Genomic DNA, 144,179 nt, shown 5'->3' with positions numbered 1-144,179 from the left:
TCACACTAACTGATTAGTCAGTTTATACGTTTGAATATACTTGAACTGAACTGGTTGAAGTATGGTAAAAACTTCTACTGTGACAGTCTTGATAATGTCTACACGTAACAGTTTACTGCCTGAGATGATTACACGTGATATCACATGTTTCTATTAAAACAACATTACCATTCACTTAATTAACTGAAATTTACTGAAATAAGAAGAGCATTCAACTTAAAGAAATTGTAATGAAATTCACAGAACTGCAACCACACGCACACACACACACACATACACACACACTTCCCTTTGCCTTTTGCCAAGACATCAGGTTAGATTTATATGAAAAAATACTGAAGCCTGCAATTTACAAACTTTTCCTCAAGCCAGCAGAAAACCAAAATCAAAAGGGGAAATAAGTAATCTGAAATCTGGGGAGATGGGAACTTGCAGGTAAAATAGGATCCAAGCATTTACTTACAAGGGATAGACACAACTAAACACCTTATAAGCCAGTAAGAACACTTAGCTAGAGATTTTGTAAGATTTTTAAAGTATGGGCTAGCATGAAAGAGTGGAGTACACAAATTTACGAGAGGTTGTACTTTTGTATAATCTTCTCCATGAATCCCCTGAGGTACTTACAGAAATTCGAAGAGAATCCCAAGAAAACGTCCCACATGGTTCAGGGCGAGGAGAATAGCAACAACTCCCAAGCTCTGCCCATCCCCTCTCCCCTATATCCACTAAAAAACAAAAGCCTTAACGTGCAAGCAGAGAGCACAAAAAAGTTGCAGGTGAGTAACTGTGAAAAGTCGCTACAGGGTTTGAGAATTGGCAGTCAAAAGCTTTAAGCTCTGTGCACTCACCGTTGAAAATCTGCAGCTGGTTGATGGGAATAGGCTATAACACTGAGAGAGAGACTACATTAGGGCTGTATTAAGTAGTTCAGCATTACTTGCAGAGGAGGGTAGGCAGACTTGTGAAGGCTAACGCTGCCTAGAAGCAGGTTCTAGTGACTACATAAAATTGAGGCTTACTAAGAACTTCAAAGAATGTCCCACCCTTGTCCCTCACTACCAGCCTAATATGTGTCAGGTGGGAGATTTAAGAAAAAAAATCTGTCTTGAGAATACGGAAAAACTCTAAGTAGAGAGAGTCAAAGCCAAATGGGAAACTTTACTTGTGTGGGGACCTGTGGATTTGACCTCATTAGCACCATCTAAGTGACTAATTTTAATTAAAAAAAAATAGTGTTTCACAAACATTTCATGTGCATGGCCAAGCAGGGATGGGAAGAGATGGGGAAAATTCGTTGCCTATTGTTGTCGTGAATTATGTGGACCTTTGTATGTGGGCAAAATATAACTTCAAACTTTAAACAATTCAATTCCTAAAAGATTAGCACAAGTTCACAATAAAGGCCTTGCGGAAGGAAAGATATGCTATTCAAGCCTGAACATACTCACTTTATTTACTGCCCAACAAAGCAGGCCCAGCTTTCAACAAAATGTTTAGGATACATACACACAGGAAAGAAAAAACACAGTATGGAGAGAGAAAACAATTATCAGGACCGACAGATCTGATGCAGAGGGATCACTGAGACACAGAATTTTAAATCACAATGTTAAAAGTCCTCCTTTAAAAGCTAGAAAACTTATAAGATCAGATAGGTAGTTTCACAAACAGATGAAAACTCTAGGAAATATTCAAATGCAGGGCTAAAAGCAAAAGCACAGTACTCGAGATGAGAGATGCCTTTCAAGTGTTCATTCAGCCCTCCTCAAGACAGCTGAGGAGAGAAGTGGGGAGATAGAATATAGGTCAGGAAAAATTACTGGAACTAAAACACAACGAGACCACCGAGTGACAAACACAGACCAGGAATCCAGGATATGTGAAAAAATATAAAATGCTCTAACACATGTGTCCTTGCTATCCCAGTAAAAGAACCATGTAAAACTAACTTCTAATTAACTGAGTCAGCAAGAAAATTTCAAGGGAAATTTTTTAAAGGTATAAAAATGATAATGAAAGTTCAACCATCAAAATACAGGAGATACAGCTAAATCAGTTTAACATGCAATATTACTACTTAAGAAGAAACATTCTGAAAGCATAGATTTCACCAAGAATTTTTTTTTTTATTGCTTTTCCCAGGACCTAGCGGAAGCCTTCAAAGAAATGCATGTTAACTGAATCCTCCAAACAACCAAACAAAAATCAAGTGTTGCCTACACATTGAGCATAACTGATGTTTAGTACTTGTAATTTTGTAATTTTGTTTTGAAAGCATCACATAAAATGCAGAAAATTTAAAAATTTCATATCTTTTTTTTTAAATTTTGCTCAGTTCTTTCCATAAAAACCAATATAATGGCATGATCTGTGCACAAATTAATCAATGAAAGAAAAATAGAAACATAGATACATGTCCCGATATTTTCTCTAACTTCTGGATAATATACAAAACTTCATTTCTACTACATATTGAAATAAACAATTTGAATAGATACCTCTATTTTCTCAAAAATTTGAGCTAAGTCCCTTAAAATTGGCACCATTTCATTATTCTTTAGGAAGCAAACGTAATTAAAATTTTGGTAAAGTTCTAGCAAATGCAGTTGTGAAAAAAATACATTTCTACATTCAATACAGCAATAACAGGTAATTAGTCGATTCCTAGAGAACAAAGATTTTTTTCTAAGACTGAACAAATGTGGCAGTTACTGAGACTAGCATAGAATGATTATAGAAGTATTTATCAGAAATTGTAATTGATGTTATTTAAACATAAAAAGTATGACACATCTCATTTACTTCAACTGTGTCTTTTGCGAGAATAAAATGTTAACAAAATTTTAGAGTCAATATTGATCAAAGTATTTTCTAAAATCATTTTATCAAATTTAAAACACTTATTAATATTTAATAAATTCATATATTTACTTTTTTTAAAAGAATGCCACATCATGGCCAGAAATGGCTATAAGTGTAGGTCTATTGAATCTATTTTCTATTCATTTAAAGACATAAGAATTTGTCATGATTCAATAGCTAAAGACAGAAAAAAAAACTAAATTAATTAATCAGCTTTTATTTTGTTAAATTAGTATTTAGAGTAGTAGACTTATAGTACTTGATGTATGAGAGAAACAAATCAAGAAATGGTCTTATTGTGCACAGCTCCTTACTTCTGCATGTGATGATTTCAGGTTTCATTTAACACCTGCTGCTTCATTCTTGCAGTAAGAATCTTGAAAAGTTTATCATCAATATTCTAAGAGTGGCTATTGACATCTTCTTTGTGGTCAGTTCCCCCACCCCCAACATCAGAAAGAGAGCATAAACCAAGAGGGCTCCATCTGGGTGGTAGTGGAGGTGAGAAAAGATGGAGGCTGACAAGGTGCGTCACACTCTTGTGAATACACTCAAGAGAGAGATTCCCTTCTATAAGGTACCATTATAAGTGCCTGATATATAGAGTACAATTATATTGAAATATACAGAATGCTAAGAAAAAAAAATTCCACAAATTAGCTTTAAATTACCCTAGCCCCGGGCGCCTGGGTGGCTCAGTCAGTTAAGCGTCTGATTTCGGCTCAGGTCAAGATCTCACAGTTCATGGGTTTGAGCCCCGCATCGGACTCTGTGCTGACAGCTCAGAGCCTGGAGCCTGTTTCAGATTCTGTGTCTCCCTCTCTCTCTGCCCCTCCCCCACTCACACTCTGTCTCCCTCTGTCTCAAAAATAAATAAACATTTAAAAAATTAAAAAAATAACAAATTACCATATCCCCTTAGATAGTTTGGAGAACTGAAAATTTGCCTTGAATTAAAAAATAAAATATTTACAAATATTACATATAATTATTACATATAATGCATAATATATGCATTACATATTACTTATATATGTATATGTATGTATATTACATATAGTATGTATGTATATTACATATAATATATAATGCATAATAATATGAAATACATAACACACCTCTGCAATACATTTGTTAGCAACATTAATCCTTTATATGAAATAAAGTAATTACAGATGAAGGTGATCTTTAATATAATGCAATATAAAGTACTTAAAGCTAATTTTTAGATAAGCACTTAAATTAAAATTTACTTATTTCCTTCTATTTTAAAATTCAACTATGTTCAACATAATTTAATATGTTCATAGAATGTTTTATTTATTTTTATGTTGATTTATTTTTGAGAGAGAGAGAGAGAGAGAGAATGTGAGCAGGGGAGGGACCGAGAGAGAGAGGGAGACACAGAATCCCAAGCAGGCTCAACCAGGCTCTGAGCTGTCAGCACAGGGCCCTACGTGAGGCTTGAATCCATGAAAGATGAGATCATGACCTGAGCCAAGGTCAGACACTTAACCGACTGAGGCACCCAACTGCCCCAGGATGTTTTTAAAATATACAGTAATGTCTTCCTATGCAAGGAAATGTGAAGGAAAGCCTTTTTCCAATAATTTTTTTAAATATCAGAGGTGAAATATTTATTTCACTGTATGTTCCTCTTTCTTCCAAGATAAAGCAATTTAATCTTCATTAAGTTTTTTTTTTTTTTTTTAATCAGATGCCAGAAGCACAATTAGGAGATGCTGACCACAATTATCTCTGAATAATTAAGTAAATTTCAACAGGTGAAGTAGCAGTTTATAAGAAAAAAATCATTTGCAGATTGAGGGCATTGCAATTGTTCAGTTAATTTAGTAAAAATTAAAACAATAAAATGTGGTCAGAAAAGAACTATGGGGACCAGATACATACGTTTAACTTTCCCCTTACACTATAAGGCTATCCCTAAGCATATAGGATGCCTAGATTATTTTGGCTGAAATACTTATAATGAAAGTAAGCCTTTGAAACAAAGAAATTGCTAACTTAGTTCAATCAGTATATTTCACAGTCCCTTTGTGCTGCAAATAAGCTCTGATTTGAATTTTTATAAGCTATTATTTATTTAAAGTCTTAAATCTATTATGAAGTGTTTGTTTTAAATGATCTACATTAATTAATTTGAATTCTATTTATAGAGTCAATAGCATGTTTGTTTAAAATAAATAAAATCTGGAGCTGCACAATGAACCTCTGTCAAGTATATTAAATATAATAACAACAATAATGACTGACTATAGATAAATAGTATTTGAGCCATACATTTTTTTCTCAATAAAACATAGTTGATGATACAAAAAAATGAGTACCTGTATAGAAGAATAAATTTATATAAGGTTTTAAAGTTATGAACATGCTATATTTTTCTACATTTATAGTTCTCTGTTCTGTTGTAAAGGCCTTTAATGTATAATTACATATGTATATATAAAGTATATAATATATAATATAAATTTTATAATATGCCAGTTAGTAAAATAATTTGTATTTTAATTATTGCTTCTTACAACATTGTTTTTTCTTTGTGGTACTGAGATATTATATCTTCCATTTGGATGATATCAGCTACTAAAAAGAAATATAGTTAGCCTATTTATATTGAAGGGCAGGCATTTGGACTGACCCACAGGCTTACTGATGGTACTAGGTTCTTTTGTATTATTGGCCTGCCTGACTAGTACCCAGTACATTCATGGATATTTATTTCCCCATTTTGTTCATAAGATAATTACCAATGACAGGTTAGTACGTTTCCCTGTTGATCATGTCCAATTACAAAGAGAGAACCACTTCCTGGGGCTTCTTTTTCTGAAACTCCCTGCAAGACTCACTTCTCTCACTGCTCAAATTAAATGAGGCCCATCCATTCCTAAATGATTTATTAATTAAATGGCATCCATTAAGGTCCCTATTATTTAAGCCAAGAATAAAAAGTCACAAAATTCTTTTGTTCATGGAGCTTACTGTTACGAGGAAATCAAGTAATTTAAAATATGTATAATATAAACTGAGAACAAACTGAGGGTTGATGGGGGATGGGAGGGAGGGGAGGGTGGGTGATGGGTATTAAGGAGGGCACCTTTTGGGATGAGCACTGGGTGTTGTATGGAAACCAATTTGACAATAAATTTCATATATTGGAAAAAAATATGTATAATATAATGCCAGTTACTGACAGGTAGAATTTTTTGAAAGGAAAGAATGCACACACACACAGACACACACAGACACACACACACACACACACACACACACACACACACATACCACACACGAGAAGGTGTTCAAAAGTGACAAGTTGAGGATGGGATAACCTTCTAAGGAAGTGATTTTTAACCAGAGACCCAATGGAGTCAAGTGAACCCCTGACACCAATTCCTTATGTTATCCACTCTGAGGTAAGGAACTACAGGATAGTCATTGGTCACATATACTCAAAATATAAATCAAAGTCACTCATGTGTCTGCACATTAAAAGGACTCAATAAGATATTTCTATTACCCTTTGAAGTTCCAAACACTCTTGATGGTGAATAAGACACTCATTTCCCTTCACAATTTACACAGGGCTGGGCTCTCAATAGAATTTTCACCTCCCTTATCAGCCTCAGGTTTATGAGCCTTCCAGAACACTAGAATGACTTACTTCAGTTCAGATTCAATGTAATTAAACACCTTCCATATCAATCATCAGTCTAATCAAAGATGAATTTTAATAAAAAGTTTGTCTCTGTATTTGATATTTGTTGACAGGTTTTAACCATCACCCCACCCTCCTCCCTTGCCCCATTTCTGGGAAAACTAATAAGAATGTTTAATGCTACTCTGCTCTTCACTGTCAGAAAGTTTAATCCACTCAACCCTTGTCAGTGGGGAAACCCTTACCCCAGCCTCACCACTTATGCACAGTGAAATCCAAGCCAGTATCCCGTCTCCATTCTCTCAAGCTATTTTTCAGACCTGCTTGGAATCCTTCCCTTCCCAGAAAGTCTCATTATGGAACAAGTCACTTCAAATGCTGTATGTGTACATATGGCACCATCCAAAATCAATCTTATGTTTTGAGGGAGTCTCCTAAATCTATAGAGACAAGAAAAAGAACATACATTAAACTGTTTCGTTACAATTTTGTCTGCTCTGTTTTCCCAAATTTTCTCTGTCCCTGTTTTCAACACTACTTCTTTGTCTCATTCGATTTTGCCTTCTGACCAAATACGTGGTTTGTTTTCATTGATGTTGATTTCCATTTGATACATTACATAGCATTTACACATTGAATTGCTTATGAAATGAAGTCAAGACAACTTTCAACAATTTGATATTTTTCATATTATTTCAGTTAGTTATACAAATGTCTCAAAATGCCTTGCTAGAATTTAGTCTAAAGGGATTTTTATATTATAACATAAAATTTTCTACAAAATTACATTTTGTTTCTATTTTCTTATTTGAAATATGTTCATTATTTATAATAAACAACAAGGGGCACCTGGGTGGTGCAGTCAGTTGAGCGTCTGACTTGGCTCAGGGCATGATCTTGCGGTTCACGAGTTCGAGCCCTGCCATCAGTCTCTGTGCTGACAGCTCAGATCCTGGAGCCTGCCTCAGATTGTCTCCCTCTCTCTGCTCCTCCCCGACTCAAGCTCTGTCTCTCTCTCTCTCTTGAAAATAAATTTAAAAAAAAACATGTAAAGAGATTTATAATGAACAACAAAACTTTTATAAAGACTTCAGGATTCATAGTTATTTTAAAATTGTGCATCAGTTCATAAAATGTTAAGTTTCAGAATAAGATCACTTCAGTATTTTTAATGTATAGATAAAACTCAGGTAAAACGATCATAAATACATTTTGCTACACAATACAGTTCCCTTCCATATTATTACCCAAAGAAAACTACGTTCACAGTTTAACTTTCTTAAGCAAAACTAACTTTAACTTACATATTTTAAATGAAGTTCAGTGAAATTACAATACTGCTTATATCATCGGTTTATTTCAATTAACCCAACAACTTACACAAACATCTGATAAGATAAATTGTATGAGCAATTGAAATATGAATTTTGCTCCATTTTGTTTTGTTGTCCGACTTTGTATAATTGTTCAACTCCACAACATCTTGGGAAAATACCCCTTTTAACAAAGTATGTGTCCCTTTGACACCAGGAGAGACAGTAACTAAACCTAACTTATCCTGCATACGGATTTTTTAGTGCATTAAATATGACCATGGAAGTAGATTACTATTCTATTTCTGCCATATTCCCTCCTCTTTTCTGAGAAAAGAAAAATGCATATTTGAGTACAGTTCTCACATAATTAAAATCCGTGTGCCCCAATGTCCTCATGTAGGGAGAGTCAGCCATCAGAATCTTCGGTGTGAATATTATACTCACATGGAGGCCTGAAGATTCAGGGTCACTTGTTTTAAATAACTCTATTCACAACAAATTTATCGGAAAATAAGTACAATTATGAAATCATAAAATGTTACTACATTTTTATTTTTCTCTTCTCTTCCTAGTTATCCTGATGTAGGAGAGATGTTTGGAGGCACATTTCAAAGTGAAGACTTAAACTGCCATGAATTTACCCATATGATAATGACTAGAGAGAGAAAAGAAAGTAGAAAAATTTGACAAATATACTAGTTTCAATAAAATATAATCTATGTGGCAAATAAATTAAGGGTATAGTAAAATATTGATTAAAAAGAAATCCTGTTTCCTTGGGGTGCCTGGATGGCTCAGTCAGTTAAATGTCTGACTTGGCTCAGGTCATGATCTCGCGGTCCGTGAGTTCGAGCCCCACATCGGGCTCTGTGCTGACAGCTCGGAGCCTGGAGCCTGTTTCAGGTTCTGTGTCTCCCTCTCTCTGTCCCTTGCCCGCCCACTCACTCTCTCTCTCTCTCTCTCTCTCTCTGTCTCTCTTTCTCTCTCTCTGTCTCTCTTTCTCTCTCTCTCTCAAAAGTAAATAAACATTAAATCAATCAATTAATCAATCCTATATCCTTTGTAGAACATAGATTATTATTAGTGATTAATTTTTATTTTCCAATTTGGCACCAGTTTTGTACTATAAGCCCAAGAGAAAAGTTAATATATGCAAGATATATTAATATCTGAGTATGAATATGCAAACTATTTTTAAAAGCGATATTATAAAAATGAAAGTCCTTGAGCATATGCTGGTAGATCATTTGTCTATCATCTCATATTGAAAATAGTTATATAAACGTTAAAGACATGATGATTTCCTCTAAATCTTCCATAAACATTTTCACTTACTTTTAAATTCCATGGTTTCTGAACTTTTCTAAAAACTATAAAAAGAAATGCAAATTTAGAGAACATGAAACAATAGTTCAGATGCCAAAATACAAAAAAAAAAATCCTTTTGACAGTGTCTTATATTTTGGGCACCTGGGTGGCTGTGTCAGTTAAGCCACTGAATCTTGATTTTGGCTCAGGTCATGATCTCATGTTTCATGGGTTCGAGACCTGCACCATACCAAATGTATGTATATATATGTGTATATATATATATATATATATATATATATATATATATATACACACACACATATATATATAAATAAACTTAAAAATAAAATTTATAAAAATGTCTTATATTTAAGGTATTTGGGAACACTAAGACTCACTGGGGTTTCTCCATAAGCAATGCAGAGATTTATAGATTATCTCCATGTAATGTGTATTTTAGGAGCTTACAGACCCTGGTAAATCCTGGGCATACATACTTCTTTTAAATCCTCACAGAATTTATTTAATTCAATATCATTCTTATTTAGCTTATGTGGAATTGACGTTTAGAGAAGGTTTACCTGTGTTCATTTTTTCTTGTCAATTCCTGATGAATCCCCCAATTTATTATAGGTTTTAAACTGAGAAATGACATAACACATTCTGACTCAGAAATTCCTCTTCTGAAACAGACAGCTGGATGAGCTAGGTATGTCCACATGTCTCTGGTTTTGCCCATGCCCCTTCATGCCTGACCTTAACCTACTACCCGTTCATCCCAAAAGGCTAGAGCTAGAGCCAAACAGGAGCATGGCATAAGATCATTTTTCTGTTCCAGTTTGGAGGGAACTGCACTTTGAAACAATGAAACTAAGGGAAGTTGCAAATATAGTATAATGAAGCTCCAAGAATTCTTTCCCTAGATTCACAAGTTGTTAACATTTTGCCACCCCGAACTCTGTATTTTATTTTCTTTCCCTCTGAACCACATAGGAATTATGTAGAGCACTAGAACAGGATTCCTACTCCAAAAGCTTCCTTAGTTGAAAAAAATATTAAGTTCCCTTTAGGCAAAATTCTGTTTCATACACAAATGCTCACAAGTGTTCATCATTTTCAAAATGTCATAAAAGTAGTAGCCAATCTTTGCTTGAGAAGTTTAGTCTGAGATAAAACCTTGATACAAAGTGCTCATTATTTAGCTGAGAAGATTATGTTCAATTTAAATAAATGTTCCATTGATTTAATTTCTTTTATATAACCTGTGGCAATTGTTTTAAAAGAAGGCGACTTAATAGGTAACAAACTTTTATAGACCTATTTAGAAAGAGGTAAAATTTAAATTACTACACTAAGATTGACAAATGGAAAATGTTGATGTCCCTGTTTTCACTGATGCTTTAGGAACTGTAGAGTGATCTATTTTCTTTATAAAGAAAATATATTTAATTAGCCATGTGTTGGAAATTAAGTATGAAATAAAAAGGAAAATGAAATAGAAATCTTTCATTTGCCTCTCTAAATCACGTATATGTTGCCATCTAAATTTATTTCCAACTGAGCTCAGGTATATTTAAATAAATAAAGCAAGAGTTCATCATATGGCAAGTTCTCCATCCTCCAAGGAACCGCAGGGATATCCAGACACTAAGATTTACTTAGAACGAAATCATTATTAAAAAACTAACAACAGCTGGTTAACAGCTTTTGTCTTTCTAGTATTAAAGAATTTAAAACAAAATATAATTTTCCAAACTTCTCACTTTTTCACTGTTTTTATACCAGAAACAAAAAGTCCTCAGTGACAGAACAATTAAATCATGCATTTATAGAGAGCAAGATGGTTTGGGAGAGAGTCAGAAACAATTGTTTTGACTTCATTTTTTCTCCAAAAAATTAAGTATAAAATTAGCAAGATGTTCAGAAGTATTTTTTCAGTTCAAAAAAAATCAACCACAAAATTAACCACAAGTTGAACAAATATCAAATTAACAGAAAATTACTGCCAATGGGTGGCAATAATTAATCATATAAAAGCATTATTATTAGTTTACTAAATATTTCTTATTAGAGACTTCATAGTTCTTATCAAAGAATTACCTAGTACTGGGGAAAAAAAAATCAAGAGAGGTGTGAAAAAGAAACTAATGAGGTAATTTTAAGTGCACCAACCAGTGTTTTGAAGTGAATAATGTTGAAGGTATTTTTGGCATAATCCCAAGTATGTATTCTGATTCCAAGGAAATGTACTTAGATATCTTTCCCTGTCATACAGTCGTAAAAGCAAATATATGTGTATGAATAGGTACATGTATGTATGTGCACCAACACACATGATGGATGATAGATGGTAGATAGACAGGTAGATAGATAGATGATAGATAGATAGATAGGTAGGTAGGTAGATATAACCTAGTTTCATTTACTGGTAAAATATTAAAATTATGTGACATGATATAAATATTGTAAGAAGTGTATTCATTTATCTTATCCCTAAGATAGAAAAAAATACCAGCCAGTAGACTAAAAAATACAGTATTTTTTTCCCCTTTCATGAACTGGGTAAGACTGGATTTAGTAGAAACAGACAAGTGGGATTTAGGTTGTTAAATTCAGCAAGAAACGTGTGCATGTCAACAGTAAGGGTACAGGATATATGGTTAAAAGAGCAGCTCTGATTCATTGTTGACGTGGAGCTGGCTTGTATCATCTTGTGAGAACCTGTTCACATCTCTTCCCATCTCAGCATTCCATGTGCTAGCTAAAACTTGGCCATGATGAAAGTATCTGCAGCAGATATCAGCAAATGCTACATAATCAGAGATCTTTCCCAGATTTCTCCACCCCCAGCTAGTTGTTAAACATTTATGAACACACCAGTGGTTTGTTTAATCTGACCTCTGTCTCTTTTTAGTATAGAAATTGTGCTAATTATTATACTGTTCTCTACACAACATTTCTCAGTTGTCAAATGGAAATAGCAACATATATCTGAAAGCAATGTTAGGACAATTGAAAGATGCTATTTTTTTAAAATCAGCTGACATTCATTCAATGCTCAAAATGTGTTATTGATATGTGAATTTACATGCCCTTTAACCACAAAGAATTCAGAAGTCACTGTTCAGTCTTAAGACTATCACACATAACATATTTACAGGAAAAACACATCTGGATTTAACTCATAAGTTGATATTAAAGATACAGCTGTACAAGTATATGTACATGTCTATATATTGGCACAATTCAAGTATTGGCCTAAAAATAAGTGCGATAAATAGTACTCAACAAAAAAATACAATATATTTTGTAATTCAGCCGAAAGTTAGAACCCACAAGGATTAAGTCAAAGACTCTAAGGATTTATAGATTTATACTTGAGGAGACCAAAAAGAAGGAAAACAAAACATGTTTTTCAATCATATATTTGTTCTTTATATAACCATGAACAAGGTCTATTATATATTGGGCATTACACTGAGTGGTGTTGAGACAAAACACAAAACACTGAAATTTTGTAACATCGTGCCAAGTTATATCAGTTGGTATATAGAAAAATAATAATAGCTAATAGTTTTGGATATTTTTTATTTGCAAGATACTACTCTAAATACCTTATAATTAATTACTATTATCTACATTTTACAAGTAAAAAAATAAAGTGTAGAAAGCTATGTAATTTTCTCAGAAGGTTATACTTAATAAATATCAAAAATAATATATAAACCCAGCATCTCCCAAGTTTTAGTAAATTTATGAGCACAATGGTATAACTTTGATTAATTAAGAAGTTGGGGAATGTTGGATACCATGTTTAAAGTTAAAGAAAAAATATAATTTAAAGTTCGTAATATCAAAAACACAGAAACAACAAGTGTTGGTGAGGACGGGAAAGAAAGGAACTCTTATGCACTAGTAGTGAGAATGCAAAGTGGTACAGCCACTGTGGGAGACACTAAGGAGGTTCCTCAAAAAAATAAAAAAATAGAACTACTCAAAATAAAAAATAGAACTACTATTTGATCTAGCCAAATTATGGAAGCAACCCAAATTTCCGTTGATAGACGAATGAGTAAAGTGGATGTGGTATAAATATACAGTGGAATATTACTTAGCCATAAAAAGAATAAAACCTTGTTATTTGCAACAACATGGATGAATCTAAAGAGTATAATGCTAAGTGAAGTAAGTCAGAGAAAGACAAACACCATATTATTTCACTCATATGTGAAATATAAGAAACAAATGAACAAAAAAGAAAAAGACAAACTAAAAGACAGGCTTTTTGTTTTTCAATTTTTTATTTAAAGTCTTGTCAATGTAATATGGTTTCAGGAGTAGAATTTAGTGATTCATCACTTACATACAACACTCAGTGCTCAACACAAGTCCCTCCTTAATAACCCATCACCCATTTTGCCCATTCCCCACCCACCTCCTCTCTTGTAGCTCTGAATTTTTTCTCTAGGGTTAAGGTTTTCTTATGCTTTGCTTCCCTCTCTTTTTATCCCCTTCCCCTATGCACATCTGTTTTGTTTCTTAAATGCTACATGAGTGAAATCATATGGTATTTGTCCTTCTCTGATATTTGCTTAGATTAATACACTCTATCTCCATCCACATTGTTGCAAATGGCAAGATTCCATTCTTTTTGATGGCTGAGTAATATTCCATCTCCCCCCAACCCCCAGCCAACATCTTCTGACACTTGGTCTCTCTCCATAGTTCGACTATTGTTGATAGCACTGCTATAAACATTGGGGTGCATGTGCCCCTTCAAATCTGTATTTTTTATCCTTTGGGTAAATACCTAATAGTGCAATTCCTGGGTCATAGGGTAGTTCTATATTTAACTTTTTGAGGAACTTCCATACTGTTTTCCATAGTGGGTGCTTCAATTTGCATTCCCACCAACTACGTGAGAGGGTTCCCTTTTCTTCACATCCTCACCAACATCTGTTGTTCCTGTCTTATTAATTTTAGCCATTCTGACAGGTGTGAAGTGGTATGCATCGTGGTTTCAATTTGAATTTCCCTGATGATGAGTGATGTGTCCTAGACTCTGGGTCTAGAGTTCTCTCTTGCCCAGCAAGAGAATGGACTCAGAATTAAAATGCAAGAGAGGCTACTATTGTCCAAGAGACAAGGCACCCGGGCAAGGGTCCTTGCTCTGTTTTTATCAGGATCAGAAGGCTTACAAGCATGATGGACATGCACAAAAGACAACGAAACCATGAACATTAACTCGTGTGTGGGGGACAAAGGGGGTTTTGAAGATATGCAGTGTTAGGGGTTTGGGTCAATAGGAAACAAAATCCCAGCACCAGGCAAAAGGTTGTTTAAGGCAGGCATGAGGCACCAAGTCTGTTTACATTAGTTGCCTAGGGGATAAGGCAGTTGGACCAGGCTACCTCAGGGTCTACAAGGCACCATTCTTTTGCTAATTAGCTCCACTCCAGGCAATTCCCTGCTACTATCCTTAGACCTGTTTACCTATTTACCTATTATGGTCCTTCCCTCCTGTGAAAGCACAAGACTAAGTTGGGGCACTTCTGCCCTGAATATATAATCTTGGACGCTTTCATCCTGTGACTTCTTATTTTTTTAGGCCTTTTTTTCTATGCTGGGGGTGCTTCCACCTTGATTACCTAGCCCTGATTACCTAATCTTGGATGCTTTTACCCTAAACCTTGTTAACCCCTTGGTACAAACTCAGGGAATTCCTAAACTTATTCCCAATAATTTTGAGCATATTTTCATGTGTCTGGTAGCCATCTGGATGTCTTCTTTGGAAAAAAAATGTTTATTCATGGCTTCTGCCCATTTCTTAACTGGATTATTTGTTGTTGGGCATTGACTTTGATACATTCTTTATATATCTTGGATACTAATCCTTTATCAGATACGTCATTTGCAAATATCTTCTCCCATTCCATATGCTGCCTTTTAGTTTTGATGATTGTTTCCTCTTCACTATGCAGAAGCTTTTTATCTTGATCAATGCCAACCGATCATTTTTGCTTTTGTTTCCCTTGCTTCCAGAGATGTGTCTAGTAAGAAGTTGCTGTGGCTGAGGTCAAAGAAGTTGCTGTTTTTGTTCTACTCTACGATTTGATGGTTTCTTGTCTCACATTTAAGTCTTTCATCCATTTTGAATATTGCTTTGTATATGGTGTGAGAGAGTGGTCCAGTTTCATTCTTCATTACTTTCCAGTTTTCCCAACGCCAAAAAACAGACTCTTAACTATAGAGAACAAACAAATGGTTACCAGAGTAGGGGGGGGGGGGGGGGGAAGGTTGAAACAGGAGAAGGGGATTAAGAGTACATTTATGTTGATGAGCACTGAGTAATATATGGAATTGTTGAATCACTGTTTTGTACACCTGAAACTAATATAACACTGTATGTTAACTACAGTAGAATTAAAATAAAAAAATAAGTAAATGTATAACCAAGCACAAGTTTTTTGATGCTCTTGTTTTTGTTTTAGCAACAATTGTAGATTCACGTGCTTTTATAAGAAATGAGATTGCAAGAAAGATTCCATATATCCTTCACACGGTAGCCCCCAATGTAAATATCTTGCACAAATATAATGGGATATCATAACCCAGAAAATGACATGAATACAATCCACTACCTTATTCAGATTTCATCAGTATTACAATACATATGTGTGTGTATTTAGCTGCATGTAGCTTTAACACATGGAGATTTGTGTGACCTCACGTGTTAAACACTGTCAAGACACAGAATAATTCCATCACAATGATCCATTTTGCTACCCTTCCATGGTCTCAGTCACATCTCTTGTGCCCTCCCTTTCTAACCCCTGGAAATCACTAATTTCTTCATCTTTGTAAACTTGTCATTTTAAGATTGGAATACGAATCCAGTCATGTATAAGTAACCTTTTGAGATTCTTTTCTTTCTTTCTTTCTTTCTTTCTTTCTTTCTTTCTTTCTTTCTTTCTTTCTTTCTCTTTCTTTTTTCTCAGCATATTTATATTTGGATTCATCCAAATTATTTTTTGTATCAATACTTTTTGTGAATAGTATCTCATGGTATGAATGCATGACAAATTAAACATTCACCTATTGTAGGGCATTTATGCTTTTTCCAGTCTTTAGCTATTACAATTACAGCTTCAATGAACACGTGTACAGAATTTTGTGTGAACACAGTTCTTATTTCTTTGTTGTTTTTTTTAATTTTTTTTTAATGTTTATTTTGAGAGAGAGAGAGAGAAAGAGAGAGAGAGAGAAAGATGCAGAGAAAGAAGGAGACACAGGATCTGAAGCAGGCTCCAGGTTCTGAGCTGTCAGCACAGAGCCGGACCTGGGGCTCAAACTCACAGGCCACAAGATCATGACTTAAGCTGAAGTTGGTCGCTTACCCAACTGAGATACTAGGCGCCCCTAGTTTTTGTTTCTTTGGACTAAATGTACAAGAGTGCAATTACTTAGTTGTATGGTAAATGGATGGTTAGTCTTATAAGAAACTGTCATAGTCTTTTCCAAAGTGGCTATAATTATTCTCTATTTCTACCAGCAATATAGGATTGATCCAGTTTCTCCACATCCTTAATGAATTTGGTGGTGTCACTATTTTTCTACATTTTTAGCCATCATGATAGCTTCATGTAGCAAAATCTCACTGTGGTTTTAATTTGCTTACCTTTTATAGCTAATGATAAGAAACATCTTTCTTATGTTTATTTGCCATCTTTAAATTGTTTTAGGCATAATGTTTCTTTATGTATTTTGATCATTTCCTAATTGGAATAGTTTTACTGTTGAGTTTTGAAAGTTCTTTATATAATCTACATTCTCTTCCATTTCATAGATTGTCTTTTATTCTTTTAACAGGGTCTACTGCAGGCCAACAGCTTTTAATTTTGATAATGTGCAATTTGTTGGTTTTTTTTTTTTGCTTTTAAAGACACTGTTTTTGGAGTAAAGTCCAAGAACTCTGCCTACCCTAGATCCCATAGATTTTCTTGTACTTTTTTTCCTAAAAAATTTTACAGCATTATGTTTTATATATAAATCCATAATCTATGGATCCATGATCTCTAACATTTTGCAGTTGATCTTAGCCAAAAGGCCGAGAAGCGATTGATCTATAACATTTTGTATAAGGGTGAGATACAGGTAGAAGTTTTGTTCATTCAGTCAGTCATTTGCCTTTGGGTAAGGAACTGCTTTAGCACAATTAGTTGAAATGCTACCCAATATACATTGAGTGCCTTTTATACCTTTGTGAATAATCAGCCAGGCGTATTGTATGCATCTATTTCTGAACTCTATTGATCTACATGTTTATTCCTCTAAGAATGCCACACTCTTCATTGCTATAGCTATGTAATAAGTTTGAATGGGCAGGGTGCTTTCTCCAATTTTAGTCTTATTCTGGTAGTTGTAAGGTAAGAACTGGGAAGAATGTGGCTACTCCATCTTGGCTGAAATCAGAAGCCCACACAAGATTTTAATTGAGAAACAAAAATAAATTCATTTTACGAATTAATTCCAACATCATATTTTCTTTTAAAATTTCAAATAGTATTAGAATTTAAAATTTCAGTTTCTTTTTACCTAAACATTAAACTCCAAATTATGATTTTCCTGCATATCAAAGGCAATTTCTACCATTTTATACTAAAACATTTCCATACAAATGGCTCACATCTCCACAGTAGGTATTGAATAAGAACAGAAATGTTCTAACTCTATAAAGAGATTTTGGAAAATGCTTTAAATCAGAGCTGAGAAATTTCACTTAATGTTTTATAATTTCCAATATTTCATAAATATCACAGTTAAGCAATTATATGACTTTTAATTTTTGATAGCCCAAGTATTATTAATTGTCCAGTGTCCTTAGTACTTTGGTGGGCTTAAAACAATAATCAGTATAGTTCAGTTATTAAGTATGGAATGATCTGGGACTTTTATTATGATAACCTCAAATTATGTAGCCTGAAGGATGCCTATTATTAAAAGCACAATATCAGATTGGACATCAGTTGTCAATATTAACCTAAAAGGTATTCTATTGCATTTGAAGAACTGGTAAACATAAAATTCATGTTTTTATAGGTATCTTAGCATATAACTTTTTTATGAATTCTATTCCAAGGTAGACCTGGTAATACACTATAAATTATAAACAAAAATGACATGTTTTAATAGTTAATCAACAATCAGGAAAGCCATCATTTTACTACATAATAATAGGAAGATGATTATCGTCTTTGTTAAAAATATTCTGTAGTAATATATTAATTTTGAGGGAAATAAATATCATTAAATGAATAAAGTTAGCTATTGGATATGAATTCAGTGTTTTACACATTTCTTAATTCAAATTTCCTTAAAGAAACTGCATACCATCTAGTGATCTAGTGGCAAAATTACAACTTTTAATTCAGCATTTTTTTTTTCATGCAAGCATCATCATTATCTAAGTGATGAAAAATAAAAACCAAAACAACTTAATTAAGTTTAAACTGAAAATCTTTGGTGAAATAACTTTCTGGGAAATTTTCCAGATACTCAATTATTCTTATTAATTTGCATCTTAACAGATAAGGTAAATTCAAAAAACAGGGAAGAGAGTTACTATTAACTCCTATGACTTTGTTATTTATGAGCAATACTTGTATAAGTGCCACAACACAGGCTCATTTTTGTCACCTAGAAATATGCATATTATTTCATGATTGCTATATAAATGTACTAGATATAAACATGTTTGGTATGCTCATAGGCTTGGATTCCTGTTTCATATAAATATATATTGGATAAACTATTCAAAAAGAAAAAAAGGTTTGGGGCGCCTGGGTGGTTCAGTAGGTTAAGCGTCCGACTTCAGCGCAGGTCACGATCTCGTGGTCTGTGAGTTCGAGCCCCGCATCAGGCTCTGGGCTGATGGCTCACTTCCGATTCTGTGTCTCCCTCTTTCTCTGCCCCTCCCCCGCTCATGCTCTGTCTCTCTCTGTCTCAAAAATAAATAAACGTTAAAAAGAATTTAAAAAAAAAAAAGGTTGGAGAAGTTGGATATTAAAACACGATTAAATTAGTGTAGAAAACAAGGCAATTTAATGTATTCTTACTTCTATCTTTATCTTTTATGCAGCCTAAATAGATGCTCTACATTGGCTGCCAGAGATACATAGTAATACAGCCCAGATTTCTTTACAGGTTATTTCAAACATCTTCAGAACTGAAAAAAAAATTATTTCCACTTTTTTTTTTCTAATTGACTTCTAAAATATCCCTGGATCCACAGTTCCCACACAATTCACATTCCTCAAATTCATAATCTAATCCCACCTCTTTGCTTTCCATAAATGGTGTAAAAGATAAGGTAATTTGGATGATTCAGTTGCTACCCTCTTTGCCTCAAAATGTCCCTGTATTTTCATTCTTTATATCTCCATTGTAACATGAAGAAGAAGCATACTTCTTCCTCCTTCTTTACAAACTTACCATCTTTCCTTATTCTATTCCCTCCCTATTCTCTGAATCTTAGCTCTATCAAATATCCCATTTCCCTTTATAGCATCAATCTCTGTTTCTTTACATTCTTCGCTTGGATTCAATCTTCCTAGAAACAACAATAATAAAAAAAAATAATATGCTCTCCTTGATCATGGTACCCAGTGGCTTCTCTATTTTCTCTCAATCCATCAGAAATGTTCTTTTTGGATAAATTATTTCTGACAAGAAAAATCTAACATATCATACAGCCATTAGATTTTTTTATCTTTTTATTCATTTTGGGAGGATTGCACATTTTACATATAAATTAAATGGAGAACCATTCAGATAATTCTAGTTTTATCTCTATTATCTCCTTTCTATTCTGTCCCTCCAATCAAAACTTTTTAATTTATAAATTGTTAATATTTTAATTTAAAAGTGTAGACTGCTAATGATTGTCTGCCCATGTCCTGCCTGAAATACCATGATTGTTTATGAAAACGGGATACTGTTTGGGCTTAGAAAAAAATAAATGTGTATATATTTATGTGATAGAATACTATACACATTATCTCCCCCATCATATTTTTCACTTAAAAGTTATATCCTGGTGTTGATAACCATAGTAAAGTGTTTTCTACCTTGGCTCTACTGACATTTGGGGCTGGAAATTATTTGGGGACTGTCCTATGCATCGTAAGTTGATTAAGAGGATTCACAACCTCTACAAACTGGATGTCAGTAGGAATCCCAAGTCATGATCATCAAAATGTCTTCAGATATGAATCCAGGTGTGTGCAAAGTCACTCCCAGTTGAAAACCACTGCCTAAGTAATATGTAAAAGATAGTTATCATTTCTTTTTATAGCACCATAGTATTCATTCTTAAAGATGCAAAATAGTTTGAGGCACCTGGGTGGCTCAGTTGGTTAAGCATTCAACTCTTGATTTTGGCTCAGGTCATGATGTCGGGGTTTTGTGTGTCAGGCCCTGTTCACTGACCACCACTCACCACCCCCCCTCCCGCCCCCTGCTCATGCTCTGTTTCTCTGAAAATAAATAAATAAATTTTAAAAGTTGGAAAAAAAGGATGCAAAAGTGTTTGTTGAATAGCCCCTTATTAGTGACCTTTTGGGGGGGGCTTCCTATTTTGTTATTATTAATACTACTGCAACTAATTGCTTATCACATTTTAACAATGTGTTTTTAAATTTGATTTTTAGAAGTGAGTCTATTAAAAACAGTGTAACTATGCAATGATGCTAGATGTTACCAAAGTTCCCTTCATTTTGCATTCCCACTAATCATATATGGTGCAGCAAATTTTGAATGCTATATGTCTACTGAGAAAATAACCATATATTTTCTGTTTGAAACAGTGATCCTTCACCCTGATTAACCCCCTTTCTCTCTTGTCACACTTTCATGAATATTACATTCATTTTCATATTTCAATATTCTTATTGATTTAATATTTTAATTTATAGATAATTAATCAAAGTATATAGTTAGAATCCATGTTAATGCTAAAATAAGAGAGCAGTTTAGTTCTACAAGGCAAAAAAAAAAATTACGAAAACTAAACAGAAGAAAAGTGCTCATAAAAAATGCCCTCTTCTATTTGTAGCTTTAAAATGACAAGTATAGAGCATGAGCGATGTAAAATACAATTCATTATGGAGCCACTTTCATATTCACCTACCCGTCTTTTCCTTTTGCTATATGTCATCAAGAGAAAAATATACTAGATGAAAAAGTATACAAAATGAATAAGAAGATCCAGACAGAATTTGCACCATAGAAAAACCTATGAAATTATAATTAGAATATCTCTTAGTTTACCATTTTTCCCCTTGTTTTACTTTAAGTTTCTCATTATAGTTTTACAGTTAAATAAAATAATATCTCTGTCTGGAGGAAATTCTTAGGATTTCCAACAAAAAATCCCGTTGAATGAAATTTTTACTAACTCATTTACACAAAGTTATTTTATTCATGTGACATTCTGTGGGGGCAAGCCCAGTAACTGTTACCATAATCAAAAGCATTTCGAAATAAATTAAAAATTCTTCTAACATTTTAAAGCCAAATGAAACAAAATATTGCATCTCTAATACAGGTACCACTGAAGATTTCTCTTCTAAATGTGACTTTTAGCTTTAATTTTTCTTATAAACTTAGCTGAATTATCCTCAATCATGCTGTCAAACAATTATTCTTTTGAAAATCCTCAAAGTAAATAGCTACTGAAAAATAATCAGCTTCTCCTGATAATTTTTGACAAAGTTAAAATTCACTTTTGCTCTCCAGATTTTCACAGGTATCAATATTTTAACTAATATAAGTTTAAGTCAGAAAAACCAAAGCAACTCTAGGATTTTAAGCCAAGAACATCAGTGCAAGAAATTGATAATGTGGGATGGAATAGGTGAAAGGACAAACAGAAAATGGTTAGGAAACTCGTATGTTGGTCCCTTTCTCTCTGCCCCTCCCCCGTCCCATCTCTACAAAATAAATAAACATTAAAAAGAAAGAAAGAAAGAGACAGAGAGAGAGAGAGACAGACAGAAAGAAAGAAAGAAAGAAAGAAAGAAAGAAAGAAAGAAAAAAAGAAAGAAAAAAAGAAAGAAATGAAAGAAGAAAGAAAAAGACACTTCTAGTTGGCAGCAAGGAGACAGCTGTCTCAGACAGCTGAAGAAATAATGGGAGAAGTAGGGGGAAACTAATCCAACAGCCTGGACCTCTCTGGGATTAGGGGACCACACCCATAGAAGAGGCTGCTTAGAGAGAGCTAGAAATGTAGAAATGGGTGCTCCATTGGCAACCAGAGCCACAGAAGATGGGGCAATGCTGGAGATGAGGGAGACAGAAAACCCTTAATTTGTCCTTCCTCCACCCTACAATCTTTAACCAATCCCTTCTTTCTGTTAATCCCAGTTGGAATGTGTAGAATTGGTCTCCTTGTTCAACATGGTGGAACTAAGAAATGGTAAGAAAAAGATCTGAAACAAATGAAGCAAACACCCTGCACAAAATTCCTTCTCATTCTTGTTATTAATGGTTGTTTATCAGCAGAGTCAGTCTAACTGAGAACTAGCTTCTTTGTTGCTATACTTTTGTGGCTGTTAATGTTAATTGAGGGTTTTGTTTTCTTTCTTACTTGACATTATCACTTAGCAATGAAATTCCATGAGAACAGATATGATCCATTGTTGTGTTCCCAATACTTAAAAAAAGTCTAGACCACATTAGCTGGTCAACACAATGTAGTGAATAAATAGATGAATGAATAAAACCTAATTCATTAGAGAAACAAACTATGGGCAAATATGACATTCTGAAATTTAATTTACAATAACTTCATCTGGTTGGTTTAATTTTTTGTTTGAAGTTTGAAACTCATATTCCAATGAAGATGAAAATCAAATAATCAGAAAATTCAAATGACATATATATATCTCAATGTATTTTAAACACCAAATGATATTTTATTTCTGTTTATATAATCTTCATTTACATAAATGTATATTACCTATAAAAATTTATCCAAAATGTTTTTAAAGTAATAAATGTTTATGTGTATCTTTGCCATTTGTTTATGACAAGAAATTTAAGATTCCATTTAAATTTTTGATATGATATATAATACTTAAATAGCTGAGTAACCAACAGATGATCTATAACATAGTTGATGGTCTTCATTATCACTAAATAATGACATAAAGATAATTAAGGTTATTGTTATTGTATTCTGAAATATACACTGAAGATAAAGATTGTCTAAGTAGATTTACAGATAATACTTGAAAGATGAAATAGACATCCATATAAAAAATAAAACTGTATATTTATTTATTTATTTATTTATTTATTTATTTATTTATTTTTATTTTAGAAAGAGAGAGCTTGCACAAGTGGGCGAGAGGGACAGAAGGGGAGAGAGAGAGAGAGAGAGGAGAGAGAGAGAGAGAGAGAGAGAGAGAATCTTAAACAGGCTCCACAATCAGCATGGAGCCCAACATGGGGCTTGATTCCATGATCCTGGAATCATGACCTGAAGCAAAATCAAGAATCAGTCATTCAGTCAACTGAGCCACCCAGGTGCCCCAAAATTGGATATTTCAAAAAACTACCTGCAGAATATTTAAAATAAATAGAAACGTGATCTTTAAGTTTCCTGAATTTATACCAGAATAAGTGGTGATAGCTTGACATGGAAAGACTATGAGTAGACTCAATGCAATATGTCTTCAGAAGTTATGTGTACATTTAACATATTTGTGTCAACTATATTTTGAGCATCATATTTGAATTAATTGATGACTACCTCTCATAAAGCTACAGCCTTCAACGCCAAATTTGGTTTTACTGTCCATGACAGCAAGACATTTTATGGCAAATGCAATGCTGAACAAAATGTGATATTTCATGATTATACTTTCTCTATTATCTCTCAGAATATTTTGAAACGGCATTCTTCAACCACAATTTGAAAATATTTATATTTTTCTCTTCTTTGCAATATTGCAAAGCCTGCAGGACACAAATCTACATAATTAAGACAGTTTAGTGTAACAGATATTGTTACTTTTCATTACATATTCAATTAGAATAATTATATGGTTAACTTGACATTTATCTAAGTATCTGTCCCCAGGCGATGAATAGCTATCGATAATTTTCACAGTAATTCAATTGCATTTAAAAAAGTATTGCAACTATTTACCTTTATCTGACTATAGCAACTCAATATTAATCTAATTATAGGGGGAAAAGCTATTTGAGATAGATTGTTAGTCTTCCAAGATAATATTAGCTCAAATACTAGAACAAAGTAAACATTTAAAAATCTAATTATTACTAAATGAACCACCTCTACTTTGACATCCATACCCTACATAAGACAGAGTAAACTTAAGAATTTAGTCAGTACTGATAAAATGAGAAATTATAATTAGTTTGTTTCTCAATTTGACTGCATTCTCACAAATATTCCTATTGATAACTCAGGTTTATTTTTTTTTTAAGGTTGAAATGATTCTTTGGTCAGAGTGCAATCTACTCATTTCAAACTACCTACAAACAATTTCTGATAATAATTCAGTTGTCCTTTAGAGACAGCTTGGTACTCATTCATATTCACAAAATTGACATTTTATGTTTCATTTTTGTTTTTCAGAAGGCAAATGACTTCCTGACTCATGTTCTTAACAAAAATAAAATAAAGAACAAATTATAAGGTAAATCAACAAGTGTTCTTGTCAAATGCAGCCAATCCAGCCTGACTTAAAGTTTATATTAGCTTTATAGTCTGACATATAAATACTAAATAATCAGTTTGATAAAACATAATATGTGTAGTGAAGAACTTTTGCTAATACATTTATTCTTTTTTATTTAGAATATATAACAATGAATTAAGAATAAAATTCCCTATTATCCTATCCTCAATTAGCTTATTACCTTTATCATATTTTCATCAGTAAGTTATTAAATGTTATATTTTCAAGTATTTTAATATTTTTTGTATTTCCAATGTCAGACAATGTTTAAGATAAACCCCGAGTCACATTAGCTTGTGTTTACTTTAACTAGTCTATAGTTCTCTATTGCCTTCCATGTTCATACAGCCAGTGCTCATCCTTAAAGCAAAAGAAAACAAAATCAAACAAAAAAAATAAGCAATGACTTTCCTAGGCTTTTAGAAATTTACAGAAGAAATACTAGTAGCCAAAACAATAAATGAAAGACTGTTCTACCTCACTACTATTCAAAGAAATGAAAGTGGGATCAACATTGTGACATGATCCCTTGCTTAAAGGTACGACATTATAGAAAACTACTCCCAGTTTATTGAGAGTGCAGGGAATATTTACTGTCTTTTATTGCTGGTGGCAGAATATCAAATACTGATACTCTAAGGGGAGCACAGTTTAAAGATAAAAAGTATTTATACTCTGACACAGCAATTCAAACTTTAAGAAGGAACAATAAAAATGTGTGGTTTACCTCAAAAATATGCTTGCAATGTTGTTCATTACAATATTGTTTATAATTAGAGTGAATATGAATATGCATATTTCCAAAGTGTCTTAGTTTGCACTATAAATTCATGGTTACACTATTTATAATAATAATACTACTTTCAAAAATTAAATCACCTTAAAATGTAAGCTACCTTAAATATAAATTCACATTTATATTTAAAATATAAATTATCCTGCTAATTTGTTCAGGGTAATACAAAGTAGTTATTAGAATAACTATATTGTGGGGCGACTGGATGGCTCAGTTGGTTGATTGTCCCTTGTTGTAATCAGCGCTGGGTATATATGTAGCTGAGGAATCACGGGGTTCTACTCCTGAAACCAATACTACACTGTATGCTACTTAACTTGAATTTAAATAAATAAACTTTAAAATAAAAAAAAGAAAGAAAATAAAAATAATCTACGTAAATAAATAAATACATAAATTCTACATGTAAACAAACAAACAAAAAATGTTCTGTCTTTCTCTCTCTGCCCCTCTCCCTCCACCCTTGCTAATGCTTATGTTTTCTCTCTCCCTAAAATAACAAATAAATACAATAAAATAGCTATATTGTATCATAAGGAAAATATTAATAATAAAGGCTAAATTATCTTTCAAATGTTCATGTGCACATAAATGTAAAAATGTCTGGATAATCGGGGTGCTTGCGTGACTGCGTCAGTTAAGCATTTGACTTCGGCTCAGGTCATGATCTTGCAGTTTGTGGGTTGGAGCCGCACATCGGGCTGTGGGCTGATGGCTGAGAGCCTGGAGCCTGCTTCAGATTCTGTGTGTCTCTCTCGGTCCCTACCCCGCTTGTGCTCACCTGCTCTCTCTCAAAAATAAATAAACATTAAATAATTTTTTTAAATGTCTGGATAATCTTTTTAAAAGTAAAAACTGTGGTCAATCAGTGAATTACAAGAATTAAGTCATTTTTTACCAATATGCATTTTCCAGTTTTATAAACTATGTTTATTATTTAAAAAAAAATCAATGTAATTTTACAAATAAGGACAAGTAGAAGACTATTAACAATATTATCTGTGCAACTGTTAGTTAATAGCTGAGCTTAATACTGGTTGCTCAATGAAAATTTAGTATCAAAGAGAATTATTTGTATTCCATTCTGAACCGATAATTTGAATAGCAAATAACTTAACTGATGTTCATATTAACTCTTACAACAGTCATTTATTTAAAGCATGCTATGTGCTTACGTTCCAAAACCGGAAGGAAATAAGGATTCAAAACATGAGCGAGACTTATATCTTCAAGTATTTCATGATAGAATGGTAGAAGCAGACTTTGAAAGACATCATGATTGAAATAATATTTAGTTGAGAACTGGGAGATATACAACCTCTCTCCCTTCACCACCAACCCCCACCCCGCCGCAAATAAGGACAATTCCACGTGAGAAAACAGCTTGGTCATGGGTATAGAAAAGTGAAAGGTAAGTCCTTGAGTGAAAAACAGACTGTACTTTCGGGATGTAGGAAGAAATAAATTTGGCCAAGTGGGTCTTGGTTAGATTGCAGAGAATGCTACATGTATACTGATGATTATATATAAAGGAATTGTAGACATCGGAGCTCAGTTAATAGGTGTAGTATAAGCAGAGCTGATTTTATGAAAATGGCCCAGCTTCCCTGCGTATAATGGGGGAACTGAATCTGGGAGTCTCTGGACAGCCTTTTAGACTTTAGGCAAGTGTTAATGAGTTCCTAAACTAGGCGAGAGGAAATCAAAGGGAGGACTTTGGTTTCAGAGGCAATGCACGGATGAGCTATGAGATTGTAAAACAGTTTCAAATTTGGAGATTAGGGGAAAAGAGAAACAAAATCTCGCCCCCAGCTTTTAAATTTAAAGAGTCACATGAAAATATAGGTGTGATTTAGTGTCTGCAATTACAAGAATGAGGACTGTAATGAGAATTAGAAATCTGTCACAAGAATGAGATAGTTTAAGATAGAAAATTACTTTAAATGTAATTTAGAATCAACAGCATACATGGCCTATTCTGTCCCTAAATCTGAAATCTTTTGTTTTCTATGTCTGTGTTTTCAAATTTGAAAAATAATGTATGAGAAATAAAAGAAATTGATCATGTTGGTCACTTCAATTAATTGAAGATTTCTTTAAAAGTACTTAATGCAATCTTTTCATACAGTGATATTTTTAACACCAATATTTTTAATAATCTAATGTGTCAAGTTTATTTATCTTTATTTAGAGTGCTTCATTGTATATTTCAACAACATTTTTATTATCCTTTGTGTTTCAGTGTATCGAACTAATAGGAAAGAGAATAGTCAGAATGGAATGACTTAATATTCCTGGTTACTAAATCTCTCCTGAATCAGAATGCTGACAAAGGCATCAGTAAGTGGAAAGTAGTTTGAACTTTGAGCCTCGTAATTTTATTATAGTTTTCAATTTCTTCTGTTGAGCCTAAGAAATTTCTCTAGGTCATTACTCTTAGAAATTTTGACGTTCTGGAATAATGAAAGGGATGTTTTATTCTTTTACTTTCACCAAAACTGTCCTGCCAACAATTTTTTTTAATTAATTAATATACTTTTTAATTTTTTTTAAATTTTTTTCTTAACGTTTATTTTTGAGACAGAGAGAGAGACAGAACATGAACAGGGGCAGAGAGAGAGGGAGACACAGAATCTGAAACAGGCTCCAGGCTCTGAGCTGTCAGCACAGAGCCTGATGCGGGGCTCGAACTCACGAACCGTGAGATCATGACCTGAGCCGAAGTCGGACGCTTAACCGACCGAGCCACCCAGGCGCCCCCTGCCAACATTTTTTAAAAGCTTCTAGTTTGTTGTTGTTGTTGTTTTCAGTTTTGTATACTCTTAATGGTACTAATCATATATTTTAGTTCATTGCTTTGGTCAAAAAAAATTGGAATTCATAATTGTAAACATCTCAAGTGTCTAATTTGGCAAGCTTTTTATGTTTTACATGCTTTTCTTGGACGTTTTTTATCATCTACTTAGAGCTCCATTTTTAGTAATAAAAGCAGTGATGAGAATTCTTTATCCTATGTTCAGGTATCTCATAAATTTATATTTTCTCACATTGGATTCATATATACAGAATGCAGTCTAAGCAGCATTTTGATAATAGTTATTTTCAGTCTATATATTTTTCTTTTTGTCAGACAAATTAGTACTAGGCATTCTGATCCTAAGAATCATATAAGGTGTGTTCTATGAATAAAGATGTGATTTGGAAAATTTCCATGAGCATTTTATCAAGTATGGATGCAGGTACCAAATGGCTCCTAAAATATCAACTCTTCCCTGATGGTATTGGAAGTTAGTCATTAATATATATATATAATGAGATATGAAAGCAAACCCAATTATCTATTATAAGTAGCATAAACTACATTACCAAAAGAAGTTTTGATCATAGTGGTATATAAATTAAAACAATAATTAACTAAGTACATATTTGTAATAAAAAGGTTTTAAATGGATTGAAAATATATAGAAAACTCAATGATAGTGATGGCTTTTGATGTGTGACTAACAGAAATAAGACAGGAGATGGGAAACAAATCATGTCTCATCAAAATAAAAAAAATGCCATTTAATATTTTATAGTTTACCTATAAATATATCCTTTAGAATCTTTAAAAATAAAATAAAAAAATAATTAATTTATCTTAATCAGTTTAAGTAATATATACCTGAAATTGAAGTTTTATTCTATATAATTTAAAATTAACATGTATATTATAGTATATTCTTAAGAGATATGTATATTAACTTTACATGGAAAATAACCAAATTTATCTTTCTGATTTTAAGATGACATCAATTTAATGTGGAGGGAATTTACAAAAAAATCTTGGACTTTTCAATTGATTTCAAATTACTATTTTCTGAAAACATGGCCATGACAAACTCATTATCTTTGAGATTTATAGTAAATTATTACAATCTTACTTAATCCAAAAATCCCCAAATTTTTTTATATTACATGTTGATTTTCATAAAAATAAGATTGAAAATAGTAATACATTTTATAATATCATGAATTTCATTGATCTCTAGTATCTTAAATCCTATTCAAATAAATCACTAAACCTATTATAATAAGTACACTTTTTTGCATAATTCTCATTTTCTTTTCATTCCAAAGATTTGATTGATGCATATTTGTATTCAAATATGTGTGAATTAAAGCATTTGCATCTATGCATTTACTAAGAGTAAAATATCCCATGAATGTTCTACTTAAATATTTGTCATTTTAATTTATATATTTTTTTTATTATTTTGTTTCTTGAGAATTTTAGCGATTATTTTCCCTGTAGAACCTATTTTTATATCAATTATAGTATAATAGTTAATAGTTTGGGTTCTTGAATTAAACAATCCTGTTCAACTCATGCTTCTATCAATGTTAATAACTACATAATCTTTAAAAGAAATTTTGATGATTGAATAAAATAATCTCTGTGAGCCATTTAATATTATTTCAGTTTCAGTATGCATACAATCAATGCTCTTATTTTTAGTGATAATATTACCTTCAATTCATGAGTATGATTTCCATTTAAAATTGATATTTTTCTCCTAAATGAATTATTCACGCTACATATGTCTGTCTGATTCATGGTTACTATAAGGTAAAGGCAAACGTGATAATATTTATAGGAAGAGGTGAATGGACTACTTTTAAAACAGGACAATTATTTTCATAAAATACTCTAGGATATGTAAGGAAAATAATTTGAATTGTGCTTATTTTTTGTTTTTATCTATCTGTCGGTTAAGACACTATCTTTTTTTTCAGAATTAAAATAAAATTTAATGTTTATTTATTTTTGAGAGAGAGAGAGACAGAGCACAAGCAGGGGAGGGGCGGAGAGAGACACACACACAGAATCCTCTGTGCTGTCAGCACAGAGCCTGACATGGGACTTGACCGAGCCACGCAGGTGTCCCTCCCTTTTCAGAATTTTTAAGGGTTTCCATGACTGAGGTTGTAATGAGAAACAGTGTAGCAGTAAAGAAAAGTTAAATAGTTACTTTCTTACCAGTCAATTGGGAGATTATCCTTAGAAAGCATGATGTTGGGCAAAAGTTTTAAAAAACGGAGATGTTCTGCACATCTCTGAACCACATCAATGCTATCTGGCTCTTGATCTATCCTTGGTTTTAATTCCAGTGATATTTGTATGATTTCCTCATCCTGGTTTTTGATCAGTTGGAGAATATTTTCTTATGTGCTAATTATTAGCTTTTCCTTTGGCAGATCTCTGACAAAAGGCTGGAGCTTAAAGGAATTTGTGTGGACAGAAAGACAACAGTTGATAGAGCAACAACCTATGTTTGTTCATGCCTGAAATGTATATATTTAGATGAAGGCTGTACCTGCTTCCCTAAACCAGCATTATTTTCTTGTTAAGGCAAATCATATAATTTCTGCATTTCCAAGTCTTGATGGTGGCTTCCTAAATAAAGGAAATACCAAGATGTTAATTTCTGCAACTGTGACTTTGGACAACTATTGAACCTATCTAAGAATCAGTCTCCTCATCTGTAACTAAATTAGTTTGGGTTAAATAATCTGTAAATTCCTTTTTTGTTTCCAAGTTCTATTATTTTAAAAAATGGATTAAAGGGCTACTCTTATGAACTAATATGCTAATTGGCTTCTGTGGTCCTGTTCTAAGACATAATTTTTTAAAAAGATGATTCCTGAACCTCATTATAAAGTATGCAGTTTTTCATAGGAAATGAATGTGAAAGTTCAGTGAATATCAAATTATAATCTATACGTACATTTTCCTTCCTCAATTCTCTTTGAGTCTTGAGTATATACTACCTCCCCATATTAATGAGGAGGCAAGAAAAAAAAAACAGTAGGATTCTTCAATCCTAGTGGGTCTTTTAGGTGTGTGTATGTTTATATTTATATATATATATTTACACAAAACAATGCTTATTTTTGGAAAATATTTGCCTTACCCGTTCTTCAAATAACAGACCACAGACTATCAGCTTCCTCCTAACCACCACAAAGCAGCATAATGGGAGTAATAAAATGAAAGATGTTAAACAATTGCCTCCAAAAAGATGTCTTCTAAAATTAATGAGAAAGACGCTCTGGACTCCAGGTTATGGTACGGAAAGATCACGAATCCGGTTTCTGTTCATTATTCAGATTGTTTTGTCTGACAAGGCCAATAAAGGAAGAGATGAGGGGAAAGGGGAACAAAGGAGATGGTTTGGATAATCACAATTAAGCCCTAGATTCACTTTTGCTTGCAAATAATATCAAGTTCTATTCTTCCATGCATACTGAAAATAAGTTTTTAAACTTGATTATTTTCTATCATAAGTCCATTTGGGTGAGAGCTCCAGTAACTAAAGGAATCATAATTTTCTCAGGTAGAGATACTTACATCTTTACCAGGTCTAAACCTTGTCTAAAAGTATAATTTGTTACATTAAGTCTTTTAATCCATGTAAGCACATGTTTAGAAGTTTGTTGAACAATTATTTATTTAGGACAGCAATCTTAAAATACTAGTTTAAATAGTCAAGTACTCATGCTATGTATGTAGAAAACATAGAAGGAATAATATAATATTGATAATATTTTTCAAATAATTCAGGGTAAAAAAATGAATCAATCTCCTATACTCTACCTTACACCTTTAACAAATCTAAAATTTTATTTAAAAATTAGATAGCCAAGAAAATATTAATATAGGTACACTTCTCCATCCTCCAAAAGTCTATACAGATCATGAGGCAGTTGTAGTAATGAAAAAAATACGCTCTCAAGCTACGTGAATCACATATTCCTTCAGGAAAGGGAGACATACCCCAGTTTAGTAGCTGAACATCACACTCTATGTTGGTGATCAATTATTTTTTTATGACTTCACCGTAATAGAAATAATTGCTTCAAAGAAATTATAGTAAAGTATGTTGTACGCTTTCATAATATAGTAATTTGAGAAGGTAGATTCAGCTCTTTACTGAGCGCTCTCCCAGGTTGATGGTACCATCTAAATATGTCTCAAAGACAGCAAACACATTAATTGATACGGTAAGTGAATGTACTCTCATAGAAACATGGAGAGCACAGCATGTTGATATTAAAGACTATTTATTCTGTTCTCCATCTGTGACTATTTTCTTAAATAGACTTTATCTGTATCCACATAAGTAATATATTTAGATTTCACAAAACAAAATGTCTCCTTTTTTGTAAATTTACCCCCTGTGTGCCTTTGAAATAGAATATTAATTATGATGGCTTTGCAACTGAGAGTTTTAAAACTGATGAATCAGAATATGCAATACTTAAAACATAGTTTATTTCAATAACCCTCATTTAAATAACTCAATATTGAAGAACTCTGATGAGAATTCACAGATTATGTTTAGGAAAATTATACATGTCATAGGCTAACAAAGAGAATTTATAGTGAGAATAGGTGAAATCAATGAACTAAGAGAAATAAACACTGTAGTTACTAAATCTCTAGCTAAATTAAAAATAATTAACAAATAAAGTTACAAGGTGTTTGAGATCAAATTATTAATAGAAATGATTGTTAAAAAAATCTGTATGATAAAGGGAAGTTTAATGTAATTTAGAGAAAAGAATAATGATTATTATAGAGAAATTTTATCACGGTTTTTTAAACATCTTTTTGTTTTTGTTTGGTTTGTTTTGGTTTTTGGTTTTTGGTTTTTGGTTTGTTTGTTTGTTTGTTTTAGTTGGAACGGGGCTCTGAAATTCTTGGTTCCAAAACATTTTTATCACGCCAAAAGAAACCTATACTCATGAACCAGTCACTGTCTACATTTCCTTACCTCAATCCCTTGACAGCTACTAATCTGCTTTCTGTCTTCATAAATTTACATTTTCTGCATATTGGATATAAATGCAGGCATACAATATGTGGTTTTGATGTTTAGATTCTTTTATTTAGCATAATATCTTCAGGGTTAATCATGTTGCAGCAGGTAGCAGTATTTCACTCCTCTTTATGGCTGAATAATATTCCATTGCATGGCTATACTACTATTTGTTTATCCATTTATCAGTTGGTCGATAATTGGCTTGTTCTCCCTTTTGGCTATTGTGAATACTATAGCTATGGACATTCTTTTACAAGTAAATGATCAAAAAATTTGCAATTCTTTAAAGCATATGCTAGAAATTGCCGGGTCTTATGGTAATTCTATGTTTCACTTACTGAGAAATGAATCTATTTTATAAAATAGCTGTGATATTTTACATTGCCATTAACAACATATGATGGTTCCTTAACTCCACATCATCACCAACATATCTTATTTTCTGTTGTTTTGTTTTGCATTAAATTATCGACATTGTAGTAGGTCTGAAATGATATCTCATTGTGATTTTGGTGTACATTTCTCTAAAGACTAATGATGCTGAGAATCTTCTCATATGCTTGTTATTCATATACTATCTTTGGAGAAAGGTCTATACAAGCTTTTTGCCCATATGTTGTGTTTATATTGTTGAGTCTTAAGGGTTCTTCATATATTCCAAATATTAGATCCTGATCAGCTTTATGATATGTAAATATTTTCTCTGTAGGATGTCTTCTCTTTTTCCTGATAGTGTCAATTGACACATAAACATTTTTAACTTTGATGAAGTCCAATTTATCTATTTTCTCTTTTGTTTTTTAATGTTTATTTAATTTTGAGAGAGAGAGAAAAACAGAGCACGAGTGGAGGAGGGGCAGAAAGAGAGGGAAACACAGAATCTGAAGCAGGCTCCAGGTTCTGAGCTGTCAGCACCAGAGACAGACGCGGGGTTTGAACTCACAGACTGTGAGTTCGTGACCTGAGCCCAAGTCAGATGCTTAGCCGACTGAGCCACCCAGGTGCCCCAGCATTTTCTCTTTTGTTGATTGTGTTTTGATGTCATATCTAAAACTCTGTTGACAAATCCAAGGTTGCATAGATTTAACACTGTTTTTTCTAAGTCTTAGTGTTTTACCTGTTATATTTATTTAAGTCATTGCTTCTTTTTAAAATTTTGTATATGATCTGAGAAAACAGTTGAACTTCCTTTTTCTGTAAGCGGATGCCCAGTTATCCCAGCACTAATTATCACAGTCTCTACTTCTCTCATGCAGGAGTATTGGCCCTTTGCCAAAAATAACTGCCCAGAGATATAGGAGTTTGGTTTTGTACCCTTGATTCTATTCCATTTTTCTATATCTCTCATCCTTAAGTCAGATCCACACTGTTTCATTACCATAGCTTTGTAGTAACTTTTGGAATCAGCATGTATAAATCGTTTTTGGAATTTTATCAAGATTTTGTTTGTTTACTGTTTGAGATGAATTTGAGGTTCAGCTTTTCCATTTCTAAAAAAAAAAAAAAAGGTCATTGGATATTGATAAGGATTGCATTAAACCTCAGGATCACTCTGGGTAAAAATACTATCTGACAATATTAAGTTCTCCAACTTCTGAGTATGAGGTACCTTTTCATTTATTAGATTTTCTTTCAGGAAGGTATTATTGTTTTCAGTGTGCAAGTCTTGCAGCTCCTTGGTTAAACCTATTTCTAAATATTTTATTCCTTTCATGGCAATTATAAATGAAACCATTTGCTTAATTTCGGTTACATATTGTTCATTGCTAGTGTATAAAATTACAGCTGGTTTGGTTTTGTGTATTCATATCATATCTTTCAAATTTGTTGAATTCATTTATTAGATCGAACAGTTTCTTTCTGTAGACTTTTAGGATTATATCATATAAAATTGGAAGTAATTTTACTTCTTCATTATGGATTTAGATGCCTTTCATTTCCTATTTTTTTGCCTAATCTGGCAAGAACTTCCAGGACTATGTTAAATAGAATCGGTAAGAGTGGACAATCTTGTCTTATTTTTTATCTTAGGAGGTGTATTAATTTCCAAATCTACTAAAATAAACTACCAAAACTGGGTGACTTAAAACAATGGAAATATATTCTAACACAGTTCCAGAGGCTAGAAGTTCAAATCAAGGTGTCAGCAGGGACATGTTCTCTGTCCTACAGAGATGGTTGACAGTAATCCAAGGCATTCATTGGCTTTCATTTGTATAACTTCACTCTATGCCTCTGTTGTTACATGACTGTCTTTTCTCTATATGTGTGTCTTTACATAACATTCTTCTCTCTGTATTTCACTCTGTCTCCTCTCCTCTTCTTATAAGGACACTAGTCATATGAGATCAAGGGTCTATTCTACTCTGCTATGACATCATTTTTCCTTACATCTTAGTTGTAGCTGCAAAGAATCTACTTCCAAATATGGTCACATTTACAGGTACCTGGGTTAATAATTCAACATGTACTTTCCAGGAACATAATGCAAAATACAAAAAAAGGGAAACTTTCAGTTTTTCATCACTGAGTATGTTACTGGTAAATTTTTTGTAGATGCTTTAGTCTTGAGAAAGTTCTCTTTTATTCTACATTTATTGAATGTTTTCCCTTGAAAATCAGGTGTTAGATTTGTCACATTCTTATTACACTTCAATGGAAGTAATTGTGTGTGTGTGTGTGTGTGTGTGTGTGAGTTAATGGGTTAATCTTTTATTGTATGGGTTGTATGTATTGTATGATATATTGCATTATGTTTTTTATGTCATATAGGTTTTATATGCTGGAATAAATTCCTTTTACTATGGTGTTTAATTATTTTAATATACTGCTAAATCTAAGTTTTATAACTTAATTTTAACTTATAATTATAAGTTTTATAATTAAGTTGAGAAATTTTGTTTCTATATCCATATGGAATACTGGTCTATAATTTTTGTTATTTTTATCTTTGGGTTTCTTTTCAGGGTAAGTCTGGCTTCTTCTACTTATTGGGATAGTTTGACATAGTTTATACTGATATAAATTCTTCTATAAACACTTGAAAAAAAACTGTACCATTAAACCACCTACACCTGATCTTTACTGGGAATTTTGAATACTGATTCAACATTTTTACTTCTTACAAGTCTGTTTCAATGTCTTTGTTTTTATTCATTTTTTAAATATTTTTTAACGTTTATTTATTTTTGAGACAGAGAGAGACAGAGCATGAATGGGGGGATGGTCAGAGAGAGAGAGGGAGACACAGAATCTGAAACAGGCTCCAGGCTCTGAGCTGTCAGCACAGAGCCCGACGCGGGGCTTGAACTCACGAACCGCGAGATCATGACCTGAGCCGAAGTCGGACGCTTAACCAACTGAGCCACCCAGGCGCCCCTCTTTGTTTTTATTCATAAGAAGATATGATAGTGGTTTAATCATAAAATTGAAGAAGAAGGAAATAATATATGGAAGCAAATGAAAATGAACACACAACAGTCCGAAACTTTTGGATACAGCAAAAGTGGTAATAAGAGGGAAGTATATAACAATACAGGCCTACATTAAGAAGCAAGTCTCAAATACACAAACTTACACCGAAAGGAGCTAGAAAAGTAACAACAAGTAAAGCCCAAAGCCAGCAGAAGAAGGGAAGTAACAGATTAAAGCAGAAATAAATGATATAGAAACAAATAGAACAGAAGAATGAAACTAAGAGGTGGTTCTTTGAAAGAATTAATAAAATTGATAACCCCCTAGCCAGACTTATCAAAAAGAAAAGAGAAAGGATTTGAATTAACAAAATCACAAATGAAAGAGGAGAGATTACAACCAACACCACAGAAATACAAAGAATTATATGGAATGTCATAACAAATTATGTAGTAAAAGATCAATCTCCTGAAAACTATACAACACTTACAGAAGAAATTGAGGAGCACACAAAGAAATGGAAAAGCATTAAATGCTCATGGATTGGAAGAAAAAAAATATTGTTAAAATATCTATACTACCTAACGCAATCTACACATTGAATGCAATTTCTATCAAAATACTAGCAGTATTTTTCACAGACATAGGGAAAACAATTCTAAAATTTGTACGAATCTATAAAAGACCCCAAATAGACAAAGCAACCTTGAAAAAGCAAAGCAAAGCTGGAGGCATCACAATTCCAAACTTTCAGCTATATTATAAAATTGTAGTCCTCGAGACAGTATGGTACTGGCACAAAAACAGACACTTGATAAATGGAAAAGAATAAAAGACCCAGAAATGGACCCACAACCATATAGTCAACTAATATTTGCAAAGCAAGAAAGAATATCTGATAGAATAAAGACAATCTATCCAGCAAATGGTGCTGGGAAAACTGGACAGCCACATGCAGAAAAATGAAACTGGACCACTTTCTTACGCCATACACAAAACTAAATTCAAAATGGATGAAAGGCCTAAATGTGAGACAGGAGTCATCAAAATCCTAGAGGAGAACACCAGCAGCAATCTCTTTGACCTCCACCACAGCAACTTCTTACTAGGCAAGTCTCCGGAGGCAAGAAAAACAAAAGCAAAAATAAACTATTGGTTCATCAAGAACTTCATCAAGATAAAATGCTTCTGCACAGCAATGGAAACAGTTAACAAAATTAAAAGGCAGCCTACAGAAGGAGAGAAGATATTTGCGGATGCAATATCTGATAAATGGTTAGTATCCAAAATCCATAAAGAGCTTACCAAACTCCAACACCCCAAAACCAAGTAATTCAGTTAAGAAATGGGCAGAACACATAAATAGACATTTTTCCAAAGAAGACATACAGATGGATAAAAAAAATACATGAAAAGATTCTTACCATCACTCATCGTCAGAGGAATACAAATCAAAACCACAATGAGATACCACCTCACACCTGTAAGAATGATTAAAATTAAAATACAGGAAACAGCAAATGTTGGTGAGGATGCAAAGAAAGGGGAACCCAGATACACTGTTGGCAGTATGAGAACTAGGCCAGCCACTCTTGAAAACAGTATTGTGGCTCCTCAAAAACTTAAAAATAGAACTGCCCTATGACCCAGGAATTGCACTTCTAGATATTTACCCAAAGGATACAAAAATACTGATTCAAAGTGGCACATGCACCCCAATGTTTATAGCAGTCTTATCAACAATAGCCAAATTATATAAAGAGTCAAAATGTCATATATACATATACATACATACATACATACATACATACATACATACCATGGAATATCAGTCATGAAAAAGAATGAAATCTTGCCATCTGCAATGAGATAGATGAAACTAGAGAGTACTATGGTAAGAGAAATGTCAGTCAGAGAAAGACAAACACCACACAATTTCACTCATATGTGAAATTTAAGAAAGACAACAGATGTACATAGGGGAAGGGAAAAAAAGAGGGAGGCAAACTAAGAGAGTCTTAACTGTAGAGCACAACTGAGGTTTCCTGGAGGGAAGGTGGGGAGGGGAGGAGCTAAATGGGTGATGGGTATGAAGGAGGGCACCTGTTGTGATGAGCACCTAGGGTTATATGTAAGTAATGAATCACTAAATTCTACTCCTGAAACCAATATTACACTATATTTTAACCAACTAGAATTTAACATTTTTTTAACGTTTATTTATTTTTTAGACACAGAGAGACAGAGCATGAACGAGGGAGGGGTAGAGAGAGAGGGAGACACAGAATCCGAAGCAGGCTCCAGGCTCTGAGCTGTCAGAATAGAGCCCGACACGGGGCTTGAACTCACGGACCACGAGATCATGACCTGAGATCATGACCTGAGCCAAAGTCGGACCCAGACACCCATTAACCAACTAGAATTTAAATAAGTACTTGAAAGAAAACAAAATCTCCCAGCACAGATAGAAAGAAAATAGTTGATCGTTTGTGTCTTCCTACATATTTCTCTTTTCTACATCTTTTCTACATATCTTTTCTACATATTCTTTTCTACATCTAAGTACTTGAAAGAAAACAAAATCTCCCAGCACAGATAGAAAGAAAATAGTTGATCGTTTGTGTCTTTCTATATATTTTTCTTTCTTTTAACATATTTAGTTTGTGGGAGTACAACTGTTCATAGTATTCACTTATAATCCTTTCAATTTGTGTAAGGTTAGTGATAATGTCCATGTGTTTATTTCTGATTTTAGTAATTTGAGTCTTCGTTTTTCTTAGCAAATCTAGCTAAAGCTGTGTCAGTTGGTTGACCTTTCAGAGAACCAGCTTTTGCTTTCATTGATTATCTCTACTATTCTAGTTCCCTTTTCACTTAGAGTCTTTATTATTTCCTTTTTCCTATTGGCTTCAAAATTAATTTTACCTTTCTTTTTATAGGCCCTTACGGCTAAGTTACTGATTTGAGGGTTTTTTAATTGTTTATTTTTACTTATTTTTTAAGTTTATTTATTTTGAGAGAGAGAGAGAGAGAGATTGAGAGAGAAAGGAGAGAGCAAGAGTGGGGGGGGGGGGCGTTGGTGGGAGGCAGAGAGAGAGAGGGATAGAGAATCCCAAGCAGGCCCTGCTGATAGCACAGAGCCCGATGTGGGGCTAAATCCTACAAAAGTGAGATTGTGATCTGAGCCAAAATCAAGATTCAGACACTTAACCAACTGAGCCACACAGGCGCCTTGAGATGTCAGTGCTTACAGCAATGAATTTCTCTCTACAACTGTTGCTGTGTCCCATAATATTTGGTATGTTTTAGTTATTATTCATTTCATAATTTGTCTTTTTATTTATGCTTTGACACATCGGTTGTTTAAAAATTTAATTTCTATGTACTTGTGAAACTCTCTAGTGTTCCTTCTGTTATAGATTTGTAGTTTCAATCCATCGTGTGTATGTGTGTGTGTGTATCCTAATCTATGGTCTATCCTGGAGAATGTCCTATGTGTAATTGAGAAAAATATGCATAATATCCTCTTGTTAGGTATAACGAGTGTCATGTGTATGTTTGGTAGGACTAGTTAGTTGGCAGAGTTATTCAGGTCCCTTATTTCCTTATTGATCTCAAGTCTAGTTCTATCTGTTATTGACAGTGGGAGGTGAAAGTCTTCAATTATTATTTAAATAGCCCATTTCTGCCTTCAAGTCTGTCAACTTCTAGTGCGCGTGTTTTGGGGCTCCAATGTTAAGTGTGTACATATTTAGAATCGTTATATTTTCTTTATGGATTGGCTCTTTTAGAAATATGTAATATCCTTTTTTTGTCTTTTTAACTACTTCTAGCTTAGCCGGAGTCTACTTTGTCTGATATTGGTACATCCATTGAGATCACTTTTGCTTACCATTCTCATGGAGTATCTTTTCCTGTTCATTCACTTTCTACTCATTAGTGTCTTTGCATCTAAATTAAGTCTCCTATAAACAGCATATAGCTGGATCAAGTTTATTTTTTGGTGTTTTTGTTTGTTTTACCCCATTCGGCCAATTTCTGACTTTTGATTACTTTATTCCATTTCCATTTAAAGCGGTTGCTGATATGGAAGTTCCTAGTTATGGCATTTTGATATTTTTTTTTTTTCTGTATGTCCTATGTGTTTTTTTCTTTTTTATTATTTATCAGTTCCCTCATTACTTTCTTTTATGCTTAATTGATTTTTAAATTGAATTTGACTTATTCTAATTTCTTTTTCTGTATTTTGCCTGCTTTTCTTAGTTGTCACTAGGGGATTACAATTCACATCTCAAATTTGTAACAAGCCACTTTAATACCACTCAGCTTCAAAAGTATATAAAATCTCTGCTCCCATAGAGTTTCATACTCCCCTGTGTGCCATTGTCAGAAATTACAACTGTATATATTGTGCATATAGTAACATATACTTATAATTTCTATTTTATTCATTTGCCTTTCAAATCATGTAAAAAGAAGTCATAAACCAAAACACAAGTGGCTTTTATATTTATCTATGTAGTTACTTTATCAGAGTCCTTTATTCCTTTGACTTTAAGATCCCATCTTTGTTTTAAGCCCAAATATGAGGTCCATTTTGTTGAATATACTGTGTGCACTTAAAAAAAAAAACATTTTTATTGAGAGCAGTGACTCATAAATATCAGTTCAGTAAAAACAGTAGATAATTTTGTTTAGTTATTAGGTATTAATCATTTTGTGCTTTTATTTTGCTGTTCTATTTTTTAAACATTTTATTTATTTTTGAGAGACAGAGAAAGAGCATGAGTGGGGAAGGGCAGAGAGAGAGACGGAGACACAGAATCCGAAGCAGGCTCCAGGCTCTGAAATGTCAGCACAGAGCCGATGTGGGGCTCAAACACACAAACTGTGAGACCATGACCTGAGCAGAAGTCGGAAGCTTAACCGACTGAGACACCCAGGCACCCCTATTCTGCTATTCTATTAATTGCTAACAGAGACATGTTGAAGTCTCTGACAGTGACTATTTCATGGTCAATTTTCCCTTTAGTTTTCTTAATATATTTTAAAATCTGCTATTAACATGTACACAATTCTGATTGTTATGTTTTTCCAATGAACTGAGATTTTATCATTAAATATATACTTTTAATTTCTGGAAATTTTTATTTGCCTTGAATCATAATTTATCTCATATACCATAAAAACTCTGCTTTTTTTTATACTTTCTCCTTGCATGGTCAAAATTTTTCCACCTAGTTTCATTCTAAAATATATATTTAACATATATTAAGTGTCTCTCTTTAAACACCATAGATTTAGATTTCATTTTTTAAAATCAATTGTTTAATTTGTTTTCACTGCCATATAATTTTTAATATGTTTGGATTTAGGTCTGCCATTTTAATGTTTATGCTCTGCTTAACTCCTCTATTTTGTGATTCTATGTTCCTCATTTCTTGCCCTCTTTTGGATTAGTTTTTTTTTTTTTTTTTTTTTTTGGCTGTTTTTAGAATCACATCTTGAATTATTGGTTAGCATTTAACTATATATCTTCGCACTACTATTTTAGTGGCTGATTTAGGGTTTATAATAAACATTATAAATTTCTCATAATTTCTCTAGAGTTAGTATTTACCAGTCTATAAAATTTAAAAGTTTCATGCTCTGTAAATCTATTCAATCTCTTCTCCATCTTTCATTCAATAGTTATCATATGTACTAAATCTGCATACATTATATACCTCACAATGTGATGCTTTAGTTTTTTTTGTCTTAAGCAATCATATGTACTTTCAGTAAATAAAAAGAAAATATACTTTAGTGCTCTTTATTTCTTTATTAAGATTCAAGTGTCCATCTCATTTTATTTTCTTGGCACCTTAAAAATTCTCTCTAACATGTGTTGAAAGGAGCTACTCTATGAGAATTCTAGGCATAATTCTCGTATTTCATTCAGTCTCAAAAATGGCAGCAACATTCATATTGTTTTAAATTTAAATCCAAGTTAGTTACCCTATAGTGTATTAACGATTTCAGGACTAGAATTTAGTGATTCATCACTTACATATAACACCCAGTGCTCATCCCAACAAGTGTTCTCTCTAATGTCCATCCCCATTTAGCTCATCCCTCCCACTCAAAACCCCTCCAGCAACCTTCAGTTTGTTCTCTGTATTTAAGAGTCTCTTACAGTTTGTCTCCCTCTCTGTCTTTATCTTTTGCCTCCCTTCCTCTGTGTTCCTCTGTTTGTTTCTTAAATTCCAAATATGAGTGAAATCATATGATATTTGTGTTTCTCTGACTGACTTATTTTTAGGGTCTTATGCTTGTAATCTAAGTGTTCTACAATTCAATGCTAATATTTTAATATCTTTTGGCACTTCCCACCAAATGTGAACTGCAACACCAATCAATATTTGTCTTCTTCAAAACATGTGCACAGGTGAACACTCGTATTACTAACAAGAAGGCATTGTATCTGTGTCTGTCTATACTCGCTTGTTAAAGCATTGCCAAAAATTTTGGTTGTAAATGTCAATAAGGTCTTAAATTGACTGTATAAGGCGTGTATATTTACAAATATATTTTGTAATATTTATCAGAATTAAAAAAAATTAATTAGTAAATCCTTGATGATCAAATAAAGTAAAATAACAGTGTATGGATATGTATACCTCTATGATTGCTTGGTGTACGTTATTACAGCAAAATTCCCAAATGACAATGATGAACCTGAAGTCAGTAACTTTCAAATTAAACAGAATGAGGTACAAAGGGGAAAAAAAATTAGGGAATGGGGAAGCATATCAGTAGACTCTCTAGAAAATGGAGTGCTGAAAAATGCTTAACCACTGTCTCTCTGTAAAACAACTGTGTATATTTTTGCACAAAGTTTATTATAAATTTTACTGATACAAAGGATATGAGTAATTAAATAACAACCTATATAATATTCTGTATTGTAAATTTCATATAGCCAATTGATTCCATGGAGTGCTTTTGCTGAATTTCGCCAAATTATATCTGTAGCCAACCTATGGTTCTAATTCAACCATGAGTTGACAAATGGAGTCACCTCCCAAAACACTAACCTTCCTGTAATCAAATGTGGTATTTGATTTATTATTCAACTACTTCTAATATCCTACAAATTATATTCATTAAACAAATCTTTTCAGCCTAGCACTAATTATAAAGGTATATAATTTGATTTATATAATGGCTATGTTTAATATTTGGCTCATAGTATTCCTGAAAATCTAACAGTAAGGTCTTGTGAGCTAGTGCAAACTAGCTTAAGCACACCCCTCTATCTAGATCACCTTATGGATTAGAGAAGAAAACAAAAGTTTAGTTTTCCATATCTCTTTATTCTATTATTTGTCACTTCTAATACTTTCAGAATAATTTTCCTGCCTATTTCTATAATTTTCTTTTCCCTCTAAATCCATAAACATGGTGGTAATTAATAACCAATGGCAGAAAACAGGTATGATCTGCAAGAATAGCAATTTTTGTGCATGTGGGAGCCTATAGTATATCAGTCTCTAACTTTATTAAACAGCCAACACAATATTCTTTGTTTGTTTACATATTCCATAGCCGGGTCTTTTAGCTAATTAAATTTAATCTAATTATATTCAATTGAATATTTATTAATGCAAAACACACTATTTGGTTACTGGTGATAAAGCAAGGAAAGGGACATATATGGCCATTGCCTTCATGGTGGGAGTTTCAAGTGGATACAATTATTCTATACACAATAACTAAAACCATGATGATTATAAGGGAGAAAAAGTGCCATGAGGATAGCATTAAATTTTTATCCAGTCAAAAGTGTCAAAAGCTTTAGAAGTGAAACATTAACTGACACATAATATGTAGCCAAATTTGATAAGGTAGTAATTCTGAATAGAGACAACCCCAGACTTGGGAGTGTAAGGTGCTTAAAGTCCTGAGTACCATAATAAGTAAATAACAGCAGTGAAGAGAAGAAGACTGAGTAGTTCACACTAATAATTCATTCTCCAGGAATCTCACACTCTGCTCTCACCATTCCTCCTGATATGAATAACCTTCCCCACACGCATACACCCACTCAAAATCAATCCTAATTCCTTTCTGTCAACAACACGGTACTTAATTTCCGATTTGCATAAGGCTGTAATCAATGTGAAAAAGTAACTGATTGTGTTGAACCTTGATATAGATTATGGAAATGGAGAAATGATTGGTCTTAAGCAACATAAAAGAGTTGAGGAAACTTAGAAAGAATAATGTTGCCTCTTGCCATATTCTGTGACAATAGTCCTGTCCCATTTCTGTTCTTCGTCTTGATAATGCCTGGGTCTCTAGTTCTAAAGTTAAAGTCTTCTTTAAGGCATGTCTCGTTTACTTGCTCCTTTATTTCACAAAGTCCAAGCTCATTCAAAATTGTCTATAAATGGCAGAATAGGTCACTATGTTCCAATTATTTCCTTCTTTCTTTTCTTTCTTCTTCTTTTTTTAATCCATTTTTTTTTTGTTTTGTTTTGTTTTTTTCAAAAAGGGGCCATGCAGTTGAGTTCTGACATTTGAATGTGGACTGAAATGGCACACAGAACTTCCAGGCCAGTCTTTAACACTGCCCGTGATCAGATTCATCCAGGCCTCTGGCCAATGCAGAATATCTGGTGAAAGATTTGATGGCCTAAACGATGGCAGAAGTTTTTGCTAGAAGAAACCCCCGTTCCTATAAACTGAGCAGAGCTCCTCAACAACACATATTGGACTATAATGTGAGTGAGAAGCAAAATTTTGTTGCATCAAAGCAATAATATTGATTTGCTGTTTGTTATAGCAGATAGCATTCTCTGCAAATGCTATTTATATGCTTACCAGGTTTAAAATTATGCAGGAATTATACATACCAAAAAAAATATATATATATGCATACATATATCTGTTTTATTCCTTCAATTCAGAGATGTTAGTGTGTGTATATATATATATATATATATATATATAGTGTGTATATATATATAGTGTGTGTGTATATATATATATATATAGTGTGTATATATATATATATAGTGTGTATATATATATATACAATACAAAGAAATATTCTCATTTACTTGCAAATAAGTTGTTATTAATTATCATTTATTGTTAAAATTATTTTAATTGTGAGCATGTGTTATCTTCTTAATCTTTTGTGTTATTTTATTTATGCATCAAAATACAAATTTAAAACAATTACACAGCATAAAGTAACAAAAAGATAATGAATATCTCAATGGATAAATGGACAAATAACTTGTAAAGGTGTCATAAAATTAGACATTCCAGGAGCCAATAATATAAAAATCTGGTAATTTTCACTTCCTATCATTGCCAGACTGGCAATGTCCAGCACTAGTCATATGAGTGTTCCTACATATTTTCAAATTATTTTGGCCCTATGTACCAAATTTTTAAGTCAGAATATTATTTGACTCATAAATTCTGCACTTATAAACTTATTTTAAAATAATCACATGTGTGAAATGTCTATAAGGTTGATCTCAATGAAAAATAGCAATTTTAAGTGTTTTATAATTATGACATATTAATTGCCATGATGTACATAACATATTTTCAAATAAAAAAGCAAGTGAGGATTTAGTGTATGCAATAAGACATGTGTTATCAAAATGAAAACAATGTTTACCTTTTAAAAAATGTATTTATTTACTTTGAAAGAGAGGGAGAGAGCACGAACAGAAGAGCAGAGAGAGGGAAAGAGAGACTCTCAAGCAGGCTCCACACCATCGGCACAGAACCCCACATGAAGCTCAAAGACCTGAACTGAAATCACGACCCGAGTCAAAATCAAGAGTTGGATGCTTAACCAACCTAGCCACCCAGACACCCACAATGTTTAGTTTTATGAAATGTTATTACAAGTGATCTCTATTTTCTTGAATACATACTTCTGTATTCACATTTGTTAGATATTTATGTTATAACCTACAAATCCAACCTGAGAATTGTAGTTATTTTTAAGGGGAAAAGGGAGGAGCCCAAATTATGCACAAATTAGTATTATTACATACACGGAAGTATTTTGTCCCATGGAAAAATAAAATCACATATCTATTAAGTAAGCAAAACTAAAGATATCACTACCTGCCTACTTTAGAGAATTAGCATTTATTAATTTATCCTTTTAGTTCCATACTGAAAAAAAATTGATCTACTTGTTAAATATATACAATAATAATAATAATAATAATAATAATAAATTGATATTTATTGATATTAAATATAAAAAATAAATAGTAAATAATATCAAGAGTAAATCTTCACCTCTATAGCACACGTGGCATTAACTAAGATGAAACATTAAAGTAACAACAACCTTCTCGTACAAGACAGAAAACCTACAGTGAAGAAATCTTATGCAATGTTCAATAGAAAAATTAAAGAAAAAAATACACACACACACATACCAGGGAAAAATTGCAAATTAGGTCATGAGAGATTTTATCCATACAGTATTAGATTCTGGGAAAGTAAAATTTTCTGAGTGAATATTTTCTATGGTGGCGTAAAATGTGTTATCATGAAACAACATTATGTTTACCTTTCTATCTTATGGACCACAAACTTTTTGTTTTTTCATCATCATAATTCAAACAAACATTGCGATCTCAGTGAAGTGATTCTCCTAGTAAATGTCATCACAGAGGAGAAATTAAAAGTATGGACTCTGAAGCCAGCCAATTCTGTTTAAATTCTAGCTCCACCATTCACTTCCTTTATATCATCTCTGGAAAGTCATGTAACATCTTACATACTTCAATTTTCTCTTTTGTGAGATTGGGCAATAATTCTAACTACCTGCTGGCATTATGATGAGCATTACATGAGGCAATATTTATGAAAGGTTTAGAACAGAGCCCAAAGCATAGTTAGGGTTCAGATTTATGTAAATTGTATTCTTAACACTGAGGGCAGGATTTCATATACATATATGTTTATTTGTGTTCCAAATACACATTAAAATTAGCCCTGCCATTCAAAAAATCAAAATGTATCTGGCTAGTTAGCCCTTTTTGTTTTTATTTTTCTCTGAAAGTGCAGTATCAGGAGAATTTAGTATTCAGAGCCTGAAACATGTTTATGTATACGTCTTCTAGTCACCCTCTATATTTCCATTACCACAAAGAATGTAATGAAAAAATTATATTATGAGATAAGCTAAAATCATTGCAATCTTAAAGTAGCACAGGAAAATTAGTCACATCCCTGCTTTGCCACGTTGATGGAAGGAAAGATCAAAATGATTATAGCTATTTTGAATATCATGTATAAATACTATACATGTACATGTCTTATACATAAAACACAGTATATATACATGTATGAATATATCCATTAAATATGAGGTTTTGTCAATATCATTTAAATTATCCGCTACCAAACCACTTACATTACCTTATATACTTCCTTGATCCAGGTGGAAGGAACTCTGTGCTAGTAGCTCACATTTGAAGTTCAACTGCTAATCCTCTAATTCTCGCTAAATCTTACTGGCATTCTCACTGACATAAGGGGAATTGAATACTGCTTCTGCTTTGGAGATCCAAAGTCTGGCCTTGAACTATTAGAACTACTTATGGGCCTTCTGTATGATAGGATATATAGATACCTATTAATTTTAGTCCTTTTGCACAATATTTTACAAAATCAGACTCAAGGGCTACATAATTCTTTGGGTTTGATTTTCAGATCAGAAATTTGACAATGTCTCCAAGCTTTTGTATGACACATAGTTAAAAGTGTCTAAAAATTCTAAAATTGATGTATAATGCTGGATTAATTTTTCACAATATATTTCTGTGTATCTTATTGTATAGATGCGAGAGCTCCCTAGATTGGTATGTATGTTCTCTACTGATGTCTTTATACTTCCTACTCTAGCAGAACAAGGCAACACACACAAAGTTATGGTAGTAAAGTTGTAACCTAATTATATATGTTATTATTTACAAATTAACCCTATAGCTTTCAAAATAGGAAGGACACATGTTATAATTTCCACTTACATAGGATAAACCTACACTCATATATTCACAGATTTGTAAATATCACAATTCTTAGGTACAGAGTTGGAATGCAAAAGAATTGTCTTGGTAACGATTTACATAAATTTCCATTCTATATCTATCAGTCAGGGCTCCATGTAAAAAACAAACATTCCTTTAACTATTTTAAGACGTTAAAGGTTTTATTTATTTATAAATGAAAGATGATGAAAGCCTCTTGAGCACGAAAGTCATCCTTACCATGAGGATAGGGATTTCGTTTCTCCCTCTCTCTCTCCTCACCTTTACAGAACATGGAATGGTCCTTGGCATATAGGAAGTAATTACCAAATATTTGTTAAATGAATAAATGTGTAGCTATATGAGAGCTGATAGTATCTGTTAATTGTGGAGTACCTGCTTAGTGTCAATACTGTGCTAGTTGCTTTATGGACATTTTCTGATTTCACAGTCACAATAAACGTTTAAGGTAGTTACTGTTAAACATTTATGGATGATCAAACCAAAGCACAGATAATTTAAATGATTCTAAGACAACATTGTTAGAAATTTAAGGTTAAATGAAGCCAAAAATCTTTATGTTATGTTTCTTTCTGACTCCAAATTAGCTTGATTTTTTTTTTTTTTTTTACCAGTAGACTTTACTTTATAGGGTAGTTTTAGGTTTACAGAAAAATTAAGTGGGTAGTAAAGAAAGTTTCCATATAGTTTCTCAGCATTCCCTCTCCTAGTCTCCTATTACTACCATTTTGCATTGGTGTGATACATTTGTTTGAATAAGCAAGCCAATATTTATACATTATTATTAGCTAAGACCCATTGTTTACATCAGGGTTCACTCTTTGTGTTGTACAATCTATGGGTTTGGACAAATGTAGAAGGCACGCGTGCACTATTAAGTATCATACAGAATAGTTCCACTGCCCTAAGATGTTCCTGTGCTGAACCTATTCATCCTACTTCCCTGTATCCTCAAATCCCTGGCAACCAATTGTGCTTTTCCTGTCTCCACAGGTAAATTAACTTTTTCCAGCAATTCAGTTACTACCTTTTATTTTCTTAAATTCAGAAGTAACCATTGAAGGAAATGTTACGTCATAACTTGTGATGTCTAGAAAATACTAAAAATACTTAAAAATTTTTTTTAAATGTTTATATTTATTTTTGAGACAGAGAGAGACAGAGCATGAGCAGGGGAGGGGCAGAGAGACACAGAATTAGAAGCAGGCTCCAGGCTCTGAGCTGTCAGCACAGAGCCCGACGCGGGGCTCGAACCCACACACTGGGGGATCATGACCCGAGTCGAAGTCGAACGCTCAACCAACTGAGCCATGCAGGCGCCCCTAAAAATACTTTTTCCATATGGGGCCCAAGTTTTCAAAGTTAATGGTAAAGATGAATCAGGTAATGTAAACACATATGAATTCTCTTAAAACATGGTATGAAAAATCTTAGGAAGTATATCATGAGTAAAAATGTTAATTAATTCTGAGATCATTATCATTCATGATTCCTAGTAGACTGGGAGATAAATATTCCACAATAAAGAATGTACAATATGGCAACTGTGTAACTGTAAAGGCTTAATGGGATCATAATTTATATAAACCAGAAAGAAAGAAGGCATAAGTATTGGAACAAATTGAATATTTCTATTAAGAAATAGCTAGCATGTGATCTGAATGACTTTAAGCTTATTTTGGGGTTGTATAATTTGTGTAAAACAGAATAATCCATGAAACTAAAATTAAAGAAAAATTATCCACCAGAGAAAGTAGTAAAATAATAAAAAGTAAATTAACCCAGCATAGTCAATATATGCTGTGTTCTCTATCAGCAAGAACATAAAATCGGGGGCATTTTAAAAGTAATGTACTTTTTAAAAAAATTCCACAGTTTTGCATGACAACATATTGTGTTATGCTGCAATAAAGTGTACATCCTAATGTTTATAACTCTTTAGGGTAAGATATAAAAATACTTTATTCTCGGCAATTTAAAATGACCATATTCTGTAAGTGTTATGTTTGTAAATGGACAATAATCCTTAAATAAAACACTAAAATATTTAAGTGTATAATAAACCTACACCCCTATTTGCTAGTATTCACTTGCTCCTCAACTACAGCATCTAAGTTAAAAATATTTTCGATATGAGTTACGCAAGAGTTGTTTACTCTGTTAAACCAAATTTAAAGAAATCATATTTGAGAGATTCTACAATCTCTTCTTCAGTAATAATAATGTGGACAATATCATAGCAGTGTGCAGTTGTTATAATTTAGCCATCTTTTCTCAGTAAACACTGTTCTACAAAGATTATCCCATATAACTTTATAGTAAAATCAAAATCCCTATTATACCCCAAATGCAAATACAGTTTAAAGAATCTTCCAATGAAACTATCGACAGATGTATAAATGCATGACTTAATAGTTTTCACATAAGTAAAGCATTATCCCCTGGGAACACGAAAAGCTAGTATGGAATGAGATCTGTACGATTGGATTCATTGCCTGAAGTGCTGGTGGAAAATCAAACTGTTACATCCACAGATTTCTATATCTCTATCATCCAATACATTTTAGAATTTCTTTAGTGCTTTAGAGGCATTACCTATCCATTACACTCAATACCTTAAGTGTTTATCCCTTTTTACACAACTAAAAGAAAGGGCAAGCTGGCACTGTAAGTCAGCATAAGGCCAAGCTAGGAGCAGCTCATGTCGATGATACGCTTTAGATGGCTAGACTTGGTTTTATCTAAAATGATGTCCACAAGAGGGTTATCGATGGAGGGTAAGGGAAAGTGCCAGGCAGTAGAGGTGGGAGAAACTCCGAACTGAGTCATTGGAAATGATATATCATTTCTCAGTAACATCTTATTATGCCTCTGCTCTGTGATCACTGAAAACAGTTGGAAATTGGTAGGTAGGCATAAGAGTTTATCAAGACATGAAATTCAGTTTAATGTACATTGTGGAATGACCCGCACCTAGGCTTTGATACTTAACAAAATATAAATTGGCTCACAATCATTATCATTCTGTTGTAGGATCTTAATTTTCTGAACAGCTATTTACCTTGACATCATGGTTCCTAATCATTTCTTTGAGACTCCAAAGAGAGATGATACATTTTGGAAAAATTATTTTGGATGTACCCCCACATTTTGTATAGTCACATCTCTTACATTTATGTCCACCAAGCTTAGGAACAGGCTTAATGTACAGGAGTTTTGCCAAAAAATCCAATTTGTAGGATGAAATCTCTGTCCACCCTCCTCTCTTGTGTTAGAATGGATCAGACATAACAAGCAAAACAGGTATAACATTAATTTTATTCTTTCCCATATTCTATTTCTTTTACATTTTGCCTGTGTCTTAGCCTGTGCCTAAATACCTGCTTTAAAGGTTGAGAATACTTGCTCTAAAGTTGTACTATTTACATAAAATTATGGTTCCATCGTTTAAGACATGGTTAACTGAGCCCCATAGCAGGCTCTGTTCTGTCAGCTGCTTGGGATTCTCTCCCCACCGACCATGCCCCTCCCCTGCTCATATGTGCTCTCTGTCCAAGTAAAGAAATAAATATACAAATAGATAAATAAAACATGTAGTAAGCCCTCAATAAGTATTATCTAATATTATTATTATTATTATTATTTTAATTAATTTAACCTTATTAAATCAGTATTTTCCCTACTTCATTTGTTGAGATTTTGATAAATTTTTACAAATTAACCAAATTTCAGTTTGGAAAATGAAAGAAATAGTTGCTAGTTATACTTCTAATCTACTACTTTACCATGAATAGACCATTTAGCCTCTCTATTATCCTGAAAATATATAAACATAAACTATGTTTTTCATAAATCCTTCTAGGCCTAAAATTCTACCAGTCAAAGAAATTTATTTGAGTTACAACTGACCAGAGGTTGGACTATCTCCAGGTAAATTTTCTATTCTGAAATAATCTACATGTTGACTACCTCATTTGCATCATAAAATGCTTTCCTACTGATTTGTAAAATCTTTTCAATGTTTTAATATAATATGGATGAAATTGTTTTAAAGGCATTTTATGTATTCATTTATTTATTTGGAGAGAAAGAAAGTGAGTATGAGCAGGGGAGGGGGAGAGAGTGAAGGAGAGAGAAAATCCCAAGCTGGCCGTGCACTGCCAGCACAGAGCCGGACCTGGGGCTCATTCCGCATGAACCAAACCATGAGATCATGACCTGAGCCCAAATCAAGAGTTGGATGCTCAACTGACTGAGCCACTCAGGTTCCATTTTCTTGGTTATTAACCTTTCTATAGATATATTCAAGACTATAATCTTGGTTACTATGGCCTCCTAAAATATCTTTGGAATTCAACTTCTAAATTATGTTAAAAACACAATTTATTAGTGATATAATTTTCTTGGGACATTTTTTTCATTTGAAGAGATTATAAGAAATAGCTGATAAATAAACTGGGTAATCAAGCATTAAGAAATTGTCTAAAAATAATGTGTGCTGACAGGTAATACCGAGTGTGTGTGTGTGTGTGTGTGTGTGTGTGTGTGCACGCGCGCGCGTGCGTGTGTGCACGTGTGTAGTTTACACATTACTCTAAAAGCAATTCCTGAAGATTATTCAAGAAAAAAGGGTAGGACATGATTAATTTCAGTGACAATTTTGAACTGTTAAGAAAGCAAGCATGAAACCAACTACCCAAATGAGGGAATAAATCTTACTTCTTATTTGTTATCTATATTGTGAAGCGCAGTATGAACTCACGAAATGAGTAAAATATGGTAAAAAATTAGTTTTACAATGATGATTTTGTGGGCCTATTTCCACAGGGGAAAATAAAATTATTTAATGTATGTGATTGATTAATATATATATATATATATATATATATATATATATATACACACACACACACACACACACACACACACACACACACACACACACATTTTTTTTTAGGGTGCCTGGATGGCTCAGTGGGTTAAGCATCTGACTCCTGATCTCAGCTCAGGTCATGATCTCATGGTTTGTGAGTTCAAGCCCTGCATCAGACTCTGTGCTATGCTGCCAGTGCAGAGCCTGCTTGAGAATCTCTCTCTATCCCCCTCTCTCTGCCCCTCCCCAGCTTGCTCTCTCTTAAAATAATAAATAAACTTTAACAAATTAATCATTTAAGAAATATATATATATATAATATATATGATATGCATTATCTATGTATCTACCCCATGTGGGGAACCTGTTTATTTCATATTTGTAGTAAAAACTTTTGGAGAGAGATGTTCCTTCATGGGTCTCTCATGCTCCTACACATTTTACCTGGTAACTCTTTTTACCTGGCATACTTCTCAGGTCTAGATTTCCAGCTAGTAATCTTTAGGAACATTTGAAGGTAACATTTGTCTCTGCAGCAAAGAACATGCTTGCTCCTGAGTGGTGGGTCCACAAAGCTCGATGTTTCTCAGCTGCAAAACAAACCCTACTTTCCATTTGAGCCGATACCAGTTCATCTCTGTGGGACTTTTGGGTGACCAAATTGATGCAAGCGTGTGGATTTACCTGTTACTTGCTGTGCTGTGAATGTTAACAATCTTTTTGCTCTGAACCGAGTCTTTCTCTTCCAGCATAATCTATAAAACATTAATAGGTCAACTTAATGGTTTGTAACTAGGCTAAAATCTAATCCAAGACTTGATACATGTGACACTTTGAGGATTTATTTGCCTGTAAAACTTCAGAAGTATTATTTGACTATTTAACACTGTTATCTATGATACCATGTTTGGCTCAATTTATGGCTTTTATTTAATTTATTTTAAAAACACAATGAATACTAACAAATCAGTACAGGATTATAACAATTATTATGTAGCTTTAGAGTAACGCATGTTTTATTAATTCTAAATAAGTGTCTGTCTTTTTATGATGAATTTGAGGAGACTAGTGAGTGAAGGTTAAAAGTCCATTTTATGATAAGGGCATTCTTCACATGATGCCTAATGATAAAGATGTAAATATTACTTTATTTGTACTTTTAGCCTCAGGCTCTGTTTTTATGGTGGCAAGTTATCTAGTCTATTTAATAAAATAAATTAATCTGTCCTGTATCTTGTTTTATTAGCCCTACGCTGAGAGTTTTAAAACCGTGTCAGGATTAATAAAACTCTTTTAAAGGTAAGAGCACAAGACATATCAAGACATTAAAAAGAAAGCAAAATTAACTATATCTACATTAGGAACATTGCATTTTTCAGGACAATTTAAAACATTTACTCTACTATCCAGGTGTTTTGCTTCCCAAATTTCAAGAATCAGTTGCTCCAAGGCTAAAATTCTTGAAATTTAAGAGGAACGTTCTGCTGAAGGACAGGAGACTGATCTAATTTGTTTCTGAAGCCTATTGTTATTGGATGATGAAAGATGGGTCCAGCTACTACAATAGATTCTGATAGGGTGAAAAGATGTTCTCTACATAACTTTGTCTCTCCAGTGGTTTGTTTCTATTTCTCCAAGCAAGAAAAGGATAATCTAGATAGCAATTGCACACTATATAAATCTCTTTCTCGCAAATACAATTGATATTGATTTGTTTGGAGAAAACATTTTAATTCCATTTTGAGCAACACACGATCTCCTTCCAATATCATGTTATATTATCATGTTGTTTTGTATTCCAGTTATTTTGCTTCTCAGAGTGTCCTATTAAAATCCTTTCTGATCATGAAAATATGCATTGGTAACATTCAAAAGTCTATTTAGAGACTCATCAATCATGGTATTGAATACTAATAAGTTTATCATATTCCCCTGTGAAGTGCCATTTTCAAGCATAAATTCATTAAAAATATTAGCTTAAATCTCATTTTGCAGAAGAATGTCAAACCATTTGGTAATTAAGAACCACTTAAAAAAAAAAAAAACAACTAAATAAGCACAAAGTGCCTCGGGCTGATGAAGGTACATAAGCGCGATGACATGAAAAGAAAGAGCTAAAAGCATTTATCTATGACAGGAATTTGAAGCTACCTGGAGAGTGGGCTTCTATTAACTTAAGAAACAAATCAGTAAAGATGTTAGGCTGCATACAAAAAAAGGCTGTTTTTTTTTTAATTAAGATGTTTATGGTTCACAATATTGTAATACTGACTAATACATTTGCCTCCTCTCCAAACTGTATTTATCCAATTTTTCATTCATATAACTTTTAATCATTCTAAATGAAAAATAATACGTACACCCTTGTGCGTTAGGGCCTGTTTGTCTCTAGCTGCTTTCAGAATACTCTTTATCTTTGTATTTTGCCAGTTTCACTATTGTATGTCATAGAGAAGGCCTGTTCCTGTTAACGTCTGGAGGGAGTTCTCTGTGCCTCCTGGATTTAAATGTCTGCTTCCTCCCCCAGTTGGGGAAGTTCTAAGCTATAATTCGTTCAAGTAAACCTTCTGTCCCTTTCTCTCTCTTCATTTCCTTTTTCTGGAACTCCTAAAACCAAGAGCATACTGTATACACTCTATGTTAGCCAACTTGACAATAAATTATATTAAAAATAAATAAATAAACAACCAAATAAATAAAAGTAATGTGTACAAAGGGACATAGTCTCTAATTTTGAAAAATATATATAAATTACTTTTTTATCTATAATGAGGATATTTTTGGATTTTTTTTTTTTGTTTTGGCTGCTTAGGGTATATTCAATTTCCCTCTAGCATCAGTATCTAACATTTTCTTCAAGGGATCATCACTTCTACATGTCCAGTAATGTGTGTGCTTTAGATAGAATATATTACATGCCTAACTCCAGACATGATGTGGCTATTGCTTCTGGCTATGAACATGTTACTCTACTTGGTTATTCCCATCAGAGTAATATGAAAGAGGGATGTGTCATAGGAATTAGACTTTGTAGATTCATCACAAGCCAGTTATATTCCCAGGTTTTCTATTTTTTTCTATTCACTCATTCATTCATTCATTCATTCATTCATTTATTGAGCTCTATGCCCAATTCGGGGCTTAAACTCACAACCCCAAGATCAAGAGTCACATGCTCTGTTGACTGAGCCAGCCAGGCATCCCTCTTGTTGTTTTTTAAAAGAATTCAATAAGTGACTATCTTATGTGGGAAAGCAAATAAATGAGACAAAATGAAAGAGAGGTAGAAGACTCATATTACCAGAATTCAAGACCTAAAAGAACGGGTTATTAACATGGTATAGTATTAGTGATTGGATAGGCCTGGATTGTACATTGTTAACCTATAAAGTGTCACATATATGATCAATTTATTTAATACAAATATACCAGGAAACTCAATGGAATAAATACATTTTAGTCAGGTAACAGTAATGGAGCAATTGAATATCATATATAATCAAATGAACCTTAAAGTTATACATTGTGCTCCATTAAAAAATTAACTCAAAGTGGATCATAGAACAAAATGCAAAACCTCAAATATAAGCATTCTACAAGAAAACACTGAAGAGATTTATTGTGAATTTGAGTTAGGCAAATGATTTTGATATGACACAAAAGTGTAATCCATTAAAATATTTATAAATTGGACTTCATCGAAATAAAAACTTCTACCTTTCCAAAATCCCTAGAAAGAAATTAAAGAAAAAATCATAAAAAAATCCATTTTCAAAATGCTTGCCAGATAAAGTATATATATCCAGAATATGTAAAAACTCTCAAAACTTGACAGTGATATTTTTGAATTGGTAGATGATTTTCATAGATATTTGATCAAATATGATATATAAATGGGGCATACACAAATAAAAATGCTCACCATCATTTGCAAATAAAGAAATTAAAACCACAGTGAGATATCACAACATACAGAATAACTGGAAAGGAAAATAAAAGGCAATGTGACAATACCAATTAAAGAACAACATGAACTCTCATACACTGATTCTGTGAATGAAAAATGTCATAGCTTCTTTAGAAACAATTTGGTAGTCTCCTACAAATTTAAATATGCCCTAAATGTATGACCCAGAAGTTTCAAATGGCTTGGATATTTCATATAAATGAAAACATATATTCACAAAAACATCAGTCCATGAATATCAGCTATATGCCTGCAACCTGTAAATATACAGAGAAACAATAGTCCATCCATATATGGGATAATATTCATATATATATATATATATATATATATATATATATATATATATATATATATATTACAATCAAATGGTTGCTACCAAATGCATTATGCTATGCAAAGAAGCAGGATCAAAAAGATTATGCTCCATGGTTCTATTTATATACATTTGGAACAGGCAAAACTATAGAGACAGAAAACAGATCACTAATTGCAAGGGAACAGAGTTGAAGAGTGTTTGAATGCAAAGGGCATAAGGGAACTTTTTGGTTTATAGAAATAATCTAAGCAATGGTTGTGGTTGCAACATGACTGCATTTTTTTTTTGTTAAAATGCATTGAACTACACACTAAAAATTTGACATTTACTCTATGTAAATTAGAATACAATAAACCTGACTTTTTAAAAAGGGCATTCTCTGGAACACACAATGAATAGGAGATCATTGTCTCACAAGATCTCAGAGTTTAGGGCAGAGACACATTGCTATAAACAGACTATTGAACTAAAATGTGGTAAATGCCACCATAAAAATATAAGAGCTATTTAGAAGAGGGAGCAATTAAATTTGCTTGGAGAAACAAGGCAAAAACCTTTAAAAGAGGAAAGGGGACTTAGATTTTTTTCCAAGAGGAGGAAATAAAAGAAAGTAGCATTGATAGAGGGAATATAATTTACTAAGACAGCAAACCTCAAGAATAGGTTTAAATAATATGGAAACATTCAGAGTAAATTGTGCATGACCAGTAGTAGCAGCGGAGATGGTTGAGAATAGATATTTGATCATCAAATTTCAAGACACATCTTTGATTCTAACTTTACCTTGCACCTGGCTACCATTGCTCACTATCCTTCACAGATAATGTTCTTCCATAAGCTCACAGAAACTCCTTCTTGATCAAGGTGTTTTTACGTTCCTATATTTGAAGGGCTGTGTCCTCTAAACTCTGCAAAGCTAGATCATGTTCCTATATTTGAAGGGCTGTGTCCTCTAAACTCTGCAAAGCTAGATCATTCTCATCTCCTGTGTCTCAGCCAAAATATCCCTTCCTCAGAGACATTCCTTTGTATGGAGGCAAGACCACACGGCTCTGCTATTCTCTATTTAGCCACTCATTTAACTCCTTTCATATTTGCCATATTATGCAATATCTCATTTGTTTACTTACAGTTTTTGTTTTGTATCCCTCACTAAAATGTACATGAAGACATTAAGCATGATGGTTTTGCTCATTGTTTTGTTCCCAACTACGTGAATATAAAGTGGCTGGATTTCATTAACTGCAATAAATATTTAACAAGTAAAGAAGGAGAGGGTAGGAAGTAAGGAAGGGAAGAAGAATAGAAGGAAAAAACAGAGGAAGGAAGAAGGAAAGAAAAGACAGAACTGAGGTAGGGCAGCCCCGGGTTTGAATTTTGCTACTAATTACCTGTTAACTCAGTTGAAACAATCCTGTCGCTCATCCATATAATAGAAATAATAATACACCTACTTAATTTTATTGCAAGTATTAAATGAACGAATATAGGGAAACAACTTTCCATACTGTTCTTTCGATAATTAACACTGAAAACTATTTTATTAAAAGGAAAATTGTATTATGAGCAAAAATTATTTGGCAGTGTAACTTGCCAGCTAAGTACACGGCCCCTGGAGTCAGGCTGTCTGGGTACAAATACAACTTCTCTCATTTAATCTCTATGTGATTGATGGCTAGTGTCCCTGCATTCATGGAATTTATACCTAGTAAGGAGAGAAAAATTATAAACATATAAATCACTAACCAATCAAATAATATAGTCGCAGTGGGAAATTCCTCCAGTAAATAAAATTATGTCACTGTGGGGACTTTCTTGTTCCAGAAAAATTGTGGATTAGGCAGTTCTCAAATAATTCTCGTTAGACGTAATTAGAAATAAAGCTAAATTAAAAAATAAAGAAAGAAGAATAAGAAATTTGGCTTCCTTCCCAAGAAATGAAAAAAAAAAAAAAAAAAAGAAAATACCCAAATATATATTTAAAAAACCCAAAGGGGAGGTGCACAAATAAGCAGAGAAGTAGACAGATAAACTGATATGGTCCTAGGGAGATTATCACATCAAAGTTTGGGATCTAATGTCCTCCAAGATGGTATGAAAAGTCTCTCTTCCTTAGCACTAGATGAGTTTGAAATGAAACTCATTTGTAATGTCAGAGTCTTGCAACCCCATTGTAAGTGATTCTACAGCCTAGGTCTGTACCTCTGATCTAGGTCTTTTTTTCTAAAGCTTTAGGAAGGGGCTCTTCCAAAATCCAGAAGGCTCAAGTGGTGGGGAATTAGCAGTCCCTGGGATCAGCCTCAATCAACAGAGACTATGTATGTGTATATATATATATATACATATATGTGTATATATGTATACACAACAGAGACTATGTATGTGTATATATATATACACATACATAGTCTCTATCATATATGTATGTATATATACACATATATAGTCAAAGACTCTAAAGAACTTGCTCACCGTGGGTGATGGTGTGCCCTGAATTCAGCTGCAGAGAAAAGCTGTATTTCTGATTTCACTGTGTCCAGTGGGGAAGTCTTTTTTGAACTAATAAAAATTTAGGTTGTGTTATGCCCCCAAAGTGTTTCTTATTCTTGCAGAGGTATGTGCCATCTTATCTGAGCAATTTCCTGGAAAATGAAAGCTAGAAGCTAGGTGAAGAATATAAAATGTTAAGTCTGGATTTTAACGTCTTCTGAGAAGAAAGAAAAAAAAATTGTCGTTTCTGCATTCCCAATTGAATAAAGGCTTTGAGGTTTAACCAAATCTGAACCTTTAGGCTCCAATCAATACACTTGAAAAAGACATCAATTATATGTGACTCATATAAGGATGAAATATAAAGAAATGATATGTGGAAAAAAATCTAAAAATAGGGTCACAGAATTAAAACCCAACAAGATGCCTCACCGAAGAAAATAGGCAGATTCCAATTAGATATGAAATGATGCTCAATATCATGCTATTATGTGCACATTAAAGCATTAATGTGATATCACTATACAGCTAATAGAATTCCGGAAAGCCAAACAAGCAAAAAACAATGCCACATGCTAATGATGCAGAGCAACAGGAACTGTAGTTGACCACTAGTTGGAATGTCAAACGGGATAGTCACTTTGGTAGACAGTTTGGAGTTTCTTGAAAAATTAAACATAGATTGCACATTCCTCAGCAATCACACCCGTAGTTCATAAGGCAGAGAACTTGGACATCTCCACATGCAATGGACAGTGTCTAATTTTAAGAGGGTGTCCTTCTCTTGGCATAAAGTACTTGATCAGAAGAACTGGTAAAGGTTTACCAAATTCTCTAGCCCTGCCCACAAATTTTTGACCATCTTTCCTATTTCATCAGTTACATAATCTTAATTATAACTCCCTTCAATAAACAAGAAATACGTATTTAAGAATAAAAAGAAAAATATGATAAAGAATTTAAAATATAAGAATATAAGTCAAAATAAAAATGTCAAAAATTAATCAAGAAACCATATAAATCCCTAGCATCTGCACTTTTGTATTCGGATTTCACGTGAAAGCATTGATTGTAACTGGAATCATTGTGTTGTTTCTATTTAAGCTATCTAAAACACTAAAATGTCTAATTTAATAAATAAAAAATTCCATCAAATATTCAGAAGTATTTGATTAAGTAAATCAAAATGTTTCAAATGTGAGGAAATCCAATTTGTTAAATTCATTATTTTTATTTGTTTTAATATTATGTGATTAGTGAGGTTGAGGTACAGATAGTGATATTTTACTTCCCAGGACAAAAATCTTTTAATGTATATCAAGAATAAGATATTTATCTCACACTGGAAAAAAGGATTATTAAAAAACAAAGGAACACAGGAGCACCTTAGTAAATGTGAGTACCTGTACATTTCTTCACACACATACCCACACAATTCCTTCACGCAATTACACACACATACACACACACACACACACACACACATAATTATGTCACCCATTTCTTTTCCACTTATTTTTTTCTGACTAAAGTTTTTAAATTTTTTAAAATTTCTTAATGTGGGGCGCCTGGGTGGCTCAGTCGGTTAAGCGTCTGACTTCGGCTCAGGTCACGATCTCGCGGTCCGCGAGTTCGAGCCCCGCATCGGGCTCTGGGCTGATGGCTCAGCCTGGAGCCTGCTTCCGGTTCTGTGTCTCCCTCTCTCTCTGCCCCTCCCCCGTTCATGCTCTGTCTCTCTCTGTCTCAAAAATAAATAAAAAACATTATAAAAAAATTAAAAAAAAATAAAATAAAATTTCTTAATGTTTATTTATTCTTGAGAGAAACAGAGAGTGTGAGCAGGCAGGGGTGGGACAGAGAGAGAGGGAGACACAGAATCCAAAGCAGGCTCCAGGCTCTGAGCTGCCAGCACCGAGCCTGACACGGGGCTCGAACCCATAAACCATGAGATCATGGCCTCATCTAAAGTCAGATACTTAACTGAGCCACCCAGGCACCCCAAACGTTTAAGTTTCTCAATTTCTTTCTTTCTTCCTTCCTTTGTTTTTCTTTCTTTTCTTTTTTCCTTCTTTCTTTCTTTCTTTCTTTCTTTCTTTCTTTTCTTTCTTTCCTTCTCTCTCTCTCTCTCTCTCCCTCCCTCCCTCCCTCTTTTCCTCCTTCCCTTTCCTTCCTTCCTTCCTTCCTTCCTTCCTTCCTTCCTTCCTTCCTTCCTCCCTCCCTCCCTCCCTCCCTCCCTCCCTCCCTTTGGCCTCTACTTTGTCTTATCAAAAATTTCCATATAGATTTCAAATAGTTGAACCAGGAACTGACTAATTTCTATAGTAACTGTCTCATTAATGCTTTGCTTAACAAAAAATATTCATTCTATTCATTAAAAATGTATATTTAAGCCCTACTTTGTAATTTTCAGGCAACTAAATCCTCCCTGGGAACAAAAAGTATTTTCACTTGTTTTTCCCTTTTTTAAAATGTCCCTGTGGATGTTTCTGCAGTACCAGGAAGAAACATTTATTTGCTGAATTTATATACTATTCACCTAGGGCAAGTATTCCCTGCAGGGGAGGTAGAATATTTCAGTTTGTGTTGTTCTTCTCTACCTGCCATAAATATCTAATTGTGTGCACTCTGTTCAGTGTATTCCTTGAAAATGTTTCAAATATCTCTGAAATAATGTTGCTGAAGAAAAACATTAACTAGAAACAGTGTGAATTTTAATTGTGTTCTGAGAAGATACACTATATTAAAATACATATGCTAGAAGTCCATGTAATTAATACACATCACACTAGAGAGGGCATTCTAGCTAAGGTTATAGCATAACCAAATAAATACCTTAGTTCAAGGACAACTTCTTCCCATTCTTCAAATCACCTTGACAAATGCTGAAGACCACTACAGAAAATATTTAACCTTCTTCGAAATAGAAGCCACTCTTTCAACTCAGGTATTGAATTTGGCACTAAATGCACAATTGTTTCACTCCAGCAAGCACTTAGGCATGAAAATGGGTATTTGCTTTAGCTAAGTGTCAACAGGGGAACTCAAATGTGCAATATACTTGTACCTTTTTGATGCCAGGTTTTGAAAATTTCAGCCAGAATATATTGACAGTTGTGAAGTTTTCCACATATATAAAATGCAGTGATTTGATCAGGTCAAAAATATCTTTGAGTATTATAAAATTTTATTGAAACAACTCCTAAAGGAACGGCACAGGGGACACACATAAACATTAAAATTAAACACTCATTCCAATAGTGAGAAATCTATTTGAACAACAGATTTATGACTTGACACATACTAAATTGATTGTAAATTACTGCACATTGTGCCATTTTATTCTCCCATAATTTTACGTTGTATAATTCAGGTCTCTTTATAGTCCCAGATTCCAAGGTAATAAAACATCAGAGCCATTTTCTCATCCTTTCATTTACTCATTAAAAAAAAAAATGTATAGCACAATTCTTACAAGCTGGACTATATTCAAGTTAGAATTCCTAGGGGGAGATTAAATCCCTTTTTCATAATAATGGTGATGATGATGGTGGTGATGTTGATGATGATGATGATGATAATGATGTTATTAATAATGTCTTTTTTGCCTGCCAGAAGTTATACAGCATTCTAGTTGAATAATGGTGTGTGCTTTTTCAGCCAAATGTGAAGTTCCTTTGAGTATTGCAAATGGCACTTCAAATGAGAAATCCAATACATTTGCTGCTGTTTAAATAACTTCAACTCTTTTCCCCATCTATCTAGCAAAGTTATTACTGGATCTATGTAGGAGTTAAAGAAGGTTTGAAAAAATTACAGCTTTTCTGACTCCTTGGATAAATTATATTTTTAATCCTTGTCTCTTCCCTACACTATAAAGCAAAATAGATTCACTTCTTTTCTGTCTCACAACTTCTCCACCCTGCTTTCTCCAATAATATAATGGCACATCAATAAGTATTTTTCTTATTAAGATTATATAGGAATGTCTAGTAAATGTTTCTATTTTACTGTCTAATGTCTTTTGGGAAGTTTTAAACACGTGAGGAATATGTAATTCAGTGCCTCATTATTTAAGAATAGCAACCATACTGACCAGTGTTAGTACAGGTGGTTTTAATTTTCTGTGAGACATCTAGAGGGAAAAGAAATTTGACTACTCTTGACCCAGATCTTAATTTAGGTACTTACATATGGGAGAAAAATTGATCTGAATAGTTGAATCTACTCATTTCCTTGGAAATCAGTAAATAGGCATTTGTCTAGTTTTGATCAAGGACACTGATTAACTTAGCAAATATTTATTTAGTGCCTACCTGGTCCCAGACTGTGCTATGCCATGGGAATAAGGTGAAAGATCATTTATTCAACTTGGTAAAATAAAATGAAACATCATGTAGGAAAATATTAGTTGTACTTATGAAAATGTTGTTTATATAGTTCACTAAATGTACAAAAATGCCTTAGAAAAATATAGTCAAAAAAGATCAGAGATGGCAAGTATCACAATATATTTTTCAAAGACTAAATGAATTTAGAAATGTGAAATTTCTCAAAGATCATAAAGTTTTTTTTTTATTTTTACTGAATACCAAACAGCACTGCATTGATTATAATTCGGTTATCAGGCTAGTAAATAGTATACTTTATAGGAAACATTAGTTACCTAGCATTCTCACTTATAAAAAACTGTTCCACAGGAATAGCATAGGCATCTAAAGATATATAGAAGATACAGATACAGATGACATTGATACAAATATAGATGATATAGACAATAGATATAGAAATTTTTCATTGCCAAATAACTTTTAAAAATTGGGGACATTCTGAAATTTAATTATTATGAAATGGATAGAGTATGCTACACTATTGCAATGGATAATTATAAGACAAATAAAATGAATAAAGGAGGAACTGTACCTACTACCCTGAAACAAAGTTTCACCCACTTTCCTTCAGAAGAAATGCACAAGTAAAAGACAAAGATACTTTCCAGATATCTCTGAACAATATAGAAAGTAATATCTTTATTTTTGTCAGCAGGATAACACAGGGGCATGAAATTAAGTGGACAGAGTTTATTAGTACTTTTAATCTTTTATAAAATTAAAAACAAAATGAGTGTGACTAGATGCTTTTCATAAATATTTTTAAGGAAGCATTTAAAAAATATTGAATGAGAAATTAAAAGGGAAGGGTAAGTTCATTTGGAAAAATAGCAGATGCTCCACCAAGGAAATATATTCCAGTAAAATCTAGATGTATCTTAAAACTTGAATCTCCATACCAAGTTGAAGTTCCTAAGGTGTTCATTGATGATATTCACATGATATTCTATTAAACGTAATATTGTGAATTTAATTGTCTACACTAATGGGAGGCTTGCGGATCTCTCTAAGCTCTTAATTAGCTTTGGCTTTGCCAACACAGAAAGTAAAATCCAGATTCTAAAAATATAATGTTACAGTTTTTTTAATCATTTATTTCCTAAGGTGAAAATGTTTGGTTTTTTTTTTTTTTCCATTCTTATTTCTGAGATTGTGGTCCTCTATAATTTTCAAAGTTAACTCACTCATTAAATATGCATGATCTAATTCTCATAATAATTCTATGGAATACAAATGTTCTTTCAACTATCTTCCATCTTCATCTAATCCGTTCTGGATTCTGACTGGAGACTAGGATCATATAGGTGGATAAAACCATAGTCTAAGTAACTCATAATCTAATTATGGAGACATGATCCAATATAAAACAATGTACCATGTTTTATTATGTACATAAGAATTACATAAAAATACAGAGCTAAAACCATATAGAAATCAGAGCATGAAATGGAGCCTGACTGCTTCACATCAAATCCTTGCTCCACCAGTAACCCATTGTGTGATTCTGGATGAGGCATTTGACCTTTCTGTGCCCCAAAATCTTTGTCTGTAAAAATCATTAGGATTAAGTAACCTGGCATATGATAGTAACTAGATGTCAGAGCTAAAAACAACAACAACCAATAAAGCAAAACATCAATTAATATACCACTTGCCAAAAGGATGTGAAAGAGAAGGAGACTGAGCCCTGTGCTACTAACATAAGTATTGTTCTTATTTTATCACATTTTCCTGTACTGGTGCCATTGATGAGAATTCTTTCCTGATCTCTGAACAACATAAACAAAAAGGGAGCAAACAAAAAACCCACATTTATCCCTATTCCTCTTACTTTCAGTCATATTCCAAACTGAATCATTACCCCTATCTAGGAGAATCTACAACTTTAGCAATCACTGTTAAATTCACCATTCTGCTTTAGTTCTGATTAAATATTATTAATTCTAGAGATCCCGAATTAGAAACAGAAAGGGAGCGCCTGGGTTTCTCAGTCAGTCAAGCATCTGACTTCGGCTCAGGTCATGATTTGGTGGTTCGTGAGTTCGAGCCTTGTGTCAGGCTCTGTGCTGACAGCTCAGAGCCTGGAGCCTGCTTTTGGATTCTCTCTCCCTCTCTCTCTGCCTCTCCCCAATGCATGCTCTGTCTTTCTCTCTCAAAAATATATAAACATTTAAAAAATTTTAAAAAGGAACAGGAAAAAATAGAACTATTTTTGTAGAGCAAAAGTGCTGAAATGTCATTCAGAAATCTCTTCTCAATAGGTCTTCACTTTTGATATACATTCACCAGAACAGAGATCCCCTGGACCCTAGGATCATTTATCAAGCTACCTTCTTTATGTTGCATCTAGGTATCTCAAAGTGAATGTGTCCAAAACAATTTTTTTTAATTTCCTGCAGAAATGTCTTTCTCCCTTTGTTACTCACATTTCAGGGAATACCCTCAGCATTCATTTAGCTAATTAGGCTGTCTTTGGACTCAGATTTGACTCCTTTGTTCTCATCCCAACTGTTCTATAAACACATCCTTTAGTTACTTTAAGATAAAAACCCATATCCAGCTGTTTCCGATGACCTCATCACCATCACACCCCAGCCATCATTCTCTTTCACTGAGAATTCAGAAAAATCCACCTGTTTCCCCTGGTTCTAATTTTGTCCCTCAAAGTCAATGGTCCAAACTGCATCTAAAATGATCTTTTTCAAATGCCAATAAAATTGTGTTATTTGCATGTTTAGTGACCTTCAATACATTAGGACGTATCACATATGGAATAAATTCAAATACACTACTTTTAACTTTGGTCTAATGAGCCCTACATGAATTGACCCCTGGGTATCTATCAAACTTAAAACGCTACATGCTCTTGCAACATTAGCTTTCTTGTTATTAGTTAAAACTGCCATGCACAATTTTACCATGCTCTTCCCTCTTTCCCAGCTGCACTTTTATTTTTTCCCTCAGTTAGGTCTTTATTTCAATCTCTGTTCTGTCTTTTTTTTTTCCTCAAGAATGTATCTGGCTCCCCAAACATGAAGTGTAAGGAGAGATGGAAGAATGAGGCAGACTACTCTTGATTAGAAGGTGGCCGTTTTAATAAGCAGGGAACTTATATACAATACTGGTGTTGGGCAGCTGCAAGACAAGTAGATCTCCACCCCAGCCAACCATAATCTTAAATGTTTTCATAGAGGCCTTATTGGGTTCAGTCAAGGGGATCATCCAGACTATCTCAACATCACCTTATTCTCTCATGGCTGCCTTCTTGAAACAGCCTCCACTGTGGAATTGTGGGTAGAACTTTAATTCCAAGACCTGAGGTGGGGAAAGAGCCTTAGGTGGTCCAGACCCATGTCTTGGGTTAACCAGAGGCCAAGTCTTCTCACTTACCTCCTCCAACACCTTCCCAGATCATCTGATCTAAAGTATTACTTCATGCAGTTTTCTGTGCCTTCTTACTAGAATAAAACTTCTACTCAGGTCAGAACTTGTCTGCAGGTACCAAATAAATATATGTCAATTGCATGAAACTAATTCTTCTATTGGCTTGTGTGTTTATAAATCAAATAAAGATGGTAATTTATTCATATTGCATATTTTAATAGTTTAAAGTAATAAAATAAAAATGAGTTATATTTACAATGCAAGTTTTTAGAATATTTTACCTCTCAATTCTCTAGGGTTATATTTGAAGATGGACTTTTTCAATTATGCCTTTGGAATTTCAATAAATGCCAACATTTAATGGCATTTCAGTCAATGTCAACAGGGAAACACTGATAGAAAAGAAAATGGAAATAATAATTTTTCTAATTAGAGATTATATATTTTTAAATATCAGTGATACTGTGTTAACCCTTATAATTATGCTTAAGACTGAGAAGCTGGAAAATAAAAACTAATCAGTATGTTTTACTTAGGAGATAATATTTAATGGGTTCTCTTTTTCCTCTTTTTCTTACGTAAATGAAATATCTTTCATATTCTGATAATTTTTATAAAAAGTAAAAAAAGGAAAAATTTCTTTAAAAAAAATAAAGAATTACTGGGTTTCATAAATTTTTAAATCTATGAAACCACATTATTCTACACAGACTTACCAATTTTTTTAACTATACTAAAAGACTTCCTAATTTTGGATAATTTGGATAATTTCATATTCTTGGGATAAATGTCACCCGATCAGATTTAAATATTTTAAGTCTTTATAGCTAGATTAAATTTTATTTAAGATATTTTGCACCAATTCTAAAATGATCTGGTCTCTATTTTCTTTTGATTTTATAAAGATTTCTTATCACTGTTATTCTCATTAGTCCAAAATAACATATAATCTCTACTTTTTATATCTTCTTAAAGAATTCATATACCATAAAATTACAACTTACTCAAATATATCACTGAATACATCTATGAAAATAGTCATGCCTGGTGTTTTAATGAAGAAAAATAATTCAATATTTTCTATCTTCTTTTTATATAATTTCACTTTTATATTGCTTTATCTCCTGGTATCTGATGATTTACATATTTCTTAAAATATTTCATTAAAGCTTTAAAAATAATTTCCATAAAGTTGAAAACATCCATTGCATATAATTATTTTTATAATTATATATTTATAATTATATAATTACTTTGTATATATGGCTATATCCTTACTCTCACATATAGTTTTGCGTCATTTTGCTTACTTTTATCTTTTTTGAGTAGATCAGCTAAATTTATTTAATGCTTGTTTAAATAGGTCCCCATCTCTGGGACCTATTTTTCAATTCTACTTTTAATTCAATAGTATTTCTCTTGTCACTTAGAATTCAACCACTCATGGATCTCTGTGTTTGTGTCTCAGATGATTTAAATCTCATTCTTTTCAGTGGCCATGATCATCAGCTGGAGTGCTGCTTGCCAAGTATCATTTCCTTTCTACATGTTCCCTGAGTATATATTGCTTCCAGAACATTTGCTATTTCTGAAAAGCAGGCTGAAAAAGTTTGGCTGAACACTATTTCTGAATGATTTCATTTGCCAAATGATTAATTTGCTTTACAAAAAAAACTTATTTCATCTGTATGATCTGTGGCAATTTAATAATTTGCATTGGATGGGATTTTTTTAATAGTTTTGATGTCTGTTAAGTTTTTGTTTTTCTATCTTATACAGATTATAGCAACGGATTCCTTTGCATTCTAGCATTTGGACAGAAGTTTCCATCGAAGAGTTTTAGTACAAAATTGGAGAGAGGATGGAAAATTAGGCATCAATATTTCTTCCTTTAGATTTTTATCCATTGGGATACAAGGATACAAGGGTACAACAGTACCCTTGGGATAACTGTTTCCCTTGATCAAAGGTCATTTTTCTTTTCAAGAAGATTGACCTTAAGGGATTCTCTCCTTCTAGTTTCTGTAACTTCTCTATATTTTTGGCACCACATATCTAGTTAAGGTAAAAACAAGAAACTGATTATCAGAAAGGTGAACATTATGATGCTCTCTAGAAAGAAAAAAGGATATCAATTAGAAAGGGGTCAGGAATGAGCATCTGTGCTCATTTTGTGCTAGGATTTGTGTGTGTCTCTTGACTCAAGTTGGTTATGGTGATAATTCTATAGAATTAATGAAGTGGTACACTTTGTAATTTGTGCATTTCAGTGTTTTTTTTTTTTTGGTTTTACATTAAAACAGGTTATATGTTGAAATTATTTAAGTAGAAGATAAAAGTAACTTGTGTACTGTTAAGGGAGAGGAACTTTATGACAGCTTAAATATAGTCACGGAGTATAAGCCCAGTGGGCCAAGAGTGAAAATATTTTAAGTCTAGAAAATCTGATTTTACAAACTGCATTAAAAGATGTTTCTCTCAAAGTACTTATCTTGATTTATGTGTATTAGTATCCTGTTTTATTTGTAATATAATATGTATTCATATATGCATATTTGTAGAGTTTACTATGAAAAGGAGGTATTTTCTACAAATTATAGGTGTTCAATATTTGTAAGTGTAACTTATATGTGATGCTTTGATAATTGCAAACAGAAAATTATTTTTGTGTGTAATACAATTTATATTTTATGTGCATAGCATAAATCTATATATTTTTTTTCAATATTGAGTATTTAAACTGTAAGTTTTAAAACACTAACAGCAGTAACTTGGTAATTGTAAATTGAATAGTGTAATTGTGTTTTATGTGTTTACGTGTGTGTATAAGTGGTCTGACATAGACGCCCACTCTAACAAACTTACGCAGATAAATGCATACCTAAAAATGTAAATATAATATTAAGCATAGGCAATAACAACCCAAAATCAGCAATTACAATATTTAGACTGTGTAAAATTACGTACAAAAGAAACTTTAATAACATTTTGATAACATCTTCCATGCTAACATCATTTACACACAATATTAATCTGCATATAGGCAAAGAACCATCTGGTTAGCCCCAAACAATGGCTCATGTATACTAACAGAACAGAATAAATGTAGTGCATCCTAAGAGGCTTCCTGCAGAATGTTTCCTACTGTCAATTCTAATTAATCTGTATGTATGTAGACATATATGTTTTCTATACTTGTGTTCATGAGCAACTTAGGTCCTTGACTTTCTATATTATATCTCAGTGTCTGTGCTTAATATTCAATATCCTGTATGTTTAACAAATACTATAATATACAGTGTGCATGTAGAATAAACTTAACCATGGTACAAAAATTAGAAACAAAAATAGATTCATATAGTTATGTTCATAAAAATATGACATTTATATATGACACAGACAAATAGGAAACTAGGAAATATACTTGTAACCCTTACATGGCAATTAAAGAAATTCTCTCCTTTATGTACTAGGAACTTTTAGAAAACAAGGAAAAATTGAAAGAAAATTGAAGAACATGAACAAGCAATTAAAAAAAATGAAGAAATAAGTAATAAATTAAGAAATAAAAACCTTTCTAAACTAACTCATCTATATAGAAACGTGTATTAAAAGGGTAGAACATATTTTTTTTGTATCAGGCGAAAGAGGGTTAAAAAAAATAATTGTCAGTATGGGGGAAGGCAGGAGGAAATGGCTACATTTACACTAGTTCTAGAAAGATTTTTGTAAACAACTCTAGACAGTACTTTGGCCATTTGTAACAAAGTACTTAATATGTATATGCCTTTTAACTCAATCTTCCATTTGTAGGAATATATACTATGCATATCACTTCACAAATATGCATGGATTTATGGCTTGAGATCTCTTTCAGAGCTCTCCCTGAAATAACAACCACAACCACAATAAGAGAAAATAGTCTACAGAAAGGTTATATAATAGGTTCATGTTAAGTTCATACTTATATTACTTATTATCATGTATAAAATAATATATTAGATCTATACTATTGGTCATACATAGAAAGAGCTTCAGAATACTTTTTTTAAGAGTAAAATTATCATCTTAGAAGGATGGACAAGGGAAAGATAAAGGGAGAGAAAAAATACTTTCTATATATATCATGAGTATAATCTTTAAGTAGTTATTTATTTATTTATTTATTTTTATTTATTTTTTATTTTATTTTGTAAGTAGGCTGCATACCCAAAGTGGGGCTTAAATTCACAACTCTGAGATCAAGAGTCACATGCTCCACTGACTGAGACAGACAGATGCCCCAATATTTAAACAGGTTTATGTGTTCTGTATTGTCTTTAATGAATACTACAAATTTATAAAACTGAGTAAGTTTTTAAAGAACATAGCTTCTTTGATTGTAATGGATGAAACTTGTGCATTTTTTGAGAGATTGACATTACAAATATGTTGACTATTTTCTATTTCTATTTCTGTGTATAGTGATAAATACTAATAATAATTCTGGTTAGGGGCGCCTGGGTGGCTTAGTTGGTTAACCATCTGACTCTTGATTTTGGCTCAGGTAATGATCTCACAGTTTCTGAGTTTGAGCCCCACACTGGGCTCTGTGCTGACAGTGCAGACTTCTTGGGATTCTCTCTCTCTCCCTCCCTCTCTCTGCCCCTTACCAATTCTCTCTCTCTCTCAAAATAAATATAAATAAGTTTAATAATAACAATAATAATAATGATCTTTAAAAAAGGTGTTCTCTTTTGCATACAGTACTGAGAGTACTAAGATAATATGCTTATTAAAAAAAAAGAATAAAATAGAATGGAAAATGGCTGATCATACTTCTCAAATTAGAATCCTGCCAGAAGTCTTCGAATTTTAAATTATCATTCATAGTATAGAATTGGGAAACATCATGTTAAATATCACCCATGTGACCTAGATTTTATAGAATAACTGGGAATGTTTATAAAATATATAAATGATGTTAGCTAAAATGTATTTAATACTAAGTGCCAGAAAACCTGCATTCTCAATTATTTAATATTCACAACGAGCCAGGGGATTGATGCAGTTATTACATCCACTAGACATTTAGAAAATATGATGAACAAGGTTAAATAATTCAAAGATTGCAAAGAAAAGATTGGCTAATTTAGAATTTGAACTTGAGTCTCTCTGACTTAGGAACCCATTGTCTTAATTATGGTAACACACTATTTATAACAAAGCTAATTTATGAAAACTAGAAAACCAATTTCAAGGAGTAAATATCACTTAGTAAAATACGTTGGAACAAACTGAATGGGGAATAAATGACATTTTTATGCAGAAAGTACAAGTAAAGTACAATAAAATGTCAATTTCTGCTTCTGGCTGTGGCACATTGGCTTGCTTCAGTCTACTCTATAATAATAATGAGAAAATTTGGATAAAATGAAAAAAAAATAAATCCAAGGCAATATAAATATGTCAAGGCATTATCGATGAACATGAGAGCACATGTGAACGCCTCAATCCCTTCAATTAGGCTGGCCTAATTCTGCTCAAATCTCAGAATATAAACAAACAAACAAACAAGCAACAAAAAAACAAATAAAAATGGGCACTCATACACTCATGTCAATACACATTCAGTCTAAAAGGAATTAACAGGCATTAGAATAAAAGTGAAAGGTAAAAATACATTGAATTAAAACTAGTATATTAAAAATAATATTTCTGAGAATTAAGTGATAATTTCATTGTGAAATATATTACTAATATTCAGTATTCACTGTAACATTGAAATATATTGGAAATCACTCATTCCAACCAAACATTTGGAGAAATTCTGATTAAATGATTACACAAGCTAACAATTGATGCAGACTTTCTCAATTTGAATATAGATACCTAATAGAAGGATACTGGATTAGTGTTCTAGCTAATGCATCAGCCTACATATTAACTAGAAAAAATATTTAAAATATTGATATAATAAGCAAGTTTTGATTTATTGGGTGTTCTAATCTGTGTAAATCTATTTGTTTAATGACATTCTTTAATAGAAAGCATTCCCTGCTATATTAACACATTCATAGTTTCCAGGGAAAAAAATCAGGATCACAATGATACATGTAATTTAAAATTTATTGCAATACTTCAAATAATAATGTATCACAATGCTTTCTGGTTATATAATAATCTGCCTTTGTGAATGGCATGCTGGAAGATAATACATGTATTTTCTCTTAGGGCTTCTGCAATGTTTGTGACATTACTAAAAATTGGTTCATGTTAAATATATAACATCTATTTTGAATACTTCCTGTAGAGGTGAGTCATTGGTAAAACCACTACGTGTGTATGTGTCTACTACTCCATGAGCTTCTGTTGGCTTGTCATTTCAATATATTATAATAATTAAATTTGTTGGTAAGCAAACTTTGGAAATTTCTAGATATGCAAATTCAACATATCTGAGAATTGTAGCAATACCTAATCAATGAAAACTTTGAAAGGGGAATATTAATCATAGGAACTCCAACTCCAATTCCCTAACTGCTCAAGTGAAAAGTTCTGAAAAGTTCTGCTCAGTTTTGAATAATGCACCCTTGAAAGATTCTCACCCAAATCTCTCAGTTTACAGGTAAGTAAACTAAAGCAAAAGAGAATTAATGAACTGCCCAAGATTAGAAACCTAAATTAAATACAGTATCTGGAAAGAATATATTTTCTCTTTGGTGATACTGCTCAGAAGGGAAACATGTTATTGAAGAGGTTAATATTTAGAAATAAAATAAACAACTTAAGAGGCACCTGGGTGCCTCGCTGGTTAAGCGCCCAGGTCTTAATTTTGATTCAGGTCATGATCTCAATGCTAGTGAATTCAAGCCCCATCAGGCTCTGTGCTGACAGTGTGGAGTTGGCTTGGGATTCTTTCTCCCTTTCTGTCTGCCCCTACCTTGCTCACATTCTCCTCTCTCTCTCTCTCTTTCTCTCTCTCTAATAAATGAACATTTAATTTTTTTTAAATAAACAACTGAATAGAAGGCATTGGGTGAAATATATAACACACGAAGTGAAAAGCTGCAGTGTTTAATTCTTATGGAGAGGACTGCCTAGCACACAGCTCCCCAGTGGGGTAGCTGGTTAGACCAAACTGTGCAGGACTGATAATAAAGGATGAATTCTCACTGGGTTAACAATACTATGCTGAGAAAAGCCATCTACAAATGAAGTAAACTTGAGGGGTGCTGGGGTGGCTCAGCCTGTTAAGCTTCTGACTTCAGCTCAGGTCATAATCCCATGGTTCCTGGGTTCAAGTCCCACGTGGGGCTCTCTGCTGTCAGCACAGAGCCCATGTCAGATCCTCTGTCCCCTTCTCTCTTTGCCCCTCCCCTGCTGGTTCTCTCTCTCTCTCTCTCTCAAAATAAATAAATTTTTAAAAAGACAAGACTTAAAAAAATGAAGTAAACTGCAAAAACTAAGAAAATAATGACCTAACTATCTTAATCTTGGAAGAAGGCCCAAAAAGACTTTGGTAGAAGTTTTACAACTGAAATGGATAATCTCAAAAGTGATGTATTTAGGTTGTAAATAGGAAAACAAACAAAAACAAACAAACAAACAAAATACTGTACTTATCCTAAGAGCACTCCTAGGGTCTTATGGCCTTTTCATACCCCACTGATGAAGAGGTAGTCTATATTAAATACTACCTGTTAAAAGTGAGACTTTATGGGGGCGTCTGGGTGGCTCAGTCAGTTGAGCGTCTGACTTCGGCTCAGGTCACGATCTCATGGCTCATGAGTTCGAGCCCTGTGTCGGGCTCTGTGCTGACAGCTCAGAGCCTGGAGTCTGCTTCTGATTCTGTGTCTCCCTCTCTCAGTGCCCCTCCCCTGCTCATGCTCTGTCTGTCTCTCTCTCTATCAAAAACAAATAAACATTCAAAAACATTTTTTTAAAAAAGTGAGACTTTATGGTTCAATAATTTTTTAAAATAATACATTGTACTCTACTTCACATTAATATCAGCATGACTATCCTTCAACTACAATTACAATGACATAAAATGAATGTTTAGGTTCGGAATGACAATCCAAAGCACTTCAAATGTGTTTATTGTTCAATAAAGCTACCATTTTCTTTACTAAACTATCCAAGATAAGACTTTAATAACAAATACATCACCAAAAACTTAATAAGCAATACTTGCAAAATGTATTTTATTCATTCATGAAAATGAATGTTTAGTCGAGAAAATGATGACATATATAAACTTAATATCATTCAATCCATATCTCCTACAAAAGATAATTTAATAAAACCTTATTTGGTAGTAATGACAGCATCATCGTTCCATTTAAGCAGACATTTACATAGCCAAATGACATGTTTCAAATAGTACAATTTGGGTTTTTCCCTGGTCTCAAACGTTACACCCAACCCAGAAAAATGGCCCCAAAACATTGATAGATGTTGATTAAAAAAATCATATCCAGTATTTTAATGCTTAAACCATATTAGTTCAAGTTATATTTATTTTCAAGTTTATTTTTTCTTATGTAAACAGGAATTCTAATGTCATAATAGTTATACTTCAAATAGAACTTAAGTTCTACCCCAGAAGAAGAGTACTATGTGATGAGTCCAACTCTAGGATAGGAAGAGGGTGATGGCCACACACGTCCCCAAGACACAGATTTCTACTTCCAATCTAAGACCCAGCTTAATCAGAATATAAGGAATGCTCCTCTCCGACACTCCACCAGCATGCTAACAAAACTCATGAAAAACTAACCTGAAATACATCAGGGAGAACCGCAAGAAATAGATAATCCATGGTGGGCAGCTATACAATAGGAGGAATCAGAGACAAGCAAAAAGCAGAAACTGAGAAAAATCCTCTGACAAATTAAACTCACACGCTCTGAAAACAAGATAATATTATGAGAATTTCAAGCCTTGGGTGCAATGCTGATAAACAAATTTCAAATCCAGTTCAGTTCCTGATTCTATTAATACACCCCCCACAGTAAAAGCATAGCAGAAAGAGAAGAATGTTCATGTCCAGGAATATGCATTTACCTTAGCTTCTACTCTCCAAAACACACTGTTTGATTTTTAACAAAAAAGCACATGCAACACCAGCCATATTTTGCATCTCCAACACACGTACAAACAATAGCACATATTTACTTCATGTTAGCTGTACCAGATACTGTTCTAAGAACTTTAAAAATATTACTTCATTTAACATTTAGAATAATTCTGTCAACAAGCAGTTATCATCATCTCTATTTTACAGAGGGGAAAACAGATACAGAAAGGTGAAGCAGGTTGCCCATGGACACACAGCTGGTAAATTGCAGATTTGGAATTCCAATCTAGATCGTCTATACCAAGAATCCATGTTATTAACTGCCATTCACACTGCCCTCCACTACCTCCTACCAGTGAAAACCTGAAGTATTTAACCTTCTGCCATAATACGTTCACAGATATGACATCATGTGATGTCACTTCTCATATGATGATAATGGAGAAGAAATAACTGGGGAAAGTCTTTAATCAAATTGTACAGTATATGTTTAATTAAATGTACCTTAAGAAGGAAAGAACATACTATTTTTGGTAGAACAAGAGGAAATCACTAATGGGCTAAATAAAATATTTATGAAGTTTTTATTAAACTGTCTTATTTAATTGTCTTCAGTGACTTGACTAATTTTGTCTCCGGTAAATTACACTCTAAATTGTTATTTTTAGTAGCTCTTAGATAAGACATTCTAATGAATGAAATTTGGCAAACAGCAAGAATAAATAAGCATATGTACCTCCATATATTTAAATAGTTGAGATGGGTGTCTGAGATATAAATTTAACACTACATTTTGAGTAGATAGCAAACAGTGACTTTACTCTTAATCCAAAAGCATATACACAGATATACTCACAGTATGTGATACCAGGTCAAGACATATTCTTGGAATGTTAAGAAAATTCAATTATTTTAAATAAGATTTTTTTTAGCAGCTATGCCACAGACTCTAGCTTTGAAATGTGCATTAAATAACATTCTAATGTACCTAGATTTTATACTTACAAATAATTATGATTTTATTTGAAAGTCTTAAGATGTTAAAGGAAGCCAGTTTATCTGCAATCACACTTAAAAATAATTTAAATTCAATTACATATTCATGAAACATTTTTCTCTTTAAAATTTATTTATTTAAATTGAAGTTAGTTCACATATAGTGTAGTATTGATTTCAGGAGTAGAACACAGTGATTCATCACTTGCATATAATATTCAGTGCTCATCTTTCTTAAAAACAACTTCCAATACTGAGACTATTCCAAAAAATTAACTGGAGATTATCGAATAAATATAAAATTATATGAAAATGTAAACTTTTATAAATATAAACTAGCAAGATAAAATTATTCCTTAAATCTTGGCTTGGAGTTTTGTTCTACTACAAGTATTCTTTTTGTACTAGTCAAGAACATTTTAGATTTAAAAAATAGAAACGGGGGGCTCCTGGGTGAGTCTGTTGGTTAAGCTTCCAACTCTTGGTTTCAGCTCAGGTCTTGATCCCACTGTTTCGTGAGTTCAAGCCCTGCATCAGGCTCTGTGCTGGCAACTCAGAGCCTGCTTGGGATTCTCTCTCCCTCTCTCTGCCCACTCTGTGCTCATGCTGTCTCTGTCCTTCTCAAATAAATAAATAAACTTAAAAAAAAAAATAGAAACCAATCCAAGCTACCCTAAAAGAAGAAATCACATAAAATGAGTGAAAGTGTGTGTGTGAGTGCACACACACACCCACACCCACACCCACACACACACCCCGTGGGACAAAATATAGGGGGAAGGTGTATAAAGATACCTTGCCATCTCATGGAAAGCAAAACTGAATGGGTGGGAAATGCAGTAGGGCCACCCAAGATAACAAAAAGGAAAGCCACTGGTTACCTGACACCTAATTTCTCAGACATTCTCTGTGCAATGTCTCATCTCATCTACATCATTCTCTCAGCAAACCATATTTCTTTTCTCTGTGATCTCATCAGGAAATGTCTATTCCAATAAAATTCAGGATTGCATTTTCTCTCAAGTTTAATACTGTTAGAGAATGACTAGGGTCTCAAGCAGCCAAATTCCCAGGAGAGACTATGTGCCTGGTCAAGTTGGTTCATTTATCCACTTGAATTTCAGCTCTTAACAGAGTTCCTCATTCACGTTGGTAAAAACATGAGGACAGAGGTCCCACCTTACCAACTATGGTGGACAAAAACCACCCAGAAGTTCTTTCTCAGCTATTAGCATATTTAAAATAACTTGTTCATTTTTTTTGGAGTGTGCAGTGTGATATGTAAGAGGAAGACAAGTAAGTCAAGAATGAATTTAAGTCAATTTTCAGAATAAGTAGAGGAGGAACAATTATTTGATGGAATCATTTAAATATTTCAATGAAGGTTCTTTGGAGAATTTGGGAAAAATGAAATTTAAATTTCACTTATCATAAACAAGAAAAATATGTAACAGTCACTAATTACTGTCTAACTCACTTCATTGTACATAACGGGTGATCAATAAAATTTCTTAATGAACAGAAATTTCTTTGGATTTTGTTCATCAGGAATTTATGGGCAAATAGGAAGTAACTGAAGTTAAAGTGAAGTTAAAAGCATTATCAAATGATGACCACTAAGCGTTTCATAGCTTCTTTGTTACACCTTTGCCAAGAAATCAATTAAATATCTACTGTGTGTCAATAAGTAAAATATAAGAAGGTTTTCTGGTTTATGTTTTTATTCATGATTATTTAATTACTATTTATTTATTTTATAAATTTCATCATGAAATTGAAAATAATTTTAAATCTGGAAAATTAAACTACAAGAATTCATTGATATGAAACTTTGTCTTGCAGTGAATAGAAATTCTGAGTTTACTTAGCCTCGGTCATACAGGGTTTTAATTAATATTTTAACTGAATACCTCCACAATTTGCATTTAAAACTTTCTTTTCTGGCTGTAAAATGCTCCTTCTAGTAAGTAAAGAAATATTTCAAATGTGTGCTCTCCCAAATTTTGTAAAATATTAACACATTTTACTTTAAAGGGGAAAAATAAATATCCAAAAAAAAATACTTGAAACCATGCTGAATGAGAACTGTCTTGCAAATAGGCATATATACATCATGTCAACTCAAAATTTCTTCAAGATGGTTAAGTGCAACAGCAATAAATATAAGCAAACACACGCATACATAGGCCACTTACCTCAGGCAAACTACATTTCAAAAAATCATATTTATCTTTTATAGACTTGCAATATTTTTTGTTTTATGGCAAAGTGCTTACAAGCAAATCGAACTTTCAGTAGCCATGCTGACAAATCTTTTGATTAGAGGATTTACCAGTTGGAGTCATGTAATTTATTAAATATATCCTATTAATTTCTTCTTTTTTATATCTTTAATTCTACAAACATCCAGTCTGAATGTAAGAATCTTAGTCCATTATCAGGACAAATCTATTGCCTTTCCTAAGTTGTTTAAACAAACAACACATTATACCTATGTAAAAAGAGACACAACTGTTATGATATTTTTACTTGCTAGATAAACCTTTCAATTATATCCACTTCAATATTAGGTCAGTACTACTGTAAATTGTTGCCAGATCATCTAATCTCTTTCATTCTCTTAAACTATAGTCTGTATTCATTTATAGAGGACACAATTATAGCAATTCTCTATTTAGCTAAATTTAGAATCATAGTGGAGCTTTAAGAAATGTTCATGACAGACTCATACCCCAGACTTTCTTTTTAATTGATCTTACATGGTGCCTGCCATTAGAGCTTATAAACACTCCTTAGGTGATTCTAATATGCAGCCAAGCATGACAGTCACTTCAATATAGGGCTCACCACTGAGTAAAATGCTTACCTTTAAAATATAAACTCTTGGGGCATCTGGGTGGCTCAGTCGGTTAAGCGGAGGACTTGGGCTCAGGTCATGATCTCTCGGTCCGTGAGTTCGAGCCCCGCGTCGGGCTCTGTGCTGACAGCTCAGAGCCTGGAGCCTGTTTCAGATTCTGTGTCTCTCTCTGTCTGACTCTCCCCTGTTCATGCTCTGTCTCTCCCTGTCTCAAAAATAAATAAAACGTTAAAAAAAATTTTTAAAAATAAAAAAATAAAATATAAACTCTTAAAATTTAAGTTTTTAAAATATCACTCTCACTATAATTTTCTAATTATTCCTTCACATATGAAGAAAAGAGAAACACTTTTCATTATGTGTTTTTAATAAGAGCCTTATTATACATCATTCATATAATATAAAATTCATCTTTTTGACGTATATATACTATTTAGTAGTTTTTAGTACATTCACAGAGTTGGGCAACCATTACTCCTATCTAAGTTCAGAATAGTTTCGCCATCCAGAAAAGAAACCCCATACCCATTAGCCACTCTACATTAGTTACTCCCCATGTTCTTTCGTGAACACTGATGCATTTTTTGGTTCCAAGGGATTTGCCTATTCTGGACATTGTATATAAATTAAATCATGTAACATATAGCTTTTTGTTCTTAGGTTGTTTCATTTAGCATGATCTTTTCAAGATTAATCCTTATTTTAGAACATGCCAAGTACTTCCCTTATTTTTAATTTTTATACAATATTTCATTGTACAAATATATCACACTTCGTTTATCCATTTATTGGTTGATGAACATCTTGGTTACTTCCAGTATTGTGATTACAAATAATGCTACTTTTTTTTTTTAATGTTTATTTATTTATTTTGGGGGGTGGCAGAGAGAGACGGAAAGATAAGATCCGAAGCAGCCTCAACGCTCAGCACAGAGTCCGACATAGGGCTCAATCCCACGAACCATGAGATCGTGACCTAAACTAAAATCAAGTATCAGACACCTAACTGACTGAGCCACGTAGGCACCCTAAATAATGCTACTGTTAACATGAGCGTTCAGGTTTTTGTCTGGACATGTTTGTCTTGCATGTATACCTAGGATTATAACTGCTGAGTTATTCCATGGTAATTCTATGTTCAACTTTTTGAGCGAGTTTCAACCTGCTTCCCTCAGCAACTAAACAATTTTATATTCTCATCAGCAGTGTATGAAGGATCCATTATCTCCACATTCTCTCACACTTGGTATTTTTTTAGAAAAAAAATTATCCACTCTAGTCGTATCTAATTAAAGCAATGGAAATGCTGATTCTTATGGTAGTTCTATTTTTAACTTTTGGAGGAATTCGCATATTGTTATTTATAGTGACCATACCAGTTGACCATACCACCAACAGTATACAAATGTTCCCTTTTCTCACAATCCTCACCAGCATTTATTATCTTTTGCATTTTTGATATTAGACATTCTAACCAGTGTGAGGTGATATCTAATTGTGGTTTTGATTTGTATTTCTGTAATGATTAACGATATTGAGCATCTTTTTCCTTTACTGGTTGTCAATACATAGGACTTCTTTGGCAAAATGTCTGTTCATGTACTTTGCCCGTTTTTCAACCGGATTATTTGTTTATTTGCTATTGAATTCTCTGAGTTCTCCAAATATTTTGGATATTAAACATTTATCAGGTATGTGGTTTGCAAGTATTTCCTTTCATACCATGGTTTGCTTTTTCTTTTTGTTGATTATATCTTTTGCTGTGTATTAGTTTTTCAATTTGATGTAGTTCTACTTGTTTATTTTTGCTTTTTGTTGCTTGTGCTTTGAGTATCATATCCCTAAAGTCCTTGTTAAAACCAGAATCAAAGAGCTTTTTCTCTATGTTTTCTTCTAGAAGTTTTATGGCATCAGGTCTTACATTTAAGTCTTAATCCATTTGAGTTAATTTTTGTGAGTGGTTAGAGACAGGGGTCCACATTTCATTTCTTTGCTTGTGAGTTTTTCTGCACCGTTTATCAAAGAGACTATTTTTCTTGTTGAGTATTCTTGGTTCCCTTGTCCAATGCTAGTTGACCATATATGGGGGTTTAGTTCTGGGCTCTCAGTTCTATTCCACTGGCATATGTGTCTGTTTTTATGCCAGTACCATAAGGTTTTGATTACCATAGATTTGTAACATAGTTTGAAATGAGGGAGTCTTCTTTCTCAGGAATGCTCATGCTATTCAGGGTCTTTAGTGACTTCCTATAAATTTTAAGATTGTTTTTTCAATTTCTACAAAACATGCCATTGTCATCTTGATAAGGATTGCATTGGATCTATAGAGTGCTTTGGGTAGCGTGGACATTTTAAAAAAATGTTTTTAAACATGTATTTACTATTGAGAGACAGAGAGACACAGAGCATGAGCAGGGAAGGGGCAGAGAGAGAGGGAGACACAGAATTCAAAGCAGGCTCCAGGCTCTGAGCTGTCAGCACAGAGCCCAACTTGGAACTCGAATTCACAAACTGCGAGATCATGACCTGAGCTGAAGCCGGACGCTTAACTGACTGAACCGCCCAGGCGCCCCAGCACGGACATTTTAACAGTATTAATTCTTCCAATCCAAGAAAGTGAAATATCATCCCTTTTATTTGAATGTTTCATTTCTTTTGTCAGTATATTATAGTTTTCAGTTTACAACTCTTTCCACTTCTTGGTTAAATTTATGGCCAGGTATTTTATTCTTTTCTATAATATAAATGGGATTGTTTTCTCAAATTCTCTTTCAGATATTTTATTATTAGTATCTAGATAATGCACACTAGTTTTGCATATTAACTTTGTATCCTGCAAATTCACTGAATTCATTATTCAGTTTTTGATGAGGTTTTTGGGCCTTTCTGTATATTAAATCAAGTCATCTGTGAACAGAAAATTTCACTTCTTCCTTTCTAATTCAGATGTCTTGTATTTCTTTTTCTTGCCTGAATGTGTTTCCTAGAACTTTCAGTGCTATACTGAATATAGAAGAGGTAAGAGTGTGTACCCTTATTTTGTACCTGATCTTAGGGAAAAAGCTTTTAGTCTTTCACCACTGAGTATGATGGTAGCTGTGATCTTGGCAACTTTACCCAATTGATGAGAGTTTTTATCTTGAATGTATATTAAATTTTGTCTAATGTTGGCTATTCATCTATTGAGATGATTATGTGCTTTTTCTATTTTCTTCTATAATATTATTAAGTTCTGTCACATTCGCTGATTGCATATGTTGGATCATCCTTGCATCCCAAGGATAAATCCCACTTGATTATGGTGTATCGTCATTTTAATGTGCTGAATATGTTGAATTCAGGTTTCTAGCAATTTGTTGGTAATTTTTACATCTATATTCACCAGGGATACTCACCTGTAGTTTTCTTGTAGTAAATTTATCTGGCAGTATCAGAGCAATACTAGCCTTGTAAAATGAACTTAGGAGTGTTCTTTTCTCTTCAATTTGGTATTAATTTAAATATTTGGTAGTTTTCACCAGTGAATCTATCTGGTCCTGTGCTTTTATTTGAGGGGAAGTTTTTTATTCCATTCCCTTACTTGTTATTGGTCTGTTCAAATATTTTTTAAATTTTTTCATGATTCAGTCTCGGTAGATCGTATGTTTCTAGGAATTTATTTCTTCTAAGTTATCCAATTGGTTGGTATATAATTGTTCATAGTAGTTATCATATAATTCTGATTTTTTATTTACCTCTGTGTTCCTGACAGGTCAATGCACTTGTCCATTTTTTCTTCTCTGTCTTCCTACATTTATGTCTTGCAGTGAAGTTCTGCTCTTCCTTTACTCTTACATTTTTATGTCCATTTAGCCCAGCTCTTGATTTTAGCTTAAGTCATGATCTCATGGTTGAGAGATGGAGTCCTGTGTTGCAGGGATCCTGCTTAAGATTCTCTCTCTCCCTCTTTCTCTGTTCCTTTCCCACTCTCACTCTCTCTCTCTCAAAAAAAATTTTTTTTAATTAAAATGTTTGCTTTGATAATCTCATTTTATTTTACTCTTGTGACTACCATTGGTTTTCATTGGTTACTTCTCAGAATGTTCCAGTGATGTCTGAAAAACCAATATGGTTATTGCTTCCCTTTTCTGTTTTGTTTTTGTTTTAACTTATGTGGAAACAAAATTTTGCCTAATCTCAAAGAACCTTTCCTCAAATTTACTGATTGCGCTGCTGTTTGGAACATATCATTACTATTTTTTAATACCCCTTCTTTAAGGCGGCTCTTAATTACATCTCCTTGAGTATAGACTGGACTGAGTGAGTCCTTTCAAGTAAGAGAATATTAAAAGGGAAAAATATAGCAAATTGAAGTGAAGAAAACTGGCAGCAATGAACCAAATGATCACATTACCATTGATAGTATTTTCATGCTAATATAATATGCATATGTCTCTGTAGACACTGTTTCCTAAACTATAACTTCAATATATTCATTACAAAATATTAAACATAGGGTACCTGCGCAGCTCAGTCACTTAAATGGCTGACTTTGGCTCAGGTCATGATCTTGTGGTTCATGGGTTCCAGCCCTGCTTGGGGCTTTGTGCTGACAGCTCAGAGCCTGGAGCCTGTTCCGGATTCTGTCCTCCTTTCTCTCTGCCCCTCCCCTGCTCACATTCTGTCTGTCTCTCTCTTTCTGTCAATAATAAATAAACATTAAAAAATATATTAAACAAACCAAAAATTGAAGGACATTCTACAAAATACTTGACAAAAATGACCTTCAAAAGTATCAGGGCTATAAAAGATAAGAAAAGACTGAGAAACTGCCACAGATTGGGAGAGACTAAGGAAACATGATAACTAACTGCAATGTGGTATCTTGGTTTGAATCCTGAGCCAGGACAAAAATATTACTGGAAAAGTGCTAAAATATCAAAAAGTCTGTAGTTAGTAGTAGCATAACAATGTTAATTTCTTAGTTTTGATAAATATAACATGCTTCTATTGATAATAACATTAGACAGAGCTAGATGAAAAAGGGAAGGGAGCATCCTATCCTCTCTTTGTAACATTTCGTTAAACCTAAAATGATACAAGCATAATTTTTTTTTAAAGTGAATAATAACATATCTACAAATGGTTATTCTCAGAATTATAAAGATTTTACTTTTTACTCAATATCAATGCAATAAAGCTTAATTTAAAAAGTATATATAGCTGGGGCGCCTGGGTGGCTCATTTGGTTAAGCATCCAACTTCGGCTCAGGTCATGATCTCGGAGTTCGTGGGTTTAAGCCCTGCATAGGGCTCTGTGCTTGCAGCTCAGAGCCTGGAGCCTCCTTCAGATTTTGTGTCTCCCTCTCTCTCTGTCCCTCCCGTACTTGCTCCTTCTCTTTCTCTCTCTCAAAAATGAATAAACATTAAAAAAAGTTTTAACAATATATAACAGGATTTGTGATAGAATTTGAAAAGTTGATTATTAAAATTATATGAAATAATGAATCCCAAGACTTTGTTGAAAAAGAATAGATATGTATATACATGTATATAAATATGTGTATCTATAAATGTATTTATCTACTCATACATAATATATATTTTATAAGATGTATAATTTTTAATTATACATTTAATAATTATATATAATTATGTATAGACACAATAATATATACAGTAATTAAAACACTGAAGTATAGTTATAGCAAGGGTTGATTGTATGTGATTTGATCCCTGCTGACTAATACGACTTTAGCTTATGCCACTGTCCTCTTTACTTCCTACTCTCCTGGCCTTTGATCTTAGAATTGGCCAATGTCCTTCCCATCAACCCTGTTTCATATTCCTGGAGTAATATACACTTCACCTTGCTAAATCCAACTCACTCTTCTGGCTTAAAATAAATACTAGTTCTTAGGTTTTTTTCTAGCATATAGCTGCATAAAGACTTATAATCTATATTTTTTAAACCTAATATTTTCCTTTGGCAATACTAACAAAAAATCGCAATTTTGTTCTTATCCGTATCAATACTCTCTAATGACGTAAATCCCTATATTAGTTTGCGAGGATTGCCACAACAAAATACCACAAACCGGGTGGTTTAAGTGGGAGAAATTTGTCTTCTCACAGTTCTGAAGGCTAGAAACCTAAGATCAAGGTGTTGTCATGTTTGGTCTCTCCTGAGACATCTCTCCTTAGCTTCTGGGCAGCTGCCTTTAGCTGTGTCCTCACATTGTCTTTCCAATGCACACATCTCTGGCATTTCTTTTTCTTCTTATAAGTATACCAGTTATATGTGATTAAGGCCCACCTTAATAGTCTCATTTTAACTTAATCACTTCATAAAGATTTTTTCCTCCTAATATGGTAAAATTCTGAAATATTGAAGGTTGGGACCACAACATATAAATTTTGGAGGGATACAGTTCAGTCCATAACACTCCCCATTTGATTAGGCCTTCTGAGATGTGGTACATGTCTGTCTTATCCATATCTTTATGTAGTTTTTCAATGAATGAATGGAAAATGTATAAATGACCATTGTCCCATAGATAGAAGTAATTTATGTCTTTATTTACAATATAGTCTAAATCAAGCTGACTGCCTCAATCTATAAGCAATTGAACAGCTTAATCAGGTAGAAATATATTCACTAAGACAATGATGGTCATATTTTAATGATAGTCATTTTAAAGCTAACTATAATATTAATGTCAATAAGGTGAAAATTTCCTCTGTCCTTTCCAATGTTCTCTACTTACAGATTTTAAAAAAAGAATATCATCAAACAGAAAAATTCAATGTGATTAGATTATGCCAACCCATATGTTCTTGAACTAGGTTTCTGAAAGTGGTTCCTTAAGAGACTTAAGTTTATGCACTTCTTGAGTTGTCTCTTTGTTATAACAGGAAATCATTTTCTTGACTGAATTTTTTAAAAAAGCCCTTATGTAAAAATTGGCTCTTTAAAGGTTTTCATATTTGTGGCTTGTTTTAAAAATACAGAAAAGGAAGTATATAATTGTATTTTAATAGCATATAGGCATGGATTTAAAAGAATCCAAAAGAACCATATAGTTAAGGAATATACAAATTACATGAAATGTTCATCTGTAAATGTATTTTTTGCTAAAATTTTTTGTCAAAGTATAACATTCATACAAAAAAGTGGTCAAGTGTTAAGTGCACAGCTCAGTGCATTTTAATTAAATAAATCACCAGTGTAACCAGCACCCAAATAAGAAATAGAACCATCTCTCCCTAATGCCTTCCTCAAGTTGATAACCTCAAGGTGACATCTAACATAAATTGTATCTCCATAGGGTTTTCCTTAGAGGGTTCAAATTTTATACAAATTAAATTAAACATTGCATACTCTTTTAGGTATACTTTCATTTGCAAACATTCACTCAGGAATACCCTGATGAATCGGTCCATATTATTGCACATAGCAAGAGTTTTTATAGTATTCCATTTAGTAAATACATTTTAATTCATCTATCTTATTGTCGATGAATATTTGTTGATGAATCCCTACTGCTATTTCATTTATTTATTTTTCCTTATTAGACATAAGTGCTCCCATTAGAATTCTTGTATATGTATATTTGATATAAGTATATAGCTATGTTGGACTTACACCTATTAGTAGAATTTCTGGGTCATGACATATAGATATATTCATTGTTAGTGCCCTCAGATGACTCCAGCTCCTAACCTTCACATCAAGTCATCTGAGGGTTAGTGCCAATCGTTTCCCAAAGTTGACAATGTCATTTCCATTTGGCTCTCTTTTGATATACTCACCCTTGAAACCCAGCCACCATACTTTGAGAAATATAAGAAGCTACAACTTTAATTGAGATCTTACCTGGCAGCATACATCAAGTACTCAGGAGTGAGAAAACCCTCAGATGACTCCCACTCCTAACCTTCATGCCACCCCATTCATGTCAAGTGGAAAAGACAAGAACGGTCCCCGCTGAACATGTTCAAATTTCAGATTAGCAAGCAAATATATATGCTGCCATTGGTTTGATCCGCTAAGTTTTATAGGGATTTGTTATGCAATAATTGATAAGTGGAAAGGGGGGGGGGGGGAAGCTTCCAGATGATATGATGATAATGAAATATTGAAAGATTTATGATATCACTTGGGACGTACCTAGATGGCTGTTTATTCTGTAAATATGTAACTCTAATATTTCCATAACTATCTATCAATTTTAGGCTTTATCCTGATATGACATTTCATGTCATACAATCAATTTCTCAAAGTAGATTACCTTGATCAATCATGTTTCCGGGGCGCCTGGGTGGCGCAGTCGGTTAAGCGTCCGGCTTCAGCCAGGTCACGATCTCGCGGTCCGTGAGTTCGAGCCCCGCGTCAGGCTCTGGGCTGATGGCTCGGAGCCTGGAGCCTGTTTCCGATTCTGTGTCTCCCTCTCTCTCTGCCCCTCCCCTGTTCATGCTCTGTCTCTCTCTGTCCCAAAAATAAATAAAAAACGTTGAAAAAAAAAAAATTAAAAAAAAAAAAATCATCAGTTTCCCCAGCAATGTGAAGGGAACCATACAATTGGTAGTTTTTACCTTAAAACTTAAAGAAAATAGAGTGAACAGTTATGTATTTCAGAGTTTCAAGTGTTTTAAAAGCAGGGATTAGTGGGGCGCCTGGGTGGCGCAGTCGGTTAAGCGTCAGACTTCAGCTAGGTCACGATCTCGCGGTCCGTGAGTTCGAGCCCCGCGTCAGGCTCTGGGCTGATGGCTCGGAGCCTGGAGCCTGTTTCCGATTCTGTGTCTCCCTCTCTCTCTGCCCCTCCCCCGTTCATGCTCTGTCTCTCTCTGTCCCAAAAATAAATAAAAAACGTTGAAAAAAAAAAAATTAAAAGCAGGGATTAGTGACACGAAGCGTTCATATATGAAAATCAGCAACTGCCTTAGTCAAATACTTACGCATTTGTAAGAAACTGTCATACTCGTTCTCCAGAGTGTTTTTCATCTTATTCACCCCTACTGGAAACATTACGCTGGCTCCACTTCTTTGCCAGCATTGGTACTATAATCTTTTTAATATCAGCCCTTACTGTACAGCAGTATGTCTTTGTGGTTTTAGTGAATATTTGCCTGATTACTATCGCTCAGCATGTTTTCATGCCATTTATGTATCTTATGTCGTGAAGTATCTCTTCAGATATTTTGCACATTTTTATTGGGTCGTTTATCTTTTCATTATTAAGGTCTAAGAGTTTCGATATTTTAGATATTAATACGTTGCCAGATACATGCATTGTGAATATTTTCCACCCTCTCTACAGCTTTTTAATTTTTTTTCAGATCGTTTCTTTATCTTTTTCAGAGAAGAATGCTTTAGCATTGGTGAACTCCAATTTTTATTTTCTTATTTTATGGTTTGGAACTTTGTTTTATTATTTTGCTCACTCTGTAGTTATGAAGACATGTCCCTATGTTTTCCTCTAGAAAGTTAATAGTTTTAGTTTTTACTCTTCATTTTATGTTTCGTTTTGAATTTGTGTTGGAATATGTGGCGTTCTTAGCACTATTTGTTAAAAACACTTACTTTTTTAGGGGCACCTGAGTGGCTGAGTCGGTTAAGTATCCAACTTTGTCTCAGGTCATGATCTCATGGTTCGGTTTGTGAGTTCGATCCCTGCATGGGGCTCTCCGCTGTAGTACAGAGACTGCTTCAGATCCTGTCTCCCTTTCTCCCTGCCTGCCCTTACATGCACATACTCTCTCTCACTCTCTCTCAAAAATAAAATAAACATTAAAAAAAAACCACTAACTTTTGAATTGACTAGGCCTTTTCTAAAAAATTAGTTCACATTATGGGTCTATTTCAGACTCTGTTCTGTTCAATCTATGCTTACATGCTTAATACAATCAAACTGTATTGATGACTGTCTCATAATAATAAAAGTTTCAGAAAGTTTTTGGCTATTCAATGTCTTTTGCATTCCTAGCAAATTTTACTATCGATTTGTTATTTTCTACATTAAACCTGGTGAGACATTGACCATGATTGCACTAAATTTATACTTCAATTTGGGGAGAATTGTTATCTTAACAGTATCATTTTTTTTGCTCCATTTATTTATGACTTCATTAATTTCTCTCAGCAATGTTTTATAGTTTTCAAGTTTTGATCTTGCATATATTTTGTTAAAATTTTCTGTATTCGATTTTTGATAGTTTTATAAATGGCACTTTAAAATCTCTTTCTGATCATTGCTAACATATAGAAGTACAATTGATATTTTACATTCAATTTGTGTCCTATGGCCTTTCTCACTGATTAACTTCTAAACTCTAGGACTAAGTCTAGTAAATTCTGTGGCTATTATTGTTTCTTTAGGAGTTTCTACATACACATTTCTGTCTCTTGGCATGTCTAGACACATTTATTTGATACCAAAAACTGTAAATATTATATTTTTAAATGTTCAAACCATTTTGTTATGTTTTCCATTTTAAAAGGAAATTTGGGGATTCAAGGCAATTAACTTATTTTCAGATCATTTTAATTCCACTGGGATCTGTTTTTAAATGTTGCTAACACATGACTAAAATAGATGTTACTCCAGGGATAGCTATTTCAGCCTAAACTGAAGTGTGCCTCCTTAAGTTTCATTACTGAGTATCCCAGCTGACGCCCAAGGCTCTCTATCTGGGCTGGTCAGAGTTTGAAAGTCTCTGGACCTGTGTGAGCTCTGGAAATGATTCAGCTTAAAACTTCCCATTGTGTGTGTGTGTGTTTGGAGGGCGGGGTGGAGTTGCATTTTATGTGCCTGCAGTACAATATATAGCAATTATCTGCACATCTCTGAGGCTCTTTTTCTTTGTATCTTCTTTCTAGAACTCTGCCCTATAATTCCAGCTGCCTCAGCCTCCCCAAACGCCAATTATCTCTTAACTTAGTGCGACTGCCAGGCTCGTTTTGAGGACTTGCTCCTTGTCCTTGAATTTCTGAAATTGCCTTCAGGCATAAAGCCAAGGCTATTGGAGAGCTTACTTCCTTTGTTTCCATCTCTCAGGAATCACAATCTGGTGCTTTCTCTGTCCAAAGTCTGCTAACAGTTGTTTCATATAGCTTTATAATTGTGTATGGTAAGGGTTCAAGTTGTAAATGTTCCGTTCCAGCATGGCCAGAAAGCTAAATCCTCAAATGCAGTTTGTATGAAAAACATGTATCAACCAGCTAAAAGAAAATATGCATGTTGTCTAATTTAATTGAATTGCCTCAAACTAATAAATATGAATTTATTTTCTGATATTAGACTAACATCACTTTAACTGAACACGTCTCTGAATTAAAAAAAAAATTGGTTTACTGTGCAGTGTATCTATAGATAGATAGAGGTGGAGAGATATAGATATGCTTGCAATGGAAGGAGATTTTATGTTTTCTCATTTTATCTAATGTGTGTGTATTGCCTACCCCCCAAAATTTAATACCATGATGATGACAATGAATATATTTTGCAAAGGTGTGGTGATTATAAAAGACAAAACAAAGGACTAATAATAATTTATTTTGCATTTTGAGAAGAGGTTAAAAACTCATATTGCCTCTAGGTGATAGTGAAATAAACCATGATAAAAAGTTTTCTTTTTTGTAAGAGGCTGTCCCTTTTGTGACATGTATTAGGCAAATTTATTTGCTGTTTTTTTTTCCTATTATCTTCCTGTGACTATCCTTATTTGTAGTTTTATAATCAATTAGTGCTTATTTCTCTTGTTTCAAACTAAGAACATATATATTAACTGTTCTATAAGTTGAAGTAAGGACGAATACAGTCAAAAAAAGTGAGGGGTAACAAAAGCTTATTTTTTTTGAAAATTCTTTAATGTTTATTTATTCTTGAGAGAAAGAGAGACAGAGCACAACCAGGGGAGAGGCAGAGAGAGAGGGAGACAAAGAATCCGAAGCAGGCTCCAGGCTGTGATCTGTCAGCACAGAACCTGACACGGGGCTTGAACTCACAAACCGTGAGATCATCACCTGAGCCAAAGTCAGACACTTAACCGACTGAGCCACCCAGGTACTCCAACATAAGCTATTTTCTAACTGCATATAATGATATAAAATATATGTTTGTCTATATCAATAAATGTGAATTAGACTATTATAAGGAAACTATATGTATGCAAAGTAAAATTGGAAAAACATTTTTTCTTTTGTGGGCACAATAATCAGCTGCAGAAATTGTCTCTATATTAATCCTTTCCTTTCTGCAGGCTTCAGAACTCTTTATCCAAGAGAATTATTTTCAATAATCTCTTTTGTTACAATGCCAAGGGATAGTACTTACTTTATTCAAAATAGAAGTCAAGCTAGTACACAAGAACAACAACAACAACAACAAAAAAACAATGTATTTCAGTAGTCACATAGGGTGACAGGTATAATATTGGAGACTTGATCTGACACTGAGCATTTAAATACACAATACGGTTTAGTTGCCGTTTTGGTAGGACTGCAGGGAAATTAAGATATGAAGGTGGGACAGGTGTGAGAAATAAAATTGTAAATATGAAGGGGCGCCTGGGTGGTTCCATCGGTTGAGCATCTGACTTCAACTCACGTCATGATCTCACAGCTTGTGAGTTCAAACCCCACATCAGGCTCTGTGCTGACTGACAGCTCAGGGCCTATAGCTTGCCTCGGATTCTGTGTCTCCCTCTCTCTCTGCCCCTCCCCTGCTCACACTCAGTCTCTCTCCCTCTCAAAAATAAATAAATATTAAACAATTTAAACAAAATTATAAATATGAATAGGAAAAATGTGAATTATTGTAACAATATAGAAGCCTATTTATGATGTATTCATGTCACGACTTAATTCATTATCCATCATTCTATTTTGACCTAACCAAGAGTATTTGAAATGTTTTAGGGAAGTTGGATTTCATATATGAAAAGGTGTGTGTGTGTATGCACAAATGTTAATACGATATGCAAAACAGATAGTGTATGTAACAGTAAGCAAATGACATTACTCATTCTGAAATCTTATTTTTAAGATTTTCAAGTAATCTCTACACCCAAAATGGGGCTCAAACCTACAACCCCAATAGCAAGATTTGTATGACTGAGCCAGCCGAGTGCCCCTGAATATTCTTTTATGAAAGTATTTTAGATATTACCCCAAATATGTTAAATTTTTTCTCAAAAATAATGCCCAACTCTATCCATGTATATATTTTTTTATTTTAAAGTTTATTTATTGAGAGCGTGAGAGAGAGAGAGAGAGAGAGAGAGACAGACAGAGAATGAGTGTGGGAGGGGCAGAGAGAGAAAAAGAGAGAATCCCAAGCTGGCTCCTTGCTGTCAGTGCAGAACCTGACGGGGGGTTCAAACCCACAAACTGCGAGATCATGACCTGAGCTGAAATCAAGAGTGGGATGTTTGACTGAGCCAGCCAGGTGCCCCAACTCTACCCATATTTTTATGGTACAAGAAGAGCAATGTACATAGATATAAAATATGCTACTGTAGGCTGTTAGTGACCGAATTATGTCCTCCCCAAATCCATATGCTGAAGTCCTAACCTCCAACGTGGTCTATATTTGGGAGATAAAGCCTTTAGAAAGATACTTAAGCTTAAAAGAGATCACAAGGGTGAGGCCTTAAACCCATAGGGCTGTTGTCCTTATTAGAAGCAGAAATGATACAAGAGCTCTCTCTCTCTCTTCCCAGCTTTCTCTCTCTCACTGCATAGGCACAGAGGAAAACACGTGATGACATACAGAGAAGACAATGGTCTATAAGCCAGGAAGAGATCTCACCAGAAAACAACCATGTTGACACCTTGATTTTGGTCTTCTTGACTCCAAAACTAGAAGAAAATCAATTTCTTTCCTATAAGCAACCCAGTCTGTGATATTATTTTATGGGAGCCTGGGCAGACTGATACATAAGTCAATGCTATATTTTAAGAGCATCAGTAAATAAATCATCAATATTAAACTTATTGCAAGTGACTCCAATCAATGCAAAAGAAGTCTATAATATTTTCAAATATAAACTACAATAGTTCATGTAGCATTTAACTATAATACTTAAGCACTTTCTTGTTCGTTTCTATCCCTTGTATCCTTAAATCATTACATTTTTATAGGAGATTATATCTGAAACTAGACTTTGCTATTGATAATGATCAATTATTTGAAGTAAGAACTGGCCACAGTAACTGTCAGATGATTATCAAAATTCTGTAACTCAAGTAGATTTTCTTCCAGAAACAAGATGGACCATGTTGTGTGAGATACCAGTCCACCTATTTTTGTAATTCTTGTATGTGTCCATATTATTTTAAGAGCATTATTTTAAATAATGAATGAGTTCTATTACTATTCATGGTGGGGGACTGATGCTTAACTATGTTCTATGATAGCTGTATTAAAAATTAGAAGTATTAAAACAAATGAAGAGACGCATTTTCAAACACATTACGTAATCAATTTCACTCCCTGAGCTTTGTGAATGTTGTTAGTAAATAAATAGTATTTTAAAATAACCTTATTGGTCACTGAACATTTACCTTAAAATAGTAAGTTCTTCAAAATATCATATTGTGCTAAATGGATCATTTGCAAAAAAAAAAAAAAAAGAATTAGACACGAAGCAGCTTCCATAAAACATTTATTCCAAAGAAATTCTTAAAGCTGCATTTGGATGAATCCAGAGTAAAACTGGCCAGTCTTGTTGACCACTCAAGGCATTTGACATCCCATGGCACTCTTTGAAACAGCAGAGGTATTAACCCTGAAGTTCTGGCCTTACTCCAAATCTATTAATTAAATCCTCCCTATCTTATATTCCCCACGTATTTCCAATTAGGAAAATTATTCTTCATTTCTCTTTGATATTGCTATTGGGAAATGTTCTGGCACAAATCTCCTGTATCTGTTCTCCCTTGGAATTTAACTTCAACACAGCCTGAAATTTGGGATGAATGACATCTTTATATTGAAGGTGTTCTGCCCTCTAATAAACTGTGGCAACATGCCCCGCCTGATGTTTCACAGAACATACTGCTCAGATAAAACATGGCATCTTGCTTATTATATATACTTTTTAATTTCTTAGTCATAAACCATCATAAGGCAAGAAAAGTAAATGGCAACTTCCAGGATATTTTAATGTACAGGGAGGAATTTCCTGACAAGAAAGCAGGAGTTATGCTAATCAAAACAGGGCTAGGAATTGCCAAGCTTTTTCTTTTTTTTCACTTTTAAACCTCTACAGCTGGCTATGTGGGGGAAAGAACAGATGGGATGAATTATATATTTAAACAGCCTTTGACATCACGTCAAACACCTTGGCTTTTGCTCTGTAAATGGAACTTCACTATTTTTCTACTTATTGCAGTCGTAACACTCCTTGTATTTTATTAAAATGTTATAGACTAGACAAGCAATAAAACATATATTAAAGATTTTAAGTTGTGCATTATGATGACAAAGTGATATTTAAACGTAAACAGAAGAGAATAGCAAAGCTAGCATACTAAACATTCTATCTTAAATTAATAAACGATTCATTTTTTATTCTCTGAAAAATGTGTTATCCCATTGCACAAGTTAAAAATTATCCCTTTTCATCTTCTAACAGTAGGATTATTTCTAAGTCAATGTTTATCTCAGGAATTTATTCACTGTTGGAGATGTGAGCACGGTAGAGAAGCTTCTGCCAGAGAGAATCTTCCTGGATTTCTGACAGGCATAAGCGAGGGGGAAGTGGAGTTGGATTGTGTATTGTAAAGAATTTGAGACGGATTTATCCATTCATTCATTAATCCAACAAAGATCATTTGAGTACCAGCCATGTAATAGCTATGGATCTAGGAATAAAACAAAGTCCTTAACATCAAGATTCTTACATGTTACTGATAAAAAAGACAGTAAACACCTAAACAAGTAAGTATTTAAGGTTAGGTTGTTATAAAATCTGTGAAGAAAGAAGAATAAAGAGACAGTTGAAGAAAACATATTTACTTAAGGTGGTCAGGGATGATCTATTTGAGAAGATACTATTTGAACAGAAACATGTCAAATTTGAAGAGTGAGCAATGTAGAACATATGGAGAATTTTTTTTTTTCCAAACAGTGAAGCAGCAAGTGCAAAATACCTGAGAGAGAAGAATGCTTTCTGTGTTCAAGGAACTGTGTGGTGAGCACTGGGCCTGCATTAATGTGGGCAAGGAAAGGGAAGAAATGTCCTATAGGCCATTTTAAAGACATTCGTTTTTCTATGACTGTGTACAACACAGATTACAGAGGCAAGATGGACGAGGAATTCAGTTACCAGGCTGTTGCAATAATTCAGGTTTGAAATGATGGTGGTTTGGACCACAGTTAAGTGATGGCAATGGTAAGCAGTGGTCAGATTCTGGAGGTAATTTGAAAGTAAAAAACATAAGTGATCTGAGGGATCAAATGTGTACATAAGAGAACAAGAAGGGTAAATGTTCACTCTGAGGACTTTGCAACCTAAAGGATAAAATTCTAATTTAATGAAATGGGTAAAAGAGGGTAGATAGTTTGAATACTCCTTCCCTCATATTCATGTCCACCTGCAATCTCAAAATGTGACCTTATTTGGAAATAGGGCTTTGCAGATTTTTTTTAGTTTATTTATTTATTTGGGTGTGGGGATGTGGAGGGGCAGAGAGAGAGGGAGAGAGAATTCCAAGAAGGCTCTGCGCTGTCAGTGCAGAGCTGGAGGTGGGGCTGGAAATCATGAACTGTCATGATCACGACCTGAGCCAAGACCAAGAGTCGGATGCTTAACTAACTGAGCCACCCAGGTGCCCCAAGGTCTTTGCAGATTCTTAAGATAAATGTTGAACGAAATAATCTCAGTTAGATGAGCCCTGAACCTAATGACAGTGTCCTTGTAAGATATAAACTACAGAGACACACAGAGAAGCAGGAAATGTAAAGATGGAGGCAGAGATTGGAGTGATGTATCTAGAAACCAAGGGATAGCAAAGATTGCTGGTGACCAACTGAAGTTAGGAGAAATATGCAAGGAAGGGATTCACCTTCAGAATCTCTAGGGGAAAAAAAAGAACAAAACAAAAAAAAAAAAAAAAGAAAGAAAGAAAAGAAAGGAAACCCTGGCAACACTTTGATTTCAGACTTCTTTCCTCCAGAACTGTGAGAAAATCAATTTCTATTGTTTTCAGCCACCAAGTCTGTGGTAATTTCTTATGGCAGTCTTAGGAAAGACATTCAGGTGGGGAGGGAAATGAGGAGTTTGTGAGAAATTAGGAGTTTGGTTTTTTTGCATATAAATTTGAGATACTCATGACAGATAAGGAGAGATGTCAAATTGGCAAAGTTGGTCATAAGAGTATAGAGTTCAGAGGTGAAAGTAGGCCAATATAACTATTTGTGAGTCATTAGGGTATAGTTGATATTTACAGTTGTCAATGAATAAAACCACCTGTGGAATGAGTGTAACTGTGAAGAAAATTGATAAAAATACTGAGTTGTTGGATATTCCAACATTTAGAACTTTAAGAACAAAGAAGTCAACAAAGGAAAGTGGGAAGGAATAAAAGGCAAGAGTTTGGAGAAGATTCTTTGCCAGATGATAATAGGTCAAGTAAGATGGATGATAGGAATTGGATATTCAGTTCAGCAACAGCGGAGATCACCCTTGACCTTTTCAACAACTATTTTAATGGAGTGCCAGCAGGCAAGACCCTAATTGGTTTTGGTCCCAAAGGAAATGACCAAGAGTGAATTCAAAGTTCAAGTTTTGAAGTTTGGCAATTTGAAGGGTTTGAGTTGAAATCAAACAGAACAGAAAAATGCGACAGAAGCTTAAGGTGGATGTAGGTTTATATTTTTAAGGATTAGATATCCTAGCTCACAGTAATGCAAATAAATATTTGTTTAAAAATTGAAAACATGCTATTATGCACAGTGAACCATAGACTTATTGGGAAATTTAAATGTTAACATAATTGCAAAGAGAAAAATCTGTCTCACAACAGATTTGGCTATAAATAAATAACAGTATAACCGTGTATTTCAGCCTTTTGCTCAATTTCATAATAAGTAAATAAAAATTGTCCATAAAATAAAAATGAAAAATATGAGGGAGGATATTAAAATGTCTTCTAGTATGGCTTTAAAAAAAAAGAAAAAAAGCTCAAATGTCTAAAATTTGCTGTAGAACTATATGAGAGCTAATATTTCCAAGTCAATGGAGTATTTATTTTTGTATCAGTTTCATACAACATTGCTTTATTTTTTAATTTTACAGCAAGCATAAATTTATCATACAATATTTTCTTTAGATCATATTCACTCATTTACTATTTGATTTTATTCCTCATTAATTCTTTCTAGAAAGTGTAATTTTTCTTAGTTCAATTCATTTTACTTTGTAATGAGAGTAGAAATAGTCTTATATGTTGTTTTTTTATTCATGAAAAAATACTTTTCATAATTTTAGCCAATATCAGTTATACTTTATGTTGTGTTGTGATCAAAATAAGTATGTATGGAATGAAAAACAGGAGTAACATTGTTCCTTAGAAAGTACATAAGAAAATCATAGCCTATACTCAAGATATTTTTGGTACTACACTATTATTCAAGAGTACATCTGTATATTTATTGTTAACCTATTGTTCCACGTCTTTGGTATTTTATGTAAAAGGTACTTTCTGTGCTTGTTTTGACAGATCAAAGAAGAAGTAGAGTACAACAAGCAATGAAGTACAAGCAATAAATGTTGAATAAAAGTTGAGAGTTAAGGAGAAAAATGGACTTATATCATGTTGATTTTGGTAAGATAGACTTTGTTCAATTCGATAAAACAATAATGTGTAAGAACTTGAAACACTGGTATAACATGTACTGTTTTCTGCCAAATAATCGAATCTCTAATTTTAGAAAATGACTACCATAAGAGAAATAATAATTTATATTACTTATGAAAAGCATAACTTCTTCCATTTTTAATTAAGGCTTTATCATTAAAATTCATTTGCTAATTTTTAGGTGGAGGAATTACATTATCTCTCATTCACTGCACTTAAGTAAAGGAACAAAACATAGCAATCCCCAACAGTGCAGAGACAAAATTTTGGTGGGCAAACAACCCTCTCTCTTAGTAATATGCCCTACATGTTTAATCAACTAGACCTCCTCAAAGTCTGGTATTTGTCTCTGTAATCCTGGGTATCCTCATAGTATGCCGGTTTCCTCCTCCTTTGCCTTAGTCCGAAAGTACCTCCACGCAGAAAGTGGGGTTATTTTAGGACTCACCTTCTCTTCTTTCAGGGAGCATCATTCTGCATTGACTAGTGTCTCATTTTCTAAATAAATTTTATCTTAAAAATATGGAAAATATTCAAATCAATAGAAATTCTACATTGATTAATCTTCATCTTTAGATCTGTATATACTCCCACCTTCTCTCTTCTTCATTATATCTGTATCAAGATCCATTTATTGTCTATATTAACAAAGGATCCTCCTTAAAATGAAAAAAGAATCTGTCTTAGATTCATTAATTATCATGCAATTTTCCTTCTGTATATTTTCAGATAGACCGTGTGTGTGTGTGTGTGTGTGTGTGTGTGTGTGTGTGTGTGTGTGTGTAGGAGTAACTCTATGCCCTTTAGTTTTAAATAATTTACACATTTATTTGTTTACTTATAATGGGCTTTTCCTACAAAACGAGATATTTTACAGATAGTTTAAATCAAAACCCAAAAAGGGAGAAAGGGAAAGAATAAGTAACAAAGAAAAGTGTTAATTTGACTAAGAAATGAGGATCAGAGAAAAATTGAACAAAAAACCAAATTTAAATACAATTCCTGCACAAATAACATATGTTGTTCATATTTCTTTCTCTGTACTGACTTTATAATACCTTTCTACCAAAAAGCCCTCCCTCTCCCTCACATCAGACTAAATCCTACAGTTCCTTTATGGGGACCATTATTTCTTTCTCTCTATGAGTAGTTCCTGAAATCATCAGTCATTGTGATCTTCTTTTTCTGGATGCTTATAGATCTTGAAGCTGTACCAATCAATCTACCACCTGACTTCATGTTACCTTGTATTGTTTTTTAGTTCTTTGTATTGATTTTAAGTTGTTTCTTGAATGTCTGCTGTTAAATGTAAGTGCCTCAAGTGTCAGGTGCACAACAGGTGCTTAAAAATTCTCACTGATTCCAGAAGAATAAGACATCTAGAAAAATTAAAGAATGGTTTCAATCAACTGAGATTTTGGTGAACAGAATAAGAATCAATTTACTGTACTATAGTAACATTTTGAATCAAAATCAAACCCTCAGTATGAAACATAGGTTAAAAACCCTAGGAAAGCAAAATATTTTGCCTTTGGCTACATCTAACTGTTCCTCTCTTACTTATTCCTTCAGCTATACAGAATTCACAAAATGCTGCCTTTTCCTGAAACGTCTCCCTATTATACTGCCATTACCCCTTACTCTTCAAATACTTGTTCAAATCTTCAAACACTCAACTCCCTCACTAGAGACAGCCTATTTTAGTTTCAAAGAAGAAAATAAACAAATGAAGGGGTTAAATTAACTCAGATAATGTGAGTGATTGTTAGGTTGTGTTCATCTTAGCTGCGCACTTGCCATGGAAGTGACATTTGATGTAGTGTCACATCATAGCATAGCCACCTCAACTGCATGTGTTTTCTGAACGCAATGTGCTCTGTCCTCACCCAGGGTTTTTCTGCTTCCTGTTCTCAATGCCTGAAATGCTCTTTCCCTTCATCCCTTTCATAAATGTTTTTTGATTAAATGGATACATCTCTCTTGTTTTGTATGTATGTATGTATGTATGTATATACATATACATGTGATATAGATATAGATAAGATATAGATATAGATTATGTAAATATATAAATAGATCTAGAAATGATAATTGGAGGGTTTAAATCTGGTGCGATTTAAGGTCCCTTTTAATTCTAAAATTCTGTAATAGAGTAATTACATTGTGTGACTGCTTGCTGTATTCCAGGGAATCTAAGTACTTATTATAGGCAAGTGTTATTACATCTATAGGATGAGGAATTTGAAATTCATAAAATAAAAATAGTCGTGTAATTTCAAATAGCCTGCACATCATTCAAATGTTTCATCCAATCTAATACACAAACCCACAGTTCCTCAGTTTGACTGCAGGAGTGTGTGTGTGTGTGTGTGTGTGTGTGTGTGTGCGCGCGCACATGTTTTAGGAAAAAAAAACAGCTTGGACTGTAACTAGTTCCCCTTTGCCGAAGGGTGGCATAAATATTCAAGTGGAAAACTATATTTTCAAGGTGCTTCTTCTACTAGGACTAGAGAGGGAGAAAGGATAACTGAAAATTTTAAGACATTTCCAGTCACTGTGAATTCTTTTTTTTATAGGATAGAGATCTGAGTTATGGCCTTATTTTACGTGTGTTTGGTTGTTTTGCATAGCTGTGAAAATTAAAACAGGATTAAATAATGTAAAGATAGAAAAAACCCAGGAAGTGAAGTCAAAATGGGATTCGTTTGTTCTGCACAATAATAAAAATGGTAATATAAAAAACTGAATCTTCGGGGAGCCTGAGGTTAGCGAGGAGAATGAACAAAGTCTTATGTAAGTAAAGACACAAAACAACAAGTTTAGAGTTGAAGCTTGTGATTAGATCCAGTGGAAATTTAAGTAAAAGAATTCCAAGAACAGAGAGATATATATGCTATTCCTAATGTAGTATGTATCATTTTGGGTTTAGGTCATAAAAAACCCATGTAGTGAGGGAAGCATATCACATGCACAAATGTCTTGTGGGAACCCTTTCAGAGAGTCAAAGAAAAGTGGCTGGTTTCCATATCTCAGGCCATGACAGAGGAGAAGAAAAAAAATTACAGTAAGAATAAAGTTGAAACAGAAACAGAGATTGCAAAAACAGATTTTTTTTCATAGGTTATAAGGATAATTGAATTGGAGCTGTCCAAGCAAAACTGTCTCAGAAGATGGGAGAGGATATAAGAAAGTTGAAGGAGCATAGCCAATATTTGTATTCTGAAATAACCATTCATGCAGATGTAACTTCTTGACTGCTGTATACTTGTATAGCTGAAATATTCTTCTCTTTGTTTGATCTCTACCATTTCTTATTGGGATTAACTTAAATAGATATATTTAATTTTATAAATATATAATGTATAACTTATCTACTTAACTTTATCCCAGAAATATATATTTATTTATACCATATTATATATATAATAAATACTATGTATTATATACCATATATGTATATATATGTACACACATATCTCAGTGGACAGAAAAATCGAGCAAATTTTTTTCATATTTCAGTTAAGATTTATCTTGGGGAATGCCTGGGTGGCACAGTTGGTTAAGTATCCAACTCTTGGTTTTGGCTTAGGTCATGATCTCATGGTTTGTGGGTTTGAAACCTGTGTCTGTCTCTGTACTTACAGTATGGAACATGCTTGGGATTCTCTCTCCCTCTCTCTCTACCCCTGCCCCATTCAGATGCCCCCCCCCTCAAAAATGAATAAACAAACTAAAAGAAAAAAAAAAAAGATTTATTTTGGAAGCTAGCCAAGAATTCATGTTCCAAGGCCGCTGATTAAATTCCAATTAAATAGGTCTGGTCTGACATTAGGTTCAGAAATCTGTGGTATAAGAACAAAGTCAGGTTTCAAGAAACATTAGAAAATAACACCTCTTTACAATAAGTAGAGACAAAGGTCCAACTAGAGTTATACTTGCGTGGTTATATTTCATAATGGTTTTTTTAATTATTATTTTTAATTTATTAAATCTGCTCTTTCTCCATTATGTAATTGTGTAATTAAGAAATAAGCATAATGACTCATGCTTTTCAATTTGGGGGGCTGTGGGGAGTTTAAGCAATTTTGATTCTGAGACTTAGATTATTTATGTGACTTAGAATACTAATTTGCTGGCAATTAATCATACTCACAGAGACTGAGTTTAAAAATGTTTCTGAGTGTAGCATGTTATATTATTACTAATATATTAAAATGTTTATCATTTATTTGTTCACATTGTGCTAAACACTATGTTAGAAACTTTAAATGTCATTTTTAATCTTTTCCATAAATATTTTCCAGGAATCAGAATTCTGGCTCCAAATTCATGCTTGTTCTTTTTACACAGTTTTCTTAAATTATTTTTTAGCTATCCATCAACGATTTATATGATATGTCCCCTTATTTACTGTTTTTCTTATATAACTATCTGATATGAAAGAATCTAATCGGCACAAAAAAAGGTGGTAAATGCCAACAAAATTTACTTGTAAATAAACATGTTAAATTGATTTTTTTAATGTTCAAAGCTCATTCTGTGAAAATAAACTGAATTATTTTGTGTAACATTTATAATTCACTACTTGGAATCACTTGACAAAATAATTTCCTCATTCACTTGTTGTTTTAAAGGCTTTTGGTTTTTTTGTTTTGTTTTGTTTTTGTGAGAGAGAGAGAGAGAGAGAGAGAGAGAGAGAGAATGCATGCACATGCAAGCAGGGGAGGTACAGATGGAGGAAAAGAGAGAGAATCCCAAGCAGGCTCAATGCTGTGGAGCTCAGTCTCAGGAACCATGAGATCATGACCTGAGACTAAATCAAGAGTCCAATGCTTAACCACCTAAGCCCCCCAGGTGTCCCTTTCCTGATCCACTTATAAATAAGGTTTCTATTCACTAATTATAAATAAATCTAAGTCCCCAAGCTATATAAGAGTTTAATGCCATTCTCCAATGTTTCCAAAAAGCTTTACTATGAAAGAAAGGCTATAAAGTACCAACTGTTACAAGTATTATCTAAATCAACCAACATCATTTGCTTCAAAATCTTCAAATGTTAACAATGTGCATTTTTACTTAATTTGAAAACATTTGTATACATCTCCGTTTTTCCTGTCTGTGTGCAGCACTTGTCTGGGTCTCTGCACAATTATAAGCTGTGGCATATGTGCTGTGTCCTCCAGCCTTCTATTAATTTGTAGAAAGAGACATCTTAATTCAGTAGGATACACTGTATGGTCTGTGGCCAATTATAAAAAGATGTCCCTGATATTGGTTTGCGTGTTGAAATAATACGGCATATATCTATTCTGTTCCATTCTCCACGGTTAAATGTAAGAACAGTTTTACTGTACGGACCCCTGGAGGTATGAAAACAGCTTCATGTCTATGGAATAGCCGGGCATATTGAGTCAATAATCTTCACCTTCTATTATTTGAGCAAGTTGTTATAAAAAAATGTTTGACGGTAAGATGAGAATAAATGCTATAAATTTATTACAATATCAGGTTATTAGGAATTGGCATCATGGCCTTATAAGCAGCACCATATTCAGTGTCATCCATAAAGGAACAAGGGAAGATCCTAAAACAGTGAGAAAAAGGTAAATGTATGGTAGAGACAGAGTGGGCTGAGAGACTGAGGTGGGAAATCAGCAGTACTGTTTCACAAGGTGGTTTGAAAAGTGACCTAGTGGGGCGCCTGGGTGGCTCTGTCGGTTGAGTGTCCGACTTCGGCTCAGGTCATGATCTCATAGTCGTGAGTTCGAGCCCCGCGTCGGGCTCTGTGCTGACAGCTCAGAACCTGGAGCCTGTTTCAGATTCTGTGTCTCCCTCTCTCTGTGACCCTCCCCCGTTCATGCTCTGTCTCTCTCTGTCTCAAAAATAAATAAAAACGTTTAAAAAAAATTTTTTTTAAAAGTGACCTAGTAATCCACCTGAGGAATTTAAAGCTAGATGTGGGACTCACTCGAGAATCTCCAAAGTATACTAAATACTTGTACTTATATGATGGTACTTAAAATGCAACATTTTATTTATAGAATTTATTGAGGGGGTGCCTGGGTGGCTCAGTCGGTTAAATGTCCGACTTCTGCTCAGGTCATGATCTCACAGTTCGTGAGCTCGAGCCCCGCATGGATCTCTGTGCTGACAGTTCAGAGCCTGGAGCCTGCTTTGGATTCTGTGTCTCCTTCTATCTCTGTCCCTCCCCCACTTGTGCTCTGTCTCTCTCTGTCTCTCAGAAATAAAAAAAAAAAATGTAAAAAAATTAGAATTTATTGAAGACAAGGGTATTTTTATTCAAAATTTGGATGAAATCTAAGTTTGAGCATTTCTGTAATAGCTTACTCCCGTATATATGCTTTAATATTTTCTAAAATAAATTCTCCCTGCATTTCAAATAATAGGTAGGTTTATGTTTTTGTTTGTAATACAAATTAATCTCCAATAGTTTAGGGAAAACAGATACCCAAGCATAAAGTGGAAAAGTTTGTTCATGAGTTTCAGAACTTCTGCTTAAAGCTCTCCTCCCTTTTGTGAATGACGTGCTTATAAGTGTTACTATAAAATAGGAGTATTAGTGTCACTCAGAATCAAGAGCTGAGGTGACATGAAGTTATGGAGATAGTTCGCACAATACTTGCTACAGTCACAGTCAAAAAGACTTAATGAGACTGTCTGAAAATAGTTTAAAGATTAGAAAACTCAGATTGGGAGTAAGCTCTGATGTTGAATCCATTTATGGCTGAAATAAAATGGGTCTGGGTCACTGAAATCAAATTTATAAGTAAAAAAAAAAAAATGAAAGGGTACATACATGGGAAACATTCACATTAGTAGCTCAGACTTGAATGGTCTGGTCAAGAGGTTATAATTTACACAGGCTTTGCACTTCCTATATGAAGTTGTTTCCCCTCTAAAATATTGTTGTCCTGAGGTTCAGGAACATTTTCTAGTGCCAGAGTTCATGGGAAGCCCTCTTTCACTCATGGAGTCATTTAGAATGTTTCTATTCTCTTCTGATATTTAAGAGGAGAAACATATACAGATGCTCCCTGTGTCAGAAATAAACTTAACAGGACAGCTGAAATCAGACCCAGACTTCTCTTGTAATGCAAAGCGTCCAACAGCCTTCACATGTAGTAATACAATCACAAATTATGATAAACTCATCTATTTACAGTGAGATATTTTAGAGCAAAAGAAGAATGGTCAGCCGGAAAAAAACAAAAAACAAAAAAACAAAGCAAAACCTCTTTTGAAGTTACTGTCTTAATTTATTCTTTTCTGTCAATCCAATTTCCTATTTGTCCTCGAAGGTATTATCTCTCTTTCAGAAAAAGGCATTTTCCTTCTCTTACTTTAATCTGACTTTTAATACATTTGAAAGCAATTTGGCTTGGGAAGGAAAATATGTATGTGCATAGACAGATAGAGACAGAGAAAGGGAGAGACTTTAGAGATGCTAAGAGCTCAAAAGAATCCTGAAACTTCTAGCTAGTAACTGCAGCAACAACTTTGTTACTCTCTAAAGTCACGATATTGGTCATGGTATACAGTTAGCTTTCTGGAAACAAGACAAAATAAAAAGAAAAGATAATTTAAATTATTTTAAAATGTTATTATGTGCATAACCATGTCTAAAAATATTTATCTACAAAAGTTGGAACACAATATGCTTATATATGGAATGCATTTTCATTTTACAAATGGATTCTTCAAGCAGCAAAGGCCTTCTCAGTCTGGTTCCTCTGAATAGATTTCCTAGTTCATTGAAAACATCCTTTAAATATATGTATACATGTATACATTGGTAGATGTATATACATAGTGATGTAAAAAAAATACACTTAAAGGATATTTTCAGTGAGCTGGGAAAAAATCTAGACCTTGGGACGTATGCATGTATCAGTATTTGCTATTTTATAATCACATCCAATCATCAGTGCTGGTTCTCATGATAGACAAAGAGGATAAAGAGTTGAACAAAACAATAGCCCTTTTCTTGATTGGTTTACAGTCTGATGCAAGAACGAATCATATATCCATATCATTTCAATACAATACACTGCAAATATGCATCCATGAGCACCTGGGTGGCTCAGTCGGTTGGGCGACTGACTTCAGCTCAGGTCACGAGCTCACGGCCCATGAGTTTGAGCCCCGCATCGGGCTCTGTGCTGACTGCTCGGAGCCTGGAGCCTGCTTCGGATTCTGTGTCTCCCTCTCTCTCTGGCCCTTCCTCTCTTGAGGTCTGTCTGTCTGTCTCTCTCTTTCTCTCTCTCAAAAATAAACATTAAAAAAAATTTTAACTTACTGAGTTTCTATAGGAAGTAGAGTATATGACTAACTGTTTTACTTTGGAAATGTTGTTACAAATGAATATTATAACCTATAACAATTTTTCTTTATGTTTTACACTGTATTATGCTGACTCTACGTTGCCATAGGCTAGTTTAAGATGTTAGTTGTTCTTTGTAGTAGAATAATTTGAAATAATATTACAGGGAAATGGAAATCATGAGAGAAAACTAGGTAATGAGATTAATTTGTCACTCTGTGTGCTTGGGGTCATGGACCAGGGCTTTGGCTGTGCATACATTGGATATAGAAAGTGTCAAAAAGTTCTTACTCTGACATAAGGATGGGAACACTCATATTAACCACAAAATTCATGCTTTTAAGCCTATCAGAGAGCTATGCATTCCAAACAAATGAAGTTATCCTAGGAGAAAAGAGCCCTTGGGTCCTTTAACCCCAGGCAGAGCAGCAGGAGAAAGAGAAAGATGATGTAGACAGAGACAAGAAAATAACACATTTCCCATTTAGTTTTTATTTAAAAAAATGATGTTTATTTTTGAGAGAGAGGAAGAGAGAGACAGACAGAGCATAAGTGGGGGAGGACAGCGAGAGAGAGAGAGAGAGAGAGAGAGAGAGAGAGAGAGAGAATGAATCCAAAGCAGGCTCCAGGCTCTGGGCTTTCTGCATAGAGCCCGACATGGGGCTTGAAGCCACAAACCATTGAGATCAAGACCTGAGCAGAAGTCAGACGCTTTTCTGACCGAGCCAACCAGGAAGCCCCATATTTCCAAATTTTTAAAGGCGTGTGTGTGCTGGCATGAAGGTCTGTAATATCTCAGAGCCCAGACACAGAGTCAATATCCACCCATGGATTCTTTCCCATGGGATATTGTGTGTGTGAACACCTACGGTCGTAAGATCTGGGCAGGAGAACTAATGAACGCCTGTGGGCTGTCCAGAACATCCTGATGTAAGACAGTGACCACCTGCAGCCAGTGGAGGGCAGGAAAAAAGAACTTACAGTCTGCTCCAAAGTGTAGCCGAAGGACAGAAAAACAAAGAAACCCCACAGGCGTTCAAGGGCTCTCAATGAGCTGGAGGCAACAATCTGGGGAAGAGGAGAGTGGAGGGAGATGCAGGGTCCATCCACAAGCATGAGTCAGAAACTGCCTGTGGCTGGGACTGGAGACAGCTTGCAGGGACATCCCTCACCCTCAGACCGAGGCACAAGTGCTGAAGCCGACTAAAGTCTGGGGGCAGGATGGGAAAACTGAAAGAAAACCTTCAGAAGTAACTTCTGGTAATAAGGAGAGTCATAAAAGCAGAGAAGCCCTTCCAGAGGCATGGGTGTGTAGGTAAAGGTTGAAAGCAGGGCAGGAGAATGAGAATATTTGGCTCAAGGATAACAATCCCTGAGGGAGGGGATAGAGAAAGATTATCCTCGTAAGATGCTATATGAAAATCTAAATAGCTGCCTTTTAGAAAAGGCATATATTTTACTTTTATATTAAGGGGCTATTAGTAAAATATCTAACATTCTAAACTGCAAAAGGCAAACAGACACCTGTAATGTGCATCAACATAGATATGTTTTATTGCATTGATGCTATGAAATAGTGTGTGCTTTTAAAAAGGAATTAAGATGGGGCGCCTGGGTGGCGCAGTCGGTTAAGCGTCCGACTTCAGCCAGGTCACGATCTCGCGGTCTGTGAGTTCGAGCCCCGCGTCAGGCTCTGGGCTGATGGCTCGGAGCCTGGAGCCTGTTTCCGATTCTGTGTCTCCCTCTCTCTCTGCCCCTCCCCCGTTCATGCTCTGTCTCTCTCTGTCCCAAAAATAAATTAAAAACGTTGAAAAAAAAAATTAAAAAAAAAAAAAAGGAATTAAGAAACTGTATATAAGTTTGGCCTGGAAAGTCTCCCACGATATATAAATGCCGTAGCTACAGCTTATTGTGCACAGTTCCTACCCATTCTGCATTCAGTGACGTTACCTTAGAAGCTTGAAGTCACCTGTTGTAGAAAATCAGCAGACACTGCAATTAACTACCACACAACCCCACCCCCAAGTGGGGAGCCAATGGTTATTATAGTATATTATATATGAAACAAGATTACATTTGTGTTTAAAACTACCAGACTTCTTATATTTTTCTATTTACTTTAACAACAAAAGGACTGAAGGAGGCAAGACAAAAGCGTTACCAGTGACAATATCAGATGTGGTTTTGGAAAACACTGGGCAAGTATGTTTTGGATAAATTAACTGGATGGACAATTCAGTCTTGTTTAATTTATAAGACTGAGCTCAGGGGTGCCTGGGTGATTCAGTTGGTTAAGCATCCAACTTCCGCTCAGCTCATGATCTCACAGTGTGTGGGTTCGAGCCCACATTGGGCTCTGTGCTGACAGCTCAGAGCCTGGAGCCTGCTTCAGATTCTGTGTCTCCCTCTCTCTCTGCCCCTTCCCTGTTTTCACTCTATCTCACTCTCTCTCAAATATAAATAAACATTAAAAAAAGGGGAGGCACTTGGGTGACTCAGTTATTATGCGTCCCACTTCGACTCAGGTCATGATTCCAAGGTCCATAACTTCGAGCCCCACTTTGGGCTCTGTGCTGACAGCTCAAAGCCTGGATCCTGCTTTGAGTTCTGTATCTCCCTCTGTCTGCCCCTCCCCTGCTAGTTCTCTGTCTCTGTCTCTCTTTCCCAAAAATAAACGTTAAAAAATTAAAAAAAAAGATTTATCCTTATAAAAATAAATTTTAAAAAAGTGTATTGGCCATATGTATCTCTTCCAATGTAAAATGCCTTTCTGAGTTTTTCCCATTTTAATTTTTGTCTTAATGATCTGTAGGAGTTCTTTTATATTTTATACTAAAACTTTGTCAGCTCCATTGTAACTTTCATGTCTAATTTGCAAGTCATATTTACATTTTTATTTTTACTGTTATTCCCAATATCTTCTGTTTAAATAGAGCTTTTAATTTTAATGTAGCAAAATTTATCCATACTCTGAGGTAGCGACAGCATTTTTTATCTCATGTAGGAAATCCTTTCCTGCCACAAAGTTTGAAAGCTATTTTCATGGGTTCTCTATTTTCTTCTAAAACTTTAGTTCCTCTAAAACTTTTTTTCATATTTAAGTTCTGTATATATGGGCTATAATAGGGAATTATAGTAGGAAATATACATAGTAGGGAAGAATTGCCTAGCATTATTTGGTAAATTACTTTGCCTGCCAATTTGGATTAATCAAATAATCCCATGTAATCATATCCTAATTTTGTGTTTTCTATTCATCCAATTGACTAATTTGTTCATCTCAGGTTCAGTGCCATAACCTCCTTTATCATAAATTTATTTAAAACTCCTCAAATTGTTTTTAAGAAGTTTTTTGGCTGTTTTTGAAACTGCTTTTCCATATAAGTTTGAAAACAAATTTGTCCAAGTTTCATAAGAAAAAACCTTGTTTGATCATCATTAAAATTTCATTGAATTGGGTGAAGGCGAATGGAAGATACAGGCTTCTAATTATGGAATAAATAATTCACAAAAATAAGAGGCAGAACATAAGAAATACAGTAAAAAATATATTGTAATAGTGATCTCTCAACCTTACTCAAATTTTTTAAAAGTGTATTGAATCTTTTGCTCAGTCTGGAGAGAACTGACCTATATGCAACGTTAAATCTTCTTTCCCATGAATATGGGAAATTTTAAAATTAATAAATTTATAAATTTAAACTGATAGCTTTATTTCTCCCTCTATGATCCTGTGCTTTTGATTTATTTTTGTACTCATATACCTTTGGCTAGGACTTGAGTACAATGTAGAATAGCACCAGCAATGTTACCGGTGTCATATTCTTTGTTTGAAACTGAATTCTTCTGTAGATTCTCCATTCATAACAATATTTGCTATTAGCATTTAGTCGATATTATTTATCACACGTGCTAAAGGTTTACTTTATTTCATGAAGTGTGTTGAATCTTAACAACCTAATTCACTGTGTCTATGTAATGATCAGGTATTTTCTCTAACCTGCTAATGTGTTGAGTGGTATGTATAAATTTCTAATGTTATAGCACTCGTGAATTTCTTTTATATCCTTAATTTAGTCATTTTATTTTCAACATTTAAAAATATTTAAAATGTTATTTTGAAAATATTGCTAGATTCTGGTTATTAATATTTAAAAAAATTTTTTAACGTTTATTTATTTTTGAGACAGAGAGAGAGAGAGCGTGAACAGGGGAGGGGCAGAGAGAGAAGGAGACAGAGAATCTGAAATGGGCTCCAGGTTCTGAGCTGTCAGCACAGAGCCTGATGCGGGGCTCGAACTCACGGACCTTGAGATCATGACCTGAGCTGAAGTCAGACGCTTTACCACCGAGCCATCCAGGCGCCCAGGTTATTAATATTTTTAAGGATCATGGAGTTTGCATGGATTATTATGACTGAGGGAGAGTTCAACTTTTCCTTCAACAAAATTGGACAAAGTTTTACTAAGTTCTATTTCTTTTATGTATTTAAAATTACTTCATTAAATGCGTTTGATAATTACTCACCCTCTTCATCAGTTGCCTAGAAGAGTTGATATAACGATAGAATCAGCCATTCCTTGGAATTTTGGTAAAATGTGCCTATCTATCAGTATCTAGTATTTATTTATTAGAATCTCTTAACTATTGCTTCAATTTCTTTAATTTCTTTCTTCTTGAGTCAATTTAACGTTTTATTAGTCCAGACATTGAATATTTCGTCTACGCTTTCATGTGTAGTGGTATAAAATTTTCCATGGAATTCTTTTATCATTTCACTTTTTGTAAATGTTTTCATTTGTATTTATTTTTACCTTTTCTCATTTGTCATAATCACTCTTGTTAGGAATTTATTATTTTATTAACTCTTTCAGATAAGCAAACTTTGATTCTGTATATCCTCTCTATTGTATTTTTTTTTTCCTCAGTTCCACTGATTTTTGTCCTGACTCATGACAGTTAGCCATTTATTTCCCCTCAGCCACCAATCTACTCTTGGTTGCCCTGGTTATGACACTGGACTACCTCTCTGTTTTTCCAACTGGCTCAGTGTTAAGTCCTGTAAGCAGTGGATACAAGAGGGACACTTCAGACTAAAGGGAACCCTCCCACAGATTCTCTGTGCTTTTCTTTCTTCTAGCTTCTAGAGGATGCATAGTTGGTATGCAGGACACCTAGTGGATCTCATATTTAGCAGTACCCACATGGGTGGCTTCCCTGCAAGTTCTATAGGTGTCCTGACTTGATTTCCAGTGAATTCAGTAGCACTACCCCTACAGGTCCCATCCTACTTGTTGTCTTATACTGGTGGATTTCCAACAGCTTCAAAAGCTTCCCTTCACTTCCAGCTTCCTGATGGGTTTCACTGATACCCAGTTGGAAGGCCCAGCCGTGGCACCCTGACTATAGGCATAAGTCCATAGCCAGTAGGGACAACTGTCAAACTTCTCTACCATTCAGATAAGGCTTCAGTCACACCCTCTCCAACAAAGTCTGAATTCTAGCCTTGTGGAGGACCCACTTTTAAGAATGTTCTTTCTGTGGGTTCACTCCCACTGTTCTAGAGTATTCTCATTGTTCTCTTTTTACTTCCTAAGAGTATCTAATTTCTTATAAATACTTAATAACTCATAGTATAGCTTATAATACTCGCTGTGTGATTTCAGTCTCCTAATAATTATCTTTATTATCTACCTATTGCTTTCTTTGTTTTTTTTATTTAAATGAGTTTGTTTTCATTCAGACATTGTGTTTCATTTACAGTACTTTTCTATCCATGTTTCTGTATTTCTACATCATTATTCTCTGTTATCTCCATAAAGTCAAGAATTAAAAAATATATATATATATATGTCTTTAATTGTTTTGTTGATTAAAATATTCATGTATTTGAAAATGCAAAAGCACAAAAGCACATAAAGAAATGACTTAAACATGACTGTTTAAAAACCATTACATATGCACACATACACAAAATTATTACATCTGCAAGATAACTGCTTGCATATCATATAACTTTAATTTCCAAACATAGATATCTGGCCAGGCTTGTATTGACATCAGGAAAATGTTTTACTAGTAGAGCTAATCATATTTTAAGGCCTGATTTTTTTTTCCCCAGATAGACAGTAAATAAGACAATATAGTAGGACTAGATGTAGTTCTACTATAAATGTATCCTCATCTAAAAGTAACTTTATGATACATGTTTTTTATTAAGCTGGGACCCCTGTTTTTCAGTCTGAAGCAAACTGCTTCCATATTAGCCTTACTCACTATAATGACTCCAATACAACTGTTAGCCTAAGGAAACTTAGGGGAAAACATTCATTAAATGCTCTATTTTTGCCAACAAATGTGCTTACTTCCTTATGAAGCGTCTCTCCTTTTAAAATTTCTTTTCGCTCACTGATCAACTCAAGGATATCCTGGTCTAGAGCAGCTAGTCACAGTGTATTTATAGGTGTTATTGACAATAGAAAATACACCTCATGCACTAGGACAAAAGCAGAGTTGTTACAGAGAAAGAGGAGGATATGCGATGAATTTCAGTAGGAAGGAATTTGAATCAACAGTTCCCTACTTCAGTTTTTCTCTTTTCTCTTTGGGTTTTTATAATTTTTTTAACCTCTAAATTTGGATATTTAGCACATTAATTTTTAACATGTTGTCCTTTGTACTCATTTAACATTGTAACAGTCCTTCTAAGTACCAGTTTACAACTTCTCAAATATTTTGAAAACAAATGTGTGCATATCTCACGCAAACACATAAACTGGACAATTTCAGCTACCGACAAGGGCTAAGATAAAAGTAAAATTATGTAATACATAGGACAGTTATGGAGAGGGCATTTTTCTTAGCTTGGGTGGTCAAGGACAGTGCCTCTTACATGCTGACATTTGAACTAGTCCAGGATATATTGAATTTTGACTCCAGTGTTAGTGGAAGAAGGCTGAACACGTTTGGTGTGAGGCTCTGTTTAATCTGCTGAAACTCAGATCTTTGAACACATCTTTCCTCCTCTTGGAAAACCATCATCCTCGCTGCTCAATTGCCTAGTTTTCTGTTGCTCTGCTACTCTCCCTCCTAGGATATAGCCATTTGGTTATTTTCTCTGTGATTCAACTGCCACGTTCATGGCCATACCTGGAGAAGAGAAAAGTCTCTTTGTTCTGCATCTGTCCAAGTGGAACAGACATGATGTGTACAAATAAGTAAAATGATAAGTAAAAAGGTAATATCTCAACAAATTCTTACAGAGTCTCCTGTTAGCAATTGGTATCTATCACCCAGCTCTGTGACCCTGGGATTAATGCCTTTTTAAAAATCTTCCATCCATGTTTGTGCACATTTTAGTCTCTGATTTCTTCTTAAATATAATCTCCTCTGACTGCCATCTTTCATGGGATCACCATAGTTTTTAATCAAGCAGGGAGAGATTTTTTTTTAATCCATTCTGCATTTTTAGGTCTTTAAAACGGAAGCTGTGAGGGAGCAGCCACATGTATTTAGCGTGTCCTCTTCATTTGTTCTTTGTTTAAACATATATCTTAGTCCTTAAAAACAATATCATTTCGGGGCAGCTGGGTGGCTCAGTCGGCTCTCTCCGACTCTTGATTTCGGCTCAGGTCATGATCTCAAAGTTCATAATATCAAGCCTTGTGTCAGGCTCCGCACTGATAATGCGGAGGTTGCCTGGGATTCTCTCTTTACTTGCCCCTCTGCCCCTTCCTCGCTCATGCTCTTTCTCTCTCTTGCTTGCTCTCCTTTCCCTCAAAATAAATAAGCACTGAATGATAATAATAATAATAATAATAATAATAATAATATTTATTATTGAATGATATTCAAAAATATTCAATATTATTGAATTATTGAATGATAATAATAATAATTATTATTATTATTATTATTATTATTATTTTAATATATTTTCTGGTCAAGAGAAGACCCCGATAGAGAATAGACTCTAAATAAGCCTTATTTTACTTTGAATCACATTGTCAAGTTTATTCAGGTTTTTGTGTTTTTAATAACCTCAATAGACTCTTCACTGATCTCACAACTCTTTCCTTCTGTAATATCTTGGAATAAACAACTGTCCTTCTTGGATTTAGTACATTGCTCCTTCTCCACAAGTGTTATACTGGCCTTTACCCTGTTACTTATATCTGGTTTCTTCTATTTGTAAAGGACACCGAATTCTAATCATCTCATCCAAGGTGAAAACTGGCCTCACTAATGTGGTACGATCTACAAACAGAATTTTTATACTTTCCATTCCATCATTTTGGACAGTGATGAAGCATAAAACCCCGAGTTAAAGATGAATCCTGTAGGACACCAGTTGTTATATCCCCTGCCTCCAGTCCGACCCCTGTTTATTGCTTTCTGATTACAATTTAGTCAGTTGCCTGCTGACATAATAGCTATATAATCTAAACTATATTTTCCAAGTACATTGATAAGGATATTAAGCTCAATATACTATGCACTAAGGACTCAAAACCTTGCTAATGCTACATTAATGTTAGTACATCACAGTGGTATTTATGAATAACCCAAATCCCTTGGAGTTATACTTGGCAGTAACTCAAGGTATAATGGTAAGGAAGTTACCAACCATCTGTCAGTACAGCTGGGTGAGGGTAACAAGTTCATATCAATGGGAAAACAAATTTAAAGCAATGGGTGATCATTGGTGACATTTCAAGAAAGGGTCTGGATATAATGTACCATTTTTAGAAATCTAAACACTTGCTCTGCAATACTCAAAAATATCCATTTTTCTCTATTGCCAGTTAATGATCTCACTGAATAATGCCAGATTATTACTATTGTGACAAATGTTTTGCTGTCCTTACCTTTCCAAGGCAAAAAAAGCAGTCTTAACATTAAGTAGTCATTCTGATTATCTCATAAGTATCAATAAGTAAAGACTTTTCTCATCTGTGTACACAGAGTGATATTTGAAAATCTAGGGTAAAAGTACCTTCCTAGTTATCATTTCCTGAGTAAATGAGTTGGTAATGATGAAAATGATTGGTAGGCAAAGAGTTAAGAAATGAGGTATAAAATTCCCAAATACTTACCAGTAGATCTTCCATACTTCTAAACCACTCAAAAAATTAAATACTTTGCAATTTGTCATTAGTCTACATATGTTAGAATCATCAGGATTCCTACCTGTATCAGAGTACATTGCAGGGAATAGAAAATACTAGTAGGAAAAGATGTAATGAAGATAATTTGTACCTTACAAATCATCAGAAGGACTACAGTAAGCGATCACCGAATATCAATTTCTACAAATCATCAGAAGGACTATAGTAAGTGATCACTGAATATTAATTTCAAGATCACACCATCATGACTGTGAATTAAGATCACAAATCTGCTTCTGTTCTCTCTTGCACCAAAAATGTCTTTCACTTCCATATAGCTGGTCTGCCAACCAGGGAGCTTGAATATTTGTTGTCTTAGAAGTGCTCATGTAGTATGCCTTAGGTATGTAAGTTTGGGAAAGAAACTTAGCAAAAAAAAATGCTGCTCTCATTTGCAAAAATGGTTAACATTTGGAGTTGTCAGTGAGTACTCGATATATATTTTGTGACAAGTTTAAGTTGAAAAATATTAGTGAAATTGGATGGCATATTTACTAATGAAGGATGCTAATACTGTTCTAGGCTCATTTTAAAAGAGTTGTGATAAAGCATACATCTTAAGCACAGCAAAACCTTGGTTTGCAAGTATAATTTGTTCCAGAAACATGCTTGCAATCCAAGCACTTGTATATCAAAGTGAACTTCCCCAGAAGAAATAATGGAAACTCAGATGATTCGTTCCACATCCCAAAAATATTCAAAAAATGATTATAATACAAAATACAAAGAAAATAGAAAATAGAAAGAAAAATAAACAAATTAACCTGCATTTACCTTTGAAAACCTTCAAGGCTGGTGTGAGGGACATGAGAGAGGAAGGTTATTGTGTAGGACGACTTTCACTATCACTTACGGTTACAGTACAATACTGTACTGTATTGTAACTGACTACAGTACAGTATTAATAAAACTCTTGTCATATACTGTATTTAATGTAACTGGCAATAAGGCAGCAGAGGAAAGGGTCTAATTCTGCAGGCAGCCTGACCCAGAATGAAGCAAAGCACTCCTGAGCTTGCATGGAAAAGCAAAAGACTGTCCATAGGTGCTATAAAGTGACAAAAAATACACCAGTGCCAGTTGCGGGCACCTTCCAATGTTATGAAAAATCACTGACTTTTGCCAAACACCATGGCCTGAAACCAAGCATCCAAACATGGGAGTTTATCACCCACAATCCCTAAGAGAGAGAGAGAGAGAGAGAGAGAGAGAGCAAGAAGAACCATTGGCTCAGTTGTGATCATGTGAAGTTTGGCATCATGTACACCTTGTATTGCAAGCCATTGCTTGTTTATCAAGTTAAAATTTATTAGAAACGTTTACTCATCTTGCAGAACACACGCAGAATAAGTTACTCGCAATCCAATGTTTCACTGTACATGTTAAAGGAAGAAGATAACTATTAAACTTATTTTGATATTTTATTTTTTTGCTATATATTTTCTGTAGAATGTGCTTATGAGAGAAGCACACATTTATTTTTGTAAGAAAGCATCTTTTAAAATCTCCTTTTGATTTTAATTGTAACGTTGATGTGAAGTTAAACAGAACCATCGAAATAAAATTTACTAACATTTCTTTGACAGTCATAAAATCCTTTGATACATGCTGAGAGCATCGCAAAAATGGAATCTTTTTGAAAGCAAGAGTACTAAAAGGTAAGAGGAAGATTAACTTATTACAAGAAGCTAGACCTGAAGACAATGAAGAGACAGAGTTGAAGTATGATTTCAGCATCTCTCATTCTCTATGCAACTGACTAACATTGTGAACCACAGAACAGAGTCCTGTTCAGCCACCAACTGAGTGATTGCAATTACAGTTATGGAACATCCATCAGAAGAAGGGGAGATAGAAGACAGTCTGTGTATGGAAGACAGGCCCGCCACTCAGAACTCCATGTGTGTTCCTGCTTTTGGATGTTCTAACTGGTTGGAAGGATTTTGTGGACAAAATAAGTCAGCAATCCAGTTGTGGGGATTGAATAAGATGAAGTGTTGGCTTGTTTTGTTTTGTTTTGTTTTGTTTAAACTAAGAGTTTTAAGGATAAAATCTTTTGGAAGATTTGAAAACTTTAAAAAATATATAAACTTCCCTTCTAATTGTTAGTTGATTGTCTCCATGTGTTACTAAGTTTTTCTGACCTTAAAGAATATGTGTTTAAAATAGGTATTCTATTTATAAGGCCATAAGCCTAAGGGTATTGCTATTTGAAAATAAATGGACTTGGTTGTATTGAAAAAGTATCAAATACTTTCAAATCCCCACAGATAAATACATTCATTTCTTTTTACCCGAGCCAACTCTTACATAAGCCTCCTAATACTTTCCTCTTACTATTGTTTACATACCTTACATCTTATTTGCTAGTCCTGAATCATTAATGGCACTGAGTCCACTAGGCTGGCTAAATCTACTGGTCATTTGTTCCACAGACTCAAAAATCAAAAGACAGTAATACTAAAAACAATCTTAGAGGCAATCTAGTTGAGTTCTTTTATTTTAGGATACAGAAATTGAGATTTGCTGATATCACCCTTCTTCATGACACATATTTTGATACAGATTACTTTTTGAGGCTGCCTATCAGTGCTCTTAAAATCGGCTCTATTTATATAAAAGATGAACAAAGAACAATGACTTCGTGATATATTACTTATATTACTTGGTGCTCACGAATCACATTTTCCTTATTCTTTGTATATCTTGTACAATTTTACTATCTGTTTGACATTCTGAGTGAAACATTTGAGAGTCTGGATTATATTTTCTTTCTTTAAAGGATATTGACTTTTATAATGGCAGGCATTTAAAATAACTGAGGATCACCTTGCTTCTCTCAGACTCAGTTTAATGCTTTGTTACAGCTACTTTATTACTATTGTCTCTTTAGTGCTAGGATTTGGTTCTCACTCTAGAATTTGCTCTTTATTTCAAATATCTGACCTTTTTGGATTCCCAGCTGGAAGCCTTAAAGGGCTTATCATCTCTGTTCTGGATTGAGAGGAACTTCAAAATATCCCAGCACAGAAAAATCTCAATATTTTTGATAACCTCTTATCCCTACATCAAGTATTCTCTCTGCCACGCCTGCAGTAATTTGCTTTTGCTTGGCATGGCAGCTAAGTCATTGCCAAGGACCCCCAAACCCTCCAAGCAAACTCCTGGAGATGCCTCCTAGTGGTGCTTCCTCTTCTGTCATATGGCCCACAGAACATATTCTAACCACTTCAGCAAGATTGCATGTTATCTCTGCCTTCTCAACTCAGCAAGACCATAGATCACTGCTTGAGTTCAACCTTCCTAAGCCATGGTCTGGAAAATATTTCAAAGCAGATTACCAGCATGAAAAGTCCACTTAACTCATTTGTTTCCTTTTATTCACTGTCATAATCCTATTCTGTTGTCCAAAGACTTCATTTCAGTTGTTTCCCCTCATGAATATATGTCCATAATATTTATATAAGAGTTTGTTTACAAGTGAATTTAGTAAAGATTAAAATTTTTGCAATGATAGAATAGTTCCTAAAGAGAATTATGCTTTCATTTCAAACTACAAAAAGATAATAATAAAATGAAATTTTGACCACTGTATTTTTATTCCCCCTTTATGACAAGAAAAAGACTTGAATAATTTCATGACTTATACTACATTCCCATTCTCTACCACATTCATGTCATTTTAGCATTATACCCCCTAAGAAAAAATACAAATGTACACCTTTGTGAATAACTTAAATGTAAAGTCACTTGTTCTGTGATAAAAATTGAATTAAAGGTACTATTTTATTCTTCTATAAGCACCACTTATTTTCATATTTTTGAGATATTAATAAGATTATAAGTATATCATAGACTTAAAAAGATATTTTATGTGGATAAAAATGGAAATATATTTAAAAGCTCACAATAAGTTGCTACAACCCTTCCCCCCACCTTGGTTCTTGTCTTTAACTCTTCATACAGAATTTCTAGCAAAATACCTGCATCCCACACTCTCCAATAAGAATGAATGTCTCTAAATCTGACATGTCTCATTAGTCCTCTACAACAAACTCATTTCCACAGTATTCGTGCCATCCCTCCATGTGTCACAACTATTCTATGTGGCTCCATCTGGCATAGCTGCCCCAGCCTGGTACATTCACCATGATTTTGCCTATATGTTATGTTATAATACTGTTCTATCCAGTGCAGATTCAAGTAATAATCCAAGTTCTACTCAGAATCACTCCTCCCTCAGATAACTACAATAGTCCTTATGAATCAAGCTCGATATGACTAGATAGATGTCTTTCCATTAGGAAAGTTTCAGTATCTTTTCTGCCAAAATACAATAGACTTCTCTTAGTACCTTCTTCATGTTTTTACTCAACTTGTCAGTGGAGAATTGTGTCAAAACTTCCCACATACATGTTGTGTTCATTCCCAATCATAGTCCCAAATGGACTATCAAGTAGACTTCTTCTAAGGCCAATGAAACCATTTCATTGAACAGCTTTAGCTTTATTGAACTCTGCAGAAGAATGTGTGGAAATTCAGTCTCAAATTGAATTTTTACTATATTACTTTTACTTACCATTTACAAACTGAATCCAATGTGTTTATATTTATTGGTTCTAATAAAAACATTGGTGGAGCAATATATCATAATGTTTAGGAACAACATTTGATTTAAGAGAAACCATAGTACAATGTCTGGATTATTCTTCTACTGTGTATCCTTTGGGATATTGTTTCCCCTTGTTAAGTCTGTGATATTGTGATATAATGAAAATCATGTATTTTGGTCATCCTCTCTGACATTTGGCAATACTCCCTAAAACTTTAGCAATTTTCTAAGCAAAAAAAAAAAAGGTGATAGAAGCATCTTTTGTTCTAATATTTGGTCTTTGACCCCTGGCTCCAGACATAGAGTTCCTAAATCCCTTAGAATTTCCTGAATGATAGGAGCATCTTTTCTTCTATTAGCTGATTCATGGTGGGCTCCTGGATAGTATCAGGATAGGGACTGGTCACAGGAAAGATCATGCCATGATTAGAAGTTTGGAAATTTCTCCACGACTCATCTTCCCCAGGGAGGGGAAAGGACCTAGGGATTGAGTTAGTCTCAATCACATCTCCATAATAATCTCTGAGCCACAACATTCAGAGAGTTTCCAGGCTGGTGAACGCATTTAATGCTGGCACAGTGATGTACCCCAACTACATGGGGACAGATGCTCAACACCCTTTTAGTCCTCAACTATGTACCTATTTATTTGATTTTATATGTCCTTTATTATATCCTTTATTATACAGTAAAATGGTAAATATAAGTAAGTGTTTCTCTGAGTCCTATGAGTGTTTCTAAAATATTCCTGAACTCGAGGAGGAGATCCTGAGAATCCCACTTTATAGCCAGGCTATTGGAAGTACAGAGGACAGCCTGGAACTTTCAACTGGAATCTGAAGTGGGGGGCAGTCTTGGGGGACTGAACCCTTAACCTGTGGGATCTGATGTTAACTACAGGTAGATAGCATCAGAACTTAATTGAATTGCAGGACACCCAGCTGGTGCTGCAGAATTGGTTAGTGTGTAAAAAAAAAAAAAAAAAAAAAAAAAAAAAAAAACAAGAAAAAAAAAACCCTGACACATCAGGTAGAGAACTGTTTTGTGTAAAGAAACAATTATCTTCCTTACAAAGTCCTAATCAGTTAATCTGTAAAATACCTTATAGAGTTGATGTAAGCAATATACTAAATAATGTCAAAGCAGGGAGCCAATAAGTAATAGGTTTTGGAGGTGGTGGTAATATGGACGGTCATACTTTAGTACTAGTAAAGATAACAGTAATAGCAGCAACAGACGCATTTTCTAGGTATCACAAGTATACAGGGATTGTCTGTAATTAAACACCAAATATTAAGAAATTAGAGGTATTTCTCGATCCTGTGATATATGCATTTCCTAAACTCTTACATTTATGTAATATAATTATAAGAAAACATAGTTAGGAGCACTTCCACTCAAAGAAACCACAGCTTTGTAATGAAAATTGTCAAAAAAGCAAAAAGATCTTAAACAGGTAATAAGTACTCAAATACTATAGCAGGCGCAAGATTTCATCTTTAAGGAAAAAAGTAAAGGTAGCTGGTTAGAAGGGAGTATAGGAAGGATTCAGGTTATAAATAGTGGAGACAAAAAGCAACATTCGCAAGACTGAACTACAGAAGCACATTGGAAGTTTGACATTGGACACAACTCTTAGTACCTTTCTGTCTCCAATGGAACTACTGTACTTGTGTTCAGCTGTACTCCTTGGTGGCCCACAATACTAACGTGCTAGAAAATGCTATGTAGAAACCAGGAAACATCAGGTAAAATATTGCCTTTATTTCTCTATTTACCATCAGAAATGAACAAATGAACTAAATATGCATTTAATATAAAAATATATTTATTATTTATATATTTATTATATATGTATATATATTTATATATTATATATATAAATAAATACAAGCAGCAGTTTATATTCAGTGCTTTAAAACTAGGTTAGAATAAATATACCAGTTTATAGTAAGTCCAGAATAATTGGCGAAGTGTACTCCTGCTTAGAAATCTACTGATCACATGCATTTTTTTTCTCTTGTTTCACACAAAACCAAGATTCCTATTCCCTAAAACTTAGCACCTTTTTTATAAAAGCGCTGTAAGAAATACGAACTGATCTCTGTCACAAAATTTGTATACTCTTGAAAAATTAATAATACGTTAGCTTATATTATTTATTATTAAAAATAATTAATTGTGACTTGAACATATATCACAAAAATTTGGATTTAAGGATAAAGAATTAAGAATAAGGGGCGCCTGGGTGGCTCAGTCAGTTAAGCCTTTGACTTTCGCTCACATCAAGATCTCACGGTTTGTGGGTTTGAGCCCTGCATCTGGCTCTGTGCTGATAGCTCAGAGCCTTGGAGGCTGCTTTGGATTCTAGGTCTCCCTCTGCTTCTGCACCCTCCCCCCCACCCCACCCCCCACCGTACACACCATACACACACTCACGCTTACTCTGTCTCTCAAAAATAAATAATAAACCCCCAAAAAGCCTTTTAAAAAGTTTAAAAAGTAATTATCAATAATAATTTTTTAATCGTGAATAATGTTTTTTTTTTTCCCCCTAAAATTAGGACATCATCAGTTTTGGATTATTATCCATAATGTAATATTATGAAGTTTCCTTTTTCTATTTCAGAATGTCAAATATTTTCAGCAAGGCACAATTTTTTAAATCTGATGTCAAATAGGGAAAACCAATATATAAGAGAATTATGAAGTAGTTCATCAGGCAATTTAACTAGTATACAGCAGAAAACATTTACATTCTAAAACTCTAAAAACACTTCCTGAGACCCAGGCTTCTAAGAAGCATAGTAGGAGGGGCACCTGGGTATCTCTCTGTCCTTTAAGAGTATAACTCTTAATTTTGGCTCCGGTCATGATCGCATGGTTCCTGAGTTGAGCCCTGGGTGGAGCCCCACCCCGCTAGACCTGCCTCAATCCTGCTTGGGATTCTCTCTGGGATCTTTATCTCCCTTTCTCTCTCCTTCTCTCTGCCCTCCTCCTACCCTCTTTCCCTCAAAATAAATAAACATTTCAAAAAATCATAATATGAAAATTAATCTTTTATCTGATAATTATATTTAATCATTAATTATATATTTGAAAATGGAGAAGTAGTAGTGATCATTCTCTCTCATTTAAACTTATAAATTGGAAAAAAATAAAATATATATATATATATTGGAATATATAAAATTGGAATATATATATAAAAATATATATACATATATATAAATTGGAAGAAAAATACTATTAAAGTAGACATGTTGTACTTATTTATGCTCTTTTTATTTCAATAAAATACTTGAGGTGGCTTAAAATGAAAAATGTGAAGCTTCAGTGATAAGTCACAGAGCTGACAAAATGAAAGGAGTGTATATAGTTGCTTCATAAGTAAACTACTTATCTCTGAGTTCCCTTAAAGAATAAAAAAGAGAAAGAGCAACATAATGTCCTGTATATCTCTCTGTAACTAAAAAAAAAATGGTAAGATATCTTGGCAGAGATATTTTGTCTTCCTGTCACACTAGTTGAAACTCTTGGTCACAAGCATCAAATAATCACTTATTTGATTAATTAAGGTAAAATATGTTTATATTATAAGTTCAATGACCACTTAGAGAATTAAGGAGCAGGGAAGAGCTCAGGCATAATATAGCAAACTGTAGGAAACACAGGAAGTTTTCTCTTTACCATTTCTCTCTGCTTCACTGTTTATCTGCACTATTTTTTTTTCCTCAAGAAAAAAGAGATGAGGGGAAAGTGGGGGCAATAATATAATCCTGTCATAGTAAAACAGTATAAACTGCTATACAAATATACCTTTAAATATGTAACGGCTAAAATATACTAGAAGTGTATTTCTTATTCTTGTAAAAGAAAAACAAAAAACAAAACAAAACAAAAAAGGAGAGGTTTCTTAAGGACTCGTGATCTACTTATCCTGTAGTTTGGCCATCTTCCTAATTTGTTTCTAAGAACGGCAAATTCATCTACAACTAGATGGTGGAATATGAAAGCACACAGGCATAGGAAGCATGCATGAGAGTGTCCTATAAACGTACAACTAGTTTCCCCACCTATCCGTGGCTGAGAATTCAGTCACATGACTACATTTAAATGAAAAGGACTGAAAGTGTTATCCATATGTGTTTCCAGAATGAAGCAGAACCCATTTGGTGAATGTCTCACAAGTCTCTGCCACAAGATCTAATAGAGTAGGAAGTCAAGATGACTGTCTAGAACTAAAAGGAAGATAAGTGAGGTTTAATTGTATCAGTTACAAGTACAATTCTAATCAAGAGAAATTCAACCAAATAAAAAATTAAAAGAGAGGAAGAACTAAGTTGGATAGTATAACTAAGCTAAAGCCATTTATTTCACTGGAGGTGGCTGGAAGATAGGTGAAATAGATAAAGGAGATTAAGAGGTACAAGTTTCCCGTAATAAAACCAATACTTGATGGAAATGAAAAGTACAGCATAGGGAACCTAGTCAATAATATTGTAATAATGTACGGTGAAAGATGGCAACTACACTTATCACAAGAACAATGAGTAATGCATAGAATTGTTGAATCACTAGGTTGTACACCTGAAACTAACATCACATTGCATGTTAATCATACTTCAATGAAAAAAGAACCAAAAAAATCTCAACTTGATTTACCATATCCCTGAAAAAAAGCAAGACATTTGCTATACTCATTTGCAGAAAATAAATCAGAAAATGTCAAAAGAAGTCTCCCGTTGGGAATTGGGACTGAATATACTGGGAAATGGGAGTTCAGATGGTTTTTCATTATAATACTCTTTGTGTTATTTTATTTTGTATTATGTATATGATAAAAATAAAAATAAAATATTAAGAGAGTCCATTAGTCTTTTATTGCCTCCATAAGAAATTACCACAGACTCAGTGGCTTGAAACAACACAAATTATGTTATTTTACATTTTTGTAGGACAGGAAACTAATACAGGTCTCAATGGGCTAAAATCAGAATGTGGGCCAGCTGCATCCCTTTCTCGGGATTCTAGAGGAGGCAGCCCTCAGAAACTTGATACTCATCCTGTTTAAATTCTGGATTTAGATACCAATCCTATCTTCCTAAGGTCATTGTCATCATTAAATTGAGTAGCCCCAAATCTTACATGATTCACTTTTGCCTACTGAACTAAGAACAAAATTTTCTCTGGTCACCATGAGCATTCTCGATAGATCCAAACCTTCTCTTACTCAACATACAGAAATGTTACTGTTAGTCGAAAATACTCCATGGTTTTCTGCTTCCATGGTGTTCTTTTTATACAAAATGCTCATTCTTTTAGTTCCATCTCTGGGACTGAAAGTCCACCCATTCTTCAAAATCTTAAGAACCATGTTTTATAATTTATAATATATATAATTATAATTTGCATAATTTATAATGCATAACCTAAAGAAAGGTTATATGTGGACACGATGTATTAAGACAGTTTTCTCAAGAGAGACCAGTAAGGGAATGGAAGAAGCAAGTTAGTGAGGAGGAAGACTTGAAAGAGTGTGGTTTCATTCCAAAGTCCTACAGAAAAAGGCTTCAGGTTAAGAGAACAGTGGTGTGTATGTTACCCTCAGGATTGTCCTGTGGAGGCAATGGAGGTGAGCTCACTTATTCCCACATGTATGAATTACTTGGACTCTCTACATCAGCAGGCAAAGAGGTTCCACTAGCCCTTCCAGGGGCTGAAGGGATTCTGAGAAGAAGGGCTGTAGTGCAGCCAATGGAAGGAAGCACACATCAAAGCAGGACACCCTCTTCATGCACTGCACAATACTTTAGGCTTGGATACTGGCTGTCTCTCAGCTCCTGCTCTGAACTTCTTCCCACCAGTGATGAGCAGTCACAAAAGTTTTAGATATTACAATGTCCCTTGAACAACACAGTTTGAACTATGTGGGTTCACTTATACATACACTTTTCTAATATGTACATACATACATACATATGTGTCTGTAAGTGTATTTTCCTCTTACAATTTTCTTTTCTCTAGCCTACCTCACTGTATTGTGTAAGAATACAGTGTATAATACCTATGGCATTTAGCATGTGTTGATTGACTGTTCATGCCATCAGTAAGACTTCCAGATGACAGCAGGCTATTAGAAGTTATGTTTTGGGGGAGTCAAAGTTATACATGGATTTTTGACTATACAGGGGTCAGTGTCTCTAACTTCTGCATTGTTCAAAGGTCAATTGTATGTTGAGGGTCATTAAAAGCTTCCAGACTCAGCATTTTCTGTGTCCACTTTGACAAGAATGTGTTTAAAAGCAAAGGAAAACCAAGCTCTAATCAGATGAATTTTTCTAAGTTTCAGTCATAAAATATGTCATTCCTTTTCTCTTAGTTATGCATCACATGGACTTTCTCAATTGCACATTCGTTCCTCCATTAAAGTATATTTATATTTACATTTATATTTACATTTACATTTACATTTATATTTATATTTATATTTATATTTATATTTATATTTATACCTTACCTGCTTCTTGTTTATCCTAAATTAAGCCCCTTGTGTGAAGGACTTTTTTCTTACAATTTCTCTTTATATGCTTTCAGGGAACTAAAAATGCCTTGCTAGATTTCAAAAATATTGATGATCTTTATTTAATTAAATTAAGATTTTGTTCTTTCTCCCAGGTAGCCTCATGTGATTTCCAATTTTGTTTCTAAAATATATTGTCAATTTTAACTCTCATAAGAAAAGTTCTATTGTTTGCATATATACCAGTTTCAGCCCATTTTCTATAATTAATGAAATATTTGATAGCTGGTATTTGTCAGAGACTTCTGGGTTCTAAGCAAAAAGATTATACTATAAAACATTGTTAGTAGGATATAGACCATCCAGCACCAACTGTTTCATGAAAAGTGACACTATAAGACTTGTGGCATAGCACATTTTCCTGGAATTGTATTCAATATTCTAGATAGTTCATAAGCACATATTCTTACATCTACTTAATAAATTTTAACTGGCTTTCATTCTGCTGCTGAAATTTTTTATGAGTGATAATTACCATAATTGATTTATCATCCGTTGTTGTTGTATAATAGCTATTAGTCCTACATTATGGGAGAAAATTAGTATAGTGGATTTATGTGCACACAAATCCTAGACTTATTAGTTGCATGTCCTTGGGAAAGTTACTTAACATCTCTTAGTTTCCTGACTTGTGAAAAGGAGATGGTGAAACAGCTGCCCCATAAAATTGTATTGTAATTGAGCATATACTTATAAACAAGGCACTGCAACAGAGTCTGGCACATAGCACAAAACAAAAGTTAGCTATTCTATGGATTAAAGACCTATATTTGAGACCTGAACCCATTAAAATCCCAGAAGAGAGTACAGGCAGTAATTTCTCTGACATCAGCCATAGCAACGTTTTTCCAGGTATGTCTCCTGAGGCTAGGGAAATAAAAGCAAAAATAAACCATTGGGAATACATCAAAATAAAAAGCTTCTGTATAGCAGAGGAAACAATCAACAAAACTAAAAGACAACCTACTGAATGGGAGAAGATATTTGCAAATGACATATTCAATGAAGGGTTAGTATACAAAATATACAAATAACTTACACAACTCGACAGCCACAAACCAAATAATCCTATTAAAAATGGGCAGAAGACATGAACAGACAGTTATCCAAAGAAGACATACAGATAGTCAACAGACACATGAAAAAATGTTTAACATCACTCATCATCAGGGAAATGCAACTCAAAACTACAATGAGATATCACCCTATACCTGTAAAAATGGCTGAAATCAAAAACACAAGAAATAGGTGCACCAGCTTGGCTCTTGGTAGAGCACAAGACTCTTGATCTCAGAGTTGTGAGTTCAAGTCCCACATTGAGCACGGAGGCTACTTGAAAAAAATTAAACACACACACACACACACACACACACACACACACACACACACACAAGAAACAACACGTGTTGGTGAGTATGTGGAGAAAAGGAAAACTTATGTACTGTTGGTGAGAATGCAAAGGGGTGCAGTCACTGTGGAAAATAGTATGGAGGTTCCTCAAAATATTAAAAATAAAGATACGATCCAGTAATTTCATTACTGGATATTTACCTAAAAATACAAAGACATTAATTCAAAAAGATACATGCACCCCTAAATTTACTGCAGCATTATTTACAACAGTCACATTATGGAAGCAACCCAAGTGTCCATTTATAGATGCATGGGTAAAGATCTGTACACACACACACACACACACACTGAAATATTTTTCAGCCATAAAAAAGAATGAAATCTTGCCATTTGAAATAACATGGGTGGAGTTAAAGAGTATAAGCTAAATGAAATCAGTCAAAGATGAATACCATACAATTTCACTTTATGTGGAATTTTAGAAACAAATGACCAAAGAGAAAGAGAGAGAGAGAGAAACCAAGAAACACACTCCTAACTATAGAAAACAGAAGGTTACCAGAGGGGAGGGGGCTGTGGAAGATGGGTGAAAAAGGTGATGGGGATTAAAGAGTACATGGTGAGCACTAAATAATGCATAGAATTGTTGAATCATTGTCCTGTACATCTAAAACTAGCATTACACTGTATGTTAACCATACTGGAATTAAAATTAAAAAGTTAATTAAAAAATTAGCCAGTCTTAATTTTTATATTAAAATTATAACAGAAGGAAAGACTTTGGGTCATTTTTTGTTCAGATTAGAAGATATTAGTTAATTACGTTACTGATATACTATTTTATGCTTTATTATATGATTTTCTCTATATTAAGTTTGGTAAAATTGAATTTTGTGCTATCATATTTAATTTCTTTTTTTTAATTTTCTTAATGTGTATTTTCTTTCTTATTTCTTTTTTTTAAGTGTTTTTATTTTGAGAAAGAGAGAGAGAGAGAGAATACCAAGCAGGCTTTGCACTGTCAGCATAGAGCCTGGACACTTGGCCCAATCTCACAAATCACAAGATCATCACCTGAACTGAAATCAAGAGTCTGAAAACCGACTGAGCCACCCAGGTGCTCCTTGAACATTTTTTAATAGATTTTTTTTTTTCTCTTGAGTTTTGAGAGTTTTTTAAATATATTCCAAATACTAGTCCTTCGCCAGATATATGGTTTGCAATTATTTTTACCCACTTAGTATACTGGTATTTTATCTTCTTAACAAGTCATTTCACAGAGTAAAATTTTTTAATGTTATGAAGTCCAATTTATCTATTTTTTTACCACTTCATGGAAATTTTAGAATAATGTTTTCTGTATCCTTAAAGCTTCTTGCTGGTATGTAACTAGAAATTGTGTTAAGCTTATATATCAGTTTCGGAAGACTTGATAATCCATACGGTATTGATTGAGTCTTCTAATCCATGATACGGTATATTTCTCCATTTATTTAGAAACTCTTTGATTTCATCACATTTTGTAGTTTTCAGCATACATATTTTGAATATGTTTTGTAAGAATTGTTAAATATTATTTACTTAATAAATAAATATTTCATTTATTTTGAGCAATTTTAATAGTATTATATATATATATTTTTTTGCTGTCTATGTGTCCATTGCCACTATAAAAAACTACAATTAATTTTTTGTTTATTTTGTCTACTCTGACCTTTCTAAACTCACTTATTAGATCCAGGAGTTTGAGTTTTTTTGTACACTCCTAGAAATTTTCTGTCTTAGACAATCATAGAATATGAAAATAGGGATGTTTTCATTTCGTACTTTACAATTTCTATGTTTTTTATTTCTCATCTCTCCTTTTTGCACAGGCTAGAATTTCTAGCACTACATTGACTCAGAGTGGTGAGACCAGACATACTTGCCTTGTTCATGATCTTAGGGGGAAAGCATTCAGTCTTTCACCATTAAGTAAAAGCTAACCTATGCTAGCTGTTGGGTTTTGTACATGTCTTTATCAAGTTAAGAAAGTTCCCCTGTATTCCTACCTTCCTGAGGGATTTTATCATGAATAGATGTTAAATTTTGTAAAGTGCTTTCTTGGCATTGATTTTTATGATTGTGTGATTTTTCTTGTTTTGCATGCTAATGTGATAGATTACATTGATTTTCAAGCATTACACTAGCCTTACATCCCTGGAATAAACTATATTTAGTTATGCTTTATAAATCTTTGTATGCACTTACTGCGGAATTTTATTTGCTAATATTTTCCTAAGAATTTTATGCAACTATATTCATGAGGAATAATTGATCTGTAGATATTTCTTCCTACTCAGTCGTCTAGTTTTCATATCAGGGTAACACTAGTTTTATGAAATAAAATAGAAAATGCTGCCTGTACTCTACATGATATTTTGTAGAATAGGATTAATTCTCATTTAAACATTCGGCAGACTTCTCTAGAAAATCAATTTAGGTTTTATATTTCTATTTTAGTAATTCTTAATAGAAATTCAAATTACTTAATAGTAATAGGGCTGTACAAACCACTTTACATTGGGTGAGTTGTGGTAGCTTGTGTTTTTTGAGGCATTGGCTCATTTCCACTAAGTGGTCAAATGTATGTTGTTTGTAAGAATTTTTTAATATTCTTTTGACATCTGCAAGGTCTATAGTATTGGTAATTTATGTCTTGTCTCCTCTTTTTTCTTTGTCAATTTTGCAGAGGTTTGTCACTTTATTGATTTTAAAAAACAGCGTTAATCTTATTGAATTTCTCTATTGTTTTCTGTTTTCAACTTTATAGATTTTGCTATTTTTATCATCTATTTTTGCTGCTGGTTTTCGTGCTTATTTTGCTCCTCTTTTTCTAAATTTTTGAGGTAGAAACTTTGATAATTTACTGGAGTAGTTTTCTATTTTCTAATGCAAGCATTTAGTGCAATAAATTTCCCTCTCAGTACTGTTAACTGTGTCCCACAGACTCTGACATGTTATATTATCATTCTCATTCAGGAGATGTTTTGTTTTTGTTTTTGTTTTTAATTTTCCTTGAAACTTCCTCAATTACTCATAGGTTATTTAGAAGTGTATTGTTTACAGGTGTTAGGAGATGCTCCTGTTATCTTTCTGTTTTGATTTCTGGTTTGAGTGCACATTTTTATGATATCAATTATTTTAAATTTGTTGAGGACAGTTATAGTATATGACCTCTTTTGGTTTAAATTTGTGCACTTGAAAAGAACGCATATTCTACCGTTTTGAGGTAGAGCATATTATAAATGTTGTTTATACAGGGTTATTGAGTTTTTCTATACACTTGTTGAATTTATGTCTGATTGTTTTGTCATTTGTTTGAGAAAAGGACATTGACATATTCAAGTGAATTGTGAATTTGTCTATTTCTCCTTTTAGGTCTGTTCATTTCTACCCATCACATTATGTAGTTCTGTTGTTTGGTGCATGTCTCCTTTTCTCTGATAATTTCCTTTGCTTTGAAGTTTACTTTATCTTACATTAATATGCCACACCTACTTTCTTTGTTTACATGATATAGCTTTTTCCATCATTTTACTTTCAATTTAATATATATTTGGTATGAGTTTCTTGTAGAAAACAGATAGCTGGGCCATATTTTTAATCCAGTCTGCCCATCTGTCTTTTAATATATTTAGATGACGTACATATAACTTAATTATTCTTGTGTTAGGGCTTGGTCTGCTGCTTTATCTCCTGGTTTTTCTTTCTGTTTTTCATTTCTGTTTTTTTTTTTTAATTTTTCCTGCATTTCTATGGGTTATTTGAACAATTTTAGAGTTCAATTTTTATCTATAGTATTTTTTAGTATTCCCATATGTAAATTTCATCAGTTGTTCTAGGTATTACATTTTATCTATCATTTATCTATCTACCATCTATATATTTACCTACCTACATATATCCATTGATAGATACTGATAGACAAATTCCAACAGGTAATGTGTGTCATCATTTTACCACTTTGGGTGAAGTATGGAATTCTTACCTCTCTTTGTGTACCTCTACTCCCCTCCATTTAGAATCACTTTAAATATTTCCTGTACCTATGTTTAGAACCACTATATTCAAACATTGCTATAATTCTCCAATTTGTGAACTTTGCCAGTGTTATTTCTTTGAGTACTTTTTCAGGGTTGCCTACTTATCCCTGTTCTTCAAATATACCAATGACACAAATGTTGGATATTTTGTTATAATCCCACAAGTTTCTGAGGTTGTTTATTTTCTTGCAGTCTACTTTCTCTATGTTGTTTACATTGAGTCATTTCAATCATGTATTTCCAGTTCACTGATTCTTTCTTCTTTTCCCTCAGTTATGTTATTGAGCCTATCCACTGAATTTTCCCCCCAGTTAGATTATATTATTCTTCAGTATTAAAATGTTCAGTTGGTTCTTTTTATATATTCGATTTCTTTGCCAAGACTTTAAAAAATGCTAGTATGTTCACTATTGTTCAATAAAGAGTCTCTAAAACAGATGATTTCAAATATTTGCAAGATAATCTAGCATATATTTCTTCTCACTGCTGGCCTCTTTTGATTGTCTTTTTTCATTTAGCTTGAGATCTACCTTGTTCTTGGTATGATATGTAACTTGATTGAAACCTTGGCATTTTGAATATTATGAGACTGGAGCTTATTTAAAACTTCTGTTTTTCTATTTTTTTTTTTAACATGACTATAGCAAGGGAAATGTAGTCATCACCTTCTTACTCCCAGGGGGGATTAAAAAACCCGGATTTCCCACTTGGCCTCAGTTGACACCCACGCTTGGGAAGTGAGCTCCTAGTTACTGCTGTGTTGTGATGACAGTTTGAGAATTCAAACTCCCCAAAAGGTTTCCAATGACACTTCTTTGTTTGGGAGGGGTAAGAGTGATTCATTTCTGCTCCCTGCATGATTTTCTTCAACACTACACACTGGACATCATTTTATTACCCCTCAATGGTGGCAAATGTCACCAGTCACTAGTAGGTCTCTAAGAAGATGAAATAAATGTAGTATGCCCTATTCTTTTTACTAAGTACAAATAAAAACCCTGGATAGTACAGGTAACACAAACCTATGAAAACTATGAAAGACTGAAATAACAAAATGGTTAGTTCTCTATTTTTTCTCTTTGTTGTTGTTGTTGTTGCTGTTTTTTGTCTCATATATGGCAGACTTAGAGTTAAAGAAGTCAGCTGGCTGGAAACACCAATGACAGACAACAAAATGTTACAGCAAAAGCCAGCTCTTCTAGCCAAAGTACCGGGAAAGGAGTAATCTAGCAATGTGGACAACTTTTAGAAAATTCTGCTCTATTCAGAAAATACCCCCCCCACACACACACACATACACAAACCATGCCAACAAGGGAGCCTAGGCATCCATTCTCAGAAGACTGTATGGAAGATCTCCAGATCACCTTCATTCTTCCAACAGCCTAATTGCCAACTGCAACCCCTTCTATGGTTTTAGTGAAGATCACCTCTATCCAGAAGCAAGGGGGGATCCTTCCTTCCCCCTTTGTAATGGAAAATAATTTTATTAAAAAAAAAAAAATATATATATATATAAAACATCTTAATTGATAGCATATATAATTAGGGAATATAAAAATTACTTAATTCCAGGTTTCCTGGGAAATAAATTATAAAGAGAAAAATGATGGATAGCTATCTGAGAAAAGAAAATACAACAGCTCTTCAGGAAAAAAAAAACACATAAACTTACCTCACTCTAAATAAGTATTTTATTATGTGTTTTGTGAAATAATATAATATCATCATCACTTTGCAAAACAGAATGAACTGGAAATTATTTAAATAAATATGAGACATTAAATATATTTAGCAAAAGTAATATTTTGATAAAAATACCTGGCATTTCCTGTTATATTTCTGATTTATTTTATATTTCTAGGAAACAGAAGAGAAAGGTTGGAAAAGCAAGACGTTGAAATGGTCTGCACATTTCTCTATGATCTCATATTCATTATATGCAGATGAGTTAGCTATCTATCATTCTCCTAAGATTTGCACACATTTAAATCATGGCAGCTTTAATTTTACTACTGTGAATTCAAAAATATCTTTTGAATGCTACTCATGTCCATAGGACCATTCTTAGCAAGAAAAGAGGGTATTTCAAAATTAAATGACATATTCATGGACCAGCATAATGATTTCTTCCAAATATAATAAAGTCTCTTTGGAATGTCTGTGCAAATAGACTGAAATTACTTGAACTATGGGCCTAACACATTCATTTATTCCTCTCTACAGAGAAACTTTTAATCATCCTATGCAATACATGTGAAAAGTGCATTTGTAGCATGAAAATCATACTTTTCAGTAGAATTTTATATAAAATAATTGAAAAATGGAATTTCTTGTATTTTTCAGTAATATTGACAATTACTGAATTAATGGTATATCAAGTGACTAATTTGCAGAATTTAGATTTTTGCCTTTTTAATGTTTATGTTATTTTTCCAGTTTATATAATTTATCATTTTTTAAAAATCATAGCCTTTTCGTCTAATCATTTCCTACATCTAACTGGAAAGTGGAACAAAAAAAATGTGTTACATATAATTAATTTTTTTAGAAGTCACAATTTCCCACTTTTGAACTTCAAGAAATTGGGATATGAAAAACATAATTTAATGTATCTAATACATAAGATTTTCTATTCAAAAAACCCTGATGAATTTGAAGCCTGGAGTGATTTTTCTTTTAAGATATAAAACTAGCTTTTAAGATCTTAAAAACTTTTATTTTTCATATACTTTACTATATGTGCACATGTTAATAGTGGATTTTCCAAGAAATATATGATTATTGTGTTTTTAATATGTGTTTTGGAAGAAGTGTTCTGAGGAATCAATTCATATGCAAATAAAAGTATGTTTTCTCTGTAGCAAAAGTATTATTTTTAAATGAATCAAACCACAGTAGAATCATAAAAGCCTCTAGAAGGGGGCAGAGTACGTAAGGATAATCTCGAGAAAATAAACACATACAACCTGGGATGCCATTGACCTACTGACAAAAAACAGGACAGCGACTGACATCAAGTTACAAATGTTTCTTAAGGTACTGATGCATTGAAACTATAATGTTGTGATTGCCATAAATATAAGAAAAAATGGCAATAAGTTTCTCAAGGATCATACTTTACAGAAAGGCCAAGAGATTTTTTTTATTTTATTTTATTTTTTAAGTAGGCTCTACGCCCAGCATGGAGCCCAGTGCAGGGCTTGAACTCACAACACCACGATCAAGGGCTGAGTTGAGATCAAGAGTTGGATGCACAACCAACTGAGCCACCCCAGGTGCGGTGATGATACAGAAGGCCAAAGATAAGTACATTAGTTTGAGAAAGGCATGTATATTTTCATAACTAATAATACTCATAATGACCTACTAATGCAAGTTAATACAAATTTATCAAAATAAGCTATAAATGCCATACACAGACACACACACATATACAACAAACAATTAAGGTTTAAGGTTTTTAATTCATTCTTCCCAAGAAATATCTTTTTGTCATTTTAAATCCATAAAAAATAGGGTGAACCTGGTTTATCTCTAATTATGTAATGAATATCTTTAAAGATTGCTCGCCATAGATACCAGTGCTTGACTATAAGTATGTTCATGTGTGTGTGTACTAATTCATATGTGTCTTAAGTGATTCTTTCATTGGAAAATGTTTTGAAAATAACCAAAAAGTTGAATTATTTCATTTACATCATGTGAGGTAAGTTATATATTATTTTTTACTGTTAGTTTACTGATTTATTCTTTTTTTTTTCTCATTTAATAGGTAAGTATCAACATAGTACTATAATGTGCCCAGTATTGTTCAGATGGTCTACAAATGCCCATTCACATCTCCTTCACAACAACCCTGTGAAGTATCATAATTATCCCCATTTTAAAACTTACAAATTGAGGTCAGAGTTGTTTGGCAACTTGTCCAAGATCATATATAGCTAATATGTGTGCCAGGATTTAACAGGGCCCATATTTTGTAACAATACTATTATGCCTCAGTATGACAATATCATGACTTTTTATATTTAACATGAATAATATGACTATGTATATAGATTAATTTAAATTAACATGTTAAATACGAATGGAGCAAGTCCATCACATGGATGGCTAAGGTAATCTGTCCTAAAGAAAACCGTCTTTTTGTTGTAGTTGATATTTCTGTTGTTGTTACTTGACTTTTGCCAGACTTTCTCAATGGACTGCAACACCATGAGGCAAGGACTATATTCAACTGTATTGATGATTGTATGCCTAATATATTGTGCAGTATATGCTGGTTAGTGAACAAGATAATCATTCAACAAATGAAGAAGATAATATTGTATGTAATGTAAGCCACACATAATACTTTTGAGATTTGACTAATTCTTCTATATTTTCATATAGCAGTTCTTGGAGTGAAAACAGTTTTAAAAGTCCTAACAAAACCATCACTTAAATGCCAAACTAGTTTCGTTAAGGTGGCAATAAGTTTGGAAGGAGCGATTTAGTCATCTGTATTAAGGACTATATGCCCACATGCGCAACATTTTGTTAGAAGACAAGGGGAAGAAAATGCATTTGCTTATAGAGGTGGAGTGGGCAGAATCGAAAGAAAAAACATTGTGAACAAAACCTGTTCACTTTAGATGTAATTAACCTCCTTGTGCCATCTGCATTATTAATGTGATGGGATTATTATAGTGTCCTAATGTATCTGAATTTCTATTCATGTTTTCTCCACTAAATAAATAAGTGGTTGAGTAAGAGATGACATTTGCTTTAACTGTTCATTATGGAATTTTTTTCTAAAGCTGTGGTAGTCTGTTAAATACAAACTGTTTAAATGGATGGTATTTCATGAGAGGTTTTGAACCTAATTATACCAAATGTCATCGTTTTATTTATTAAAAGGATTTGTAAAATTGCTCAGTAAAAAAAAAGGTGAATTCCTGGATTCTTATCCTATTTAAACTATTCCCTTAATTTAAAATAATTTTTGTAAAGCAAATTGGATTGATACTACACTCACCTTATATTTATAATCAGTTTACATTATTTATGCATAATTTGGAATTGTGTGGGATTTACTCCTATATACCATTTTGTAAATTGTCGTGTTGAAACAGACGGTTATGGCAAATAATGTCAGTTAAATTAGAATGGAGATACTGCTATTCATTTTCAGTTGATACATCTAAATTGAATCATCTAAAGTTAAATATTTAACAAAATATGGTTCTTAAAATAGATGTCCTGGTATTTTAACATGTAACATATACAATAATTTTAGACTAATATGTCTATGCATTGATATTCAGAGAGGTTAATACACATGCAAAATTGTTGTAAATTTAAAATGCATGTTAAAACGTTTCAACCACTTTTTAAAAATATGTTCTAAGTTAAATGTTCACTTATCATTTGGGGAAATAATTCAGTTTGACTTCCATGGTAGTATTTTTAAGATTTGTGTCAGAGTTAATATACATATATGTCCCTATCTAGAAAATTATAGACACAGTACCTCCCAAATTAAAAAAAAAAAAAATCATTTTCTATTTACCTATTATCTCTCATCTATCAACTCTTCAACTTATAACATTTGCTCTCTATATTATTCTCTCCTCTAGTTTTAGGTTTAATATTACCATAAGTTCAAATTTTTTATAGTATAATTCCAAACACAGTTTTGGAAATACAGTTGTATATTTTCTGGAAATATACCGAATCAATAACATTAGGCGCTAGATGACAAATGAAATGTGATGCCGCAGTAAAATAGAGAATTATATCTCTGAAGTGTATAATTGGTATATAACCAAGAATTAAAAGAACCGATCATGAGCAAAAAATGTGGGCATTAATTCTATATCCAGATCACATCAAAGAAATCCATAAATATTGTAAAGAATGCTTAGGTCTTCAAATGTCTTGACTTAGTTCTAACTAGCTCTTTGAGTTTCTTTTTCCAAGGAAAAGTTAGATCCTAACATCACTCTGAAACTAATTCAAAGCAAATAAAATGCAATTTGTGCTCTTCTGAGTGCAGAAACACACTTTCTGGTTATTTTAATGAGAAACAAAATTCACTCTAGTTTATAAAATTTTCTACAGCTTGCCATATACACACACGTACAGTAAACAGTAAAGTCTAATGAGGATGGGATTAGGTTTGAGTCTTAGAGAGTTTAAGGAAATATCTATTTGCAGAATCTTTATATAGGTTTCCCTGACTATTCAAAAGTAGAATGTTCTTATGAAAACTTTTGTAAGCTAAATGGCATAAAACAATGAAACAATTCCCATTAGTTTATATGGAAAATTTTTGAGCATTCTCAAACCCCCCAAAATAACCTCTGTTAGGCATTTCTTGTACCTTAGGACATATCTCGCCAACAGATGCAGAAAACAAATTTGAGATAAAGCACAGATGCTCACCAACACAGTTCAAAGCTAGATCTGGCAGCTCCAGGCTAAGATGTTGAGTGTAGTTCCCAGGAAAGGAGCTTGGGGGCGCCACTAGTGCTGCTTGCCCTGCGTGCTGCCTCTATAATGTGCTTGCGGAACAGATGCCTTACACTTTCAGCATTCTTCATCTTTCTTTCTTTCTTTCTTTCTTTCTTTCTTTCTTTCTTTCTTTCTTTCTTTTCTCTCTCTTTCTTTCTCTCTCTCTCCCTCCATTTCTCTCTCTCTTTCTTTCTTTCCTTCCTTCCTTCCTTCCTTCTTTCTCTCTCTCTCTCTCCCTTTCTTTTCTTTTCTTTCTTTCTTTCTTTCTTTCTTTCTTTCTTTCTTTCTTTCTTTCTTTCTTTCTTTCCTTCCTTGTAAAATGCCCATCAGATTTCTTTCATTCAGTGAAATAAGTACAGTAGTCCTACACCCTTATCCATGGGTGATACATTTCAAGAACCCCAGTGGATACCTGAAACTGGGGATATTACCAAATTCTATATATATTATGTTTTTTCCTCTTCATACGTGCCCATGATAAAGTTTAATTTATAAATAAGGCACAGTAAGAGATTATTGACATAATAAAATAGAACAACTCTAATAATATACTGTAATAAAAATTATATGATTATGATCTCTGAAAATCTTATTGTACTGTACTCACCCTTCTTATGATGATGTGAGATGATGATAAAATGATGAGCTGAAGCGAGATGAATGTAGAGTCTGAATGAGGACCATCTATTTCTGAACTGTGGCTGACAGCGGATAACTGAAACTACAGAAAGAGAAACCACAGATAAAGGGGAATATTGTTCTAAGGTAGTTATTTTGTAAAACAAAGTAGTATAAGGCAAACTTTCTCAAAGTGGAAAATATCTATATTTATGGAGTTGTGTTCCTTGAAGAAAAAAAACACACAATCTCACCTAAAGTATTCATACACTTTAAGCCAACATTTGTATTATGGACGTGTTCAGTTCTCTAGCTGGTTCTTACTTTTAATTTGGCTTCTTTAAGAATGACTTCAATAAAGAAGTTTGTAAGATGTGTTTGAACAGACAGTACTTAACACCCCATTCATATGTCTTTTATCAGGACTGATCTATACTTGCTATTGACCAATATACATTAGATGTTTCTGGCACTCAGGTAACATTTCATGGACAGCTTGTTGTTACTCAAGCTTCCAGCTTAGGATTTAGTCTCTCATTCTTATACAGAGTTTACCCTTAGATATAATTACAAATCATGACTTCTGTTTTCATAAGAACAAGACATAACTACCCATTCCCCATCTTTCCTTTCTGATATTGGCAGTTTTTAATTTAAATCATAAGGTTATAGGCCATATTTTTGTAACTCGGGAAAATCTGTATCTCTTCACAAAATTTGGAAATACGTTAAAGAGAAAATCATAGCTTGTTATTACAACTGTTTTTGTTCAAGGCAGTCATAAAAATAAAAGTTAGATATTTTTGACTCATTTTTTATTATAGTCAACAAAATTAATCACAACTCTTCATATCCAAAATATTAGGCTGCTACCACTATACTGCCTTTAAGTGTATCTGAATTCAACTTATTGTGGATCTTAATAGAAATCACTTAAGGGGCACCTAGGGGCTCAGTTGGTTATGTCTGACTCTTGGCTTTGGCTCAGGTCATGATCTCACAGTTTGTGAGTTTAAGCTCCACATCAGGCTCCACACTGACAGCTCAGGGCCTGCTTGAGATTCTCTCTTTTTGCCCCTCCCTCACTTCCTCTCTCTCTCTCTCTCTCTCTCTCAATAAATAAATACTTGAAAAAAGATTAAAAATAAAAACAACTTTAACAAAAAGACTAGAAATCATTTAAGTCCATCAATGATCCATGTCAATAATCAGAAATCATGAAATAGTACTGTGTTCCTATCCCCATTTTTAAGCTCGTCTTTGAGAATGACTTAAACCATGGCTTTTCTTTTGTAAAATGATGTGTTTATTGATATTGAGCTTTCTACACTTTGAAAAGTTCTATTCTTTTTTACTTGGGTTTCAATATTAATTATTGGTTTGTTTAAAACAAAACAATACAGCTGTCTGACTGCTAAAAGCCTATAAGGAGGACATCAGAGCGGATATGGAAGTACAGGACCATAATCTCTTAGTTTATGATCTTTTTAAAAAAATTGTTTAATGTTCATTCATTTTTGAGAGACAGAGAGAGAGCGCGAGCTGGGGAGGGGCAGAGAGAGAGAGAAGGACACACAAAATCTGAAGCAGGTCCAGGCTCACGATTATGTGGGCCTTTCGCGCATGGGATTACAAATTTTTATATTCATTTGTACATTCAATGCTCTTAATTCTGATATGTCTTACTATTCAACCTTTAAATGCTTGAAAAATAATATGCTGTGAACGGTGGAGGATATAAAAGAAATAAAGCCATGATTCCTTGTGAAATTCACATGTTATTGGGGGAAAGTCACAGTTTTACATAAACAGGTATACTAGTACCTACATTTATTTATGCCAAAAAAAAAGAAAAATTAGATTAGTGAAAAATTATTCTATAGATTACTCATACATGTTCTGAAAAATAAAATTACATATTAGACTTTTAAAATTCTTTAACATTTATTTTTGAGAGAGAGATAAAGACAGAGCACAAACGGGAGAAACAGAGAGAGAGGGTGACACAGAATCTGAAGCAGGCTCCAGGCTCTGAGCTGTCAGCACAGAGCCTGACGTGGGGCCCAAACTCACGAGTCATGAGATCATGACCTGAGCCAAAGTCAGAAGCGCAACGGACTGACCCACCAAGGGCCCCAATGAACTGGATGATATGATGGAGACCTAACAAAAAAAAATCTTAGAATGCATATCCCTTAAATTTTCCTAAGCAAAACAATGTGGAATTTCAATAATATGTTAGAAGTTAGCCATGAAATAAAAGTGCGTATGCTACTTGCAAGGAACATTGAGTTTTTATCATTGTCAGTTAACTCTCAGTTTCCAAAGATGTTAATGAACTTCTCATGGTACCTAGCACATACCTCAAAGAACTTAAATGGTCATTATTGGGTCATAATTGTGATCATGATCAAGCTTACTAAAGTTGTTACTTTATAATATATTAGTTACGTGAAAGAATAAAAGTCAGAGTAGTACTTATTAACTCATTGACACATTTCCAAAGTGCCTAACCTACACTCAGGGAGTAGTTTACAAATGGTGAGCATCTGGATGGGTACCTATTAAGCTCCCTCAGGTGGATGCTTTCATGCTTAGTATTACTCAGAAACACTTTTAAAGGCATGACACCTGCTCCATAACAGTTTGC

This window comes from Panthera pardus, unplaced genomic scaffold, assembly GCF_024362965.1.
Source record: "Panthera pardus isolate Hobbes unplaced genomic scaffold, ASM2436296v1 HiC_scaffold_10, whole genome shotgun sequence".
Lineage (NCBI taxonomy): Eukaryota > Metazoa > Chordata > Mammalia > Carnivora > Felidae > Panthera > Panthera pardus.
Note: the sequence above shows the minus strand (reverse complement) of the source record.